The 144,179-nt window shown below is 33.6% G+C and overlaps 1 protein-coding gene and 1 long non-coding RNA gene across 2 annotated transcripts; one reads left to right on the top strand and one right to left on the bottom strand.

Annotated features, from left to right (window-relative positions):
- Window positions 1-3,494: 3,494 nt before the first annotated feature.
- Window positions 3,495-105,278, top strand: LOC143228729 (uncharacterized). The gene is made up of 34 exons (XM_076460020.1): window positions 3,495-3,633; window positions 4,904-5,986; window positions 9,122-9,419; window positions 9,860-10,111; window positions 12,961-13,048; window positions 14,470-14,565; window positions 15,735-15,818; window positions 31,734-31,841; window positions 33,462-33,578; window positions 41,873-42,117; window positions 42,976-43,049; window positions 43,272-43,410; window positions 44,341-44,404; window positions 48,231-48,415; window positions 49,291-49,393; window positions 53,972-54,009; window positions 54,187-54,294; window positions 54,939-55,086; window positions 56,166-56,213; window positions 64,182-64,229; window positions 69,632-69,850; window positions 70,851-70,991; window positions 72,000-72,097; window positions 72,384-72,499; window positions 87,704-87,820; window positions 88,154-88,276; window positions 89,637-89,839; window positions 91,495-91,632; window positions 94,232-94,375; window positions 95,304-95,384; window positions 99,119-99,269; window positions 100,439-100,670; window positions 102,366-102,494; window positions 103,394-105,278. Exons 2-34 carry the CDS (start codon window positions 4,960-4,962, stop codon window positions 103,689-103,691), a joined length of 5,460 nt encoding a protein of 1,819 aa, XP_076316135.1. The 5' UTR covers window positions 3,495-3,633; window positions 4,904-4,959; the 3' UTR covers window positions 103,692-105,278.
- On the bottom strand, window positions 105,059-108,862 carry LOC143228730 (uncharacterized). Its single transcript, XR_013015438.1, has 2 exons — window positions 108,818-108,862; window positions 105,059-108,476 (listed from the first exon to the last, which is right to left on the bottom strand). It is a non-coding gene; the product is annotated as an uncharacterized LOC143228730 (long non-coding RNA).
- Window positions 108,863-144,179: the final 35,317 nt, after the last annotated feature.

The following is a 144,179-nucleotide window of genomic DNA, read 5'->3' on the forward strand; positions in this document are numbered from 1 at the left end:
TATCACGTTGATTTACACAGTTATTTTAACACACTGGTGTTATAATATGAATATCACGTTGATTTATACAGTTATTTTAACACACTGGTGTTATAATATGAATATCACGTTGATTTATACAGTTATTTTAACACACTGGTGTTATAATATGAATATCACACACACACTGGTGTTATAATATGAATATCACACGTTATAATATGAATATCACGTTGATTTATACACACTGGTGTTATAATATGAATATTGATTTATACAGTTATTTCAACACACTGGTGTTATAATATGAATATCACGTTGATTTATACAGTTATTTTAACACACTGGTGTTATAATATGAATATCACGTTGATTTACACAGTTATTTTAACACACTGGTGTTATAATATGAATATCACGTTGATTTATACAGTTATTTTAACACACTGGTGTTATAATATTGATATCACGTTGATTTATACAGTTATTTTAACACACTGGTGTTATAATATGAATATCACGTTGATTTATACAGTTATTTCAACACACTGGTGTTATAATATGAATATCACGTTGATTTACACAGTTATTTTAACACACTGGTGTTATGATATGAATATCACGTTGATTTATACAGTTACTTTAACACACCGGTGTTATAATATGAATATCACGTTGATTTATACAGTTATTTTAACACACTGGTGTTATAATATGAATATCACGTTGATTTATACAGTTATTTTAACACACTGGTGTTATAATATGAATATCACGTTGATTTACACAGTTATTTCAACACACTGGTGTTATAATATGAATATCACGTTGATTTATACAGTTATTTTAACACACTGGTGTTATAATATGAATATATGATTTACACAGTTATAACACACTGGTGTTATAATATGAATATCACGTTGATTTACAGTTATTTTAACACACTGGTGTTGATTTATTTTAACACACTGGTGTTATAATATGAATACAGTTATTTTAACACACTGGTGTTATAATATGAATATCACGTTGATTTATACAGTTATTTTAACACACTGGTGTTATAATATGAATATCACGTTGATTTATACAGTTATTTTAACACACTGGTGTTATAATATGAATATCATGATTTATACAGTTACTTTAACACACTGGTGTTATAATATGAATATCACGTTGATTTACAGTTATTTTAACACACTGGTGTTATAATATGAATATCACGTTGATTTATACAGTTATTTTAACACACCGGTGTTATAATATGAATATCACGTTGATTTATACAGTTATTTTAACACACTGGTGTTATAATATGAATATCACGTTGATTTATACAGTTATTTTAACACACTGGTGTTATAATATGAATATCACGTTGATTTATACAGTTATTTTAACACACTGGTGTTATAATATGAATATCACGTTGATTTATACAGTTATTTTAACACACTGGTGTTATAATATGAATATCACGTTGATTTATACAGTTATTTTAACACACTGGTGTTATAATATGAATATCACGTTGTTGATTTAACACACACAGTTATTTTAACACACTGGTGTTATAATATGAATATCACGTTGATTTATACAGTTATTTTAACACACTGGTGTTATAATATGAATATCACGTTGATTTATACAGTTATTTTAACACACTGGTGTTATAATATGAATATCACGTTGATTTACACAGTTATTTTAACACACTGGTGTTATAATATGAATATCACGTTGATTTATACAGTTATTTTAACACACTGGTGTTATAATATGAATATCACGTTGATTTATACAGTTATTTTAACACACCGGTGTTATAATATTGATACCAGTTTCATCAATTATGTGGAAATTTCTGTTTACTTTAGTCTTGTATATGAAATCGTTACATGAATAAAACTCCAAAATTAATGATAAAATGGAAACATTTTCAACGTGTTGAGATGAGAATTATTAACTTGAGTTAAAGTTTGATATAATTCAAAGTGAATTGTTTAGGAATAAACTATGTCAGAGTATCTCAAGTTCACGTTACAAAACTGTTTACACAAACTTACGTTATGGTATATCTAAGTATATGAAGTCTACTAATTCCAATTCCGTACGAATTGACTAGCCCTCCGCTAGTACAGCGGTATGTCTACGGATTTAAAACGCTAAAATCAGGGGTTCGATTCCCCTCGGTGGGCTCAGCAGATAGCCCAATGTGGCTTTGCTATAAGAAGACACACGAATTGACTAAGCTCTTCATTTTATATATCCAGAACGTGCGGTATTCAGGTTCGACGTTTTAAAATATTGGTCGGTTTCTAGTATTACGTATATTAACATGCTTATAAAAAGAAGCCACATATATTTAATCTGATTGATTAACTAAGCTTATGATATGCCATTTTACTTCCCCAAATTATTCTGCTGATAGAAATTTTGTGTACGCTCTGTTGTATCCTGTTGTAAGCACGCTATGTCAACTGTGCTGTCATCTAGGGTACTAAAATTGAAACAAAAAACCTTTTTTTTTTCTGAAGTCAAATAAATGATAAATAATTTATTTCTATTATCGTCTCATAGAAATATACTTGTTGTAGGCATAACATAATACTGTTACGTTAATAAGTTAGGTAATGTGAGATGTCTAAAGATGTTCTAAACACTTTCATCACCTATAATTTTATAAAGGATATAGAATTTTAAGGTAGGAATAATGCCCTTTAGTAACAACAACAAAAGAAAATCCTTCAGTGATTAATTTTGTTATGTAGATTCAATTCAATACGTAGCCAGCTAATTACTCATTTATAATCAAGTCCAACTCAGTAGATAGCCTTTAAGAATTAGATTTATCTTTTAGAATCAAAGTCAACTAAATACTTAGCCATCTTAAGGGTCGTAAAGCTTAATTTTTAGAACAAGTAATCTCACATTTACCAATATTTGCTTAAAACATCTCTAGACATTCATTGTAAATAATCAATTCGATGCTGTTATGTATTAATTTTTAATATTTTATTCAGACGCAATCTGTTGCCGTCCATGATGTCCGACTGTTTACCAGAAATAAACATCCGACAGTTCCCATCGTGAACGTTTAGGCTACTCTTTATTAACGAACAGTAAAATAATATTGGTTTACCTTAATAGAATGACATTTGTATTTCACAAGTTTTTTATTCTATTTGATTTATATGATATCGGCATTTAAGCGTCAGTTTTTCTTTTGTTAATTCTTATGTAATATCTTCAAGGTATTTTGTCTGATTTCTGTGTCCAATCGTTATGATAATTTCATAAGAAACTGAAATATAGACTATATCTAGACAATTTTAAAAAATATTTCTCGGTGAATTAGCTTTTTATATTTTTCGGGAATGTAGACACATGGAAGTTCAACTGAGCATTGAGTTTTAATCCTGGGTGCAAATAAAGAGTCTTTTGGTTTTGAATATATATATATGCTTAGCTCTTTCCAACAGCAGGTAGCGCTACTTAAAGGAACCGCCAGTTTCAACTTTTGCTGAGTAGTCCGTTAGCACGTTTAGTGTGTGTTACTTTATTTAGAGATGTCGGTTTCTTGATCGTTCAGTTTATTTATTAATTAATGATAATTTAAATTGTGTTGGATTTTAGTGAATAAACGTAAGTTAAAATCTTTTATTAGACATTTATCAATACAACGGTTAATTTGCACCGTGAAGTAAAAATACGTCCCAATAAATTAAAGTATAATGTAAAAATTAAAATACAGTGACTGATATTTAACTTGTATCATGGGCGTGAACATCGTTTTAAAAAAACTTGAGTGAAATTAATTGTAACAGTGCTTCCTCCGTTGGTGTTAGAAAGTAATTTAATATGCTATTGCATAGCAATGTTAAGACTTTTAACTGTTAAGGTTACTTTCAGTGTTTCGTGACTTAATAATTCTTATTTTGTTAAAAATATATATGCAATGTAATTTGTGAAATTTTATCGCATGAAATGAGGTTATAAGAACGCAATAACGGAGAATGAACAAAGCATAATTATTAAGTGAACTGGGATTATGTCATGTAAAGTTATTGTAAAATTCATAATTAGTTTTAAACAAGGGAATTCTTTTGAGGTTTTTGAACTCGCCATCTTATTTAACTTTAGTATAATATGTTTATTTTTAGTGTAGCAAATGTCAGTCTAAATGCCTTCATATTGCATTTAAAACCATGGGCGTAAGGCTGTAAAATGTACTGTTCATTGGAGATATAGAATATTATTTGTAATAATTATTTTCAGTTTTTCTGTATATGATAGCATCAAGTACTGATTAGTTATTGAAACCATTTTTAATTATCTAATCACTTTAGTAGGTTTGTACCCATGACTTTTAATGACACTAATACACAAATGAAAACGTGTTGGCGATGTAAGTTTGCCTGAACTTTTAGCATCCAGTATTAAGGTTTCTGTTCAAATGAAAACTATATATCTTTCTATAATTTGGAAAAATAATAAAAATTCTTTGCTTGCATTATGAACGTAATTTTTCTAAAAGTATGATAGAGCATTTTATTTACAAAACTTTGTATCTAAAACATCAGTAAAAGAAGAAATTGTGTCACTGCATTCCAAATCAAAACTTACTGTTTTATAACACCCTCAAAAAAAAAATTTTTTTTTGAAATTTTAGAAACTAATAGAACCTAGATTTAAAATTAGCATTATTGAGACCAAGTAATTAAAGTTGACACCAAATTTACACTCAAGTAATGTAAATGAAGTAATAGAAAGCAAATTTTGAGTAGGAAAATCCACTGCTGGTACTATGACTAACTGCTAATGAAACAAAAAGTTCTTTCTTTCAGAATTTATTGGAATATGTAAATTAACAAAACATATTTATTAATATTATGATTTTTATTTTCTACTACAGGGGTTGCTGTTGTATCACTGTTGGTAACAAATGTTACACAAATTGTCTTGTAGAACATGAAGAAAAGGTCACCTTTAAGATCTCCCCTTCTGTCTGAGGCGAACAGAATCAATTCTTCTAAAAACTATCCTAACAGCCAGCCCTTATCTGGAAAGAAACAAAAAACACAAGTTATTTCTCAGGAGGCTAAAGTTTCAAAAGACTTAAGTGAAAAATGTCCAAATGTGTCTGTTGTAGAGAAGGAAGATAATTTAATTAATGGAAACAACAGAACTCCACTAAGTAAACACATTTCTTTTCTTAAACCCAGTAGTTGCTCTGTAGGGACTAAAAAAAATGCAGGTACTTCAAAACTGCAGACAGAGGGAAGAAAATCATCCCCTGCTTCTTGTAGTCCTGTTTTCAGAACACCCAAAATAAAAACAAGTCCAGCTTCTCACAGAGTAGTGAGTTTAATTAATTCTAATATTACTCCAAATTCCAAAATTATGAATAAAAAGATGCAGTCTGAAAGTTCTGAAACACCAATTTCAGCCCATCCAGGGAAGTACTTTGGTAAACTTGAAGGTTCTGATATGACCACGAACAAATCAAATGGTACAAGGTCCTTGGAGCAGAATTCTTTCACAAGTAGATTTACACCACAAAGTGTAAAGAAACCTCAGAATGGTAGCGTGAAATCAGCAGAGTGTAAAAGAATAGTCTTAGACAGTAAAGAAAAGTTAGATTCTTTAAGAGACAGTGTAGGAAAAACAGAATTAAAAAACATTCCATCTTCATCTGGAAAAAAAATGACAACTGGAAAGGTCACTTCTACTGTAAAATTCAGGTCTCCAAGAGTTACTGGTGTTGACAGCAACTCTGAAGATGACAAAACCAGCTCCAAGAAGACACTGAGAGTCAATCTTGAGGTGGTTCTCTCCAATGCAGAAGGTGAAACTTCTCAAGAAGATAGTACGATTTGTTCTGATTCTAGTCCTAGAAATCATGGTGATGCTCATAGTAACCAGCATACCAGTGAAGAACTGATAGGTGGTAATTTATCAGAACATTACACGGGACAAGAAGCTTTGTGTAAAGAAGGTACTAGTTTAGTTTGGAGTATAATGTTGGATTAAAAAAGTATTTTTGTCTTTCTACACACGTACATTTTAAATCACTTTAGCTACCAGTGCAGTTCCCAGAACATTAGGTTGTACACATACAAAACAAGTTCTCAGAAGCCAGTGTGTGAGGAGCAAGTTTATCTTTTTTTTAATATAAATTGTGTGTAGGTTTTGGTCACTTTAAGTAATAAAAATGATAAATTTTTAAAAGATGGGATACACGAAAGAGGGACCATAATTATTTTCGGTTTACAGGATTATTGTTGGGTGTTGGTTGAAATACCAACACATTTTTCTTCTGGAGAAGAGATTTTTTTGGAGGGGGGTAGGGGGAGGTATGATTGAAGATTATTATTGTTGTTAGAGATTTGAGCTCATTAAGTCCAGAAGAGTTACATACAATAGTGTACATGTAGTAAGACCAGAGAATGTCAGTATAATCTTTGTAAGTCTGAGTTACAATTCTTATTGGAGAAGTAATTTTTTTAAGGGAAATCAACTTATGGAACAGTGTTTTGTTAAAATGCTGCAGTAGCTCAAGAGAAGATTGAATTCATATTTTCAATAAGGATAAATAAGAAACCGAGTTAAAAATAGGAGATTTGAATCGGTGGTTTAGTGGCTAGGGTATGTAGGAAACAAATAACTTGGAGTAGATTGGATATGAGATGAACCACTGTTAGAAATGAAATCTGGGACTAGGCCATCTGTGCATCTCTTTCTCAACAACTTGCATTGTTCACTCAATCATTTGGTTAACTTGTTCTTATTGTGGTGTCTAAATATTTCCATCAATTGTGTTGTAATTAAAGTTAAAACTTCTCAATGTTTTAACTTGATCTGTGATTTATCATTTTTCAGATATCTGAGACTATTCACAAGTGTATCAGTTACAAAGTTTGTTTAGGTTTTTTATTTCTTGATACATTTGCAAGGAGGTGCTATGTGCAAGGATCATTTGTTTTAACAAAACATGGTTATTGATTTCAGTGAAAGTGGCTCAAAACACCAACATAAATCATAAAAAGTAAGCTAATTAAACTAACTAATCTACTCATAATTTAGTATTATTATTAATAATATTGCTTTTATAGAGAACTTGCTAATTTATTAAAGTCCAGAAAATGTGTTATCTAAATTTTATTCCAAAGTCTTGTGAGTCACTTGTGAAACAGTAACATGGTTAATGTAATTCTTAGGTTTTATATTTACTGTTGTTTGTTAATTTGAAACATAACGCACTTTGGTTGGTATTTGAGAGAGTTTTCTCATTATTTCCATAAAAAAAAAGTTGTATAGTGAGACAGTGGCAAGTCTGGATTTACAATGCCAAAATCTATGGTTCAATACCCCATGGTGGACACAGCAGATAGCTGGATGTGGATTTACTATAAGAAAAACACAAACACACAAAAAACAGGTTTAGTTGGGATTAAACCTCGTCACAGGAAGGATTAAGGTTACAACAATCATGGACTCCATGAAGGTCCATCTCATACTATCTTCAGTCACAACATAAAGGTAGTTCGTATTCCTTACTAAGAATAAAGGAGTTAATTCTAACTTCATTCATCACATCATTGAAATAAAAAATCTATAACAAAGTAAGTTGCATGTAATTAGTCCTAACTCTGGTATCCAAGTTAGTATTTCTGACCGTTTAATACTTGGACAACTGGTGCTTTATTAACATGACTCAAGTGTTTATAATTCTTCTGTATTTAGAAACTGTATTTAGTATTTTAGATTAAGCTTTTGGAACAAGATTTGATGTGGTGCTCCTGGATGAGTTTGAAAACCAAAACTCCATAAAATACTCCAGGTAATTGTTGGGGGCTAGAACTATACATAATACTCCAGGTAATTGTTGGGGGCTAGAACTATACATAATACTCCAGGTAATTGTTGGGGGCTAGCACTATACATAATACTCCAGGTAATTGTTGGGGGCTAGCACAATACATAATACTCCAGGTAATTGTTGGGGGCTAGTACTATACATAATACTCCAGGTAATTGTTGGGGGCTACCACTATACATAATACTCCAGGTAATTGTTGGGGGCTAGCACAATACATAATACTCCAGGTAATTGTTGGGGGCTAGCACAATACATAATACTCCAGGTAATTGTTAGGGGCTACCACTATACATAATACTCCAAGTAATTATTAGGGGCTACCACTATACATAATACTCCAGATAATTGTTAGGGGCTACCACTATACATAATACTCCAGATAATTGTTAGGGGATACCACTATACATAATACTCCAGATAATTGTTAGGGGATACCACTATACATAATACTCCAGATAATTGTTAGGGGATACCACTATACATAATACTCCAGATAATTGTTAGGGGCTACCACTATACATAATACTCCAGGTAATTGTTAGAGGCTAGAACTATACATAATACTCCAGGTAATTGTTGGGGGCTACCACTATACATAATACTCCAGATAATTGTTAGGGGCTACCACTATACATAATACTCCAGGTAATTGTTAGGGGCTAGAACTATACATAACACTCCAGGTAATTGTTGGAGGCTAGAACTATACATAACACTCCAGGTAATTGTTGGGGGCTAGTACTATACATAATACTCCAGGTAATTGTTGGGAGCTAGCACTATACATAATACTCCAGGTAATTGTTGGAGGCTAGAACTATACATAATACTCCAGGTAATTGTTGGGAGTTAGAACTATACATAGTACTCCAGGTTATGCTTGGGTACTAGAACTACATTTTATGCTCTTGGTTGGGCATCATTTTTTCCACATTACTATATACTTAGACTATAAATATAATTCTAAGAGAGTACAGTCTGTCTAGGATTAACTTTCTCACGTTGTTAATGCCATCAGCAACTGTGTAAAGTTTACAGCTTGTTTGGTGTTATCTCCGTTAAAATAAACTATGAACCATAAAAATCCAGACTTCTATAACTGAATAGAATACCTCCCTCAAGAATACACCAGTCAAGATGAGCTAGCTGTGTTTATTATTAGGCTTCGCTGATTTGTAACAAAGCAGGTTTTAAATGAGTAGTTTTTATTTAATGAAACCCAGTTTTATAAATTTTTCTTTGTTTTAACAGATCATTGTAATTTTATCAAGAGTGTTCCTTGCGAGTCACCGTCAAAGTTTGTGGGATCCAGCACTGTTTGTGACACTCCTGAATATTTCCGATCAGTCTCTGTGGTGACACCTGAAGTCCATGAGGAAAAGGTAGAAGATGGGGGAACTTCATCGTGCACGTCAGAAATTTCTAACGCTGTTGCCCTACGTACGCCCGTATTGTCTCGGAAACACCCAGATCTTCGTCAACTTGAGACCAGTGGTGAAGTCAGCTCTGCTATCAGAGTGGCTGTTCGAGTTCGACCTTTCAATAACAGGTTGTATTTGTTTATTTATTCTTTACTTTACTTGGTATATTTATCCAATCAAGTAGATTTAGCAAAGGCAAGTAACAAGTAAAAACATTCGTAAGTTACTGGAAATGTTGGTTTGTTTTTAAGTCAACTTCAACATTTTAAAGCTTTCTGGTTTGTCTTTTAGTACCACATAAGGTAATGGTAAAAATATCACTGTGAACACATCTTAATCTGACTTGCATAGAAACAGGGTTTTTAAATTCAACTAATAACTTTAAAAAATTGTGTAAACAGTAAACGTGAACAGGGAGTTCCTGATCATGGTGCATTGTTCTTGTGGTTTTTTACATTTACTTTCTTTGAGTAACGTTCAGAATGCTAAATTGTACATATGTGCAAGTTTATGGTATGTGTATTCTGCATTTAAACATGATTCTAAATTGGATTATATATTTACACAGAGAATTAGAGGCCGTAGTACATCAAGCGGTTACGATGGAAGGTAATGAAACGACCGTGATGACTGATACGGGCCAGAAGTTTAGTTTCTTCTATGACCACTGCTTATGGTCATTTAATCAACATCACCCTTTATTTGCTGATCAGTCAACAGTATACGATCTTATGGCCGACCCACTTTTAAACCACGCCTTTGAGGGATACAATACTTGTTTGTTTGCTTATGGACAGACAGGCTCGGGTAAAAGTTTTAGGTAAGTATAAGAGTAAATGGTATAAGTAATGTTCCTGTCAATTGTTTTATCATTATTTGTAATGATTATATAACATTATCAATGGACAGGAATTAACCATTTGGTCCTTTAAGACTGTCCTTGCATTTCCATCTTTGGTGAAAGTAAAATTTAGCCTAAATTTAGTTTTCATTGACACTGCCCACCTACAAACTTCTTTGTAGCAGATTCCCTTTTCAGTCCATTTTAAGACACTGATCTTCACTACTTCTAACAACAACTCGTTCCATAAATCAACTTCCCTATTAGAAAAGCTAAACTGTCTTGAGAGTAGTCCTTATTTTCTAAGTCTTAAACTTGCATTTTCTCATCTTGTTACCTTTAGAATATAGAAATCTAACTTCTTTATCTAATCAGTCCCCCTAGTAATATTGTAAACTTTAATAATACCATCTATTTACCCTTCTTTTCTCAAGAGAAAATAATTTAGAGATGTTAACTTATCTAGTAACCTCCTCTGAACCATTTCTAATAAATCAGTGTACTTTCTTGTATATAGAGGCCAAAACTATATCCAGTAGTACATGCCAGGCCTAACTGTCAATTTATATAGAGTAGTGGTTCCCAAAACTGAGATCACGAGTTTGCAAATTTGGGTTGTCTGAAATGGGGTCAGCACTGAGACTTTTGAGAAGTCTTCTTTGATAGATTGTTTAGGCAGAGTATTCATGATGAAATTTTGTAGAATGGATGGCAACTGCCTGTTGTGGAGAAACAAGAGTAGAGGACAACGTTTTGAAAGTCTTCCTCTTTTGTCTTCAGGTCAGTGTGTGTGTGGTGTTGTCTCATGAAAACACAAAATTCAGCCATTGCAGAGTGCACCACATCAACTGGACACAGAATAAACTGGGAGAAAACTAGAATAATTGACACAGGCAAATTCTGGAAGACAAGAAAAATCAAAGAATCATTTTATATTAACACTATTAAACCTTCACTTTACATAGATTCTGGTTTAGAGGTGAGTAACCTGTTGCTGCCATTGGTTGAATCTATAGGAAATCTCTCCTCCAATCAGAAACAGTGATAATCCAACCAATCATAACATGCTCTCCACAATCCACCAGGACACTATAAAAGACTGACAGCACCTATACACACACTGAAACAAGAAACAAACTAACGGCATAACTCTACAAATTAACTGGTGCACCAACCAAATATATTTCACCTTACAACATATTTCAAGAATCACAAGTCACACAACAAAATACTTAAAGGACAAAACTCACATTAATACTATGTATTTTCTTTTTCAGGTCTCAGGCACAGGACAGGTAAAACTTTCGGCACCTGTCCTGTGAAAGTGGGTTTTTCTCGGGGCACTCCCGTTTCCCCCCACAGCAAAAACTTAGGCATTGGATCTATAGATCCAGCCCAGGTAACTTTATCGCCAGGCCCTGAATCGGGTCGTTTGTGTTCATATTTACTTTGACATCTGCCTTTCCGGACGGAACCTGGCTGTTTTCTCCGGTGCTGCCTTTGCCTCGGTCATGGATAATATTAAGTATGACCAACTTCACTCCTTCACCCAAAAAAAAGAGTCTAAAAATTATTAAAAAAAAAAGGCTAAAGTAAATAACCTTCCAGGAAAGGGGACGAAGAGGAACCACAACGTTCCTGAACACCCCAGTTGGAGAGAGAATTCTTATGATTTCTCTCTCTCTAAACTAAACCCCTGCCATGTTAGTTTGCATTTATGCACACTGACCTGTAGGTGAAATGTGGAAGACTTTCAAAATGTTCTATATGCTTGTGTCTCCACAACAGGCAGTTGCCATCCATTCTACAAAGTTTTTCATCTTTGAGAAGTCTTGTTACAGATAGATGGTTACCTATTTTGACTTGTAATCAACAAGTCTATAAATACACCTGAAGATTCTATGAGTAGAAATCAAGATGTTTTCTTCAGTAACACTGTTAAGATGGTTCTTATTTACATTAAATGTGATTTAATCCAAGTTATGATAAACCTAAGTGTATCACTTTGCATTTAGTAGAATTATATTGTGATATGAACTAACACACAATAACTATATTGTGATATGAACTGACAAGCGATAACTATATTGTGATATGAACTGACACGCGATAACTATGTTGTGATATGAACTAACACACGATAACTATGTTGTGATATGAACTGACACACGATAACTATGTTGTGATATGAACTGACACGCGAAAACTATGTTGTGATATGAACTGACACGCGATAACTATGTTGTGATATGAACTGACACACGATAACTATGTTGTGATATGAACTGACACGCGAAAACTATGTTGTGATATGAACTGACACGCGATAATTATATTGTGATATGAACTGACACACGATAACTATGTTGTGATATGAACTGACACGCGAAAACTATGTTGTGATATGAACTGACACGCGATAACTATGTTGTGATATGAACTGACACGCGATAACTATGTTGTGACATGAACTGACACGCGATAACTATGTTGTGACATGAACTGACACGCGATAACTATGTTGTGACATGAACACTGTAATTAGCTGAATTTTATCAGAGAATCTACCAATGTAGGATTTAGAAAAAATTACCATATGTTTCAGTCTGTCTCATCTTTCAGATGGTTTGTTTTTTCTAGAGCATAACTGTTTTACCGATTTTATGAATATTTTTGTAAATTATAATATGTACAGATTGCTCAGTTACTTTATCTGTGAATAAACAGATTTACATAAATGTTTTATATTTCATTAATTCGTTATCAGTTCACCATTTTCTGTGTTTGTTTAATATTACTTATGTCTGTGTATGTCTCTTACTGTTCAGTATCATGGGGTCGGAGGAAAACCCGGGTATTATTCCAAGATTTAGTCAGCATTTATTTGACAAGATTCATAACTCAGTGGATGAATCGGTAAGTTGTCCTTTGAAAAGAACAGTTTGATTTTGTTTTCCAGTCAGAATATTTTATTAACTTAAATTATACTTCTTACACGGGGTTGTTCAGTGAAGTCCCACAGTTGATATCAGTTGTAGGCTTTATTTATCTTCAAATGTTTTACAGCTGGTTTATTTTATTGAAATTTATGCATCATGTAAAATTAAAAACTATTACGTAGAAATCAAAACTTGATGACAAGTGTTTATGTGTGAAACCACATGATTGGTTGATATTTTATATAAGAAGTTATTGGTGGAAGTTTTCGGATGAAACAATGTGATTTGTGGACACTCTTGATGACGAGAAACCCAACTCAAATAAAAATGTATCTCAGAACGGCTGGTGTGGGTGTTAGCACTTTAAGTAATAAAACAGAGAACATTGTTTTGATCTTCTTGGGTCATATTTGGGTAAACAAAAAAACCTGAAGATGACCTAGGATGGTTTAAATGGTGTTCTCTGCTTTATTATTAAAAGTATTAACATCCATACCAGCCATTCTGAGATACATCAGGTATACTTATGTGATGCTTGGCACGTAAATATGTATAAAAAAAACAACTTTTAGAACAAAGTAACACGATAAGAGGAGTATCCTTATTATTATATTAATTTTAATAGTTTGATGGATACTTGTTAAAAACTTTGTATCTGTTAGTTAATGTAAATTTCAAGTATATCTATAGAAACCTGAACTTGAAATGTGATAAACTTGAGAAGATCCATGTGGACTCGTGAATGAAAATGTAAATTTGTATCTAAATTTGTAAATGTAAATTTGCTCTACTTTATTTAGAACTAATTCAGTCAGATTGTATATAAATAAAACTGTTTTTGAATATTTTACTTTGTAAAATTAAGTATAATTTAGACACTTGTTGTAATGGCCAGATGGGTTAAGGCATTCGACTTGTAATCTGAAGGTTGCGGGTTCGAATCCACATCTCGCCAAACATGCTCGCCCTTTCAGCCGTGGGGGCGTTATAATGTGACGGTTAATCCCACTCTTCGTTGGTAAAAGAGTAGCCCAAGAGTTGGCGGTGGGTGGTGATGACTAGCTGCCTTCCCTCTGCTAAATTAGGGACGGCTAGCACTGATAGCCCTCGAGTAACTTTGTGCGAAATTAAAACAAAAACAAAGAAAAAAAAATCCTTGTTGCAGCTTTAGCTTTGACTTTTCTTATATTTAATATTTCATTAAACTTTTCTTAGTATTAATAATAGGAAATGTTGCAGTGTTTACTTTGTCAATATGCTAGCTGAGAAAAGTAGAGTTAGGAAAATAAAATCAAAGTTTGTTGTTACAGTATGAAGAAAAGTGTTCTTTGTAGCTTAAACGTTTTGTTAATTGTGTACTGAGAGGAACTGATGGGGACAACTGTTGTTTTTTTTCAGACAAAATACATGGTAGAAATAAGTTACTTTGAAATCTACAATGAGAAAATTCATGATCTTCTAGCACCATCCACAGATGATGGAAAGAAAGCTGCAGTAAGTTCAATTATTTGTTTTCCACATTTTTGTTTGCCCATCCTTTTGTAAGGGTTTGACCCATACACTCACGCAGCAATGTCATATCAAACATTATAGCTCACACGAAGTTCCCTAAATAAACTTCCTTTTAAGCAGCTAATAAAAACTGTCCCTGTCAAGTTTTTTATATGGAAGAATCAGAAATGTAATGGATAATTAAAATATTGTTTTTAAGTTTGTTAATAAATAAATATATTATTTGATATTATTATTATATTATTATTTATGTTAATAAATAGAAATATATTTAATATTATCATTATATTATTTATCATGTTAATAAATAGAAATATATTATTTGTAGTAATAAGCGAAATTTATTTTTTAATTAATTTTGTGTGAAAAGTTATTTTAGTTTTATTCATATTAAATATCCTGGAAGAATTATATAACATTAGTTTTTAAGCTGAGAGTTTTATTAACTAAATCTGTTAAATTTATGTAACATTTATTGCATTATATAAGTGTAAATTGGGTATTTGAACACACTTTCTAAACATAATACAATTCTCGAATCTTTATCTCAACCTGTGACACTTACTGATGCATTTTAACAATGTTGTTGAATTAAAATATTTTTTTAGATTACGTCATATTTTATAAATAAAAATGAAACATTTTGCAGGCTACCATCAAGTTGTGTAATCTTTGTTTATCTTTAGAGTTATAGTCTATTAGTATTTTCTGAAGCTATAATTAACGTTTATAACCAGACTAGAAGTGGAAGTTGTAATAAGTAGGTAAGGTTGAGTAATTAGTTGAAAAGTGTTTGTTGTCGACTGAGGAGGGCAGGTCTCGAGAACCTAGTTTGGTGCTCCTGTCTGAAAGGATTAAAAGATATGGCTGCTTTATTATGGATGTTTTTATACATCAGAAAAATATAGAAATTAAAACCAAGATACAACTGTGATGTTTAATCTGCCAATAGATGATGATGTTGTGGCAGTATCTAAATGCAGACGTCACTTAGTAACTTACGAATAACAAAACCCCTAATATTCATTTAAAGGTAAATTTATTCTTGTATTTAATTTTTAATCTTTAAAGATAATTTTCTTTTTGCTCTGATTTTTATTATTTCAGAGGAGAATATAAAAAAAAACAAATTGTTTTTCTTTTTTATGTAGTTGAGAGTTCGGGAACATCCAGTACTTGGACCCTACGTGGTTGACCTTTCTACATATGTAGTGAGTTCATACGAGGACTTACAGGTGTGTACTTTAAACACTAAAGTTTTTAGTGTGTTCAGCTTTGCAGTAACGATATTTTAATTGAAACTGTGTTCAGAAAGGGAATTTAACATAGAGATGTAAGTATCTGGGAACTTTGAAAAGTTGAAAAACAATAATTCACGCTCTGTTGAACACAAAATCAGCATGGTCAGGTGGTTAGGATGCTCGATCTTGCAACCTGAAGGTTGCGGGTTTGAATCCCTGTCACACCAAACATGTTTGTCCTATCAGCTGTGGGGGGTGTTATAAGTGATGGTCAATCCCACTCTTTGTTCATAAAAGAGTAGCCCAAGAACTGGTGGTGGGTGGTGATGACAAGCTGGTTTTCCTCTAGTCTTATGCTGCTATATTAGGGATGGCTAGTGCAGATAGCCCTTGTGTAGCTCTGCAAAAAATTCAAACCAAATCAAAACCAAAATATTGAACACAGACATGATACATATCAATAATAATAATCGTTCTTTTGGTTAAAACAAAGCTGTTTGGGGTATTAATTAGGTTTTTAAGGATTTTCATCATTGATATTATAAATAGTCAATTTGAGAGATTTCATTCTCTCCTAGTATGACAACCACTCTGTCTGATACATTGTTCTAGTAACCCTTCCCTGAATCATTTCTAACAATGCTCATTGTAAGGTAAGGATCCTCAGACTCAACACAATACTCCAAACGTGATTTAACCAGTTACCTATAAAACAAAATTATAACCTCTTAAGACTTATATTCATGTAGATACAACCTAAAATTATATTTTCCTTACCATCAGCAACAGTACACTGCTGGATGGCTTTAGACACTGATCAACCATTACATTGAGATCCCTTTATTTTATGACACTGTTATGGTTATTCAAATTATAACTCAAATTATGATAACCACATGCAATATCTTGTATTTATCATAATTAAAACCCATCCACCATTTATTTGTCCAACTCAATGAGTGATCTAAATCCTTTTGTAAATCAGTAACATCCTCTTCACAGCCAACAACAACCAAGATCTTAATGTCATCAGAATATTTAAGTAGCTTATTGACAATTTCTTCATCTGTGTCATTGATGTCAATAAAAATGACCAAAAGTTCTAAGATTGAACCGTGAGGTATCCCACTGATGACATGAATCCAGTTTGACTGAACTCTATTTGTAACAACCATCTGCTGTCTTCCATCCAGCCACTCTTCTATTCCATACGCTAACTTATCGTGCATACCAATAGAGATAATTATTTTACAAGCTTTTTATGTGGAACCTTTTCAAATGCTTTTAGAAAATCTAAATACAACAAATCTACATCCTTGTTCTCATCTACTTAAACAGTAACCTTTTTAAAGAACATAAGATTTGTAAGGTAAGATTTTTCCTCAGTGAACAAATAACATTCTAAACTTTGTTACCTAACTTCCCAAACCTTTTAACATACTTTCCAAAACTTTTCCCACAACTATGTAAGTTTTAAGGGGTCTATAATTATTGGGACAATTTTTATCACTTTCCTCGAAAACAGGAGTGACATAAGCTAACTTCCAGTCCTCTGATACCTGACCACTATACAAGGACTGAACAAACAAATATTGGTAAGTGACTCACATATCCAAACCTTTGGGGAAATGTTATCTGGCCTAGGAGCCTTATTGTTTTTATTATTAACCAGCTTAGAATTAACACAGTCATTTTGTTTGATCGTGTTTCCGTTTATAAACTGTTCAAGATATGGAATACTACTTAAATCTTTGTTAGTAAAAACTGAAGAAAAAGGAAAATTGAACAACCCAATAATCTTACAACCGTCAGATACTAGCCATCCTTACCGTCAGATACTAGTCATCCTTACCATCAGATACTAGCCATCCTTTACCATTCCTCAACAGTTCTACTCCAATTATAATGATTTGTTTACTCTTAATGTACTCAGAAAAATTCATAATAATCTGATTAGTGTCTCAAAATAACTCAGCTGCCCAATTCACAATATATAATTCTTGTTGGATCTCTTCAAAATTTGTTGTTTTTTATAAACTTATAAACAAAATATTATTCCTTATCTCGATATGTAGCAAAACATTGAACCTAATACAACAATAACCACTTGCATCCAGATGTTTTTCACTTCTACCCTTTTCGATCATTCTTATATTTGAAATGAACAATAAATCTAAAACATTATTTCCAGTAGGTTCCTTGACTAATTCATGAAGAAGCCCATATTGAACAGTTTTCAAAAACCTTTCTCATTCATGATTCGTCTTTATCATTTCCAATTAAATGTGTCCAGAATTAAAATCACCCATAATTATGACTTCATCAAAAGTTAAAATCTCAATGTTATTGTAAAGTTTCTCATGAATTCCATCAATATCATTTGGTGATCTGAAACAAATTACCACTAAAAGCCTTTATATCCACTAATAGAAACCTAAACCATCATACTTTGTCCTTATTAAATAACCTGTAACCATGTACTTTATATACACTAATAGAAACCTAAACCATCATACTTTGTCCTTATTAAATAACCTGTAACCCTGTACTTTATATACACTAATAGAAACCTAAACCATCATACTTTGTCCTTATTAAATAACCTGTAACCCTGTACTTTATATACACTAATAGAAACCTAAACCATCATACTTTGTCCTTATTAAATAACCTGTAACCCTGTACTTTATATACACTAATAGAAACCTAAACCATCATACTTTGTCCTTATTAAATAACCTGTAACCCTGTACTTTATATCCACTAATAGAAACCTCAACATAAACCATCATACTTTGTCCTTATTAAATAACCTGTAACCCTGTACTTTATATCCACTAATAGAAACCTAAACATAAACCATCATACTTTGTCCTTATTAAATAACCTGTAACCCTGTACTTTATATCCACTAATAGAAACCTAAACCATCATATTTTGTCCATAAATAACCTGTAAACCCTGTGCTTTATATCCACTAATAGAAACCTAAACCATCATACTTTGTCCTTATTAAATAACCTGAAACCCTGTACTTTATATCCACTAATAGAAACCTAAACCATCATACTTTGTCCTTATTAAATAACCTGTAACCCTGTACTTTATATCCACTAATAGAAACCTAAACCATCATACTTTGTCCTTATTAAATAACCTGTAACCCTGTACTTTATATCCACTAATAGAAACCTAAACCATCATACTTTGTCCTTATTAAATAACCTGTAACCCTGTGCTTTATATACACTAATAGAAACCTAAACCATCATACTTTGTCCTTATTAAATAACCTGTAACCCTGTGCTTTATATACACTAATAGAAACCTAAACCATCATACTTTGTCCTTATTAAATAACCTGTAACCCTGTACTTTATATCCACTAATAGAAACCTAAACCATCATACTTTGTCCTTATTAAATAACCTGTAACCATGTACTTTATATCCACTAATAGAAACCTAAACCATAATACTTTGTCCTTATTAAATAACCTGTAACCCTGTACTTTATATCCACTAATAGAAACCTAAACATAAACCATCATACTTTGTCCTTATTAAATAACTTGTAACCCTGTACTTTATATCCACTAATAGAAACCTAAACCATCATACTTTGTCCTTATTAAGTAACCTGTAACCCTGTACTTTATATACACTAATAGAAACCTAAACCATCATACTTTGTCCTTATTAAATAACCTGTAACCATGTACTTTATATCCACTAATAGAAACCTAAACCATCATACTTTGTCCTTATTAAATAACCTGTAACCCTGTACTTTATATCCACTAACAGAAACCTAAACCATCATACTTTGTCCTTATTAAGTAACCAGTAACACTGTACTTTATATACACTAATAGCAACCTAAACCATCATACTTTGTCCTTATTAAATAACCTGTAACCCTGTACTTTATATCCACTAATAGAAACCTAAACCATCATACTTTGTCCTTATTAAATAACCTGTAACCCTGTACTTTATATCCACTAGTAGAAACCTAAACCATCATACTTTGTCCTTATTAAATAACCTGTAACCCTGTACTTTATATACACTAATAGAAACATAAACCAGCATACTTTGTCCTTATTAAATAACCTGTAACCCTGTACTTTATATCCACTAATAGAAACATAAACCATCATACTTTGTCCTTATTAAATAACCTGTAACCCTGTACTTTATATCCACTAATAGAAGCATAAACCATCATACTTTGTCCTTATTAAATAACCTGTAACCCTGTACTTTATATACACTAATAGAAACCTAAACCATCATACTTTGTCCTTATTAAATAACCTGTAACCCTGTACTTTATATCCACTAATAGAAACCTAAACCATCATACTTTCTCCTTATTAAATAACCTGTAACCCTGTACTTTATATACACTAATAGAAACCTAAACCATCATACTTTGTCCTTATTAAATAACCTGTAACCCTGTACTTTATATCCACTAATAGAAACCTAAACCATCATACTTTGTCCTTATTAAATAACCTGTAACCCTGTACTTTATATCCACTAATAGAAACCTAAACCATCATACTTTGTCCTTATTAAATAACCTGTAACCCTGTACTTTATATACACTAATAGAAACATAAACCATCATATTTTGTCCTTATTAAATAACCTGTAACACTGTAACCCTGTACTTTATATACACTAATAGAAACCTAAACCATCATACTTTGTCCTTATTAAATAACCTGTAACCCTGTACTTTATATACACTAATAGAAACCTAAACCATCATACTTTGTCCTTATTAAATAACCTGTAACCCTGTACTTTATATACACTAATAGAAACCTAAACCATCATACTTTGTCCTTATTAAATAACCTGTAACCCTGTACTTTATATACACTAATAGAAACCTAAACCATCATACTTTGTCCTTATTAAATAACCTGTGACCCTGTACTTTATATACACTAATAGAAACCTAAACCATCATACTTTGTCCTTATTAAATAACCTGTAACCCTGTACTTTATATACACTAATAGAAACCTAAACCATCATACTTTGTCCTTATTAAATAACCTGTAACCCTGTACTTTATATCCACTAATAGAAACCTAAACCATCATACTTTGTCCTTATTAAATAACCTGTAACCCTGTACTTTATATCCACTAATAGAAACCTAAACCATCATACTTTTGTCCTTATTAAATAACCTGTAACCCTGTACTTTATATCCACTAATAGAAACCTAAACATAAACCATCATGCTTTTGTCCTTATTAAATAACCCTAAACCCTGTACTTTATATCCACTAATAGAAACCTAAAACCTAAACCATCATACTTTGTCCTTATTAAATAACCTGTAACCCTGTGCTTTATATCCACTAATAGAAACCTAAACCATCATGCTTTGTCCTTATTAAATAACCTGTAACCCTGTACTTTATATCCACTAATAGAAACCTAAACCATCATACTTTGTCCTTATTAAATAACCTGTAACCCTGTACTTTATATACACTAATAGAAACCTAAACCATCATACTTTGTCCTTATTAAATAACCTGTAACCCTGTACTTTATATCCACTAATAGAAACCTAAACCATCATGCTTTGTCCTTATTAAATAACCTGTAACCCTGTACTTTATATCCACTAATAGAAACCTAAACCATCATACTTTGTCCTTATTAAATAACCTGTAACCCTGTGCTTTATATCCACTAATAGAAACCCTAAACCATCATACTTTGTCCTTATTAAATAACCTGTAACCCTGTGCTTTATATCCACTAATAGAAACCTAAACCATCATACTTTGTCCTTATTAAATAACCTGTAACCCTGTGCTTTATATACACTAATAGAAACCTAAACCATCATACTTTGTCCTTATTAAATAACCTGTAACCCTGTGCTTTATATCCACTAATAGAAACCTAAACCATCATGCTTTGTCCTTATTAAATAACCTGTAACCCTGTGCTTTTATATACACTAATAGAAACCTAAACCATCATACTTTGTCCTTATTAAATAACCTGTGACCCTGTACTTTATATCCACTAATAGAAACCCTAAACCATCATACTTTGTCCTTATTAAATAACCTGTAACCCTGTACTTTATATACACTAATAGAAACCTAAACCATCATACTTTGTCCTTATTAAATAACCTGTAACCCTGTCCTTTATATCCACTAATAGAAACCTAAACCATCATACTTTGTCCTTATTAAATAACCTGTAACCCTGTACTTTATATCCACTAATAGAAACCTAAACCATCATACTTTGTCCTTATTAAATAACCTGTAACCCTGTACTTTATATACACTAATAGAAACATAAACCATCATGCTTTGTCCTGATTAAATAACCTGTAACCCTGTGCTTTATATCCACTAATAGAAACATAAACCATCATACTTTGTCCTTATTAAATAACCTGTAACCCTGTACTTTATATCCACTAATAGAAGCATAAACCATCATACTTTGTCCTTATTAAATAACCTGTAACCCTGTACTTTATATACACTAATAGAAACCTAAACCATCATACTTTGTCCTTATTAAATAACCTGTAACCCTGTACTTTATATCCACTAATAGAAACCTAAACCATCATACTTTGTCCTTATTAAATAACCTGTAACCCTGTACTTTATATACACTAATAGAAACCTAAACCATCATACTTTGTCCTTATTAAATAACCTGTAACCCTGTACTTTATATCCACTAATAGAAACCTAAACCATCATACTTTGTCCTTATTAAATAACCTGTAACCCTGTGCTTTATATCCACTAATAGAAACCTAAACCATCATACTTTGTCCTTGATTAAATAACCTGTAACCCTGTGCTTTATATACACTAATAGAAACCTAAACCATCATATTTTGTCCTTATTAAATAACCTGTAACCCTGTACTTTATATACACTAATAGAAACCCTAAACCATCATGCTTTGTCCTTATTAAATAACCTGTAACCCTGTGCTTTATATACACTAATAGAAACCTAAACCATCATACTTTGTCCTTATTAAATAACCTGTAACCCTGTACTTTATATACACTAATAGAAACCTAAACCATCATGCTTTGTCCTTATTAAATAACCTGTAACCCTGTGCTTTATATACACTAATAGAAACCTAAACCATCATACTTTTGTCCTATTAAATAACCTGTAACCCTGTACTTTGTATACACTAATAGAAACCTAAACCATCATGCTTTGTCCTTGATTAAATAACCTGTAACCCTGTGCTTTATATCCACTAATAGAAACCTAAACCATCATGCTTTGTCCTTATTAAATAACCTGTGACCCTGTGCTTTATATCCACTAATAGAAACCCTAAACCATCATACTTTGTCCTTATTAAATAACCTGTAACCCTGTACTTTATATCCACTAATAGAAACCTAAACCATCATGCTTTGTCCTTATTAAATAACCTGTAACCCTGTACTTTATATCCACTAATAGAAACCTAAACCATCATACTTTGTCCTTATTAAATAACCTGTAACCCTGTGCTTTATATCCACTAATAGAAACCTAAACCATCATATGCTTTGTCCTTATTAAATAACCTGTAACCCTGTGCTTTATATCCACTAATAGAAACCTAAACCATCATGCTTTGTCCTTATTAAATAACCTGTAACCCTGTACTTTATATCCACTAATAGAAACCTAAACCATCATACTTTGTCCTTATTAAATAACCTGTAACCCTGTGCTTTTTTATATATCCACTAATAGAAACCTAAACCATCATACTTTGTCCTGATTAAATAACCTGTAACCCTGTGCTTTATATCCACTAATAGAAACCTAAACCATCATGCTTTTGTCCTTATTAAATAACCTGTAACCCTGTACTTTATATCCACTAATAGAAACCTAAACCATCATCATACTTTTGTCCTGTACTTTATTAAATAACCTGTGACCCTGTACTTTATATCCACTAATAGAAACCTAAACCATCATACTTTGTCCTTATTAAATAACCTGTAACCCTGTACTTTATATCCACTAATAGAAACCTAAACCATCATACTTTGTCCTTATTAAATAACCTGTAACCCTGTACTTTATATCCACTAATAGAAACCTAAACCATCATACTTTGTCCTTATTAAATAACCTGTAACCCTGTACTTTATATCCACTAATAGAAACCTAAACCATCATACTTTGTCCTTATTAAATAACCTGTAACCCTGTACTTTATATCCACTAATAGAAACCTAAACCATCATACTTTGTCCTTATTAAATAACCTGTAACCCTGTACTTTATATCCACTAATAGAAACCTAAACCATCATACTTTGTCCTTATTAAATAACCTGTGACCCTGTGCTTTATATCCACTAATAGAAACCCTAAACCATCATACTTTGTCCTTATTAAATAACCTGTAACCCTGTACTTTATATACACTAATAGAAACCTAAACCATCATGCTTTGTCTTTATTAAATAACCTGTAACCCTGTACTTTATATCCACTAATAGAAACCTAAACCATCATACTAAACCATCATGCTTTATTATTAAATAACCTGTAACCCTGTACTTTATATCCACTAATAGAAACCTAAACCATCATACTTTGTCCTTATTAAATAACCTGTAACCCTGTACTTTATATCCACTAATAGAAACCTAAACCATCATACTTTGTCCTTATTAAATAACCTGTAACCCTGTACTTTATATCCACTAATAGAAACCTAAACCATCATACTTTTGTCCTTATTAAATAACCTGTAACCCTGTACTTTATTTATATCCACTAATAGAAACCTAAACCATCATACTTTGTCCTTATTAAATAACCTGTAACCCTGTACTTTATATACACTAATAGAAACCTAAACCATCATACTTTGTCCTTATTAAATAACCTGTAACCCTGTACTTTATATACACTAATAGAAACCTAAACCATCATACTTTGTCCTTATTAAATAACCTGTAACCCTGTACTTTATATACACTAATAGAAACCTAAACCATCATACTTTGTCCTTATTAAATAACCTGTAACCCTGTACTTTATATCCACTAATAGAAACCTAAACCATCATACTTTGTCCTTATTAAATAACCTGTAACCCTGTACTTTATATCCACTAATAGAAACCTAAACCATCATACTTTGTCCTTATTAAATAACCTGTAACCCTGTACTTTATATCCACTAATAGAAACCTAAACCATCATACTTTGTCCTTATTAAATAACCTGTAACCCTGTACTTTATATCCACTAATAGAAACCTAAACCATCATACTTTGTCCTTATTAAATAACCTGTAACCCTGTACTTTATATCCACTAATAGAAACCTAAACCATCATACTTTTGTCCTTATTAAATAACCTGTAACCCTGTACTTTATATCCACTAATAGAAACCTAAACCATCATACTTTGTCCTTATTAAATAACCTGTAACCCTGTACTTTATATCCACTAATAGAAACCTAAACATAAACCATCATACTTTGTCCTTATTAAATAACCTGTAACCCTGTACTTTATATCCACTAATAGAAACATAAACCATCATACTTTGTCCTTATTAAATAACCTGTAACCCTGTACTTTATATCCACTAATAGAAACATAAACCATCATACTTTGTCCTTATTAAATAACCTGTAACCCTGTACTTTATATCCACTAATAGAAACATAAACCATCATGCTTTGTCCTTATTAAATAACCTGTAACCCTGTACTTTATATCCACTAATAGAAACCTAAACCATCATGCATTTTGTCCTTATTAAATAACCTGTAACCCTGTACTTTATATCCACTAATAGAAACCTAAACCATCATACTTTGTCCTTATTAAATAACCTGTAACCCTGTACTTTATATACACTAATAGAAACCTAAACCATCATACTTTGTCCTTATTAAATAACCTGTAACCCTGTACTTTATATCCACTAATAGAAACCTAAACCATCATACTTTGTCCTTATTAAATAACCTGTAACCCTGTACTTTATATCCACTAATAGAAACCTAAACCATCATACTTTGTCCTTATTAAATAACCTGTAACCCTGTACTTTATATCCACTAATAGAAACCTAAACCATCATACTTTGTCCTTATTAAATAACCTGTAACCCTGTACTTTATATACACTAATAGAAACATAAACCATCATATTTTGTCCTTATTAAATAACCTGTAACACTGTACTTTATATATACTAATAGAAACCTAAACCATCATACTTTGTCCTTATTAAATAACCTGTAACCCTGTACTTTATATACACTAATAGAAACCTAAACCATCATACTTTGTCCTTATTAAATAACATGTAACCCTGTACTTTATATACACTAATAGAAACCTAAACCATCATACTTTGTCCTTATTAAATAACCTGTAACCCTGTACTTTATATACACTAATAGAAACCTAAACATAAACCATCATACTTTGTCCTTATTAAATAACCTGTAACCATGTAATTTCTGTCATTAAAATCATCTATATTTAACTATGTTTCAGTTATTCCTGTTACATCAGAATCTTTCATTGATACCAGTGTTTTAAAGTCATTTGTTTCATTTCTTATATTTCTAACATTACAACAGTAACAACTAGTCCTACTCTTATAACTACTACCTTACAACAGTAACAACTAGTCCTATCCTTATAACTACTAATTTACAACAGTAACAAGTAGTCCTATCCTTATAACTACTAATTTACAGCAGTAACAACTAGTCCTATCCTTATAACTTCTACTTTACTACAGTAACAACTAGTCCTATCTTTATAACTACTACTTGACAACAGTAACAACTAGTCCTATCCTTATAACTACTACTTTACAACAGTAACAACTTGTTTTATCCTTATAACTACTACTTTACAACAGTAACAACTAGTCCTACCCTTATAACTACTACTTTACAACAGTAACAACTAGTCCTATCTTTATAACTACCACCTTACAACAGTAACAACTAGTCCTATCCTTATAACTACTACTTTACAACAGTAACAACTAGTCCTGTCCTTATAACTACTACTTTACAACAGTAACAACTAGTCCTATCCTTATAACTACTACTTTACAACAGTAACAACTAGTCCTGCCTTTATAACTACTACTTTACAACAGTAACAACTAGTCCTGTCCTTATAACTACTACTTTACAACAGTAACAACTAGTCTTGTTCTTATAACTACTACTTTACAACAGTAACAACTAGTCCTATCTTTATAACTACTACTTTACAACAGTAACAACTAGTCCTATCCTTATAACTCCTACTTTACAACAGTAACAACTAGTCCTATCCTTATAACTACTAATTTACAACAGTAACAACTAGTCCTACCCTTATAACTCCTACTTTACAACAGTAACAACTAGTCCTATCCTTATAACTACTAATTTACAACAGTAACAACTAGTCCTATCCTTATAACTACTACTTTACAACAGTAACAACTTGTTTTATCCTTATAACTACTAATTTACAACAGTAACAACTACTCCTACCCTTATAACTACTACTTTACAACAGTAACAACGAGTCCTATCTTTATAACTACTACCTTACAACAGTAACAACTAGTCCTATCCTTATACCTACTACTTTACAACAGTTACAACTAGTCCTGTCCTTATAACTACTACTTTACAACAGTAACAACTAGTCCTGTCCTTATAACTACTACTTTACAACAGTAACAACTAGTCCTATCCTTATAACTACTACTTTACAACAGTAACAACTAGTCCTGTCCTTATAACTACTACTTTACAACAGTAACAACTAGTCCTATCCTTATAACTACTACTTTACAACAGTAACAACTAGTCCTGTCCTTATAACTACTACTTTACAACAGTAACAACTAGTCCTGTCCTTATAACTACTACTTTACAACAGTAACAACTAGTCCTATCCTTATAACTACTACTTTACAACAGTAACAACTAGTCCTGTCCTTATAACTACTACTTTACAACAGTAACAACTAGTCCTGTCCTTATAACTACTACTTTACAACAGTAACAACTAGTCCTGTCCTTATAACTACTACTTTACAACAGTAACAACTAGTCCTATCCTTATAACTACTACTTTACAACAGTAACAACTAGTCCTATCCTTATAACTACTACTTTACAACAGTAACAACTAGTCCTATCCTTATAACTACTAATTTACAACAGTAACAACTAGTCCTATCCTTATAACTACTACTTTACAACAGTAACAACTTGTTTTATCCTTATAACTACTAATTTACAACAGTAACAACTAGTCCTACCCTTATAACTACTACTTTACAACAGTAACAACGAAGTCCTATCTTTATAACTACTACCTTACAACAGTAACAACTAGTCCTATCCTTATAACTACTACTTTACAACAGTAACAATCTAGTCCTGTCCTTATAACTACTACTTTACAACAGTAACAACTAGTCCTGTCCTTATAACTACTACTTTACAACAGTAACAACTAGTCCTATCCTTATAACTACTACTTTACAACAGTAACAACTAGTCCTGTCCTTATAACTACTACTTTACAACAGTAACAACTAGTCCTATCCTTATAACTACTACTTTACAACAGTAACAACTAGTCCTATCCTTATAACTTCTACTTTACAACAGTAACAACTAGTCCTGTCCTTATAACTACTACTTTACAACAGTAACAACTAGTCCTGTCCTTATAACTACTACTTTACAACAGTAACAACTAGTCCTATCCTTATAACTACTACTTTACAACAGTAACAACTAGTCCTATCCTTATAACTACTACTTTACAACAGTAACAACTAGTCCTACCCTTATAACTACTACTTTACAACAGTAACAACGAGTCCTATCTTTATAACTACTACCTTACAACAGTAACAACTAGTCCTATCCTTATAACTACTACTTTACAACAGTAACAACTAGTCCTATCTTTATAACTGCTACCTTACAACAGTAACAACTAGTCTTGTCTTTATAACTACTACTTTACAACAGTAACAACTAGTCCTATCCTTATAACTTTTACTTTACAACAGTAACAACTAGTCCTATCCTTATAACTCCTACTTTACAACAGTAACAACTAGTCCTATCCTTATAACTACTACTTTACAACAGTAACAACTAGTCCTATCCTTATAACTACTACTTTACAACAGTAACAACTAGTCCTATCCTTATAACTACTACTTTACAACAGTAACAACTAGTCCTATCCTTATAACTACTAATTTACAACAGTAACAACTAGTCCTATCCTTATAACTACTACTTTACAACAGTAACAACTTGTTTTATCCTTATAACTACTAATTTACAACAGTAACAACTAGTCCTACCCTTATAACTACTACTTTACAACAGTAACAACGAGTCCTATCTTTATAACTACTACCTTACAACAGTAACAACTAGTCCTATCCTTATAACTACTACTTTACAACAGTAACAACTAGTCCTGTCCTTATAACTACTACTTTACAACAGTAACAACTAGTCCTGTCCTTATAACTACTACTTTACAACAGTAACAACTAGTCCTATCCTTATAACTACTACTTTACAACAGTAACAACTAGTCCTGTCCTTATAACTACTACTTTACAACAGTAACAACTAGTCCTATCCTTATAACTACTACTTTACAACAGTAACAACTAGTCCTATCCTTATAACTTCTACTTTACAACAGTAACAACTAGTCCTGTCCTTATAACTACTACTTTACAACAGTAACAACTAGTCCTGTCCTTATAACTACTACTTTACAACAGTAACAACTAGTCCTATCCTTATAACTACTACTTTACAACAGTAACAACTAGTCCTGTCCTTATAACTACTACTTTACAACAGTAACAACTAGTCCTGTCCTTATAACTACTACTTTACAACAGTAACAACTAGTCCTGTCCTTATAACTACTACTTTACAACAGTAACAACTAGTCCTATCCTTATAACTACTACTTTACAACAGTAACAACTAGTCCTACCCTTATAACTACTACTTTACAACAGTAACAACTAGTCCTATCTTTATAACTGCTACCTTACAACAGTAACAACTAGTCTTGTCTTTATAAGTACTACTTTACAACAGTAACAACTAGTCCTATCCTTATAACTTTTACTTTACAACAGTAACAACTAGTCCTATCCTTATAACTCCTACTTTACAACAGTAACAACTAGTCCTATCCTTATAACTACTAATTTACAACAGTAACAACTAGTCCTATCCTTATAACTCCTACATTACAACAGTAACAACTAGTCCTGACCTTATAACTACTACTTTACCACAGTAACAACTAGTCCTATCCTTATAACTACTACTTTACCTCAGTAACAACTAGTCCTATCCTTATAACTACTAATTTACAACAGTAACAACTAGTCCTATCCTTATAACTACTACTTTACAACAGTAACAACTAGTCCTGTCCTTATAACTGCTACTTTACAACAGTAACAACTAGTCCTGTCCTTATAACTGCTACTTTAGAACAGTAACAACTAGTCCTGTCCTTATAACTGCTACTTTACAACAGTAACAACTAGTCTTATCTTTATAACTACTACCTTACAACAGTAACAACTAGTCCTGTCCTTATAACTACTACTTTACAACAGTAACAACTAGTCCTGTCCTTATAACTACTACTTTACAACAGTAACAACTAGTCCTATCCTTATAACTACTACTTTACAACAGTAACAACTAGTCCTATCCTTATAACTACTACTTTACTTATTTCTTATGTTAGACTTTTCTCTGCATCCTTTTTACATTTAGTTTTCCTGGTTTTCCCCACTGTCTAGTCCTAGTTTAAAACTTCCTATACAGCGGAGTTAATAACCCTTACAAACAAGCCAATTCCTACCATATTTAAATGTAAACCATCCATTTCAAAAAGCTCCTTTCTTCTGTTGAACAAATCCCACAAGTTCAACCAGCTAGTCTGTTAATTTTTGTATATTAACCTAAGCTTAGCATTTAGCCCCAGTGACCTAATTACAACTTCATTTGCATAGTTAATTTTGGACAGTATCCTTGATATAATTAAACTATGGTCTTTTTTCTTTAACTGCTTTTATTAACCCTTTGTTATTAATTCGCTCCTCTGATATACTTTTCACCACATCATTATCCCCTACATGTATCTCAGCTAGCCCCCTTTATTATAACTCCTGTCAGTTATATCCTCCCCCTGTGTGCTATGCTCCTTATTTACCCGAGAGACTATCCTCACCACTTGTCTTGTCAAGGAATCACATATAACCTTAGCATCGACATCCTTTCCTGTACCTTTTATTTCTGTTTTTTTTCAGGCAGGCCCTGCATAGCCATGTTGTTACGGTACTCGACTCACAATCTGAGGGTCAGAGGTTCAAATCCCCATCCCACACAACATCCTTGTCCTTCTGACTGAAGGGGGATTATAATATCAATCCCACTATTCATTGGTAAAAGAGTAGCCCCAGAGTCGGCAGTGGATGGTGATGACTAGCTGTCTTCCCTCTAATTTTTTACTGCTAAATTAGGGATGGCTAACACTTATAGTCCTTGTATAGTTTAGCACAAAATTAAAAAAAACCCATAGTTGTTTATATGTGAATAATATTAAGTACTTTAATTATCTTTGCCAATTTTTAGTCTTTGTAAATAATTTGTGTGCTGACACGTGTTTTTTCAGTTTTCAATTCTTGCCACATGCAGGATTTAGTAAATTGTGTCAAAGTGTAACCATGTATTGCCCATTGTTCTGTAAACTAGTATTACAAAGGAACATTACAATAATCTAGTTTCTCTGCACATTTAGAGCTGGTTGATGTTGGGAAATAAACAGCGAGCCACTGCAGCCACAGGGATGAATGACAAAAGTAGTCGATCACATTCCATCTTCATAATAGTATTAACACAAACTCTGGTGAGTAACGGTACCTTTATTGGTTGTGTGGTAATAAACTGAGAAACATTTAGCAGTGTTGTCATTGGTTTTATGTTATTACAGTCTGTGGTAAACAGCTGTACTGTTGTTGGTTGTATGTTATCACAGTCTATGGTAAACAACTGTACTGTTGTTGGTTGTATGTTATCACAGTCTATGGTAAACAACCGTACTGTTGTTGGTTGTATGTTATCACAGTCTATGGTAAACAACCATACTGTTGTTGTTTGTATGCTATCTCAGTCTGTGGTAAACAACAGTACTGTTGTTGGTTGTATGCTATCTCAGTCTGTGGTAAACAACAGTACTGTTGTTGGTTGTATGCTATCTCAGTCTGTGGTAAACAACCATACTGTTGTTGTTTGTATGCTATCTCAGTCTGTGGTAAACAACAGTACTGTTGTTGGTTGTATGTTATAGTTTGTAATGAATAACTTCGTGGTGTAGTTTAATGCACAGATTTTTCATATAGCGGTCAGTTCGAGCTAACAGATGTTTTTATAACTATTATATAACAGAGTGAAGACAACTTGCCATATTCTGACTGCATTCGTCACAAACGAGTGAACATACACAAATATAAAGAATACAATCTTTAACAGACAAAAACAATAAAAAAAACAACACAATGAAACAAAAGTAGATCAGGTATTGATAATTTTTGTTTTGGATGAACAAAAAGAAACCTTTGTTGACAGTTCCATATGGTCATATCCAGAGGTAAAGAAACAAAAAATCTACTAAGTGAAAACAAAGTGTAAAAGTTAAAGTGAGACACAGTTCAACAAAGTTGTCAAAGTTACACAGAAGTGATTGGAAAGTTTCCAAATGAAAATCAAGCCACATTGTGAAAGAAAACTACAAAAAACCAAATTACCAAGTCTTTTAATCCAAAAACCTGAATTTAAGTTAAAAAATGTGCCTTACAGGAAATGTTCTGACTTTTATTAAAATTACCATAACAACAACAAAACCAGGTTGCTTGCATTGTGCTGTCTGTGCACATAACCTTTGTCCACTTTGATTCAAATATAAGGGTGGGGTGGCCCCTAGTCACTGATTTGGCAACAGAAAAGACAACTTTCTACTCTGGAAGACCATGAGATATATTTCCTGCAAGAGTACATGGTTAACTGCCAGTTAGTGAACCAAGTTCTGGGCACATCTAGAATAAGGAAAGGTTAATGTTGTTCACTTGAGTAATTCTCTGTGTTCAAACAAAATTGACTGAAAATTTGGAAACTGTATTTATTAATTAAGGGGGTGGTAAACATAAGTATTCCATTGAGGAACAATCACACATAATCCAGCCATAGAATGCTGTACACCTGAAGTCTCATTTACAGTCCGCTTACTGAATGCTGCAGTTCAAGAGGTGATATCAGGTAGTTTAATTGAAAGTATGGCTGTGCTTTAAGTGCCTGAAAACTACATGATTTGAATATTCCAGGTGTACAGACTAGGTTTTATAGTTACAACAACTATTCTTTGACTCGACACACTTTGAGGTAAAAAGAAAAAAATCACAATTTCTGAAACATTTTTGTTTGTAACATTCGTGTTATTTGTGTTCGAGATTCTGAAGTTTTATTGTAATAGACGGAGAACATTGAAGACGAGGAACACGAACACAGCAGAAAAAGTAAAGTAAACCTAGTGGACCTCGCAGGAAGTGAAAGGGTTTATTCAACACATACCTCAGGAGAAAGGTTAAAGGTCAGTTCCATCTATATTTAGTTCACTAATGTGTATAACAAAAACCATTGGTGTAGACTTAGTTTAGTATTTTTAATTACACATTAATGTTAAAAACTACATTAAAAATGTGATGACTAAAACTCCTTTTGTGAAAGTCTTTGTAAGTAAGGACCAGCAGAAGTGGTTGAAGCTGATTAGCAGACTTTCATTTCTTTTTGTCTCTAATTTTAAAATTAGGACTGGTTAGCCCAGAAACCAGCTTTGTACAAATATCCAACAAACTTTCCCAGGTCCAACTTAGAACTTTTATGGGATTGGTCGTGTGTTTTTTTTATTTCAAGAAGTTGAATCATGCTAGACTGATGAGATCTGACACTGCTGTAACTTAGAACATTATACTAATAATTTTGTTAACCAGTATTAACTAATGTGTTTCTCTGTTCTGAGTGGAAGTTAACGTATCACAAAACTATACGAATACAGTTCAAACTTGATATACAATTTATTTGACTGTTTCAACTGAAACATAAAGACAGAATACTAGTATAAACAATGATGTTTCATTCCAGCCCCATTTGATTTATCAGGTTCTAGTTTGAATTAGTTTTACGTGAACCTTGCATCAAAATGTTAGTTGAAACCCTTACATACATTTCTTGGTTAAAACTTTGTTTAAATTTGTATAGTTACAGTTTTACGAAATGCAATGTTTGTGTGTATTTCTAAGGTGGATATAGTAATCAGTCTGTGTGTATTTCTAAGGTGGATATAGTAATCAGTCTGTTTGTGTGTATTTCTAAGGTGGATATAGTAATCAGTCTGTTTGTGTGTATTTCTAAGGTGGATATAGTAATCAGTCTGTTTGTGTGTATTTCTAAGGTGGATATAGTAATCAGTCTGTTTGTGTGTATTTCTAAGGTGGATATAGTAATCAGTCTGTTTGTGTGTATTTCTAAGGTGGATATAGTAATCAGTCTGTGTGTATTTCTAAGATGGATATAGTAATCAGTCTGTGTGTATTTCTAAGGTGGATATAGTAATCAGTCTGTTTGTGTGTATTTCTAAGAAGGATATAGTAATCAGTCTGTGTGTGTGTATTTCTAAGGAGGATATAGTAATCAGTCTGTTTGTGTGTATTTCTAAGGAGGATATAGTAATCAGTCTGTTTGTGTGTATTTCTAAGATGGATATAGTAATCAGTCTGTGTGTATTTCTAAGGTGGATATAGTAATCAGTCTGTTTGTGTGTATTTCTAAGGTTGATATAGTAATCAGTCTGTTTGTGTGTATTTCTAAGGTAGATATAGTAATCAGTCTGTGTGTGTGTATTTCTAAGGTGGATATAGTAATCAGTCTGTTTGTGTGTATTTCTAAGGTGGATATAGTAATCAGTCTGTTTGTGTGTATTTCTAAGGTGGATATAGTAACCAGTCTGTTTGTGTGTATTTCTAAGGTGGATATAGTAACCAGTCTGTTTGTGTGTATTTCTAAGGTGGATATAGTAATCAGTCTGTTTGTGTGTATTTCTAAGGTGGATATAGTAATCAGTCTGTTTGTGTGTATTTCTAAGGTGGATATAGTAATCAGTCTGTTTGTGTGTATTTCTAAGGTGGATATAGTAATCAGTCTGTTTGTGTGTATTTCTAAGGTGGATATAGTAATCAGTCTGTTTGTGTGTATTTCTAAGGTGGATATAGTAATCAGTCTGTTTGTGTGTATTTCTAAGGTGGATATAGTAATCAGTCTGTGTGTGTGTATTTCTAAGGTGGATATAGTAATCAGTCTGTGTGTGTGTATTTCTAAGGTGGATATAGTAATCAGTCTGTGTGTGTGTATTTCTAAAGTGGATATAGTAATCAGTCTGTGTGTGTGTATTTCTAAGATGGATATAGTAATCAGTCTGTGTGTATTTCTAAGGTGGATATAGTAATCAGTCTGTTTGTGTGTATTTCTAAGAAGGATATAGTAATCAGTCTGTTTGTGTGTATTTCTAAGGTGGATATAGTAATCAGTCTGTTTGTGTGTATTTCTAAGGTGGATATAGTAATCAGTCTGTTTGTGTGTATTTCTAAGGTGGATATAGTAACCAGTCTGTTTGTGTGTATTTCTAAGGTGGATATAGTAATCAGTCTGTTTGTATGTATTTCTAATGTGGATATAGTAATCAGTCTGTTTGTGTGTATTTCTAAGGTGGATATAGTAATCAGTCTGTTTGTGTGTATTTCTAAGGTGGATATAGTAATCAGTCTGTGTGTGTGTATTTCTAAAGTGGATATAGTAATCAGTCTGTGTGTGTGTATTTCTAAGGTGGATATAGTAATCAGTCTGTGTGTGTGTGTTTCTAAGGTGGATATAGTAATCAGTCTGTGTGTGTGTATTTCTAAAGTGGATATAGTAATCAGTCTGTGTGTGTGTATTTCTAAGGTGGATATAGTAATCAGTCTGTGTGTGTGTATTTCTAAGGTGGATATAGTAATCAGTCTGTGTGTGTGTATTTCTAAGGAGGATATAGTAATCAGTCTGTTTGTGTGTATTTCTAAGGTGGATATAGTAATCAGTCTGTTTTTGTGTATTTCTAAGGTGGATATAGTAATCAGTCTGTGTGTGTGTATTTCTAAGGTGGATATAGTAATCAGTCTGTTTGTGTGTATTTCTAAGGTGAATATAGTAATCAGTCTGTGTGTGTGTGTATTTCTAAGGTGGATATAGTAATCAGTCTGTGTGTGTATTTCTAAGGTGGATATAGTAATCAGTCTGTGTGTGTGTATTTCTAAGGTGGATATAGTAATCAGTCTGTGTGTGTGTATTTCTAAAGTGGATATAGTAATCAGTCTGTGTGTGTGTGTATTTCTAAGGTGGATATAGTAATCAGTCTGTGTGTGTGTGTATTTCTAAGGTGGATATAGTAATCAGTCTGTGTGTGTGTATTTCTAAGGAGGATATAGTAATCAGTCTGTTTGTGTGTATTTCTAAGATGGATATAGTAATCAGTCTGTGTGTATTTCTAAGGTGGATATAGTAATCAGTCTGTTTGTGTGTATTTCTAAGAAGGATATAGGAATCAGTCTGTGTGTGTGTATTTCTAAGGTGGATATAGTAATCAGTCTGTTTGTGTGTATTTCTAAGATGGATATAGTAATCAGTCTGTGTGTATTTCTAAGGTGGATATAGTAATCAGTCTGTTTGTGTGTATTTCTAAGGTGGATATAGTAATCAGTCTGTTTGTGTGTATTTCTAAGGTGGATATAGTAATCAGTCTGTTTGTGTGTATTTCTAAGGTGGATATAGTAACCAGTCTGTTTGTGTGTATTTCTAAGGTGGATATAGTAATCAGTCTGTTTGTGTGTATTTCTAAGGTGGATATAGTAATCAGTCTGTTTGTGTGTATTTCTAAGGTGGATATAGTAATCAGTCTGTTTGTGTGTATTTCTAAGGTGGATATAGTAATCAGTCTGTTTGTGTGTATTTCTAAGGTGGATATAGTAATCAGTCTGTTTGTGTGTATTTCTAAGGTGGATATAGTAATCAGTCTGTTTGTGTGTATTTCTAAGGTGGATATAGTAATCAGTCTGTTTGTGTGTATTTCTAAGGTGGATATAGTAATCAGTCTGTTTGTGTGTATTTCTAAGGTGGATATAGTAATCAGTCTGTGTGTGTGTATTTCTAAGGTGGATATAGTAATCAGTCTGTGTGTGTGTATTTCTAAGGTGGATATAGTAATCAGTCTGTGTGTGTGTATTTCTAAGGTGGATATAGTAATCAGTCTGTGTGTGTGTATTTCTAAGGTGGATATAGTAATCAGTCTGTGTGTGTGTATTTCTAAAGTGGATATAGTAATCAGTCTGTGTGTGTGTATTTCTAAGATGGATATAGTAATCAGTCTGTGTGTATTTCTAAGGTGGATATAGTAATCAGTCTGTTTGTGTGTATTTCTAAGAAGGATATAGTAATCAGTCTGTTTGTGTGTATTTCTAAGGTGGATATAGTAATCAGTCTGTTTGTGTGTATTTCTAAGGTGGATATAGTAACCAGTCTGTTTGTGTGTATTTCTAAGGTGGATATAGTAATCAGTCTGTTTGTGTGTATTTCTAATGTGGATATAGTAATCAGTCTGTTTGTGTGTATTTCTAAGGTGGATATAGTAATCAGTCTGTTTGTGTGTATTTCTAAGGTGGATATAGTAATCAGTCTGTTTGTGTGTATTTCTAAGGTGGATATAGTAATCAGTCTGTTTGTGTGTATTTCTAAGGTGGATATAGTAATCAGTCTGTGTGTGTGTATTTCTAAAGTGGATATAGTAATCAGTCTGTGTGTGTGTATTTCTAAGGTGGATATAGTAATCAGTTTGTGTGTGTGTGTTTCTAAGGTGGATATAGTAATCAGTCTGTGTGTGTGTATTTCTAAGGAGGATATAGTAATCAGTCTGTTTGTGTGTATTTCTAAGGTGGATATAGTAATCAGTCTGTTTGTGTGTATTTCTAAGGTGGATATAGTAATCAGTCTGTGTGTGTGTATTTCTAAGGTGGATATAGTAATCAGTCTGTTTGTGTGTATTTCTAAGGTGGATATAGTAATCAGTCTGTGTGTGTGTGTATTTCTAAGGTGGATATAGTAATCAGTCTGTGTGTGTGTATTTCTAAGGTGGATATAGTAATCAGTCTGTGTGTGTGTATTTCTAAGGTGGATATAGTAATCAGTCTGTGTGTGTGTATTTCTAAAGTGGATATAGTAATCAGTCTGTGTGTGTGTGTATTTCTAAGGTGGATATAGTAATCAGTCTGTGTGTGTGTGTATTTCTAAGGTGGATATAGTAATCAGTCTGTGTGTGTGTATTTCTAAGGAGGATATAGTAATCAGTCTGTTTGTGTGTATTTCTAAGATGGATATAGTAATCAGTCTGTGTGTATTTCTAAGGTGGATATAGTAATCAGTCTGTTTGTGTGTATTTCTAAGAAGGATATAGGAATCAGTCTGTGTGTGTGTATTTCTAAGGTGGATATAGTAATCAGTCTGTTTGTGTGTATTTCTAAGATGGATATAGTAATCAGTCTGTGTGTATTTCTAAGGTGGATATAGTAATCAGTCTGTGTGTGTGTGTATTTCTAAGGTGGATATAGTAATCAGTCTGTGTGTGTATTTCTAAGGTGGATATAGTAATGTATTTCTAAGGTGGATATAGTAATCAGTCTGTGTGTGTGTATTTCTAAAGTGGATATAGTAATCAGTCTGTGTGTGTGTGTATTTCTAAGGTGGATATAGTAATCAGTCTGTGTGTGTGTGTGTATTTCTAAGGTGGATATAGTAATCAGTCTGTTTGTGTGTATTTCTAAGGTGGATATAGTAATCAGTCTGTGTGTGTGTATTTCTAAAGTGGATATAGTAATCAGTCTGTGTGTGTGTATTTCTAAGGTGGATATAGTAATCAGTTTGTGTGTGTGTGTTTCTAAGGTGGATATAGTAATCAGTCTGTGTGTGTGTATTTCTAAGGTGGATATAGTAATCAGTCTGTGTGTGTGTATTTCTAAGGAGGATATAGTAATCAGTCTGTTTGTGTGTATTTCTAAGGTGGATATAGTAATCAGTCTGTTTGTGTGTATTTCTAAGGTGGATATAGTAATCAGTCTGTGTGTGTGTATTTCTAAGGTGGATATAGTAATCAGTCTGTTTGTGTGTATTTCTAAGGTGGATATAGTAATCAGTCTGTGTGTGTGTGTATTTCTAAGGTGGATATAGTAATCAGTCTGTGTGTGTGTATTTCTAAGGTGGATATAGTAATCAGTCTGTGTGTGTGTATTTCTAAGGTGGATATAGTAATCAGTCTGTGTGTGTGTATTTCTAAAGGTGGATATAGTAATCAGTCTGTGTGTGTGTGTATTTCTAAGGTGGATATAGTAATCAGTCTGTGTGTGTGTATTTCTAAGGAGGATATAGTAATCAGTCTGTGTGTGTGTATTTCTAAGATGGATATAGTAATCAGTCTGTTTGTGTGTATTTCTAAGGAGGATATAGTAATCAGTCTGTGTGTATTTCTAAGAAGGATATAGGAATCAGTCTGTTTGTGTGTATTTCTAAGAAGGATATAGTAATCAGTCTGTTTGTGTGTATTTCTAAGATGGATATAGTAATCAGTCTGTGTGTATTTCTAAGATGGATATAGTAATCAGTCTGTGTGTGTGTGTATTTCTAAGGTGGATATAGTAATCAGTCTGTGTGTGTGTATTTCTAAGGTGGATATAGTAATCAGTCTGTGTGTGTGTATTTCTAAGGTGGATATAGTAATCAGTCTGTGTGTGTGTATTTCTAAGGTGGATATAGTAATCAGTCTGTGTGTGTGTATTTCTAAAGTGGATATAGTAATCAGTCTGTGTGTGTGTGTATTTCTAAGGTGGATATAGTAATCAGTCTGTGTGTGTGTGTGTATTTCTAAGGTGGATATAGTAATCAGTCTGTTTGTGTGTATTTCTAAGGAGGATATAGTAATCAGTCTGTTTGTGTGTATTTCTAAGATGGATATAGTAATCAGTCTGTGTGTATTTCTAAGGTGGATATAGTAATCAGTCTGTTTGTGTGTATTTCTAAGAAGGATATAGGAATCAGTCTGTGTGTGTGTATTTCTAAGGTGGATATAGTAATCAGTCTGTTTGTGTGTATTTCTAAGATGGATATAGTAATCAGTCTGTGTGTATTTCTAAGGTGGATATAGTAATCAGTCTGTTTGTGTGTATTTCTAAGGTGGATATAGTAATCAGTCTGTGTGTGTGTATTTCTAAGGTGGATATAGTAATCAGTCTGTGTGTGTGTATTTCTAAGGTGGATATAGTAATCAGTCTGTGTGTGTGTATTTCTAAGGTGGATATAGTAATCAGTCTGTGTGTGTGTATTTCTAAGGTGGATATAGTAATCAGTCTGTGTGTGTGTATTTCTAAGGTGGATATAGTAATCAGTCTGTTTGTGTGTATTTCTAAGATGGATATAGTAATCAGTCTGTGTGTATTTCTAAGGTGGATATAGTAATCAGTCTGTTTGTGTGTATTTCTAAGAAGGATATAGGAATCAGTCTGTGTGTGTGTATTTCTAAGGTGGATATAGTAATCAGTCTGTGTGTGTGTATTTCTAAGGAGGATATAGTAATCAGTCTGTTTGTGTGTATTTCTAAGATGGATATAGTAATCAGTCTGTGTGTATTTCTAAGGTGGATATAGTAATCAGTCTGTGTGTGTGTATTTCTAAGGTGGATATAGTAATCAGTCTGTTTGTGTGTATTTCTAAGGTGGATATAGTAATCAGTCTGTGTGTGTGTGTATTTCTAAGGTGGATATAGTAATCAGTCTGTGTGTGTGTATTTCTAAGGTGGATATAGTAATCAGTCTGTGTGTGTGTGTATTTCTAAGGTGGATATAGTAATCAGTCTGTGTGTGTGTGTATTTCTAAGGTGGATATAGTAATCAGTCTGTGTGTGTGTATTTCTAAGGAGGATATAGTAATCAGTCTGTTTGTGTGTATTTCTAAGATGGATATAGTAATCAGTCTGTGTGTATTTCTAAGGTGGATATAGTAATCAGTCTGTTTGTGTGTATTTCTAAGAAGGATATAGGAATCAGTCTGTGTGTGTGTATTTCTAAGGTGGATATAGTAATCAGTCTGTTTGTGTGTATTTCTAAGATGGATATAGTAATCAGTCTGTGTGTATTTCTAAGGTGGATATAGTAATCAGTCTGTTTGTGTGTATTTCTAAGATGGATATAGTAATCAGTCTGTGTGTATTTCTAAGGTGGATATAGTAATCAGTCTGTTTGTGTATATTTCTAAGGTGGATATAGTAATCAGTCTGTGTGTGTGTATTTCTAAGGTGGATATAGTAATCAGTCTGTGTGTGTGTATTTCTAAGGTGGATATAGTAATCAGTCTGTGTGTGTGTATTTCTAAGGTGGATATAGTAATCAGTTTGTTTGTGTGTATTTCTAAGGTGGATATAGTAATCAGTCTGTTTGTGTGTATTTCTAAGGTGGATATAGTAATCAGTCTGTTTGTGTGTATTTCTAAGGTGGCTATATAATCAGTCTGTTTGTTTGTGTGTATTTCTAAGGTGGATATAGTAATCAGTCTGTTTGTGTGTATTTCTAAGGTGGCTATATTAATCAGTCTGTTTGTTTGTGTTTCTAAGGTGGCTATATTAATCAGTCTGTTTGTTTGTGTTTCTGTGGTGGATATATTAATCAGTCCAGTTGGTGCTGAAGATGTATCAGTGTTACTTAGTTGTTTATATTCAGATACAGTTCCTGTTCTGTTTGACACCTGGTATAATATTGACAGGAAGGGGTCAGTATCAACAAGTCCTTGTTAACTCTGGGGAAAGTCATTTCACACCTTGCAAGCCACGGAACATCGGGATCCTCTACATCTAGCTCGACGCAGAAAAAAAACATATTCGTCCCTTATCGAGAGTCTGTTTTAACGTGGTTGTTAAAAGAAAGTCTTGGAGGGAACTCTCGCACTGCTATGATTGCTACCATCAGCCCCTGTAACAATCACGTTGAAGAAACGTTGAGTACTCTGAGATATCCTTTACTGAAATATTTGTGTGTCTTCAAATGTGTTATCACTGAGTTAATATTAGAGTAACGAAGTAAGTTTCTACGTTTTGTTATTTACATTTTACAACATAAACCTTGTGTTCGTCATTAATATTATTGGAATTTTTATGTTTCGTGTTCAAGTTATTTACTTAAGTAGATATATGCTGTAAACTTAATATTTAGTAGAAAATAACCTGTTTATTTATTTGTAATAAAGTAAAATGTGTTTAAATACTATCTCTTATTGTTCTGCATCTCCATGTACTACATTTAGTCACATAAATAAATTTGAAAACAATTTTGAGAAATGTCCCAGTAGCTGAATTATGTTCCACTAAAACCAGGATTTACTGGTTCTGTTGAAATTGTTTGTCAACAAGAATTAATAATTTATTAGTCTAAGAATGTTTCTCGGCACGACAGAACAAACCGTGCTGTACATCAGATTTCTGTCACAATATGTTAATAAGCCTTGAATGAAATTTACAGAGCTCATCTATGAATGTGTATCTCAAGACGTCTGGTACAGGCATCAACACTTTTGCTAATAAAGCAGAGAATAACGTTTTGACCTTTTTTGGTCATCTGAAGCAGTCCTGAGATACATTTTCACTTCAAGTGGGTTTCTGGTCATCACAAATCATCTATGAATACCATACCTTGAAAGTAGTATTTGAGCATTGTGTTGAATCATGTTTAGGACAAAATACCATTCACAACACGTAGGATCAACTGAGTTTTTAGTTTATTTAACATATTTTAAAAGGCCAGTGTTGTCTGTAAACAAACTGTTATCATGACCACACAGATTCAAATAATTGATTCCTTAGCTCCCTGTACATATGCTCAACAGGCAAGAGATATTGTTAATGTTGCCAGAGTTAATGAAGATCCCAAGGTTCGATTAATTATAGGTAAGCTGTTTTGTTTTATGTAAAGAAACCTGTTCTGTATGCATCGGTAATTGCATATTTGACATTCTTTGGGAAAGTGTCACATAAGTTATAGCTGTTTTCAATGAAGTCATATAGTAATGTCTTTTTTTAAAAAGACTTTTTTATAACATTACATATTTTATTCAGTAGATTGCTTGTTAATGAGGTTCTGAAATTCAAGCAGTTATTGTTTTTCTGAAGAGCTCCGTGCTGAAGTCGAGCGACTCCGGAGTCAACAAGCACCCATGAGACCAGAAGAATATACAGCATGTGTAGAAGAAATAGCTGTCCTGAAGTTAAAACTTCAAGAATCTCAAAACCTTCTTGATCAGACAACCAGGTGATTGAAACTAAATAAAAACATAATTAATTAATATAAGACCTCTAGAGAAATCATTAGTTGATTGGTATGTGTGAAAAAAAACGAACTAAGTTAGTAATTTAGTACTAATTCAGTGAAATCCATTAATTGGTTGATGTGTGTGAAACATTCTATATTTAATTTCCTCTTGTAATTGTTTGTAAAGATTCATCTTTCCAAACGTTAGAGACCTTATGTATGTTACTTAAAGGGTCAGTGAGTTTGAAACCAACCTTTAACAAAATAAACAATGTTTCTTGTAGTGTGAAATAAGAAATTTTAAAAAGGTTCAAACATAAAGACATAGAGAGCATCCTTTTGACACTGACTGTTGCTATGGTGTTATCATCTTAGAGAAAAGTAATTTCAGTTTTTACACTGCAGTGTTTGTATTTTACGCTAGTAAACGTAAGGAAGCTGGAATAATCAGAAAGTTTATATTTATTGTCTAAGTTTGTTCTGTTAAATGTTATTAGGAGCTTTGTTACCAATAAGTAGACCCACAAGAATGTTGTATGAAGGGAAACATTTCTGTATTGGATATGGAAATCTGCACTTGACAAAGTAATACAAATTTAATTAAAAAAATAAATGGATTATAAAAAATGTGACCAGTTTCTTCCAAGTTTTTTTTATGTTTTGTTTCCTACTCAAGTTATCTTTTTAACAATTCTCATAAGTGCACAGTAATTCATTTAATGCAAAGTCAAAACGAAAGGTTTGTTTTAAATGTTCAGAAGTTTTTATTTGCAACAAAACTTTCTGCTCTTATCCATGATTTTGGAGCAGAAATAGTTCATAAAAAAGTGTTTTTAATCCTAATATGATACTGCAAGTTCACTTAATGTTTTACACTCAGGTTTTAATCTTAATATGATACTGCAAGTTCACTTAATTCTTTACACTCAGGTCTTGGAAGGAAAAACTTGAAGAGGCAGAAAAAAGGAAACAAGAAGAAACCACTCATTTGCAGGTTTGTAAGTCAGAGATGTTTGTCAAACTCTAGCCTAGCACTCTAGACGTTAGTCACTTTGATGTTTGTCAAACTCTAGCCTAGCACTCTAGACATCAGTCACTTTGATGTTTGTCAAACTCTAGCATAGCAGTGTAGACATCAGTCACTTTGATGTTTGTCAAACTCTAGCATAGCAGTGTAGACATTAGTCACTTTGATGTTTATCAAACTCTAGCCCTGCACTGTAGACATTAGTCACTTTGATGTTTGTCAAACTCTAGCCTAGCACTGTAGACGTTAGTCACTTTGATGTTTGTCAAACTCTAGCCTAGCACTGTAGACATTAGTCACTTTGATGTTTGTCAAACTTTAGCCGAGCACTGTAGACATTAGTCACTTTGATGTTTGTCAAACTCTAGCCCTGCACTGTAGACATTAGTCACTTTGACGTTTGTCAAACTCTAGCCTAGCACTGTAGACATTAGTCACTTTGATGTTTATCAAACTCTAGCCTAGCACTGTAGACGTTAGTCACTTTGATGTTTATCAAACTCTAGCCTAGCACTGTAGACGTTAGTCACTTTGATGTTTGTCAAGCTCTAGCCTAGCACTGTAGACATTAGTCACTTTGTTTGTCAAACTCTAACCTAGCACTGTGGACATTAGTCACTTTGATGTTTGTCAAACTCTAGCCTAGCACTGTAGACATTAGTCACTTTGATGTATATCAAACTCTAGCCTAGCACTGTGGTCATTAGTCACTTTGATGTTTGTCAAACTCTAGCCTTGCACTGTAGACATTAGTCACTTTGTTTGTCAAACTCTAACCTAGCACTGTGGACATTAGTCACTTTGATGTTTGTCAAACTCTAGCCTAGCACTGTAGACATTAGTCGCTTTGATGTTTGGCAAACTCTAGCCTAGCACTGTAGACATTAGTCACTTTGATGTTTGTCAAACTCTAGCCCTGCACTGTAGACATTAGTCACTTTGATGTATATCAAACTCTAGCCTAGCACTGTAGACATTAGTCACTTTGATGTTTGTCAAACTCTAGCCCTGCACTGTAGACATTAGTCACTTTGATGTATATCAAACTCTAGCCTAGCACTGTAGACATTAGTCACTTTGATGTTTGTCAAACTCTAGCCTAGCACTGTAGACATCAGTCACTTTGATGTTTATCAAACTCTAGCACTGTAGACATTAGTCACTTTGATGTTTATCAAACTCTAGCCTAGCACTGTAGACAGTAGTCACTTTGATGTTTGTCAGACTCTAGCCTAGCACTGTAGACATTAGTCACTTTTTGGACTTCTGTGTCACTCCGAGTATAAATATTTGCAATTAAACCTTCAAAATGGAATTAGAAATACAATATTCCAACAGTTCTTTTTACTCAAAAATATTTCAGAATTGATGTTTTAATATTACTTAATGTTTATGTAGTTTATTTTCTGAATAGAAACTCTGTCGTTGTCTCAACTATAAATATATCACACTCCTAAATTATTTTAAGTGTGTTTGCATCTAAACTCATTTTTCCCAATGAAATGTCAAAGTTTATTGTTTATGTAACATCTTCTGGATGTATTAGTTTAACTACATTTGTAGTTGGTGCAGCTAGAGGGGTGTTAAATCTTCATTTTTCTTATTCTAGAAAATGATACCTCTAAAACTTAGTGATGAACAGAAAGGACGGAAGACTATACGTATCCAAGAATACAGTAGTTTAATGGAAAAATTAGTCAAGCCTTTGGAAATGTTGAGCTTTAGCAACAATTCCAAGGTTTTATTCTGCTCCTCGTATCATAAGAAATCTGTGATTCTTTTGTAGTTTCTGATGATGACATGCCCATTTCTCTTAATATTTTGTGTTAAGTCTGTTTGAAAGCTTTGAGAATATCCTACGATAACAGATGAGGATATATAGGCTTACCAGTCCTTTTATATAGTACCTTATGTATTTTTTCTTCTTTACTTTAGAATACTGTCACCTTCCCACAACTGTTTGCAGACATTGAATGGTGATGTGGAACATTTTGGGCATAAACACCTACATCTTACCCTCCTAATTTCTATTTCTTACCTTGGATTATTTTAATTATTCTTCATGTGAGACTGACAAATGTCTGTTAAGATAGATAGGTGGTGTATCTGTACTGCAGCGTGGAACATAAGTCTGTAATCACCTGAAACACCTAGATATCCTGTACTCTGGGAATCCTTTCAGTTGTTTCAGCATTTTTTTTATTTTTGTTTAGGCTTCTTTTTGTATATAACAAAATATACATGTGTGTATGTATATATTAGTTTGTTATAATGAAAAAACAAACCGAAACAAAAATAAATTTTGAAACAAGAAATGCTGAAAGGATCTCAGGGTGCAAGCTACAGTGTGGTCAGGGTGCAAGCTACAGTGTGGTCAGCGTACAAGCTACAGTGTGGTCAAGGTGTACGCTGCAGTGCGAGATATAAATTAGTACAACATTTTTTGTTTAATTTGTTTTTACTTGTTTTATAACAAACTAATATGATTAATCAGAGGTTTGAATTTGCTGTTTTTAATGCAGTCCTTCCTCATGATTTTGTTTACTCTATCAGTATCAATTTTCTCTAAACATGTGTATGTATTGTTTTCAAGCACAATCTCTTCTTATTTATTGAAAACTAACAACAATTGGCATTAATCAAAATGTTATTGGACTAAAATATCAAACTATAATTGTTAACAAATGCATCTAATGCCATTTGTCGTTCACCAGTAAGTCTTTGTTAACCATGCAGGTTTAAATATTTAAGTAATCTGTTTGGTATTGTGGTGTTTATCATATTGAGAATCAGATGTTTGCACGTCTGTCAAATGTTGAGCATGTGTTGAGAATCAGATGTTTGCACGTCTGTCCAGTGTTGAGCATGTGTTGAGAATCAGATGTTTGCACGTCTGTCCAGTGTTGAGCATGTGTTGAGAATCAGATGTTTGCACGTCTGTCCAATGTTGAGCACGAATATTACTTTACTTTTCATGCTTGTGAAAGTTGATGGACTTACAAAGTTTTAGACTTTCAGTGATGTGACCTTAACATTATTTAATTTTTAATTGTACTTCATAGATCTAACCTTAAAACCAATAAAAAAGAACATATCTACAAATGATCGAGTTCTTGTGGTAGTTCACAATAGTTTATGTAAAACAATTCTCGGTGGTTTACATAAAGAGAGAAAAAAATTTATTCTTCTTAAAACGTACTTCTAAATGATACATTAACGTGAGATTTTCACAAAAAGTTCAATTAATTATTTTAATAATTGATTATTATTCTTTCTCACTTAAACAAATCAAAGCTTGTAAACTTTCCAAGTCTTTTTCCCTCTACTTAATTTTCTTCTAATTCATTAAAATTCATGGTAGTAATTATTTTTGTTACTCTCTATTCTCTCTATTCACCTGTTTGTTTATTGTTTTATGATTAATATTTGTATGACATAAAAGTAACTAAATCATTACTTAAAAAAAAGGTTACCAGTAAATTATTTTTAAAATACCTTTGATTTTAAGTAAGTAGCAGAATTAGAACAAAGGGTTTAACCTAATTCATAACTCATGGTTATATCTAGGAGGGTCAATAAAATTCTTTAAAAACATATTTCTGTGGTTTGGGCTCATGAATAGAAATATTGAAATAAACTTTGGTCATGTTATATGTGTATATATGTACATTATATTTTAGAAAACTGAGCTTCATCCTAGTGTTCGTGGTTGTGAATTTCTTTTTGACACTGTGGTTCAAAATGTTGTTGAGGAATTGAAAACCTTTCTTACGGTTTAATTTTATTAATGTAGAGAGAAGGAATTGCCTTGAGGGTTGATGGGAAAAGTCCTTGTTTGGTGAACTTAAATGAGGACCCTCAGTTGTCAGAAACCCTATTATATCTTCTTCACCCTGGACGGACTCGCATTGGTAGGAAGGACAACTCGAGTGATGTTGAGATTCAACTACATGGAAATCTTCTTATTAGGGAACACTGGTGAGTTGTGTTTTGTTGTAATGTGCACACCCATACGTAGATTGATATATACAAATAAGTTGGGCACTGATGTGAAAAAAAATTGATCTATGAAATAATTTTGTGAAGTAAAACCTATTTTTATAAATTTATCTGTTTTTAAAGTTTCTGAATTAATAATTGAAGTTTTTTGAAGTTTAGCTATTAAACATGTTCATTGTGATAAAACTTTGTTCCAATGCAGAAGTATAGTTCTTAAGACTGCACTGTAAATCAGAAGAGAGCGTATTTGTTTGACTTTTTGTCTAACGCAGTCTCGTAGGCAGGTTATCTCAAGGTTAGATAAATAGCTTTTGACCAAACTTATGCCACAGGTATTAAAGAGAAAGCTCTAGACATGATTAACCTTTTTGAGGTTAGAGGTCAAGGTCAAAATGATTCTTTTTTGTTTGATAATTTTGAAGTTAACCAACTTCGATGAAAGTTAATTTTTTATTAAGACATTTTTCCTACATTTTCAGTCTTTAGGGCAGACGATTACAAGTTTCATGTTCTAATTGAAAAAAAAACAAAAAAACATTTGTTAAATGATACCACCAAGGACAGAATGGTCAATGGTCATGTAATGTTAGTTTTTTTATTGTATTTATGGTAATTTTGTGTGCTTTAAAAAAACTTGGAACCAGAGACTAAGTATACAACTTTCAAAAATCCTGAGATTTCTTTGTAACTGAAAAGAAAAAAAAAGGTGCTGAACCCAAACCATTTCTGTTGTTTCTTTGATAACCAGGAACAGTAAACTATGAAATATTTTATGACTTGTTATATCTAAACTATGTCTTCACTTATACTACTATTGTGGAGAGAAGTCACAAACTAACAACCACTCTTTTCAGCATTTTGGAAAATAATGAAAGAGAAGTTAAAGTGATTCCAATGTCAAATGCTCCTGTTTATGTAAATGGACAAGAAGTTACAGAATCAACAGTTTTACGGCATGTAAGTATTTATATTATCACTGGTTCTCTTTCTTTCTCCTCTGTGCAAGACCCGGCATGGCCAGGTGGTTAAGGTGCTCGACTCGTAACCCGAGGGTTGCGAGTTCGAATCCACGTTGCACCAAACATGCTCACCCTTTCGGCCATGGGAGTGTTATAATGTGACCATCAATCCCACAATTTGTTGGTAAAAGAGTAGTCCAAGAGTTAGCAGTGGGTGGTGAAGACTAGCTATCTTTCCTCTAGTCTTATGCTATTAAATTAGGGACGGCTAGTGCAAATAGCCCTCATGTAGCTTTGAGCGAAATTCAAAACAAAATAAAACTCTGAATATTTAAGAAAAGTAAAGTTTTACTGCAGACATTTGAGGATAGTAAAAATGAGAAGAAAAAAAATAAGAAAACAGCACCTGTGCTTATGTGTGCATATTTTTGTGTTTACACACATTTAAAACGATATGATTATGTAATAATTGTACAATCCCAGAAAGACAACATATGTTTTTCAGCTACTGACTCTTGTATTTCTTGTATTCATTTTAATTGTATACAATAATAAAATTAAAGTTTCTCTTTTTGTTTATATTTCACGAATAAGCGAGAAGTTTCATAAGTTAAGAGTCACAACACTTAGGTAATGTTTCAGTACATGTGTAAACTAAACATTGTTGACTGATAGCAGTAAGAGTCACAACACATAGGTAATGTTTCAGTACATGTTTAAACTAAACGTTGTTGACTGATAGCAGTAGGAGTCACAACACTTAGGTAATGTTTCAGTACATGTTTAAACTAAACGTTGTTGACTGATAGCAGTAGGAGTCACAACACTTAGGTAATGTTTCAGTACATGTTTAAACTAAACATTGTTGACTGATAGCAGTAAGAGTCACAACACTTAGGTAATGTTTCAGTACATGTGTAAACTAAACATTGTTGACTGATAGCAGTAAGAGTCACAACACTTAGATAATGTTTCAGTACATGTTTAAACTAAACATTCTTGACTGATAGCAGTAAGAGTCACAACACTTAGATAATGTTTCAGTACATGTTTAAACTAAACATTGTTGACTGATAGCAGTAGGAGTCACAACACTTAGATAATGTTTCAGTACATGTTTAAACTAAACATTGTTGACTGATAGCAGTAAGAGTCACAACACTTAGATAATGTTTCAGTACATGTTTAAACTAAACATTGTTGACTGATAGCAGTAAGAGTCACAACACTTAGATAAAGTTTCAGTACATATTTAAACTAAACATTGTTGACTGATAGCAATAAGAGTCACAACACTTAGATAATGTTTCAGTACATGTTTAAACTAAACATTGTTGACTGATAGCAGTAGGAGTCACAACACTTAGGTAATGTTTCAGTACATGTGTAAACTAAACATTGTTGACTGATAGCAGTAAGAGTCACAACACATAGGTAATGTTTCAGTACATGTTTAAACTAAACGTTGTTGACTGATAGCAGTAAGAGTCACAACACTTAGGTAATGTTTCAGTACATGTTTAAACTAAACATTGTTGACTGATAGCAGTAAGAGTCACAACACTTAGGTAATGTTTCAGTACATATTTAAACTAAACATTGTTGACTGATAGCAGTAAGAGTCACAACACTTAGATAATGTTTCAGTACATGTTTAAACTAAACATTGTTGACTGATAGCAGTAAGAGTCACAACACTTAGATAATGTTTCAGTACATGTTTAAACTAAACATTGTTGACTGATAGCAGTAAGAGTCACAACACTTAGATAATGTTTCAGTACATGTTTAAACTAAACATTGTTGACTGATAGCAGTAAGAGTCACAACACTTAGATAAAGTTTCAGTACATGTTTAAACTAAACATTGTTGACTGATAGCAGTAAGAGTCACAACACTTAGATAATGTTTCAGTACATGTTTAAACTAAACATTGTTGACTGATAGCAGTAAGAGTCACAACACTTAGATAATGTTTCAGTACATGTTTAAACTAAACATTGTTGACTGATAGCAGTAAGAGTCACAACACTTAGATAATGTTTCAGTACATGTTTAAACTAAACATTGTTGACTGATAGCAGTAAGAGTCACAACACTTAGATAATGTTTCAGTACATGTTTAAACTAAACATTGTTGACTGATAGCAGTAAGAGTCACAACACTTAGATAGGTAATGTTTCAGTACATGTTTAAACTAAACATTGTTGACTGATAGCAATAAGAGTCACAACACTTAGATAATGTTTCAGTACATGTTTAAACTAAACATTGTTGACTGATAGCAGTAAGAGTCACAACACTTAGGTAATGTTTCAGTACATGTTTAAACTAAACATTGTTGACTGATAGCAGTAAGAGTCACAACACTTAGGTAATGTTTCAGTACATGTTTAAACTAAACATTGTTGACTGATAGCAGTAAGAGTCACAACACTTAGGTAATGTTTCAGTACATGTTTAAACTAAACATTGTTGACTGATAGCAGTAGGAGTCACAACACTACATGTTTAAACTAAACATTGTTGACTGATAGCAGTAAGAGTCACAACACTTAGGTAATGTTTCAGTACATGTTTAAACTAAACATTGTTGACTTAGATAATGTTTCAGTACATGTTTAAACTAAACATTGTTGACTGATAGCAGTAAGAGTCACAACACTTAGATAATGTTTCAGTACATGTTTAAACTAAACATTGTTGACTGATAGCAGTAAGAGAGTCACAACACTTAGATAATGTTTCAGTACATGTTTAAACTAAACATTGTTGACTGATAGCAGTAAGAGTCACAACACTTAGATAATGTTTCAGTACATGTTTAAACTAAACTTAGATAATGTTTCAGTACATGTTTAAACTAAACATTGTTGACTGATAGCAGTAAGAGTCACAACACTTAGATAATGTTTCAGTACATGTTTAAACTAAACATTGTTGACTGATAGCAGTAAGAGTCACAACACTTAGATAATGTTTCAGTACATGTTTAAACTAAACATTGTTGACTGATAGCAGTAAGAGTCACAACACTTAGATAATGTTTCAGTACATGTTTAAACTAAACATTGTTGACTGATAGCAGTAAGAGTCACAACACTTAGGTAATGTTTCAGTACATGTTTAAACTAAACATTGTTGACTGATAGCAGTAAGAGTCACAACACTTAGGTAATGTTTCAGTACATGTTTAAACTAAACATTGTTGACTGATAGCAGTAGGAGTCACAACACTTAGGTAATGTTTCAGTACATGTTTAAACTAAACATTGTTGACTGATAGCAGTAAGAGTCACAACACTTAGGTAATGTTTCAGTACATGTTTAAACTAAACATTGTTGACTGATAGCAGTAAGAGTCACAACACTTAGGTAATGTTTCAGTACATGTTTAAACTAAACATTGTTGACTGATAGCAGTAGGAGTCACAACACTTAGGTAATGTTTCAGTACATGTTTAAACTAAACATTGTTGACTGATAGCAGTAAGAGTCACAACACTTAGGTAATGTTTCAGTACATGTTTAAACTAAACATTGTTGACTGATAGCAGTAAGAGTCACAACACTTAGGTAATGTTTCAGTACATGTTTAAACTAAACATTGTTGACTGATAGCAGTAAGAGTCACAACACTTAGATAATGTTTCAGTACATGTTTAAACTAAACATTGTTGACTGATAGCAGTAAGAGTCACAACACATAGGTAATGTTTCAGTACATGTTTAAACTAAACATTGTTGACTGATAGCAGTAAGAGTCACAACACTTAGATAATGTTTCAGTACATGTTTAAACTAAACATTGTTGACTGATAGCAGTAAGAGTCACAACACTTAGATAATGTTTCAGTACATGTTTAAACTAAACATTGTTGACTGATAGCAGTAAGAGTCACAACACTTAGATAATGTTTCAGTACATGTTTAAACTAAACATTGTTGACTGATAGCAGTAAGAGTCACAACACATAGGTAATGTTTCAGTACATGTTTAAACTAAACATTGTTGACTGATAGTTTAAACTAAACATTGTTGAGATAAGAGTCACAACACTTAGATAATGTTTCAGTACATGTTTAAACTAAACATTGTTGACTGATAGCAGTAAGAGTCACAACACTTAGATAATGTTTCAGTACATGTTTAAACTAAACATTGTTGACTGATAGCAGTAAGAGTCACAACTCTCAGATAATGTTTCAGTACATGTTGAAACTAAACATTGTTGACTGATAGCAGTAGGAGTCACAACACTTAGGTAATGTTTCAGTACATGTTTAAACTAAACATTGTTGACTGATAGCAGTAAGAGTCACAACACTTAGGTAATGTTTCAGTACATGTTTAAACTAAACATTGTTGACTGATAGCAGTAGGAGTCACAACACTTAGGTAATGTTTCAGTACATGTTTAAACTAAACATTGTTGACTGATAGCAGTAAGAGTCACAACACTTAGATAATGTTTCAGTACATGTTTAAACTAAACATTGTTGACTGATAGCATAAGAGTCAGAACACTAAAAATTTAATATAATTCTTAGTGAGTTTTTTTTTGCAATTACAGGGGGATCGTCTTGTCGTTGGTGGTGTACACTTCTTTAGGTAAGTGTAAGGTTGCATTCTTTTCTGTTGTTCTCGTTCTGAAGTTAATCACATTTACATTAAATAAATATCTTTAGTTGTTTACGTAATTCAACAGATCTTAATTATTTTGTTTTGTGTTTTTGCTGACTGGTTTCTTGCTACCCATTAAAATGTGTTAATTGTGTTTTGTTACAGACTTAATAACCCATGCCAGTCAGGGATACTTAATGGCACATCTTCCAAAGAACCAGTGAAGGATTACTTGTTTGCTCGTGATGAGCTTTTACAAGCACAAGAAACAAGGTAAAAATAAAGATATCAACATGTTTCCTTGTTGTAGTTTACAAAGAAAGACATCGACATGTTTCCTTGTTGTAGTTTACAAAGAAAGACATTGACGTGTTTCCTTGTTGTAGTTTACAAAGAAAGACATTGACATGTTTCCTTGTTGTAGTTTACAAAGAAAGACATTGACATGTTTCCTTGTTGTAGTTTACAAAGAAAGACATTGACATGTTTCCTTGTTGTAGTTTACAAAGAAAGACATTGACATGTTTCCTTGTTGTAGTTTACAAAGAAAGACATTGACGTGTGTCCTTGTTGTAGTTTACAAAGAAAGACATTGACGTGTGTCCTTGGTGTTGTTTACAAAGAAAGACATTGACGTGTGTCCTTGTTGTAGTTTACAAAGAAAGACATTGACGTGTGTCCTTGGTGTTGTTTACAAAGAAAGACATTGACATGTTTCCTTGGTGTAGTTTACAAAGAAACATATATCTGCTCAGTCTCTAATATCTGTACTGAAAGTGTGATTATAATTTAAGTCATATGGTTAGATTGGTTACCTGAAGTATTTGTGGTATGGTTAGATTGGTTACCTTAACCATGAGTCCTATGGTTAGATTGAGTACATCCTTAACAACACTCACCTCTCATTTCATCTACAGACTGAAACAAGAAGTGTTCAAAGCTAGAGACCAAGCTCGAACTGAAATGTTAACCCAGCTACAAGGCCTGAAGGAAGAAGCTGAGCTGGAACTTGACATACAACGATCAAATTATGAAGATCAGATACGTGACTTAAACATCGCTCTAGTGAGTTAACTAGTTTCTATGATTAAAACATGTTTTACCTACCTATGGATTCCTAAATGTTTAATTTAAAAGACATAATCATGAACTTGTTGTCACTGGAAATATAAGAATTGTCTCCATGTTGGTTAGAGTATTAACTAACTTATGTTTAAACTAAATGGTGTAATATATTTTACAAGTCTCTTCAGTTTAGATTGTATAGATAAGATTAATAAAAATATAAATAAAATGTATTATGTTTTCTGTACAGAATAGTATACATGTGTGAGGATAGTCTGGTGAGACAGGTGAGAACAGTAGTGTGTGAGGTTAGTCTTGTGAGAACAGTAGTGTGTGAGGTTAGTCTGGTGAGAACAGTAGTGTGTGAGGTTAGTCTGGTGAGAACAGTAGTGTGTGACGTTAGTCTGGTGAGAACAGCAGTGTGTGACGTTAGTCTGGTGAGAACAGCAGTGTGTGACGTTAGTCTGGTGAGAACAGTAGTGTGTGAGGTTAGTCTGGTGAGAACAGCAGTGTGTGACGTTAGTCTGGTGAGAACAGTAGCGTGTGAGGTTAGTCTGGTGAGAACAGCAGTGTGTGACGTTAGTCTGGTGAGAACAGCAGTGTGTGACGTTAGTCTGGTGAGAACAGCAGTGTGTGACGTTAGTCTGGTGAGAACAGTAGTGTGTGAGGTTAGTCTGGTGAGAACAGTAACGTGTGAGGTTAGTCTGGTGAGAACAGTAACGTGTGAGGTTAGTCTGGTGAGAACAGTAACGTGTGAGGTTAGTCTGGTGAGAACAGTAACGTGTGAGGTTAGTCTGGTGAGAACAGTAACGTGTGAGGTCAGTCTGGTGAGAACAGTAACGTGTGAAGTGAGTCTGGTGAGAACAGTAGTGTGTATGTATGAAAGTCAGTGACTAATTACATGTATACTTCAGTCTTTACTGGTGTACAAGTTACATTGAGTTTTGTGAAATACACAAATAAAGGTTTTATTTTATTGCTCTACGTAACTTATTCTTTTATTGGTTTTGATTTTAATTCTCTTTACGGTTACACATATTTCATACTGAGGTATTTCTGTGGTTACTTCTCAATTTTAGAAAGAAAAAGAAACAAAGCTTCAGGAAGCAGAAAAGAAGAAACTGATGGTAAGAATAATAGATTATTGAAGTAGTTGATGGTAAGAATAATAGATTAGTGAAGTAGTTGATGGTAAGAATCATAGATTAGTGAAGTAGTTGATGGTAAGAATAATAGATTAGTGAAGTAGTTGATGGTAAGAATAATAGATTGAAGTAGTTGATGGTAAGAATAATAGATTATTGAAGTAGTTAATGGTAAGAATAATAGATTAGTGAAGTAGTTGATGGTAAGAATAATAGATTAGTGAAGTAGTTGATGGTAAGAATAATAGATTATTGAAGTAGTTGATGGTAAGAATAATAGATTATTGAAGTAGTTGATGGTAAGAATCATAGATTATTGAAGTAGTTGATGGTAAGAATCATAGATTAGTGAAGTAGTTGATGGTAAGAATCATAGATTAGTGAAGTAGTTGATGGTAAGAATCATAGATTAGTGAAGTAGTTGATGGTAAGAATCATAGATTAGTGAAGTAGTTGATGGTAAGAATCATAGATTAGTGAAGTAGTTGATGGTAAGAATCATAGATTAGTGAAGTAGTTGATGGTAAGAATCATAGATTAGTGAAGTAGTTGATGGTAAGAATCATAGATTAGTGAAGTAGTTGATGGTAAGAATAATAGATTAGTGAAGTAGTTGATGGTAAGAATAATAGATTATTGAAGTAGTTGATGGTAAGAATAATAGATTATTGAAGTAGTTGATGGTAAGAATCATAGATTGTTGAAGTAGTTGATGGTAAGAATCATAGATTGTTGAAGTAGTTGATGGTAAGAATAATAGATTGTTGAAGTAGTTGATGGTAAGAATAATAGATTGTTGAAGTAGTTGATGGCAAGAATAATAGATTGTTGAAGTAGTTGATGGTAAGAATAATAGATTATTGAAGTAGTTGATGGTAAGAATCATAGATTGTTGAAGTAGTTGATGGTAAGAATAATAGATTGTTGAAGTAGTTGATGGTAAGAATAATAGATTGTTGAAGTAGTTGATGGTAAGAATAATAGATTGTTGAAGTAGTTGATGGTAAGAATAATAGATTGTTGAAGTAGTTGATGGTAAGAATAATAGATTATTGAAGTAGTTGATGGTAAGAATAATAGATTATTGAAGTAGTTGATGGTAAGAATCATAGATTATTGAAGTAGCTGATGGTAAGAATCATAGATTATTGAAGTAGCTGATGGTAAGAATAATAGATTATTGAAGTAGCTGATGGTAAGAATCATAGATTATTGAAGTAGCTGATGGTAAGAATCATAGATTATTGAAGTAGCTGATGGTAAGAATCATAGATTATTGAAGTAGTCGATGGTAAGAATAATAGATTATTGAAGTAGTTGATGGTAAGAATCATAGATTATTGAAGTAGTTGATGGTAAGAATCATAGATTATTGAAGTAGCTGATGGTAAGAATCATAGATTATTGAAGTAGCTGATGGTAAGAATAATAGATTATTGAAGTAGCTGATGGTAAGAATCATAGATTATTGAAGTAGCTGATGGTAAGAATCATAGATTATTGAAGTAGCTGATGGTAAGAATCATGAAGTAGTCGATGGTAAGAATAATAGATTAGTGAAGTAGTCGATGGTAAGAATCATAGATTAGTGAAGTAGTCGATGGTAAGAATCATAGATTAGTGAAGTAGTCGATGGTAAGAATCATAGATTGTTGAAGTAGTCGATGGTAAGAATCATAGACTGTTGAAGTAGTCGATGGTAAGAATAATAGATTATTGAAGTAGTTGATGGTAAGAATCATAGATTATTGAAGTAGTTGATGGTAAGAATCATAGATTATTGAAGTAGCTGATGGTAAGAATCATAGATTATTGAAGTAGCTGATGGTAAGAATCATAGATTATTGAAGTAGCTGATGGTAAGAATCATAGATTATTGAAGTAGCTGATGGTAAGAATAATAGATTGTTGAAGTAGTTGATGGTAAGAATAATAGATTATTGAAGTAGTTGATGGTAAGAATCATAGATTAGTGAAGTAGTCGATGGTAAGAATCATAGATTGTTGAAGTAGTCGATGGTAAGAATCATAGACTGTTGAAGTAGTTGATGGTAAGAATAATAGATTATTGAAGTAGTCGATGGTAAGAATAATAGATTATTGAAGTAGTTGATGGTAAGAATAATAGATTATTGAAGTAGTTGATGGTAAGAATCATAGATTATTGAAGTAGCTGATGGTAAGAATCATAGATTATTGAAGTAGCTGATGGTAAGAATCATAGATTATTGAAGTAGCTGATGGTAAGAATAATAGATTATTGAAGTAGCTGATGGTAAGAATCATAGATTATTGAAGTAGCTGATGGTAAGAATCATAGATTATTGAAGTAGCTGATGGTAAGAATAATAGATTGTTGAAGTAGTTGATGGTAAGAATAATAGATTATTGAAGTAGTTGATGGTAAGAATAATAGATTATTGAAGTAGTTGATGGTAAGAATCATAGATTATTGAAGTAGCTGATGGTAAGAATCATAGATTATTGAAGTAGCTGATGGTAAGAATAATAGATTGTTGAAGTAGTCGATGGTAAGAATAATAGATTATTGAAGTAGCTGATGGTAAGAATCATAGATTATTGAAGTAGCTGATGGTAAGAATCATAGATTATTGAAGTAGCTGATGGTAAGAATCATAGATTATTGAAGTAGTCGATGGTAAGAATAATAGATTAGTGAAGTAGTCGATGGTAAGAATCATAGATTATTGAAGTAGCTGATGGTAAGAATCATAGATTATTGAAGTAGTCGATGGTAAGAATAATAGATTATTGAAGTAGCTGATGGTAAGAATCATAGATTATTGAAGTAGCTGATGGTAAGAATCATAGATTATTGAAGTAGCTGATGGTAAGAATCATAGATTATTGAAGTAGTCGATGGTAAGAATAATAGATTAGTGAAGTAGTCGATGGTAAGAATCATAGATTAGTGAAGTAGTCGATGGATGAAGTAGTCGATGGTAAGAATCATAGACTGTTGAAGTAGTCGATGGTAAGAATCATAGATTAGTGAAGTAGTCGATGGTAAGAATCATAGATTATTGAAGTAGTCGATGGTAAGAATAATAGATTAGTGAAGTAGTCGATGGTAAGAATCATAGATTATTGAAGTAGTTGATGGTAAGAATAATAGATTAGTGAAGTAGTCGATGGTAAGAATCATAGATTAGTGAAGTAGTCGATGGTAAGAATCATAGATTAGTGAAGTAGTCGATGGTAAGAATCATAGATTGTTGAAGTAGTTGATGGTAAGAATCACAGATTATTGAAGTAGTCGATGGTAAGAATCATAGAATTGAAGTTGATGGTAAGAATCATAGACTGTTGAAGTAGTTGATGGTAAGAATCATAGACTGTTGAAGTAGTTGATGGTAAGAATCATAGATTAGTGAAGTAGTCGATGGTAAGAATCATAGATTGTTGAAGTAGTCGATGGTAAGAATCATAGATTGTTGAAGTAGTCGATGGTAAGAATCATAGACTGTTGAAGTAGTCGATGGTAAGAATAATATTGTTGAGTAGTTGATGGTAAGAATAATAGATTGTTGAAGTAGTCGATGGTAAGAATCATAGACTGTTGAAGTAGTCGATGGTAAGAATCATAGATTAGTGAAGTAGTCGATGGTAAGAATCATAGATTAGTGAAGTAGTTGATGGTAAGAATAATAGATTAGTGAAGTAGTCGATGGTAAGAATAATAGATTAGTGAAGTAGTCGATGGTAAGAATAATATTGTTGAGTAGTTGATGGTAAGAATAATAGATTATTGAAGTAGTTGATGGTAAGAATCATAGATTATTGAAGTAGTTGATGGTAAGAATCATGGATTGTTGAAGTAGTTGATGGTAAGAATCATAGACTGTTGAAGTAGTCGATGGTAAGAATCATAGATTAGTGAAGTAGTCGATGGTAAGAATCATAGATTAGTGAAGTAGTCGATGGTAAGAATAATAGATTAGTGAAGTAGTCGATGGTAAGAATAATAGATTAGTGAAGTAGTCGATGGTAAGAATAATAGATTAGTGAAGTAGTCGATGGTAAGAATAATAGATTATTGAAGTAGTTGATGGTAAGAATCATAGATTGTTGAAGTAGTTGATGGTAAGAATCATGGATTGTTGAAGTAGTTGATGGTAAGAATCATAGACTGTTGAAGTAGTCGATGGTAAGAATAATATTGTTGAAGTAGTTGATGGTAAGAATAATAGATTGTTGAAGTAGTCGATGGTAAGAATCATAGACTGTTGAAGTAGTCGATGGTAAGAATCATAGATTAGTGAAGTAGTCGATGGTAAGAATCATAGATTAGTGAAGTAGTTGATGGTAAGAATAATAGATTAGTGAAGTAGTCGATGGTAAGAATAATATTGTTGAGTAGTTGATGGTAAGAATAATAGATTATTGAAGTAGTTGATGGTAAGAATCATAGATTATTGAAGTAGCTGATGGTAAGAATCATGGATTATTGAAGTAGTTGATGGTAAGAATCATAGACTATTGAAGTAGTCGATGGTAAGAATCATAGATTAGTGAAGTAGTCGATGGTAAGAATCATAGACTGTTGAAGTAGTTGATGGTAAGAATCATAGACTGTTGAAGTAGTTGATGGTAAGAATCACAGATTATTGAAGTAGTCGATGGTAAGAATCATAGATTATTGAAGTAGTTGATGGTAAGAATCATAGACTGTTGAAGTAGTTGATGGTAAGAATCATAGACTGTTGAAGTAGTTGATGGTAAGAATCATAGATTAGTGAAGTAGTCGATGGTAAGAATCATAGATTGTTGAAGTAGTCGATGGTAAGAATCATAGATTGTTGAAGTAGTCGATGGTAAGAATCATAGACTGTTGAAGTAGTCGATGGTAAGAATAATATTGTTGAGTAGTTGATGGTAAGAATAATAGATTGTTGAAGTAGTCGATGGTAAGAATCATAGACTGTTGAAGTAGTCGATGGTAAGAATCATAGATTAGTGAAGTAGTCGATGGTAAGAATCATAGATTAGTGAAGTAGTTGATGGTAAGAATAATAGATTAGTGAAGTAGTCGATGGTAAGAATAATAGATTAGTGAAGTAGTCGATGGTAAGAATAATATTGTTGAGTAGTTGATGGTAAGAATAATAGATTATTGAAGTAGTTGATGGTAAGAATCATAGATTATTGAAGTAGTTGATGGTAAGAATCATGGATTGTTGAAGTAGTTGATGGTAAGAATCATAGACTGTTGAAGTAGTCGATGGTAAGAATCATAGATTAGTGAAGTAGTCGATGGTAAGAATCATAGATTAGTGAAGTAGTCGATGGTAAGAATAATAGATTAGTGAAGTAGTCGATGGTAAGAATAATAGATTAGTGAAGTAGTCGATGGTAAGAATAATAGATTAGTGAAGTAGTCGATGGTAAGAATAATAGATTAGTGAAGTAGTTGATGGTAAGAATCATAGATTGTTGAAGTAGTTGATGGTAAGAATCATGGATTGTTGAAGTAGTTGATGGTAAGAATCATAGACTGTTGAAGTAGTCGATGGTAAGAATAATATTGTTGAGTAGTTGATGGTAAGAATAATAGATTGTTGAAGTAGTCGATGGTAAGAATCATAGACTGTTGAAGTAGTCGATGGTAAGAATCATAGATTAGTGAAGTAGTCGATGGTAAGAATCATAGATTAGTGAAGTAGTTGATGGTAAGAATAATAGATTAGTGAAGTAGTCGATGGTAAGAATAATATTGTTGAGTAGTTGATGGTAAGAATAATAGATTATTGAAGTAGTTGATGGTAAGAATCATAGATTATTGAAGTAGTTGATGGTAAGAATCATGGATTGTTGAAGTAGTTGATGGTAAGAATCATAGACTGTTGAAGTAGTCGATGGTAAGAATCATAGATTAGTGAAGTAGTCGATGGTAAGAATCATAGACTGTTGAAGTAGTTGATGGTAAGAATCATAGACTGTTGAAGTAGTTGATGGTAAGAATCATAGATTAGTGAAGTAGTCGATGGTAAGAATCATAGATTGTTGAAGTAGTCGATGGTAAGAATCATAGATTGTTGAAGTAGTCGATGGTAAGAATCATAGACTGTTGAAGTAGTCGATGGTAAGAATAATATTGTTGAGTAGTTGATGGTAAGAATAATAGATTGTTGAAGTAGTCGATGGTAAGAATCATAGACTGTTGAAGTAGTCGATGGTAAGAATCATAGATTAGTGAAGTAGTCGATGGTAAGAATCATAGATTAGTGAAGTAGTTGATGGTAAGAATAATAGATTAGTGAAGTAGTCGATGGTAAGAATAATATTGTTGAGTAGTTGATGGTAAGAATAATAGATTATTGAAGTAGTTGATGGTAAGAATCATAGATTATTGAAGTAGTTGATGGTAAGAATCATGGATTGTTGAAGTAGTTGATGGTAAGAATCATAGACTGTTGAAGTAGTCGATGGTAAGAATCATAGATTAGTGAAGTAGTCGATGGTAAGAATCATAGATTAGTGAAGTAGTCGATGGTAAGAATAATAGATTAGTGAAGTAGTCGATGGTAAGAATAATAGATTCTTGAAGTAGTTGATGGTAAGAATCATAGATTGTTGAAGTAGTTGATGGTAAGAATCATGGATTGTTGAAGTAGTTGATGGTAAGAATAATATTGTTGAGTAGTTGATGGTAAGAATAATAGATTGTTGAAGTAGTTGATGGTAAGAATAATAGATTATTGAAGTAGTTGATGGTAAGAATCATAGATTGTTGAAGTAGTTGATGGTAAGAATCATGGATTGTTGAAGTAGTTGATGGTAAGAATCATGGATTGTTGAAGTAGTTGATGGTAAGAATCATGGATTGTTGAAGTAGTTGATGGTAAGAATCATGGATTATTGAAGTAGTCGATGGTAAGAATAATATTGTTGAGTAGTCGATGGTAAGAATAATAGATTATTGAAGTAGTCGATGGTAAGAATCATAGATTATTGAAGTAGTTGATGGTAAGAATCATAGATTATTGAAGTAGTTGATGGTAAGAATCATAGATTGTTGAAGTAGTTGATGGTAAGAATCATGGATTGTTGAAGTAGTTGATGGTAAGAATCATGGATTGTTGAAGTAGTTGATGGTAAGAATCATGGATTGTTGAAGTAGTTGATGGTAAGAATCATGGATTATTGAAGTAGTTGATGGTAAGAATAATAAATATTTCAGTTGTGTAAATGTGTAAAATGTGCTATTCATCATGACATTCTGGGCACTGCCCTTCAGGTTGGGTTACAAATACAACCATATAGTGATGCAAGCTATAACCATGACGAATGCTATGATGTGGGATTTATCTTTTACATACTGCTATGTCGTGGGATGTTACATACTGCTATGTCATTGGATGTACGTTATTAATGCTATGTTGTGGGATGTACGTAATTACTGCCATGTCGTAGGATGTACGTTATTTTCGAGTTTTTTTAGGTCTTGTGAGCATAAACTGAAGTTTACCTCACAGCTAAGATAAATGGTTCTAATTATCTGTAAAAGTAACCCATGTTAAGGTTATAATTAAAACAACATAGTTTTTTTCTCTCCTATAGATTGTTAATGTAATGTGGTTGATGTAATTATTTTTTATTAAAAGAAATTAAATCCATTGTTACAAAATTATGATTCTTTGATATTCTCCATTGTATACTTTTGTTGTGTTGGATGATTATCAAAGGTTGTTTTTATTATTATCAGCTAGCAATTTGATTAAAAGTTAAAATCAGTGCTATCAAATTAGTAATAAGTGTAGCTATATGTGTAAGGTTTACTGTTGTAGATACTGGAATACATTGCATTATCAGTTATGTGTATGTACCTTGTTATCAACATTTTTGATCAAATTATAGTACATTTATTTATTGTTTTGTAGCTTTAAATTTTTTATAAACTAATCTGTTTGTGTTTATTTAATTTTTTAGATGAAAATGGAGAAGCCAGATTGTGAGCCAGTTGGTCATGATATAGAAGTATGCGTTTTCTGTAGTGTAAATAATAGCAGTAGACAACTTTATCATATCATGTAGACCCAATTTACTTTGCCTTTCTAATTATTAATACTTCCTTACTCATAACTTGCACAGCTGCTTCTTATTTAACAGCTTTTTATTGACCTCTTTTATATCTTACACAAAACAACAAGCAAAACTTTTATTGTTTTATCCCTAGAACTAGTTTTTTTTTAAATTTCTGCCATGTTTTTACTTTTTAATCTGCCTTTTACATCATTGTTTATTAACCTTTTTTTGCTTTGAAATTTTATAAATCTGATTCTTTTATTTTACTCTTACCGATGCCTGATTTTCTTCACTTAAGTTGTCAGTTGAATGTAACCTTTTAGTGTATCTCTTGATAATAAAATGTGTATGACAACACGATGCTTTGTACCTTAAAATGTCAGAGGAGCAAAACAGTTGGAGAATTTATAACTTGAAGGTTATTTATGGTGTCTTCCCCATTGAATTTGTGGTTACAACAGTAGAAACATTATCACCCATCCTTTCATATTGGGAAACTCTTGTAACTAGAAATTCCAATATCTACAAATAAAAATGTTCATTGTAGCTTAGTGGTGCTACTTTGGCTTTTATTTATATACTTTTCTGCTAGAAAACCTCATTTGTTAGCTGTCTTTACTGTGATTTAATAAATATGGAGTAACTATCTAGCATTTAAGTGACTGCATTAATATAAAATTAGTTATTTAACTCTCTGAACTCAGGCTTGGTCAATTTGACCGACCACGTGACCTCTTTGTATTCATTCAAAGCCTTTATAGATTTTAATATCTTCTAACTTTCATTATAGTGTGTATGTGTTTACAAAGATTGGTAGTCTTTCACATAAAAAAATATCATACTTTCAGTGAAGTATTTTTAATAAAGTAAAATAAAGATTTGTCTGCTAATATATTGAGTTTGTTTTGAATGTTTCATGTGTTAATTTTCATGATAAGATTAAAGATACCTTTTCTCATCTCAAAAATCTCAAGTTTTTATGTAATCCATAAAACCTCCAAAATACATTTTAAAGATTTTTATCAGTAAAACTTTCTATTGTTTCTGTTATTTTCTCTACCCTATCTGAAACTACATTCATTTATCCTAAGTATCTTTAAACTCATTACAATACACATTTATTGATAATTAAATGTTTTTGTTTTATTACCCTTTGAACCATGTCTAATCACTGTTCGTGATAGTGTAAGGTGTAAATCACTGGAACATGTGCAACTTGCTTTACATTATCAAATTAAGTTACCCACTAGATGCTTCCATGTGTGCCCATGAAAAATTTTATTACATTATTATTTATTTTACCTACGCTAATCTTAAATAACCTAAAAGTATCCTTATTTTTATATTTGTTACACTTATAATAACAAACAGAGAATGAATGTGGAAAACAATAAATACCGTACTTATCCGAACTTCTGTTTTCTTTATTTTGATTGGTAGTACAACTTAACCATCGTTACACTTATACAAACGGTAGTAATGCACTGAAAAGTTTGTATGTAATGAAGTAATGACACGCAGAAAGCAGACGATTTCCTTTAACGGTCACAATTTTTCTGGCTTTTTAATTATGTGACACGTGCCATTGGAAATTCATCCAAACTAGTCATTGTGATTCCTTTGGGAACCAAAGTTCTATTGTAAGTAGAGTTGATGTTTATCTCTTCAGAATATAGCACTTCATTTGTTATATGAAAACATTGACTTTGTATTGGTTACAGGTAATATACGATTAAACGTTGGAAAAAAATTAGCAAATCCTACCTTTCAGCCATGGGGGTGTTATAATGTGATGGTCAATCCCACTATTCATTGGTAAAAGAGTAGCCGAAGAGTTGGTGGTGGGTGGTGATGACTAGCTGTCTTCACTCTGGTCTTACACTGCTAAATTAGGGATGGCTAGCGCCCTCTAGTAGCTTTGCTTGAAATTCACAAAACAAACAAACAAATCCTGAAAGAGAGGATGTGTGACAAGTGGATGGAGCAAGAGGGTCTGATTTTTTTTTATTAAGCTCTGTAACCAAACAGAATTGAAGTCTGTAATAAATGTGGTCTGTCTGAACATTGATGATTTTATAGAAAGTAATTTTGTTTAATTTTGTAGAGAAATTCAGGAATAATATATTAAAAATATTGCTTTGTAGAATTAAGATCTTAAAACTTAGCTAATAATTCATATTGCAATAGAATATAAGATTTTATGCAATAGTAATTGTTGTAATGTAAACAAATTATTTTAATAAAATAAATGATACCCAGGATGAAAGTGTTAAGCGATTATATTAATATTTAATTGGTTATTTAGCATTTAAACAATTACATTTTTTGTATTAATGTTTGAGGACTATATTAATGTTAGTGTTTAGCCCTGTGACTACAGTCTTCTAATTTTATGAAAAGACATGATTGTTCCCATCATATTTTTTTTCCAAAAAAGTAAAACTAGTGAATGAAATTGTTCACAATTTGACAAGAACCTTCCAAAAAGTATATAGTTTCAGAAAAACATTTGGTTTTAATTTTTTTCTGCTATTTCTAATAAAAGAAACAATTTTATTTAATGTAGATATTCTTGCTTGTGCTCTGAATTGTTTGCCTGCAAGACAATTTTTTATGAAGCGTAAAAATACTATTTATTTTACATTTTTCATATTTCATTTCCATAATAATTTCTAGAACTTCATTTATGAATATTAGAAGTATTTTCTAAGGTGAATAATTATATTTACGTTTAAGTTTTTCTACTAGATAACTATTGTCATAAATATACAGTACTGAAAAATGTTTAAAATTAGCAACTCTTCCTACATATGTACTAGAATAGTCGTATTTTTCTTGTGTGTAATTTTCAGCCTTGAAGATGTTGGACTCTGTTTGCCATCAGGGGCTTCGGCTCTGCACGGGGTCTTTCCATATTTCTTCATTCCGAGGTCTCGTGGACCTTCCTCTACACCTCTGCTGTCAAAACTTTGTTCCTTACCACAGCATCCCATTTGGGGTTATATTTTCCTTCCTTATTGAGCTGTGGTTTTTCAGAACAGTCTACTACTGTTCCTTTTGGCCTTCATATCCAGGAACAGTCAAATGAATTGGGTCGGTTTTTGTATGACATTGCTGTGTCCACTGATCAGCCAATTCCACTATGACTTATTACCATCCTTAAATGTGACTTTTCTTTGAGTCATCTGAAGAAGGTGGACACTCCTGATTGGAAATACTGTCTGTTATTTGCTGAACATCTTTCAAACCAGCCTTCCATTCCTATTTATACAGATGGTTCAAAATCAGGTGACTGTCTGGGCTCTGTCATGGTTTGGTGGTTGTGTGCAGAATCCTCTCTACAGTTTTTGTGTTCACTGCTGAACTGTAAGTCATTTCTCTTGCCCTGGATCACATAGAAGGTAAACAGTACTCAAACTGCACTATTTATACTGACTCACTCAGTTCTATACTGGCCCTGGAATCACTTAACGTTAGTTCTCGCTCTGTTCTCGTCAATATTGATATCCATCTGGCCCATTTCTCATTAACATCTATTTCTATCCAGTTTTTCTGGATACCGGGTCACATTGGTATTCGTGCTGAACGAGCTTGCTGACATCGCAGCTAAATCTGTCTGCTCTCGCACTATCACTGCTGTGCCTGTTTCATACATGGACTATGGTCCTGTATTCAAGGCTCGGCTCTGTGCCATTTGTCAGTCGACTTGGAGTGAGCAATGTGAAAACAAGCGTTTCCAAATAAAACCATATATTGAACTTTGACCGTCTTGCTTCTGTAAGGATTGGAAAGAGGAAGTTGTTCTAACTAGACTGCACATTTGTTACAGTTTTTTAACTCATTGTTTTCTTTTATCTGGGACTGATGCACGAATGTGTAGTCTGTGTGACACTCAAATCACAATAACCCACATTTTATTGTTTTGCTGTCGTTACAGCTGTGAGTAACGGCAGTATTTTAGACTTTTGTCAAATGTAGGTTCACTCCTGATGTTGAACACTGGTAACACTGTCTACCTTACTAATGTTTTCAAATTTTCAAAAGCCTTTTTAACTCTATTTAAATTTTGACAGTTCTTTGAAGCTTATTTAGTTTTCACTGATTCATGTTTACATTTTGTAACGATTTAACTTTTAATGTGTTTTCTACCAGTTGTTTGGTGCAGATAACCTAATAGCTTAGCACCAATAAACAACCAACCAATGTGTAATTTCACTTATAGTTTAATTTTAATTTTTCTTTCAAATCCTTCATTTATTATAATAATTTACACATCAACTGATGCCAGTGGAGCTTTATGAAAACATTCAGGCAGATTCCTCACATGAAGGAGCTTGTTTGTAACATTTCACAATCCAGGCAACTTGTAAAATGTATAAAAATCACAAAACTGCTCAAATGTGATGTTTAAACACAAATAATACATAATTAACTACAACATGAAAGTAAGACCTAATTGCAATATAACTCTCTTTTTAGGTAAGAAATCACCTTAAGTGCTATAGTTTATCAAGCAATAGCTGTGCACCAATTTCAAATTAAGCAGTGCAAATTGAGCTTATTTTAAGCACTATATACTCGTGAGTCATCTAATTTTGTGTATGTCGTAAATGTCACAGAAAAATATATAAGGTGGGTGTGACACCTATTGGTGAGTGTAAAATTTATACTTGTTACTCGGACAAAGCAGCTACACTCTCTATGTCTCGTATCTAATAGATCAAACATATACATAGAGATTACACACTCACTCGTGTTGCCAGCTTATGTGGCTAAGAGCAAACTATTGCTAAACAAGAGATTTTTGTTACAGCACATGGATCATATGATGCAAAAACTGTAGTTTAGGTGTTTTTTTTTAAAGCTTTCCTCTGAAACCAAGTAACCAAAGTTTAGATAATATAATACTTAAAATTATACATCATAACATTCGTTTTTTATTGACATATATGAATTGCAAACTGGTTTAACTGAATTTTGAATATTGTGCAGTACCATACGTGGAAAGAAATTAAAAATTGTTACCATTGGGTTAAGTGACGTTTTTTTTAGTGATCTACAAAATCCACACCCTAAACTGTCAAGTTCTTTATACTGTGTTACTGTAGTTGAAATACTTAAATGTTTTTATACATTTTAAGGTTTCTTACAATATTTATTTGGGTTCAAAACTCTTATCATTATAGATGTAAAAATACTGTTTGTTTGGAGCATTAATAAGGTGTCAGTTTTCCCCATAAAATACTGTAAGAGAAATCCTTTAATAACCAGACATAATTGCCTATCCAACACTGCCCAGTTTTAGCAGATATTGGGTAAGAAGGGTGTGTTATGTTTCTGTTTTATTTCTACAGATTTCACCATTCAAGTCTAACCTGTTGGAGGAGATGATAGACTTGTATTCTGATGTTTTCACGGATTTGGACACTTTAAAAAAACAAGTGGCACAGACAAATCTGGATAATTCCACTCCTAGTTACCATGGTGACAAATCCCAGTCCTGTGAACTGTATGCCCTAACTCTCCAAATTCAGGAAGCAAATCACCTGGCTAAAGAACTGGGCAAAACTCTCGTACGTGTAAAGCTTGGGAACAGATTTACTAGTCAAGTTTTGTTGTGATAGAAATAACGATTTGTATGAAACTGTCTATTTTATGATTAATCAAGTTACTTTTATAGAATGATATAAGGTAACAACAGAGAAGTTTTTATATTTAAATTATTCAATTACCTATCAAAATTTGATTCTTTAATAAAAGAAAATCCCATCAAGAAGTCAATATAAGAATTAATGTTAAGTGAAAGTGGTGCTGAATTAGATTTTCATTTTTCTTCCGAATATTTTTTGGCAACGTATGTGTCGTGACTATAACCCATTTTAATTCTGATATGTTACAAGGTTGTACTGAAATCTTAAAACTTGTTCTATTCAAAAATTAATAAATTTTTTATTTTTTTTCATTTTAATTAATATGAATGAGGGCAGTTTTAGTTCAAGGTGAGCTGTAACATATTAATTTATATTTTGTTAAGGTCTTCATCAGTTGAAAGTAAATGTATAAACTGGAATATTATCCAACTTTATCTACATCCTAGTATTTGTAGCCCTTAAAAGATTCAGTGCAAACAAACAGATTATTGCATAGAAACTAAACTGAAAACTTCAGAACTAATGATATCACTAGTTGACTACTTCATATTGTTAAAAAACAAAGGTTCAAAATACTGAAAAAAAAATATGTAACCTAATGATGGAACTTTGTAGAATGGACGGCAACTGCCTGTTGTCAAGAGACAAGAGTAGAGGAAGGCGGAAGACTTTCGAAACTTCTTCCTCTTCACTTGTGTCTCCACAACAGACAGTTGCCGTCCATTCTACAAAGTTCCATCATGAATTCTCTGCCTAAACAATTTATCAAAGAATACTAAACCTAATAACGCAGGTGCTCTTGAAAGAGCTTAGTTTATAAGGTCCTGTATTTTTCAGTAATACTTTCATACTGCCACACAGAGATAGAGTTTGTAGTAATAATGAACAGAAATAAACTCATAATTTCATTAATTGATCTCAGGAGTTTCGAAGGTGTGATCTAATGACAGACAAAGGACTTGATCAAGGAGTAAAAGTGTTGGATTACACTCACAATGTTGTCACCTTTTGGTCCACAGAGAAGTTTGCTGAAAAACACCAGAAACTTAAAAAGATAGCAGAGGTATCTATAATAATTTTCTATAATATAGAAAGCAACTGCTGGGTTCCATTGTTTGTTATAGCACTCATTCTTAAGTAGGTGGTAATTTGATATTGGGGTTTGTAATAGATGGTTCATATGTTGGAGTTCCAACCTAAAGGGTATTAAGAGTTACTTTTCATGAGGGCCCAGCGTGGCCAGGTGGATTAAGACATTCGACTCGTAGTCCGAGAGTCGCGGGTTTGGATCCCAGTTGCACCAAACATGCTCACCTTTTTAGCCGCGGTGGCATTATAATGTGATGGTCAATGCCACTATTTGTTGGTAAAAGGGTAGCCAAAGAGTTGGCGGTGGGTGGTGATGACTAGCTGCCTTCCCTCTAGTCTTACACTGCAAAATTAGGGACGGCTATAGCAGATGGCCCTCGTGTAACAAGATTCAGAGTGTAGCTGAAAACATCATGTAAATATGACTGGACCCATTATTCAGTTGGAAGAGGTTGGTAAAACCTGTACTGATGTTGGTAGTTGTTTCCTTCCTCCTGGTCAATAGCAGTAAATTGGGGTTGACTGTACCCAAGTCCTGAGGATCTGTGAGCCAGCCATTTATCTCATTTGCATATATAGTTTAGTTTAGCTTGATAATTTTACTCCAACAAATTTACTTTTCCCAAAAAGTGTATGTATTATTGCTTTTGTGTAATATAATATTAAAGCTGTGAACATCAGAGAAAGGTTATTTCTAAATAGAAATTTTATGGGCAAAGCTTTTTGAGATATTTCACAACTTGCCAAGTTGTAATTTTTTCTTCATAACAATGAAAACTTTTAATATTCATGAGAAAAAAAGCATTTGTATAGCCTTTCATTTGTATTTTAATGGCATAAAATACACTTATCACTCTGGTTTTTGAAAGTAACATAAATATGCATATTTATTACCAAATTGTATTAAAAATTTAGTATGAGAAAAACATGCATGAATAAGTCATGCATAGAAGTTAAATATACTGGTACAAATAATCTACAGGGTAAAGAGGAAGAGCACCTTGAGAGTGAAGATGTTTTTGACATGAATGATGTTTGGGAGAGGACCGAGGATGTAATGCCATTACAGTCTCCAGCTGTGTATGTTTATTTTGTTTCTTCTGTTTGTCATATCTTTCTCTACAGACTTTCTTGAATTATAATTACATAATATTTTATTAAAATATAATTTGATGATATCTGTACCTCAAGTGTAACATGCTTTTCTTTGTAACTTACAAATTATTACGTCTGTAAAAAACTGAGCACTTTGTCCTCTTTTTATCTTTCAAACTAACTTTCTTCCACCAAATAAGAAACATGTCTGATCAGAACACATGTTCATACACTGTTTGTTATATATGACATTATATTTTCATCGTAAAAGGTCAAAGGTAGTTCGCAGTGTTAGAAGGTTGAGTCAGCAGGGGAATTTCAAGAAACAGCTGTCATTAAGTTCACAGTCAAGTAGTGGTGGGGATACTCCCAGATGTAGACAGTCTGGTAAGTAGATTGGTAATTATGTTTGTATAATTATATACAGTCAAGTAGTGGTGGGGATACTCCCAGATGTAGACAGTCTGGTAAGTAGACTGGTAATTATGTTTGTATAATTATATACAGTCAAGTAGTGGTGACAACAGTTGCAGATGTAGACAGTCTGGTAAGTAGACTGGTAATTATGTTTGTATAATTATATACAGTCAAGTAGTGGTGGGGATACTCCCAGGTGTAGACAGTCTGGTGAGTAGATTGGTAATTATGTTTGTATAATTATATACAGTCAAGTAGTGGTGGGAATACTCCCAGATGTAGACAGTCTGTGTGAGTAGACTGGTAATTATGTTTGTATAATTATATACAGTCAAGTAGTGGTGGGGATACTCCCAGATGTAGACAGTCTGGTGAGTAGACTGGTAATTATGTTTGTATAATTATATACAGTCAAGTAGTGGTGGGGATACTCCCAGATGTAGACAGTCTGGTGAGTAGACTGGTAATTATGTTTGTATAATTATATACAGTCAAGTAGTGGTGGGGATACTCCCAGATGTAGACAGTCTGGTGAGTAGACTGGTAATTATGTTTGTATAATTATATACAGTCAAGTAGTGGTGGGGATACTCCCAGGTGTAGACAGTCTGGTGAGTAGATTGGTAATTATGTTTGTATAATTATATACAGTCAAGTAGTGGTGGGAATACTCCCAGATGTAGACAGTCTGGTGAGTAGACTGGTAATTATGTTTGTATAATTATATACAGTCAAGTAGTGGTGGGGATACTCCCAGATGTAGACAGTCTGGTGAGTAGACTGGTAATTATGTTTGTATAATTATATACAGTCAAGTAGTGGTGGGGATACTCCCAGATGTAGACAGTCTGGTGAGTAGACTGGTAATTATGTTTGTATAATTATATACAGTCAAGTAGTGGTGGGGATACTCCCAGATGTAGACAGTCTGGTGAGTAGACTGGTAATTATGTTTGTATAATTATATACAGTCAAGTAGTGGTGGGGATACTCCCAGATGTAGACAGTCTGGTAAGTAGATTGGTAATTATGTTTGTATAATTATATACAGTCAAGTAGTGGTGACAACAGTCCCAGATGTAGACAGTCTGGTGAGTAGACTGGTAATTATGTTTGTATAATTATATACAGTCAAGTAGTGGTGGGGATACTCCCAGATGTAGACAGTCTGGTGAGTAGACTGGTAATTATGTTTGTATAATTATATACAGTCAAGTAGTGGTGGGGATACTCCCAGATGCAGACAGTCTGGTAAGTAGACTGGTAATTATGTTTGTATAATTATATACAGACAAGTAGTGGTGGGGATACTCCCAGATGTAGACAGTCTGGTAAGTAGATTGGTAATTATGTTTGTATAATTATATACAGTCAAGTAGTGGTGGGGATACTTTCAGATGTAGACAGTCTGGTAAGTAGATTGGTAATTATGTTTGTATAATTATATACAGTCAGGTAGTGGTGGGGATACTCCCAGATGTAGACAGTCTGGTAAGTAGACTGGTAATTATGTTTGTATAATTATATACAGTCAAGTAGTGGTGGGGATACTCCCAGATGTAGACAGTCTGGTGAGTAGACTGGTAATTATGTTTGTATAATTATATACAGTCAAGTAGTGGTGTGGATACTCCCAGATGTAGACAGTCTGGTGAGTAGACTGGTAATAATGTTTGTATAATTATATACAGTCAAGTAGTGGTGTGGATACTCCCAGATGTAGACAGTCTGGTGAGTAGACTGGTAATTATGTTTGTATAATTATATACAGTCAAGTAGTGGTGGGGATACTCCCAGATGTAGACAGTCTGGTGAGTAGACTGGTAATTATGTTTGTATAATTATATACAGTCAAGTAGTGGTGGGGATACTCCCAGATATAGACAGCCTGGTAAGTAGACTGTTAATTATGTTTGTATAATTATATACAGTCAAGTAGTGGTGGGGATACTCCCAGATGTAGACACTCTGGTAAGTAGATTGGTAATTATGTTTGTATAATTATATACAGTCAAGTAGTGGTGGGGATACTCCCAGATATATACAGCCTGGTAAGTAGACTGGTAATTATGTTTGTATAATTATATACAGTCACGTATTGGTGGGGATACTCCCAGGTGTAGACAGTCTGGTAAGTAGACTGGAAATTATGTTTGTATAATTATATGCAGTCAAGTAGTGGTGGGGATACTCCCAGATGTAGACAGTCTGGTAAGTAGACTGGTAATTATGTTTGTATAATTATATACAGTCAAGTAGTGGTGGGGATACTCCCAGATGTAGACAGTCTGGTAAGTAGATTGGTAATTATGTTTGTATAATTATATACAGTCAAGTAGTGGTGGGGATACTCCCAGATGTAGACAGTCTGGTGAGTAGACTGGTAATTATGTTTGTATAATTATATACAGTCAAGTAGTGGTGGGGATACTCCCAGATGTAGACAGTCTGGTGAGTAGACTGGTAATTATGTTTGTATAATTATATACAGTCAAGTAGTGGTGGGGATACTCCCAGATGTAGACAGTCTGGTAAGTAGACTGGTAATTATGTTTGTATAATTATATACAGTCAAGTAGTGGTGGGGATACTCCCAGATGTAGACAGTCTGGTAAGTAGACTGGTAATTATGTTTGTATAATTATATACAGTCAAGTAGTGGTGGGGATGCTCCCAGATGTAGACAGTCTGGTGAGTAGACTGGTAATTATGTTTGTATAATTATATACAGTCAAGTAGTGGTGGGGATACTCCCAGATGTAGACAGTCTGGTAAGTAGACTGGTAATTATGTTTGTATAATTATATACAGTCAAGTAGTGGTGGGGATACTCCCAGATGTAGACAGTCTGGTAAGTAGACTGGTAATTATGTTTGTATAATTATATACAGTCAAGTAGTGGTGGGGATGCTCCCAGATGTAGACAGTCTGGTAAGTAGACTGGTAATTATGTTTGTATAATTATATACAGTCAAGTAGTGGTGGGGATACTCCCAGATGTAGACAGTCTGGTGAGTAGACTGGTAATTATGTTTGTATAATTATATACAGTCAAGTAGTGGTGGGGATACTCCCAGATGTAGGCAGTCTGGTAAGTAGACTGGTAATTATGTTTGTATAATTATATACAGTCAAGTAGTGGTGGGGATACTCCCAGATGTAGACAGTCTGGTGAGTAGACTGGTAATTATGTTTGTAAAATTATATACAGTCAAGTAGTGGTGGGGATACTCCCAGATGTAGACAGTCTGGTGAGTAGATTGGTAATTATGTTTGTATAATTATATACAGTCAAGTAGTGGTGACAACAGTCCCAGATGTAGACAGTCTGGTGAGTAGACTGGTAATTATGTTTGTATAATTATATACAGTCAAGTAGTGGTGGGGATACTCCCAGATGTAGACAGTCTGGTGAGTAGACTGGTAATTATGTTTGTATAATTATATACAGTCAAGTAGTGGTGGGGATACTCCCAGATGTAGACAGTCTGGTAAGTAGACTGGTAATTATGTTTGTATAATTATATACAGACAAGTAGTGGTGGGGATACTCCCAGATGTAGACAGTCTGGTAAGTAGATTGGTAATTATGTTTGTATAATTATATACAGTCAAGTAGTGGTGGGGATACTTTCAGATGTAGACAGTCTGGTAAGTAGACTGGTAATTATGTTTGTATAATTATATACAGTCAAGTAGTGGTGGGGATACTCCCAGATGTAGACAGTCTGGTAAGTAGATTGGTAATTATGTTTGTATAATTATATACAGTCAAGTAGTGGTGGGGATACTTTCAGATGTAGACAGTCTGGTAAGTAGACTGGTAATTATGTTTGTATAATTATATACAGTCAAGTAGTGGTGGGGATACTTTCAGATGTAGACAGTCTGGTAAGTAGATTGGTAATTATGTTTGTATAATTATATACAGTCAAGTAGTGGTGTGGATACTCCCAGATGTAGACAGTCTGGTAAGTAGACTGGTAATTATGTTTGTATAATTATATACAGTCAAGTAGTGGTGGGGATACTCCCAGATGTAGACAGTCTGGTGAGTAGACTGGTAATTATGTTTGTATAATTATATACAGTCAAGTAGTGGTGTGGATACTCCCAGATGTAGACAGTCTGGTGAGTAGACTGGTAATTATGTTTGTATAATTATATACAGTCAAGTAGTGGTGTGGATACTCCCAGATGTAGACAGTCTGGTGAGTAGACTGGTAATTATGTTTGTATAATTATATACAGTCAAGTAGTGGTGGGGATACTCCCAGATGTAGACAGTCTGGTGAGTAGACTGGTAATTATGTTTGTATAATTATATACAGTCAAGTAGTGGTGGGGATACTCCCAGATATAGACAGCCTGGTAAGTAGACTGTTAATTATGTTTGTATAATTATATACAGTCAAGTAGTGGTGGGGATACTCCCAGGTGTAGACAGTCTGGTGAGTAGACTGGTAATTATGTTTGTATAATTATATACAGTCAAGTAGTGGTGGGGATACTCCCAGATGTAGACAGTCTGGTGAGTAGATTGGTAATTATGTTTGTATAATTATATACAGTCAAGTAGTGGTGGGGATACTCCCAGATGTAGACAGTCTGGTAAGTAGACTGGTAATTATGTTTGTATAATTATATACAGTCAAGTAGTGGTGGGGATACTCCCAGATGTAGACAGTCTGGTAAGTAGACTGGTAATTATGTTTGTATAATTATATACAGTCAAGTAGTGGTGGGGATACTCCCAGATGTAGACAGTCTGGTAAGTAGACTGGTAATTATGTTTGTATAATTATATACAGTCAAGTAGTGGTGGGGATACTCCCAGATGTAGACAGTCTGGTGAGTAGACTGGTAATTATGTTTGTATAATTATATACAGTCAAGTAGTGGTGGGGATACTCCCAGATGTAGACAGTCTGGTAAGTAGACTGGTAATTATGTTTGTATAATTATATACAGTCAAGTAGTGGTGGGGATACTCCCAGATGTAGACACTCTGGTAAGTAGATTGGTAATTATGTTTGTATAATTATATACAGTCAAGTAGTGGTGGGGATACTCCCAGATGTAGACAGTCTGGTGAGTAGACTGGTAATTATGTTTGTATAATTATATACAGTCAAGTAGTGGTGGGGATACTCCCAGATGTAGACAGTCTGGTGAGTAGACTGGTAATTATGTTTGTATAATTATATACAGTCAAGTAGTGGTGGGGATACTCCCAGATGTAGACAGTCTGGTAAGTAGACTGGTAATTATGTTTGTATAATTATATACAGACAAGTAGTGGTGGGGATACTCCCAGATGTAGACAGTCTGGTAAGTAGATTGGTAATTATGTTTGTATAATTATATACAGTCAAGTAGTGGTGGGGATACTTTCAGATGTAGACAGTCTGGTAAGTAGACTGGTAATTATGTTTGTATAATTATATACAGTCAAGTAGTGGTGGGGATACTTTCAGATGTAGACAGTCTGGTAAGTAGATTGGTAATTATGTTTGTATAATTATATACAGTCAAGTAGTGGTGTGGATACTCCCAGATGTAGAGAGTCTGGTAAGTAGACTGGTAATTATGTTTGTATAATTATATACAGTCAGGTAGTGGTGGGGATACTCCCAGATGTAGACAGTCTGGTAAGTAGACTGGTAATTATGTTTGTATAATTATATACAGTCAAGTAGTGGTGGGGATACTCCCAGATGTAGACAGTCTGGTGAGTAGACTGGTAATTATGTTTGTATAATTATATACAGTCAAGTAGTGGTGTGGATACTCCCAGATGTAGACAGTCTGGTGAGTAGACTGGTAATAATGTTTGTATAATTATATACAGTCAAGTAGTGGTGTGGATACTCCCAGATGTAGACAGTCTGGTGAGTAGACTGGTAATTATGTTTGTATAATTATATACAGTCAAGTAGTGGTGGGGATACTCCCAGATGTAGACAGTCTGGTGAGTAGACTGGTAATTATGTTTGTATAATTATATACAGTCAAGTAGTGGTGGGGATACTCCCAGATGTAGACAGCCTGGTAAGTAGACTGTTAATTATGTTTGTATAATTATATACAGTCAAGTAGTGGTGGGGATACTCCCAGATGTAGACAGTCTGGTAAGTAGATTGGTAATTATGTTTGTATAATTATATACAGTCAAGTAGTGGTGGGGATACTCCCAGATATATACAGCCTGGTAAGTAGACTGGTAATTATGTTTGTATAATTATATACAGTCACGTATTGGTGGGGATACTCCCAGGTGTAGACAGTCTGGTAAGTAGACTGGAAATTATGTTTGTATAATTATATACAGTCAAGTAGTGGTGGGGATACTCCCAGATGTAGACAGTCTGGTAAGTAGACTGGTAATTATGTTTGTATAATTATATACAGTCTAGTGGTGGGGATACTCCCAGATGTAGACAGTCTGGTGAGTAGACTGGTAATTATGTTTGTATAATTATATACAGTCAAGTAGTGGTGGGGATACTCCCAGATGTAGACAGTCTGGTGAGTAGACTGGTAATTATGTTTGTATAATTATATACAGTCAAGTAGTGGTGGGGATACTCCCAGATGTAGACAGTCTGGTAAGTAGACTGGTAATTATGTTTGTATAATTATATACAGTCAAGTAGTGGTGGGGATACTCCCAGATGTAGACAGTCTGGTAAGTAGACTGGTAATTATGTTTGTATAATTATATACAGTCAAGTAGTGGTGGGGAGACTCCCAGATGTAGACAGTCTGGTAAGTAGACTGGTAATTATGTTTGTATAATTATACACAGTCAAGTAGTGGTGGGGATACTCCCAGATGTAGACAGTCTGGTAAGTAGACTGGTAATTATGTTTGTATAATTATATACAGTCAAGTAGTGGTGGGGATACTCCCAGGTGTAGACAGTCTGGTAAGTAGACTGGTAATTATGTTTGTATAATTATATACAGTCAAGTAGTGGTGGGGATACTCCCAGGTGTAGACAGTCTGGTAAGTAGACTGGTAATTATGTTTGTATAATTATATACAGTCAAGTAGTGGTGGGGATACTCCCAGATGTAGACAGTCTGGTAAGTAGACTGGTAATTATGTTTGTATAATTATATACAGTCAAGTAGTGGTGGGGATACTCCCAGATGTAGACAGTCTGGTAAGTAGACTGGTAATTATGTTTGTATAATTATATACAGTCAAGTAGTGGTGGGGATACTCCCAGATGTAGACAGTCTGGTAAGTAGACTGGTAATTATGTTTGTATAATTATATACAGTAAAGTAGTGGTGGGGATACTCCCAAATGTAGACAGTCTGGTGAGTAGACTGGTAATTATGTTTGTATAATTATATACAGTCAAGTAGTGGTGGGGATACTCCCAGATGTAGACAGTCTGGTAAGTAGACTGGTAATTATGTTTGTATAATTATATACAGTCAAGTAGTGGTGGGGATACTCCCAGATATATACAGCCTGGTAAGTAGACTGGTAATTATGTTTGTATAATTATATACAGTCAAGTAGTGGTGGGGATACTCCCAGATGTAGACAGTCTGGTAAGTAGACTGGTAATTATGTTTGTATAATTATATACAGTCAAGTAGTGGTGGGGATACTCCCAGATATATACAGCCTGGTAAGTAGACTGGTAATTATGTTTGTATAATTATATACAGTCAAGTAGTGGTGACAACACTTCCAGATGTAGACAGTCTGGTAAGTAGACTGGTAATTATGTTTGTATAATTATATACAGTCAAGTAGTGGTGACAACACTTCCAGATGTAGACAGTCTGGTAAGTAGACTGGTAATTATGTTTGTATAATTATATACAGTCAAGTAGTGGTGGGGATACTCCCAGATGTAGACAGTCTGGTGAGTAGATTGGTAATTATGTTTGTATAATTATATACAGTCAAGTAGTGGTGGGGATACTCCCAGATGTAGACAGTCTGGTAAGTAGACTGGTAATTATGTTTGTATAATTATACACAGTGAAGTAGTGGTGGGGATACTCCCAGATGTAGACAGTCTGGTAAGTAGACTGGTAATTATGTTTGTATAATTATATACAGTCAAGTAGTGGTGGGGATACTCCCAGATGTAGACAGTCTGGTAAGTAGACTGGTAATTATGTTTGTATAATTATATACAGTCAAGTAGTGGTGGGGATACTCCCAGATGTAGACAGTCTGGTAAGTAGACTGGTAATTATGTTTGTATAATTATATACAGTCAAGTAGTGGTGGGGATACTCCCAGGTGTAGACAGTTTGGTAAGTAGACTGGTAATTATGTTTGTATAATTATATACAGTCAAGTAGTGGTGGGGATACTCCCAGATGTAGACAGTCTGGTAAGTAGACTGGTAATTATGTTTGTATAATTATATACAGTCAAGTAGTGGTGGTGACAACAGTCCCAGATGTAGACAGTCTGGTGAGTAGATTGGTAATTATGTTTGTATAATTATATACAGTCAAGTAGTGGTGGGGATACTCCCAGATGTAGACAGTCTGGTAAGTAGACTGGTAATTATGTTTGTATAATTATACACAGTCAAGTAGTGGTGGGGATACTCCCAGATGTAGACAGTCTGGTAAGTAGACTGGTAATTATGTTTGTATAATTATATACAGTCAAGTAGTGGTGGGGATACTCCCAGATGTAGACAGTCTGGTAAGTAGACTGGTAATTATGTTTGTATAATTATATACAGTCAAGTAGTGGTGGGGATACTTCCAGATGTAGACAGTCTGGTAAGTAGACTGGTAATTATGTTTGTATAGTTATATACAGTCAAGTAGTGGTGGGGATACTTCCAGATGTAGACAGTCTGGTAAGTAGACTGGTAATTATGTTTGTATAATTATACACAGTCAAGTAGTGGTGGGGATACTCCCAGATGTAGACAGTCTGGTAAGTAGACTGGTAATTATGTTTGTATAATTATATACAGTCAAGTAGTGGTGGGGATACTCCCAGATGTAGACAGTCTGGTAAGTAGACTGGTAATTATGTTTGTATAATTATATACAGTCAAGTAGTGGTGACAACAGTCCCAGATGTCTGGTGAGTAGATTGGTAATTATGTTTGTATAATTATATACAGTCAAGTAGTGGTGGGGATACTCCCAGATGTAGACAGTCTGGTAAGTAGAGTGGTAATTATGTTTGTATAATTATATACGGTCAAGTAGTGGTGGGGATACTCCCAGATGTAGACAGTCTGGTGAGTAGACTGGTAATTATGTTTGTATAATTATATACAGTCAAGTAGTGGTGGGGATACTTCCAGATGTAGACAGTCTGGTAAGTAGACTGGTAATTATGTTTGTATAATTATACACAGTCAAGTAGTGGTGGGGATACTCCCAGATGTAGACAGTCTGGTAAGTAGATTGGTAATTATGTTTGTATAATTATATACAGTCAAGTAGTGGTGGGGATACTCCCAGATGTAGACAGTCTGGTAAGTAGATTGGTAATTATGTTTGTATAATTATATACAGTCAAGTAGTGGTGGGGATACTCCCAGATGTAGACAGTCTGGTAAGTAGACTGGTAATTATGTTTGTATAATTATACACAGTCAAGTAGTGGTGGGGATACTCCCAGATGTAGACAGTCTGATAAGTAGATTGGTAATTATGTTTGTATAATTATATACAGTCAAATAGTGGTGGTGATACTCCCAGATGTAGACAGTCTGGTGAGTAGACTGGTAATTATGTTTGTATAATTATATACAGTCAAGTAGTGGTGGGGATACTCCCAGATGTAGACAGTCTGGTAAGTAGATTGGTAATTATGTTTGTATAATTATATACGATCAAGTAGTGGTGGGGATACTCCCAGATGTAGACAGTCTGGTAAGTAGACTGGTAATTATGTTTGTATAATTATATACGGTCAAGTAGTGGTGGGGATACTCCCAGATGTAGACAGTCTGGTACGTAGATTGGTAATTATGTTTGTATAATTATACACAGTCAAGTAGTGGTGGGGATACTCCCAGATGTAGACAGTCTGGTAAGTAGATTGGTAATTATGTTTGTATAATTATACACAGTCAAGTAGTGGTGGGGATACTCCCAGATGTAGACAGTCTGGTACGTAGATTGGTAATTATGTTTGTATAATTATACACAGTCAAGTAGTGGTGGGGATACTCCCAGATGTAGACAGTCTGGTAAGTAGACTGGTAATTATGTTTGTATAATTATATACGGTCAAGTAGTGGTGGGGATACTCCCAGATGTAGACAGTCTGGTACGTAGATTGGTAATTATGTTTGTATAATTATACACGGTCAAGTAGTGGTGGGGATACTCCCAGATGTAGACAGTCTGGGAAGTAGACTGGTAATTATGTTTGTATAATTATATACACTTAAGTAGTGGGGGGGATACTCCCAGATGTAGACAGTCTGGTAAGTAGACTGGTAATTATGTTTGTATAATTATATACAGTCAAGTAGCGGTGGGGATACTCCCAGATGTAGACAGTCTGGTAAGGAGATTGGTAATTATGTTTGTATAATTATATACAGTCAAGTAGTGGTGGGGATACTCCCAGATGTAGACAGTCTGGTAAGTAGACTGGTAATTATGTTTGTATAATTATATACAGTCAAGTAGTGGTGACAACACTTCCAGATGTAGACAGCCTGGTAAGTAGATTGGTAATTATGTTTGTATAATTATATACAGTCAAGTAGTGGTGGGGAATACTCCCAGATGTAGACAGTCTGGTAAGTAGATTGGTAATTATGTTTGTATAATTATATACAGTCAAGTAGTGGTGACAACACTTCCAGATGTAGACAGTCTGGTAAGTAGACTGGTAATTATGTTTGTATAATTATACACAATCAAGTAGTGGTGGGGATACTCCGAGATGTAGACAGTCTGGTAAGTAGATTGGTAATTATGTTTATATAATTATATACAGTCAAGTAGTGGTGGGGATACTCCCAGATGTAGACAGTCTGGTAAGTAGACTGGTAATTATGTTTGTATAATTATATACAGTAAAGTAGTGGTGGGGATACTCCCAGATGTAGACAGTCTGGTAAGTAGACTGGTAATTATGTTTGTATAATTATATACAGTCAAGTAGTGGTGGGGATACTCCCAGATGTAGACAGTCTGGTAAGTAGACTGGTAATTATGTTTGTATAATTATATACGGTCAAGTAGTGGTGGGGATACTCCCAGATGTAGACAGTCTGGTACGTAGATTGGTAATTATGTTTGTATAATTATACACAGTCAAGTAGTGGTGGGGATACTCCCAGATGTAGACAGTCTGGTAAGTAGATTGGTAATTATGTTTGTATAATTATACACAATCAAGTAGTGGTGGGGATACTCCCAGATGTAGACAGTCTGGTAAGTAGATTGGTAATTATGTTTATATAATTATACACAATCAAGTAGTGGTGGGGATACTCCCAGATGTAGACAGTCTGGTAAGTAGACTGGTAATTATGTTTGTATAATTATATACAGTCAAGTAGTGGTGGGGAATACTCCCAGATGTAGACAGTCTGGTAAGTAGATTGGTAATTATGTTTGTATAATTATATACAGTCAAGTAGTGGTGACAACACTTCCAGATGTAGACAGTCTGGTAAGTAGACTGGTAATTATGTTTGTATAATTATATACAGTCAAGTAGCGGTGGGGATACTCCCAGATGTAGACAGTCTGGTAAGGAGATTGGTAATTATGTTTGTATAATTATATACAGTCAAGTAGTGGTGGGGATACTCCCAGATGTAGACAGTCTGGTGAGTAGATTGGTAATTATGTTTGTATAATTATATACAGTCAAGTAGTGGTGGGGATACTCCCAGATGTAGACAGTCTGGTGAGTAGATTGGTAATTATGTTTGTATAATTATATACAGTCAAGTAGTGGTGGGGATACTCCCAGATGTAGACAGTCTGGTAAGTAGACTGGTAATTATGTTTGTATAATTATATACAGTCAAGTAGTGGTGACAACACTTCCAGATGTAGACAGCCTGGTAAGTAGATTGGTAATTATGTTTGTATAATTATATACAGTCAAGTAGTGGTGGGGAATACTCCCAGATGTAGACAGTCTGGTAAGTAGATTGGTAATTATGTTTGTATAATTATATACAGTCAAGTAGTGGTGACAACACTTCCAGATGTAGACAGTCTGGTAAGTAGACTGGTAATTATGTTTGTATAATTATACACAATCAAGTAGTGGTGGGGATACTCCCAGATGTAGACAGTCTGGTAAGTAGACTGGTAATTATGTTTGTATAATTATATACAGTCAAGTAGTGGTGACAACACTTCCAGATGTAGACAGTCTGGTAAGTAGACTGGTAATTATGTTTGTATAATTATACACAATCAAGTAGTGGTGGGGATACTCCCAGATGTAGACAGTCTGGTAAGTAGACTGGTAATTATGTTTGTATAATTATACACAATCAAGTAGTGGTGACAACACTTCCAGATGTAGACAGTCTGGTAAGTAGACTGGTAATTATGTTTGTATAATTATATACAGTGAAGTAGTGGTGACAACACTTCCAGATGTAGACAGTCTGGTAAGTAGATTGGTAATTATGTTTGTATAATTATATACAGTCAAGTAGTGGTGGGGATACTCCCAGATGTAGACAGTCTGGTAAGTAGATTGGTAATTATGTTTGTATAATTATATACAGTCAAGTAGTGGTGGGGATACTCCCAGATGTAGACAGTCTGGTGAGTAGATTGGTAATTATGTTTGTATAATTATATACAGTCAAGTAGTGGTGGGGATACTCCCAGATGTAGACAGTCTGGTGAGTAGATTGGTAATTATGTTTGTATAATTATATACAGTCAAGTAGTGGTGGGGATACTCCCAGATGTAGACAGTCTGGTGAGTAGATTGGTAATTGTTTGTATAATTATATACAGTCAAGTAGTGGTGGGGATACTCCCAGGTGTAGACAGTCTGGTAAGTAGATTGGTAATTATGTTTGTATAATTATACACAGTGAAGTAGTGGTGACAACACTTCCAGATGTAGACAGTCTGGTAAGTAGATTGGTAATTATGTTTGTATAATTATATACAGTCAAGTAGTGGTGACAACACTTCCAGATGTAGACAGTCTGGTAAGTAGATTGGTAATTATGTTTGTATAATTATATACAGTGAAGTAGTGGTGACAACACTTCCAGATGTAGACAGTCTGGTAAGTAGATTGGTAATTATGTTTGTATAATTATACACAGTGAAGTAGTGGTGACAACACTTCCAGATGTAGACAGTCTGGTAAGTAGATTGGTAATTATGTTTGTATAATTATATACAGTGAAGTAGTGGTGACAACACTTCCAGATGTAGACAGTCTGGTAAGTAGATTGGTAATTATGTTTGTATAATTATATACAGTCAAGTAGTGGTGGGGATACTCCCAGATGTAGACAGTCTGGTAAGTAGATTGGTAATTATGTTTGTATAATTATATACAGTGAAGTAGTGGTGGGGATACTCCCAGATGTAGACAGTCTGGTGAGTAGATTGGTAATTATGTTTGTATAATTATATACAGTCAAGTAGTGGTGTGGATACTCCCAGATGTAGACAGTCTGGTGAGTAGACTGGTAATTATGTTTGTATAATTATATACACTCAAGTAGTGGTGACAACAGTCCCAGATGTAGACAGTCTGGTGAGTAGATTGGTAATTATGTTTGTATAATTATATACAGTCAAGTAGTGGTGTGGATACTCCCAGATGTAGACAGAGTGGTAAGTAGACTGGTAATTATGTTTGTATAATTATATACAGTCAAGTAGTGGTGGGGATACTCCCAGATGTAGACAGTCTGGTAAGTAGACTGGTAATTATGTTTGTATAATTATATACAGTCAAGTAGTGGTGGGGATACTCCCAGATGTAGACAGTCTGGTAAGTAGACTGGTAATTATGTTTGTATAATTATATACAGTCAAGTAGTGGTGGGGATACTCCCAGATGTAGACAGTCTGGTAAGTAGACTGGTAATTATGTTTGTATAATTATATACAGTCAAGTAGTGGTGGGGATACTCCCAGATGTAGACAGTCTGGTGAGTAGATTGGTAATTATGTTTGTATAATTATATACAGTCAAGTAGTGGTGGGGATACTCCCAGATGTAGACAGTCTGGTGAGTAGATTGGTAATTATGTTTGTATAATTATATACAGTCAAGTAGTGGTGGGGATACTCCCAGATGTAGACAGTCTGGTAAGTAGATTGGTAATTATGTTTGTATAATTATATACAGTCAAGTAGTGGTGGGGATACTCCCAGATGTAGACAGTCTGGTAAGTAGACTGGTAATTATGTTTGTATAATTATATACGGTCAAGTAGTGGTGGGGATACTCCCAGATGTAGACAGTCTGGTGAGTAGACTGGTAATTATGTTTGTATAATTATATACAGTCAAGTAGTGGTGGGGATACTCCCAGATGTAGACAGTCTGGTAAGTAGACTGGTAATTATGTTTGTATAATTATATACAGTCAAGTAGTGGTGGGGATACTCCCAGATGTAGACAGTCTGGTGAGTAGACTGGTAATTATGTTTGTATACTTATATACAATCAAGTTGTGGTGACGACATTGAAATTTCAATTTCAAGATGTTAAAACGTACTTTCAGTTTGTAGAATATTTAGAAATCTGTGATGGACAGCAAAGCACTTTTTAAATTTTGATTTTTTTAATCAAAGAAACATCAAATTGATGTTTCCAGTTAAAGGAAGTTGGTAAGGGCTAACAGAAAATGACTTAAACTTAACATATTCTATTTACTGTAAATACTAGTTTGCATGACTTATGCCTTAAATTATAAAAACCCAATTACAATAATTACTTTAGCAGGTTCAAATCATTGTCAAACAGCTATAACGTTTGTCTCAAATAAGTTTGTTTACTGCTATTCTGAAATAATGGATTTTTCCTAAAGAGTTTGGAAGGTTTTGGCATTGATGTTATTAAACTTTAACCTAATAGTTTTGGTTGGTTTTGAGATAAAAAATGAAAACTTTGTAATATCTCAAAGTAATGAAGAGTTTAAAACAAATAAAGTTTTTTTCCCTCATTTAATTTTTATGTTTAAATCAACACTTAGGCACACGGCAAAGAAGTAGTGGAAATGTTTCTACTCTTAATCTGTCAACAGCAGTAACCCAGTCGATTGCTGAAAACTGTAGAGTTATGGTTTCACAACTCGCTGACCAACTTTCTGGTAGGTATTGTTAACAGCTCCTTGTGGAATGTATTTAGAAAGAGTTCCATATTTTTAATATCATGTTTGTTAGTTCACAGTAGAGCTAAACTAGTTTATTTTTAATTTAGTTCTGCATTTGTGAACACCCAACTCTATAAATATTTTATTTTTTTAGTTCAAAGAGATTTTCATCAAAAATAATTTTAATTTAATTGTTAGTGTAACATTGATGGCAGACTGTTGTTGTTTTGTCATTTGAATTGTTAATGTGACAACAGTTACACACGACTTTGTTTCAAAAGAATAATTATTTAAAGAAAAAAGGTTGTAAGCTGCATGTTATATCCATAGGGGTGACCACTACAAGAGGAGGGACTTTGCTTGATCGTGTCCTCTTGGCTGCCCATCAACTTATCACTGACCTAGGCCAGCTGGAAATAACATTTGAACAGCCTGCTTTACTGAGAAATAATGGTAAGTAAATTAGTTTTGTTTTTTGTTTTTAAGTGAAAGAAGATTTTGAAATATTCATTTAACGTTAAGTTCATTCAGGTAAAAAACAAAAGAACCTCTTGCATTAAGCCGTAAAGTTTTAAATAAAATCTAATTACTTAAGAATAACAGGCCTGTGAAATATTTCCTGGAACTTAGTTATTTGACGTATTACAAAATATCATTTAACAACACCTGCAGCTGTGAATGTGTTTCTCACCAACTCCTTTAACACCTGACTGTTTTTAAATTTTACCAGGTGACGGAATTATTCTTGAGGTGTTAATATTTTGTTAACCTAAATTCTTCGGTGTATGTTAAGACACAACTGCCTGATTGTATTAGATGCAAAGTAATAAATTCTTTTTTACCAGAAGAATGGGAGATCTGTATTTTATTTTCAAATCTTACTTTTTACATAAAGTGAAACTTCTGAAATAAATTAACGGTGCATCCCCACCAATAAACGTGAATTATTTCGACATGTTGACTCACTTACTTTGTTTGGCAGAATATCCTAACGTAACTTTTAGAAATGTAGGTTTTTATTGTGCTCTTAGTAAATATATTAACATTTGTTTGTATTACAGTTCTTATATTTAACAACTTGTTATCTCTAGATACTAATATTTTCCCTCAAAATTTAAGTTAGTTAGATATTGACCTAGTGAGTTAGAGGTTTTAATTACAGTATGTTAATTAGAAACAATTAAGTTTGAATATACTTTTTCCTTTGGTCTGATCATCAAGGCACTTGTCTCGCAATCTAAAATTCATGGTTTCCAACCCCATCACCATACACCTGCCTTTTCAGTTGTGGAGCATTGTAATGTAACAATAAATCCTACTTTTCGTTGGGCTAAGAGGTGACAGAGAGATTGTGTTGATTAGCTGTCTTTCATATAATCTATTGCTTTAAAATTAGGGATGGTTATTTAGTATAACCCTCAAGTAGCTGTGTGCAAAGTTGAACATGGAAAATAATCCAATAGCATGTAACAAAACCTGTGGAGGAGAAAATCTTATGAAACTATTTTTAAATATACGTTGATAGTTTTAAAGTAGTATCAGTAATGATAATTTGAAAGACTTCAGTGTAATATTTTCACTGTCATAAATGTTCTACATAAATTATATTCGCAACTGTTCTTCTACTGTTTTATTGTCATGGTGGACGTAGCACAGGCGACAACAACAACAGTTTTAATCTTCAACTGTTTCGTAATTTAGTGAAGCCTTTAAAAACGTGTGCTTTCTTTTGTGCTACTCTTGTGTTACAGAATTTTTTACAATGTTTCATCTCAGTAGCTTCTGAACAAAATGACGATTTTTCTTCTCACAGAACCAGTGCAGAAAAACATACAGTGGGTCAGCACCATGCTTCATTGTCTTGTAAACAGTGTCACTTGCTACATTATCTGCCTCAAGAACCATGCAACACCTGGTGGCTGTACTCAGGACAAAGACAGATACTTTGACAGCATCACCCATCGGATTTACGAAGCTCAGGGAAAGATTGCTAATGCCGTGGCGTTCATTCTTCAGGTAATACACACCAGGTGTACTGTATCATTGAAATATGGAAAAGTCAAATATAATGGTGTTGATTGTTATAAACAATACACATGAAAGACTTGCATTGTACCTGTTTTACACGAACACTTACTGTTAATTTTGCTGTCTAGGTTGGTTCCATTTCAACAGTTTGTTTCCAGGGTCTTTTCCAGTTCCAAAATCCTTTAGTATGATTTTATTGGTGTTAAAACTTGAATGCTTATGAGTAAAATAGGGTTAGGTATGATATAGGTCAGCATGCTGTGTTGTGGATTGGTTAGGTGTGATATAGGTCAGCATGCTGTGTTGTGGATTGGTTAGGTATGATATTGGTCAGCATGCTGTGTTGTGGATTGTTTAGGTATGATATAGGTCAGCATGCTGTGTTGTGGATTGGTTAGGTATGATATAGGTCAGCATGTTGTGTTGTAGATTGGTTAGGTATGATATAGGTCAGCATGCTGTGTTGTGGATTGGTTAGGTATGATATAGGTCAGCATGCTGTGTTATGGATTGGTTAGGTATGATATAGGTTAGCATGCAGTGTTGGGGATTGGTTAGGTATGATATAGGTCAGCGTGCTGTGTTGTGGATTGGTTAGGTGTGATATAGGTCAGCGTGCTGTGTTGTGGATTGGTTAGGTGTGATATAGGTCAGCATGCTGTGTTGTGGATTGGTTAGGTATGATATAGGTCAGCATGTTGTGTTGTAGATTGGTTAGGTATGATATAGGTCAGCATGCTGTGTTGTGGATTGGTTAGGTATGATATTGGTCAGCATGTTGTGTTGTGGATTGGTTAGGTATGATATAGGTCAGCATGCTGTGTTGTGGATTGGTTAGGTATGATATTGGTCAGCATGCTGTGTTGTGGATTGGAAGTTCGAAGTTATTAACTGCATTTCCATGATTTATCGACTTAACCTGTGAGGGACGTTACAAGTAATAGTCAGATTAATAGACTTAACCTGTGAGGGACGTTACAAGTAATAGTCAGATTAATAGACTTAACCTGTGAGGGACGTTACAAGTAATAGTCAGATTAATAGACTTAACCTGTGAGGGACGTTACAAGTAATAGTCAGATTAATAGACTTAACCTGTGAGGGACGTTAGAAGTAATAGTCAGATTAATAGACTTAACCTGTGAGGGACGTTACAAGTAATAGTCAGATTAATAGACTTAACCTGTGAGGGACGTTACAAGTAATAGTCAGATTAATAGACTTAACCTGTGAGGGACGTTACAAGTAATAGTCAGATTAATAGACTTAACCTGTGAGGGACGTTACAAGTAATAGTCAGATTAATAGACTTAACCTGTGAGGGACGTTACAAGTAATAGTCAGATTAATAGACTTAACCTGTGAGGGACGTTACAAGTAATAGTCAGATTAATAGACTTAACCTGTGAGGGACGTTACAAGTAATAGTCAGATTAATAGACTTAACCTGTGAGGGACGTTACAAGTAATAGTCAAATGTCTTTTTCATTTTCCACGTGACAGCATACTGGCTGACATCTGTAGCTCTGTATTGAAGATGGGCATGACTGGAAGGTAAGGTCTGACTTGGCTGCTTAGACCTTAAATTGCATGTTATGCTATTCCAGTTGAAAATAATAGCTGATAGTTTTTGTGTTTTTCAGGGTATTGAAAAAGACATAGACAGTCTTATTTTGCAGTGGGTTTCTCAAGCACAACGCAGCACAGGACGACTAATAGTAGTATTGGGTGAAGTCTGTGCTTTTGTAAAGGACAACCCAACATGGACTATTTTGTCAGAGGTAAGTATATATACTCCACCTGGTGGTAGAGATAAATCTTTCCTAGGAAGAGAATCAGTAACACATGAACCAAAACAGAAGTTTTCACGTGTCTTGTGAGTTTCAATGTCTTGTAAGTTTGTATGTTACTTTCACTAACATTTTTGCTTAAAATGTATAGTTTATAAAATTTATTTTTTAATACTTACTATTTACTGTCATGGTTAATTTTACACTCTTAGTAAAATGTTACTGAGTTGTAGTTCTGGACTATGTATACAGGTAACTTATTTTAACTGGAAGGTAATGTTAATATGATACAGTTTACTTCTGCAACACTTCATAGTCCATAGACAATAAAAAAACTCCAGAACTTTCACACCTCTACCTTAAAATTGATGAAGGACAGCTTTGTATCAAAACGAAAGATAAAGGACAACTTTGTATCAAAACGAAAGATAAAGGACAACTTTGTATCAAAACGATAGATAAAGAACAGCTTTGTATCAAAACGATAGATAAAGAACAGCTTTGTATCAAAATGATTGATAAAGGACAGCTTTGTATTAAAATGACTGATGAAGGACAGCTTTGTATCAAAACGATTGATGAAGGACAGCTTTGTATCAAAAAGATTGATGAAGGACAGCTTTGTATCAAAACGATTGATGAAGGACAGCTTTGTATCAAAACGATTGATGAAGGACAGCTTTGTATCAAAACGATTGATGAAGGACAGCTTTGTATCAAAACGATTGATGAAGGACAGCTTTGTATCAAAACGATTGATGAAGGACAGCTTTGTATCAAAACGATTGATGAAGGACAGCTTTGTATCAAAACGATTGATGAAGGACAGCTTTGTATCAAAATGAAGGATGAAGGACAGCTTTGTATCAAAATGATTGATGAAGGACAGCTTTGTATCAAAATGATTGATGAAGGACAGCTTTGTATCAAAATGAAGGATAAAGGACAGCTTTGTATCAAAATGAAGGATGAAGGACAGCTTTGTATCAAAATGAAGGATGAAGGACAGCTTTGTATCCAAATGAAGGATAAAGGACAGCTTTGTATCCAAATGAAGGATAAAGGACAGCTTTGTATCAAAACAATTGATGAAGGACAGCTTTGTATCAAAACAATTGATGAAGGACAGCTTTGTATCAAAATGATTGATGAAGGACAGCTTTGTATTAACATGACTGTGAAAAATGTTCTTTACAAAATAGAACTTATTTTCTTACTATTAAATCAGTGAGTGAATTTGAATAAAACAGTTGTATTCTTGACTTATTGTAAAGTCAAACTTCAGAATATAAGAATGGTGAAACATTTGTTATAACATGGAACAAAACTGTATGTTCAACATTTGTTATAACATGGAACAAAACTGTATGTTCAACATTTGTTATAACATGGAACAAAACTGTATGTTCAACATTTGTTGTAACATGTGGAACAAAACTGTATGTTCAACATTTCTTATAACGTGGAACAACACTGTATGATCAACATTTGTTATAACACGTGGAACAAAATTGTATCTTCAACATTTGTTATAACGTGGAACAACACTGTATGTTCAACATTTGTTATAACGTGGAACAACACTGTATGTTCAACATTTGTTATAACGTGGAACAAAACTGTATGTTCAACATTTGTTATAACACGTGGAACAAAACTGTATGTTCAACATTTGTTATAACGTGGAACAAAACTGTATGTTCAACATTTGTTATAACGTGGAATAAAACTGTATGTTCAACATTTGTTATAACATGTGGAACAAAACTGTATGTTCAACATTTGTTATAACATGTGGAACAAAACTGTATGTTCAACATTTGTTATAACGTGGAACAAAACTGTATGTTCAACATTTGTTATAACGTGGAACAAAACTGTATGTTCAACATTTGTTATAACGTGGAACAAAACTGTATGTTCAACATTTGTTATAACATGTGGAACAAAACTGTTTGTTCAACATTTGTTATAACGTGGAACAAAACTGTATGTTCAACATTTGTTATAACGTGGAACAAAACTGTATGTTCAACATTTGTTATAACGTGGAACAAAACTGTATGTTCAACATTTGTTATAACACGTGGAACAAAACTGTATGTTCAACATTTGTTATAACGTGGAACAAAACTGTTTGTTCAACATTTGTTATAACATGTGGAACAAAAATGTATGTTCAACATTTGTTATAACATGTGGAACAAAACTGTTTGTTCAACATTTGTTATAACATGTGGAACAAAACTGTTTGTTCAACATTTGTTATAACATGTGGAACAAAACTGTTTGTTCAACATTTGTTATAACATGTGGAACAAAACTGTATGTTCAACATTTGTTTTGTTATCAACATTTGTTATAACGTGGAACAAAACTGTATGTTCAACATTTGTTATAACATGTGGAACAAAACTGTATGTTCAACATTTGTTATAACATGTGGCACAAAACTGTTTGTTCAACATTTGTTATAACGTGGAACAAAACTGTTTGTTCAACATTTGTTATAACGTGGAACAAAACTGTATGTTCAACATTTGTTATAACATGTGGAACAAAACTGTATGTTCTCTACATTTTTTTTCAGGTAGATAAATTGGTTTGTAACAACTTGATGAAAGGAGTGGTTTCTCTCGTTTCCCATGTTGTCCAGCAGACATTTGACAAAACTCGTGACTCTGAGAGTCATGTTCAAGCATTAGCCGATGACAGTTTTTTTGGAGCTATTAAGGTGAGAAGTTCATTGTGTTAGCATGTGAAATGTAATGAACAAAATTAAAAGAATGGTTTGATGAAGAATTTTTTTGTATGTTTATAAAAAAAAAATTTGACATGCATATGAGCATTTTGAGTTAAATGGTATTCCAACCAGTTACTATAATTATAATTGTCACACATGTGCAGAATATATTTTGTTTTCTACATTAATTAGCCCGATTATAACCACACTTTATTAGAGTGTCAGTCAGATCATGCAGGTGGGTGAGTATTAGCCAGCTGAATTTCTTCTAGTTTCTAAGTTCAACATCAGGCATGGCTTGTGGAACAAGTAGGTAGACCTTGTGTTGCTTTACCTAAAATTAAGTAAATATTTACCTAATAAACAAAAAATTGGTATGTTTCAGAAATTGAAATAAACTGACACTTGCATGTTCACTTCACAGGGTACTTCAATTCTGGAAGACTTTTCCAAAATTCTATATCATAATGTACAAGGGACAAACATACCATTTCATGGATGTAACTTAATATTTCATTTCAGGTTGTTTTTATCTCTCTTATGGATTCTAATTATACTAATTGGATCAAAATGTTTATACTTTCAAAAATTAGTTTTACAAATTTTGTATTAGTGGCAGACATTTCATGTTTTTTTGTTTCTAAAATCCAGGAAACTGAGGCTTAAGACACTCAATTTTTTAAAAAAATTATGTTTAATGTAATAAACACAGTTGAAACAAAATTTGTCACTGAATGGAGTCGTCACTGTAACGTACAACAGATTTCGACAAACCACTTTTACAAGTCTCATTTTAAACATGTTAGCCTTGTTCTTACTTTTAATGAAGAAATTTCGATGGTTAGGTCTAGCAAGGATTTTTAAAAATATTTTCATTGTTTCTTTAGTGGTTAAATACACACTGATTAATATCTTTCAGGAGTCCTGGAGTATTCTTCGAGCAAGCCAAGAGGCAATGGCTGCTATTAAACTGTTTTTAGGGAAATACCAAGTTTGTCAGGTAATAATAACTTTCAAACTTTTACTGATTAACAAGTCTCATTTAAGTAACAAGAAACCTTTCATACACATGCCCTTTAAGTTAGTTTTATACTTAGCAAAAAATTATAAGGAATTGTAATAGCTTAAGAAATAAGAAAAGAAAGGACCTTGTACTGATTAGTTTTGTGTCGAACCTCTGTTTTTCTTGAATGTGGCTATTTGTTCAAAGTGTTTCATCACTACTGTACATTATAAAATAGTTCATATCAAAATACAAAATACCGGTTGGCTTAAATTCACTTACATTTAAATGATGCTGGCTCTAGTTTATAAGAGTTTTGCTTTTTGTGTAATCAAACTATGTCGCAAATCTTTTTCTAAATTATTGTGTTCTCAACAAGTTAAATATCTGTTTTATTGTTAAAACAAGTTAAATATCTGTTTTTTAGTTAAAACAAGTTAAATATCTGTTTTATAGTTAAAACAAGTTAAATATCTGTCTTATAGTTAAAACAAGTTAAATATCTGTCTTATAGTTAAAACAAGTTAAGTATCTGTTTTATAGTTAAAACAAGTTAAATATCTGTTTTATAGTTAAAACAAGTTAAATATCTGTTTTATAGTTAAAACAAGTTAAATATATGTTTTACAGTTAAAACAAGTTAAATATCTGTTTTATAGTTAAAACAAGTTAAATATCTGTTTTATAGTTAAAACAAGTTAAATATCTGTTTTACAGTTAAAACAAGTTAAATATATGTTTTACAGTTAAAACAAGTTAAATATATGTTTTACAGTTAAAACAAGTTAAATATATGTTTTACAGTTAAAACAAGTTAAATATATGTTTTACAGTTAAAACAAGTTAAATATCTGTTTTATAGTTAAAACAAGTTAAACAGTGCAGTCACTCATGCTTCAGTACTACATTACGTTAGACAACGTTCACTTGGGTTACAATTCCCTTTTCTGGACTGAATTTCAAAACTAGACTTGTTCAATCTTATCCAGATTTCATCTTCAACCTGTTCTATTTTTAATCTCTAAAAGTGATTTTCTTAAAATCATTTCTGTAATGAATCTACTTCTGATTTCAAGGTAATTTGTTACAGAGATGCCACTTTTTCTTAATAACGTTTAAAATAATTGGTGTTTGTAGATAGTGTTAGTACTAGTTGAGTATGATACTAGGATATCACAACTAACACTTCATCACATTTGTTTCACTTTGTATGTTAAACAGCAGTATGTCTTGTATGTTAAACAGTAGTATGTCTTGTATGTTAAACAGTAGTATGTCTTGTATGTTAAACAGCAGTATGTTTTGTATGTTAAACAGTAGTATGTTTTGTATGTTAAACAGTAGTATGTTTTGTATGTTAAACAGCAGTATGTCTTGTATGTTAAACAGTAGTATGTCTTGTATGTTAAACAGTAGTATGTCTTGTATGTTAAACAGTAGTATGTCTTGTATGTTAAACAGTAGTATGTCTTGTATATTAAACAGTAGTATGTGTTGTATGTTAAACAGTAGTATGTCTTGTATGTTAAACAGTAGTATGTCTTGTATATTAAACAGTAGTATGTGTTGTATGTTAAACAGTAGTATGTCTTGTATGTTAAACAACAGTGTTTTGTATATTAAACAGTAGTATGTCTTGTATGTTAAACAGTAGTATGTCTTGTATGTTAAACAGTAGTATGTTTTGTATATTAAACAGTAGTATGTTTTGTATATTAAACAGTAGTATGTCTTGTATGTTAAACAGTAGTATGTCTTGTATGATAAACAACAGTGTTTTGTATATTAAACAGTAGTATGTCTTGTATGTTAAACAGTAGTATGTCTTGTATGTTAAACAGTAGTATGTTTTGTATATTAAACAGTAGTATGTCTTGTATGTTAAACAGTAGTATGTCTTGTATGTTAAACAGTAGTATGTCTTGTATGTTAAACAGCAGTATGTTTTGTATGTTAAACAGTAGTATGTTTTGTATGTTAAACAGTAGTATGTTTTGTATGTTAAACAGCAGTATGTCTTGTATGTTAAACAGTAGTATGTCTTGTATGTTAAACAGTAGTATGTCTTGTATGTTAAACAGTAGTATGTCTTGTATGTTAAACAGTAGTATGTCTTGTATATTAAACAGTAGTATGTGTTGTATGTTAAACAGTAGTATGTCTTGTATGTTAAACAACAGTGTTTTGTATATTAAACAGTAGTATGTCTTGTATGTTAAACAGTAGTATGTCTTGTATGTTAAACAGTAGTATGTTTTGTATATTAAACAGTAGTATGTCTTGTATGTTAAACAGTAGTATGTCTTGTATGTTAAACAGTAGTATGTCTTGTATGTTAAACAGCAGTATGTTTTGTATGTTAAACAGTAGTATGTTTTGTATGTTAAACAGTAGTATGTTTTGTATGTTAAACAGCAGTATGTCTTGTATATTAAACATCAGTATGTCTTGTATATTAAACATCAGTATGTCTTGTATATTAAACAGTAGTATGTTTTGTATGTTAAACAGTAGTATGTCTTGTATGTTAAACAGTAGTATGTCTTGTATGTTAAAGAGTAGTATGTCTTGTATATTAAACAGTAGTATGTGTTGTATGTTAAACAGTAGTATGTCTTGTATGTTAAACAACAGTGTTTTGTATATTAAACAGTAGTATGTCTTGTATGTTAAACAGTAGTATGTCTTGTATGTTAAACAGTAGTATGTTTTGTATATTAAACAGTAGTATGTCTTGTATGTTAAACAGTAGTATGTTTTGTATATTAAACAGTAGTATGTCTTGTATGTTAAACAGTAGTATGTCTTGTATGTTAAACAGTAGTATGTCTTGTATGTTAAACAGCAGTATGTTTTGTATGTTAAACAGTAGTATGTTTTGTATGTTAAACAGTAGTATGTTTTGTATGTTAAACAGCAGTATGTCTTGTATATTAAACATCAGTATGTCTTGTATATTAAACATCAGTATGTCTTGTATATTAAACAGTAGTATGTTTTGTATGTTAAACAGTAGTATGTCTTGTATATTAAACAGCAGTATGTTTTGTATGTTAAACAGTAGTATGTTTTGTATATTAAACAGTAGTATGTCTTGTATTTTAAACAGTAGTATGTTTTGTATGTTAAACAGCAGTATGTCTTGTATATTAAACAGCAGTATGTTTTGTATGTTAAACAGTAGTATGTTTTGTATATTAAACAGCAGTATGTCTTGTATGTTAAACAGCAGTATGTTTTGTATGTTAAACAGCAGTATGTTTTGTATGTTAAACAGCAGTATGTTTTGTATGTTAAACAGCAGTATGTTTTGTATGTTAAACAGCAGTATGTTTTGTATGTTAAACAGTAGTATGTCTTGTATGTTAAACAGCAGTATGTTTTGTATGTTAAACAACAGTATGTCTTGTATATTAAACAGTAGTATACTGTCTTTTAATCTGTCATTCTGAACAAACTTTTTATGAAGATAGAATTTTACAGAAGTAATAAAATAAATTTGTGATTAATTACATGATGATTTCTAGGTCACAGTTCACTAGTTGAGAATGTTAATTTGTATTTTATCCATAACTTAATTAAATATATAAACTTGAACTTGTTGTCTAAATTTGTTATTTTTTGTTTTCTTTAGTTACATGAATAATTTTGAATTAGTAAAATGATTTGTTCTAAATAATGTTAATATCAAAACTCATGATCTGAATTTAGTTTTCTCATTGCTTTAACAGCCTGATGATGTGTGCAAGACACTTTGTTCTAACGACAGTATCGAGGAGTTAAAGGAGTTCTACATCACATGTGTGGAATCAGTAGAAAGCCTGTATAAACTGAACGTTCAGCTTGTCCAGTTTATTAACATAATGGAGAACTTGGTCACAGGTATTGTGTATATGGTGTTGTAATACCATAAAATCAGAAGATAAAACACTAATATTTAGTTGTTTGCTGGGTTCAGGTTTAATGAAAATAGTCGTCACTTGCCAGCTGTATCGGGGCTGTTCACATTTCAGTGTCATTGGCTATTATTGTTTGTTAACAGTGAGGCACATTCAGTTCTATTCACTGTTATTGTTTATAAACAGTGCGACACATTCAGTTCTATTCATTGTTACTGTTTATAAACAGTGCGACACATTCAGTTCTATTCACTGTTATTGTTTGTAAACAGTGCGACACGTTCAGTTCTATTCACTGTTATTGTTTGTAAACAGTGCAACACATTCATTGTTTACCATGAATGTCACAAGTTCTGTGTTTTCAGTATGAAACCAGCCTGATATTGTAGCTTAACAATGAACTAAAATAATTGTAAAAGATAAAGGTTAAACTATATTCACACTTATCTAGAACACAATTCGAAAAGAAATGTTTATGCTTGAAAGTAAAGTGAATGTTAATATTATAGAGTTTCAAACAGAAGTTTTTTGATTAAGTAGCAGCGATTCCCTGGTTGTGTTGACTTCTAATATTTCATCTTAAGAAGGTTGGACCGTTCTGAAATCATCATTTCAAATTGTTTCTCAACATTTTAACAAGTGTAATGTGGGGGTAACTCACTGAACTGGCATTTTTATACATGCTACATGGATATATAGTTCTGTCCCATCAAACTGGTGGTTCTACAAGTAAAGTAATGTTTGAATATCAGGTGTGTTTGAAGTAAGTTCTCTAAGAATGTTCTGATAAAGGAATAAATGAAAGAGTTGTATTGTAAATGCAGTTCTAAAATTTACGAACATGACATCTGGTTTCATTGTTTTCAGTGATGTTTTTGTGCTATTTTTATGTAGAGAAAAATAAAACCATGTGTTGTATTGTAAAAATGATTATAGTTAGAGCTACAATATCTTTTTTAAAGTGAATTGACCCATTAAATTAGAAATAGTGACATGAGCTGAATGTAACTGTTACTTTGGATTGTGGTAAACTGAAGCAAAGGACACCAAAATTTAGAACATATCATTGAAAATGTTTAATAAGTGTTTGAGGAACTAATTAATAAACAAATTAATAAAACGAACATTTTTTTTTGTTGACAAATTTAAAAGGACCTGAAGACTTACTGATAAGAAAACAGTTACAGTCTTTGGCCGGGAGTCTCCTGAAGTCCCTGACTGATTTAATGAGTAAGAAATCTTCGAGTGACACTGGTGACTTTTCTAGTACGACCAACAATGATGGCAGCAGTTCCATTCATGCTACAGAAGTGGACGTAAGGTTGAAGGCTGCACATTATGATGCTGCCACATCACTGAAGAAACTACAGGATTCTCTGAACCAGTAAGAGAACATGTCTGATACCTAAAATAGTGTAAGAGTATAATATTTTTGTATGAAATAAAGAAAATAATATGTACTGAAGGCAAGTATCAGTTATTTAATATTTCAGGTAACTCGTCCAAAGTGTGGCTTGTTCCCCATAACACAATTAATACGTTTTCGTGAAGGTTTTACGCTAACATTAATATACGATTTGCTGCTTTCTTTCTGTTTAAATCAAGTGTCATAGTTTAACAAATTCAGTTCCATTTGGATAAGGTGTTTCTTCCTTCTTTTTGTTAACTTTTAATGCTATTAAAATGCTATTCCTTTTAATCCAAGGAAGATACGGTTGGACGTTGCCTATCCAGTTTTTATCCTTTGCCAAACCTCACATTTCATATACTAATGTAAAACTTACACATGAAAGTCAAAAACTAAAATGAAGTACAATTAAAGGTAAATGTAATAATGATAATGTTCTGGTGATTAAAATTATTCTAATGCATCAGTAATAAATACAAAACATCTTGAACAAAATGTTCATGTGAATGTCTCATAATAACTCCATCATGTTATTTATTAATTCACATGTAATATTTGCTTCGTTCTTATCCTGTAGTTTACCTGCTGCTGTGAAGTCTGTTTAAGACTTACTTAACGGTTTTGATACTTTTGGGTACATGTGCTTAAACTGTTTCAGTGTTTCCCTTTGAAAGTTTGTTGGTTGAATGTAATATTAGAAATAATAAAATTCAGTTATGTTTACTGAAAGTTCAAAAATGTATTTGACTAAAGACTGTTGTAGACTGTGTAAGGTTTAGGACAGTGTTCATTGGGTCAAGTTGACTTAGTTGTCTCTGTGAAATATTGCTGAAACATGGTGGTACTTTGAGGTTGGTGAGTGTATTTCTGAAACGTGTAAAAGGCATACCTAACCAGAATGCCAACAAACAAATACAAACATTGCCTCTCAGATTTTGTACTTATGAGGTGAAACTCGTATTGGGAAGACCAGTAGAATATTAGAGAAATAATAAAGGAACAGCCCACGACTTCTTACCACAGCACAGCTACAACCCTGAGCAAATCATCAACTGGAACCAGCAACAAATGCTTGATCACATCATTGGAAGACCAGGAAATAAAAAGAAGCCTTTAACGTAAACCATCCCTGAACTGTATTACAGATGTTTCGATCTAACGTGAACTGTTTTCCCACAATAATGAATATAACAAACTATGATTGCACATGACTCCTGAATATAACAAACTATGACTGCACATGACTCCTGAATATAACAAACTATGATTGCACATGACTCCCGTTAACTTCATGCTTCAATAATGAATATAACAAACTATGACTGCACATGACTCCCGTTAACTTCATGCTTCAATAATGAATATAACAAACTATGATTGCACATGACTCCTGTTAACTTCATGCTTTTTATTCAAGATTCTCTGCTTTAGTTGCTTTCTTTAATGTTTCAATGTCTTTTTACACATTTTAGAATTCCACTCACAAATCTTTAAGTTACAGCTGTGTTTCAACAATATGCATGCATGATCTGTGTAATAGGTCAATTTATTATCCAAGAACTTCCAAGGTAAATGCAGTCCACAGTAGCATCCAATCAAGTACAGTTTTCTTTCAATAAAGTTTACCTCAAACAAATTCATAAGACGTTCTTAACACTTTGTTTGCTCCAGAGCGACTCCTCGTAAGGGTATTCTCAAGTCTCCAAAAGCAGCAGCAAGAGTAACATTGTCTTCCACTTTAAATGAAAAGAACTCTAACCAAGAAAGATTAGACTCAAATGATAGTTCTGTTAAAGCACGGTAGGAATAATAATTGTTTTATGCTATTTCTTAAAAAAACATTACAAGTTTTGAAATGTTGATCAATTTTATGTTAGAAGGTACTAATACTTGAAGATAATATTTCAAGATACTAATACTTGAAAATAATTGAATATAATAATATTTGAAGATACTAATACTTGAATATACTAACATTTAAAGATACTAATACTTGAATATACTAACATTTAAAGATACTAATACTTGAATATACTAACATTTAAAGATACTAATATTTGAATATAATAATATTTGAAGATACTAATACTTGAATATACTAACATTTAAAGATACTAATACTTGAATATACTAACATTTAAAGATACTAATACTTGAATATACTAACATTTAAAGATACTAATACTTGAATATATTAACATTTAAAGATACTAATACTTGAATATACTAACATTTAAAGATACTAATATTTGAATATAATAACATTTAAAGATACTAATATTTGAATATAATAATATTTGAAGATACTAATACTTGAATATACTAACATTTGAAGATACTAATACTTGAATATGCTAACATTTGAAGATACTAATATTCATGTTTTTATTCCAGTTTTATAAAAATTCAGTTATGTTTTTTCATTTAAATGATGGCTGATTTCTTATGAAACTTAAGTCAGTAGTATTTTCTTAATAACATTTGTCCTGGAGTTTGCCCGAGGTCTTTAAAAACAGTCTTATTGAGATATTTGATTATAGTTTTCTTTTTACATGAACTCCAAACAATATGAAACTACTTGAAAACACATTTTACTGAAACTATTTGTACAAATAAGACCTATTTATTGTTTAGAATGATAGAAATTTCAGTCTTAAAGAAATGTGTAATTTTCAAATGTAATTTAATGTATTTTATAGCCAACATTTGAATTTTGGAAACATTGGAGGTGGAGAACTGAGTCGTCACGTTCACTTCACTGACTCCGCTTTAAAGAACGAATCATCCTGTCTCCTTGAATCTACGTGCAGTACTATTAGTTGTTTGGAGAAAGCTCTGGAGAGGCTACCAATGTCGGAGAGCTTGTCATCACAGAATACAAGTGCAAATCTCTCGAACTGCACTGTTAGTGACATCCATTCTACGGGTGGCAGTAGTGTATTCAGTCAGTTGTCATTTCTTAGTGAACTATCTGAGAAAGAGGTCATTGATCTGTAACCTTCTATCTTTCATTATTAATTTTCAATTAGGATAAGAAATTCTGCCCTAAAGTGTGCCAATATAAAAAAATTATTTTGTAAATTTCATTAATATAAAACTGATTAAGATAGTTATTTTGAGTTATGTAAAAAACTAAGCTTTTCAGTTTGATTTTGATGTCATTACATATTCAAAGATTTAGCTCTCACTTTTAGACTCTCAATTACGTTTTTGTATATGCTTTATTTTCAGAATGTTTACTGTTAATACAGTGATCTATTGTGTGTATTTTCAGTAGTTTCTCCTTTAAAATATTGATTTTATCTTCAGCATCTCTCTTATTGTCATCTTCAACATCAGGCCTTTCATTTTTGCTAGTTATATTTTCAGTATTTCTATCTTTGGATTTTTTCATCTTCAGTAACCCTAAGTTTACTGACTTTTATCTGCAATTTTTATATTTGATATACGTTATTTTTACACATGTACATTCTAAACTTTATAATATTTTTCAACTTTATTGGTATTTGCTAGTTATGGCCACATTTTTAAAGTCTACATTGATAGAAGGATGCATGTGGAACCTCTTAAAGATGGCAGGTTCTCTATTTAATGATTTTTAGGTTTGTCATTAATTATAAGTGTTAACTGATTACTCTAATGAATATCATTTTATTGATTAATTTCTTAATATCCATACTTTCTCCTTATTTGCAATCATTCTGAGAACCATCAAGAAATTTGTGGCTATCTGAGAAGCTAGCATTACTTTTAGGAAATAGTCATTTCAATGTGAAAATCTGTGATTATTTATGATTATAATCACTATAAATATAAATTACTATAAATATTTCTTGGTCCCTTTTTTTTTTCCCCACCTCAAGATCGTAAAAGTTTTGTATGTTTGTAATTTACCAATGTCTAGCTTTCAAAAGAGAAAAATCTAAGGTTTATTGTTTGTTAAAAATTTGAATTAGATGCCAATAGCCCATAACAGAAGTTTTCTAAGGTGCAAACTGATGGTGAAAATATGAACTAAAAGTTTGTGTTGAAAAGGTTGTTACTCACTAATGCAGTAACATAGTTCACAAGTAGATCACAGAAGAAATTGTAAAAGCATGTAGTAGGCTGTAAATATTGTAATGTTTTTACAGAACGTTGCATGTTTGGCTGTAATTATTCATCAAAATGATAAAAACTTGCTATCACATAATGCATTTCAGACACAAAGCTTCCACAAAAATACGATTAAAAAATATATATTTTGCTTAGCATTTGTCAGATTTTTGTAATAGTTTGAGATTGTGGCAGGTACAAGTAGTTTAGTATTTTTCTGAAACAATTGTGTTCTTAAAAAATAAAAACAAAATATTTTCTTCATATTATTAGCTTCTAATAACATTATTTGATTTTATTATACATTTATATATATATATATTAGTTTGTTGGTTGAAAACTAACAAAAGTTTTGAACTGAAGATACTGTAAATTATACAAACTCAAAATTATCTATCAAAGAACAAATTTTTTATGCTTATAGCTTTTCATCACATTGTATAAAATTTTTTTCATCAATAAAACATTCTCTTGAATTTTTTTACATGAAATGTGAGAACTTGGAATTTTTCCATAAGAAGCACATTTTTAACAATCAGTGACACTGAAGAACTGTTACTAAATTTTTTATGTTCACAGCACAATGGTCGTCTCCTTAGTGTGCCAAGCTGTGGTTATAGGTTCATCATATGTGATAGTTATATATCTCACTATTCTGTTGAACGAGTGAAGTTTTAGAGGGAAGGACAAGCCAGCCATGGCCGTCTTGTTAATGTGCCAAGCTGTAGTTATAGGTTCATCATAAGTGATAGTTATATATCTCACTATTCTGTAGAACGAGTGGAGTTGTAAGTGGTTGTACAACTGCTCTCCATCCCATCACTTAAATTACAGATAGCTTTGAAGCCTGCTCCATCCCATCACTTAAATTACAGATAGCTTTGAAGCCTGCTCCATCCCATCACTTAAATTACAGATAGCTTTGAAGCCTGCTCCATCCCATCACTTAAATTACAGATAGCTTTGAAGCCTGCTCCATCCCATCACTTAAATTACAGATAGCTTTGAAGCCTGCTCCATCCCATCACTTAAATTACAGATAGCTTTGAAGCCTGCTCCATCCCATCACTTAAATTACAGATAGCTTAGAAGCCTGCTCCATCCCATCACTTAAATTACAGATAGCTATGAAGCCCAGTTATAATTTATTTCAGTTTAAAACATGTTGCATCACTACTTCTGTCAGAAGTGAATATAAAATCAGTTTATTTATTTACCCAAGTTGATAATTTTACTTGTTAAATATCGAATGAATGAGGGGCTAGCTTCTCTCACAGAAAATCACATACATGTTTAATCTTTTTATTCAAGAAATTAATTAATTGTGTTGAAAAACATAGTTATGTTTTAGTTTAAAATTTTAGGGTAAGTACATAAACATGAATACACAATATTTAGATACTAAAATGAAACTGTTGACTTAGAATAAAGGGAGCTGTGGTAGAAGATTCCTCATGTGATTGGTTTACAAATCTCAGGCCTGCTTGTAACTGGTCAGTTGTCACATGCTATGTTATTAACTAACAACCTGATAAGTATTACATTAATACAGGTACAAACAATAGTGGTTATAATTAACAGATAAATATTACATTAATACAGGTACAAACAATAGTGGTTGTAATTAACTGATAAGTATTACATTAATACAGGTATAAACAATAGTAGTTATAATTAACTGATAAATACTACATTAATACAGGAACAAACAATAGTAGTTATAATTAACAAATAAATACTTCATTAATACAGGTACAAACAATAGTAGTTATAATTAACAGATAAATACTACATAAATACAGGTATAAACAATAGTAGTTATAATTAACTGATAAATACTACATTAATACAGGAACAAACAATAGTAGTTATAATTAACTGATAAATACTACATTAATACAGGAACAAACAATAGTAGTTATAATTAACTGATAAATACTACATTAATACAGGAACAAACAATAGTGGTTATAATTAACAGATAAATACTACATTAATACAGGTACAAACAATAGTAGTTGTAATTAACTTATAAATATTACATTATTACAGGTACAAACAATAGTGGTTATAATTAACAGATAAATACTACATTAATACAGGTAGAGACAATAGTGGTTATAATTAACAGATAAATACTACTTTAATGCAGGAACAAACAATAGTGGTAAAAATTAACAGATAAATACTATATTAATACAGGTACAAACAATAGTGGTTATAATTAACAGATAAATACTACATAAATACAGGTAGAAACAATAGTAGTTATAATTAACTGATAAATACTACATTAATACAGGTACAAACAATAGTAGTTATAATTAACAGATAAATACTACATTAATACAGGTACAAACAATAGTAGTTATAATTAACTAATAAATACTACATTAATACAGGTACAAACAATAGTAGTTATAATTAACTGATAAATACTACATTAATACAGGAACAAACAATAGTAGTTATAATTAACTGATAAATACTACATTAATACAGGAACAAACAATAGTAGTTATAATTAACTGATAAATACTACATTAATACAGGTACAAACAATAGTAGTTATAATTAACAAATAAATACTTCATTAATACAGGTACAAACAATAGTAGTTATAATTAACAGATAAATACTACATAAATACAGGTATAAACAATAGTAGTTATAATTAACAGATAAATACTACATAAATACAGGTATAAACAATAGTAGTTATAATTAACTAATAAATACTACATAAATACAGGTATAAACAATAGTAGTTATAATTAACAGATAAATACTACATAAATACAGGTATAAACAATAGTAGTTATAATTAACAGATAAATACTACATAAATACAGGTATAAACAATAGTAGTTATAATTAACTAATAAATACTACATTAATACAGGTACAAACAATAGTAGTTATAATTAACTGATAAATACTACATTAATACAGGAACAAACAATAGTAGTTATAATTAACTGATAAATACTACATTAATACAGGAACAAACAATAGTAGTTATAATTCACAGATAAATACTACATTAATACATATAGAGACAACAGTGGTTATAATTAAGTGATAAATACTACATTAATACAGGTACAAACAACAGTCGTTATAATTAACAGATAAATACCACATTAATACAGGTACAAACAATAGTAGTTATAATTAACAGATAAATACTACATAAATACAGGTATAAACAATAGTAGTTATAATTAACTGATAAATACTACATAAATACAGGTATAAACAATAGTAGTTATAATTAACTGATAAATACTACATAAATACAGGTATAAACAATAGTAGTTTATAGACAAGTGTTACAAAATATGAAACCTTTGTTAAGAAGACATTCCTTGTGTTGGGGTGAATAGTTGTTTGACATCTGGTGTAACTTCAGATAGGAAACTACAATTATTATACTTCAATGATGACAGTCGAGAAAGGTAAAGTGACTTAGTTCTTTATGACCGTTACAACCGATGGTTAAGCCTACTTCGTCCTTATTAGCGTACTTCATGTAGCACGTGCTCACTGCTTCTTTGTACCAAATATCCGCGGATTTGCATTCAGGTGTCAGTAGGCAACGTCTTGGACATTCTTCGATGTCAGTAACAGAGAAGGCTATAAAGTCGTAACCATGAAGACACGCATTAGGTGTGACCATGAAGTGAGCTGTTGATAAACAAGTAATGTTAGTAAAAGTTATTTTTACTGCTAGTAATACATTTGACGACCACAGCACTGTGGAAAATGTATAAGATTATATAACTGAAACTAACTTTAGTTGGCGTGTGTGACCCTAAGAACTAGGGTTTGATACTCGCGGTGGGCACACACAGATACCCCATTGTTTAACTATTTATTTAATAGATAACCAACAGTTGACACATACTAATTTACCTACAATTTGTCAGTAAAGATATTTTAAAAAAATAACGATAGTAAATACTTGATGTAGGATCTGTTGATGGTTAACCTAAAGCAGTGGTTCTTAACCCTTCTCATCGTCTTACCCTCTGAGACTCTCCTGGGTATTACAGTGACCCCTATAATAATTTTTGTAATAGTGAACTTTGCGTAAAGGTAAAATAAAACGAAACTATATAAAGATCCTAATTTATTGAAAATGTTACAAATAAATGACCTTGAGAAATGCTACAAGTGCTAAACAAATGTAAAATCCATGGAATTACTGAACAGCATATAAAACCTACATATTCACTCAGTGTAAGGGTTGATATATAATGAGAAGATATACTAAATATGATGGAAATTTTGATATTTAAATTTTAAGTTTGATGTATTAATATTATATATAAAAACATTTAGGTAATTCTAAACGTTGTGCTATATGAAAATTTTTACTCAAAATTAGACGGGTGGTTGCGCAACAAGCATCTCGACGCGGTTCAACTGCCGCTCTTCAGCGTGTTTCTCATTGGTGGGCAGTTACAGGCGCTTGCCACAAAAACTACAAACTGCTCCGTGATTTCCCCACTAATTCTCAAACCTTTCGTGACCCGCGAAAAACTTCGAACGATCCCCAGATAAAGAACCACCGATCTAATGGAACAACACATTATGAAACTTAAACAATGAGATATTTAGAAATATTCATTATTATCACGGCGTATCGAAGCTTTTCAGTGGGTAAGAAGTGTTCAGAAACTTTAGTTGTGACGACTGTTGTTTTATCACCTGACAGAACAAGTTACCTTTAGAGATGTAATACAAAATATACCTTGTGGCTTAATTACCTGACAGAACAGTGGTAACCTCTGTAGATGTCGTATTACGTAAAGATTTCCTTTATATAGAGCTTATTAAAATCGTTTAATCTCTACATCACATACGAACTGTGTTTTGTAAAAAGTCACGTGCTAATTAGACAAGGAATGACGTTGTAAGACAACCGTTTTTGTTCGTAGTAAGAAAATTTTAATTTTTTGACAGATGTTATTCAATCACTGAGATAATATTCGTGATAAATCGCAGTTTGTCTGTGTATAATTTGTGAAAATATAGTTCTGACAAACAACTTTAAACGATTGTTTATGGAGCATAAGTCTTTAACAGTGCTAAATACCAGTTTCTGAAATCCTGTAAGGCCCGACATGGCCATGCGTGTTAAGGCGTGCGACTCGTAACCTGAGGGTCGCCAAACATGTTTGCCCTTTCAGCCGTGGGGGCGTTATAATGTAACGGTCAATCCCACTATTCGTTGGTAAAAGAGTAGCCCAAGAGTTGGCGGTGGGTGGTGATGACTAGTTGCCTTCACTCTAGTCTTACACTGCTAAATTAGGGACGGTTAGCACAGATAACCCTGGAGTAGCTTTGTGCGAAATTCAAAAACAAACAAACAAACAAATCCTGTAAAACATATTACAGAGATCTAAGTTCGATATATTAAAGCAATTTGGAATATGCAAACCAGCAAGACAAACAACAGCAAATGTAGAGTCACGGTGAAATATAATTTATCAATACTACATTATGACTCACATTTTATAGGTAGTATGGAACAACCAAAAGTTGATCGTTTTCGAGAAGGGCATGAAAAAGCGCTTTCCGACACAAAATATTCATACGTTCATATTGTAAAAACGTGCTTAGATCTGAGATTTCTCTCTTTTACTTTATAGCATTGGAAAACAAAGGTATATGGATTAACTTGAGGTACCAGAACCATCCAGAAAGATATCTGCAGAGAGTCGTACCGTTACCATGGAAAGCAATTTTAAAATATTGAAATAACAATTGAGAATCAAGAAATTTAAAGGTCAGTGGTAAAAGCCATCTACTTATATTAGGTACAGTACACAACATAATTAAAAATATTTCTCTTCAATAATAAGACTAACATGGTATGGGTTCACCATGATAAAGCTTTTACTTGCATCATCTGTTCAACCTTCGCATCTTACAAGCAGCTGGAGAATGAAAAGGGGGTTTGTACTATTCTGTAAGTAGACATACCAAGTTAACACATGAACTTCTTTCAGATCAGCCTATTGAAATGAACAGTGGGAAACAGTTGTCGTCGTAACTAGATGGATTACGAAAAATTAAAAGGAACAGTTTGCTCTGAAAATGACAGCTTTATGCTGGAGCTTTTTGCGATGATTTGTTTTTGAAATTCGCACAAAGCTACTCGAGGGCTATCTGTGCTAATCCCTAATTTAGCAGTGTAAGACTAGAGGGAAGGCAGCTAATCATCACCACCCACCCCCAACTCTTGGGCTACTCTTTTACCAACGGATAGTGGGATTGACCGTCACATTATAACGCCCCCACGGCTGAAAGGGCGAGCATGTTGGGCGCGACGGGGGTTCGAACCTCCGACCCTCAGATTACAAGTCGCACGCCTTAACACGCTTGGCCATGCCGGTCCCCTTTTGCCATAGAACCTGCACTGCAGGATTATTACCAACATAGTCATGTGACACTCACTGCAGGATTATTACCAACATACTCATGTGACAGATACTGCAGGAACATTACCAACATAGTCATGTGACAGTCACTGCAGTATTATTACCCACATAGTCATGTGACAGTCACTGCAGGATTATTACCAACATAGTCATGCGACAGTCACTGCAGGATTATTACCAACGTACTCATGTGACAGTCACTGCAGGATTATTACCAACATAGTCATGCGACAGTCACTGCAGCATTATTACCAACATAGTCATGTGACAGACACTGCAGGATTATTACCAACATAGTCATGTGACAGTCACTGCAGGATTATTACCAACATAGTCATGCGACAGTCACTGCAGGATTATTACCAACATAGTCATGCGACAATCACTGCAGGATTATTACCAATATAGTCATGCGACAGTCACTGCAGGATTATTACCAACGTACTCATGCGACAGTCACTGCAGGATTATTACCAACATAGTCATGCGAGAGACACTGCAGGATTATTACCAACATAGTCATGTGACAGTCACTGCAGGATTATTACCAACATAGTCATGTGACAGTCACTGCAGGATTATTATCGACATAGTCATGTGACAGTCACTGCAGGATTATTACCAACGTACTCATGCGACAGTCACTGCAGGATTATTACCAACATAGTCATGCGAGAGACACTGCAGGATTATTACCAACATAGTCATGTGACAGTCACTGCAGGATTATTACCAACATAGTCATGTGACAGTCACTGCAGGATTATTACCAACATAGTCATGTGACAGACAATGCAGGATTATTACCAACATAGTCATGTGACAGACACTGCAGGATTATTACCAACATAGTCATGTGACAGTCACTGCAGGATTATTACCAACAGTCATGTGACAGACACTGCAGGATTATTACCAACATAGTCATGTGACAGACACTGCAGGATTATTACCAACATAGTCATGTGACAGTCACTGCAGGTTTATTACCAACGTTGTCATGTGACAGTCACTGCAGGATTATTACCAAGATAGTCATGCGAGAGTCACTGCAGGATTATTACCAAGATAGTCATGCGAGAGTCACTGCAGGATTATTACCAAGATAGTCATGCGACAGTCACTGCAGGATTATTACCAACATAGTCATGCGACAGACATTGCAGGATTATTACCAACATAGTCATGTGACAGTCACTGCAGGATTATTACCAACAGTCATGTGACAGACACTGCAGGATTATTACCAACATAGTCATGTGACAGAGAATAACCGGAAGTAACGATATGAAGTTTCAAAACTGGTTTAGTATAACTTATTCGACCTCTCTGATGAAAAATTATTGAACTGTCTATCGCTAAACATGATTCGGTTTGGTTCTTCAGTTTTGTTTTATGTTGAGCATAGAGTTGTACATTGGGCTGCCTGTGCTGCGCCCACCACGTCTATTACACTATGTAACAAAATTTTTACTTTTTCTTGTTCCTGGACAGAAAGTGCTATTTTCCAGTTGCTTGTGCCTAAAGTAAATGGAAAAGACCTATTTTTCTCTTCAACCTTTGATTTTGTGACCTGGATAATGAAATTTTCAAATCTACCCATTTGCCAGAACATTCCAGGTAGATTCAGTGCTGAGTAGCTGATAGAGAATTTTCTCGAACTTTCTAGAATGTTGTAGAACTTACGAAAAATATCAAGAACCTTTTAGAATTTTCTAGAACATTCCATACTAATATATATACAGGGGCTCACCACTTCAGTTCAGTTTTAGCTGACTTAGTGAACACGTAGACCTACCTGATTTTATCAAAGATGGCATCAAGAAGCTGCAAGCATTCTCCAGACGCATTCACTCGTCAAGATGGACTCTACTTCTGCCACAATGTATCCAGTCTGCGTGAGACAACTGGAATTGCCTGTAACCCCAACGAGTGGTGCCTCTTCACTGATAGCTCATCCAGAAGCCTCAAAGCTGTGCTGCTCCATAACGGGAATAAGTATCCGTCTCTTCTCCTGGCTCATTCGGTGTGAGCCATTAGTGGACCTTCAGAAGGTGTTGTTCCCACCATTGCACATAAAATTGGATCTTATGAAACAATTTGTCGCAGCTCTTGATAAGGAGTCTGCAACCTTCAAGTATCTACGAGACTTCTTCCCTAAGCTGTCTGAGGCAAAGGTCAAAGCTGGTGTCTTCCTTGGACCACAAATAAAAAATATCCTGGAGTGCACAGAATTCCCCAAGAAGCTCAGTAGGAAGGAAAAAAAGCTTGGGACAGCTCTGTCGCAGTGGTTCAGGGCTTCTTGGGCAATCACAAGGCCGAAAATTATGTGGAACTGGTTGAGGCTCTTGTGAAGAACTACAGCAAAATGGGCAGCAGGATGTCCCTGAAAGTCCATATCCTTGATGCTCATCTTGATAAATTCAAGGAGAACATAGGAGTATACTCAGAGGAGCAAGGCGAGCGCTTCCACCAAGATGTACTGGACTTAGAACGCCGCTACCGAGGAGCGTATAACAAACACATAACGGGAGACTATATTTGGGGACTGATACGTGAAAGTGACAGTCGTAAATCTCGAAAAATTACTCACTTCTAAACATTTTTGTGTAGCTTTAGTATAAATACATGTAAATCTTGATTCATATGTTGTTTTATTCAGACCTTATGCAAATGAAAATATGCAAATTTGTCCGTTTTTACATAGAAAATAGGTTAATTTATAAATTTCATTATCCAGGTCACAGAAGCAAAGTTTGAAGGGAATAATGGCCATTTTCTGTACTTTTACAACATAAGTAATTAAGAAATAACACAAACTGTCCAGGAACAAAATTTGTGTTACATAGTGTTATTTGTGTTACATAGTATTATTAGGTTTAACTTGAAATAAACGAAAGGTAAAATTTGAAGAAAAAATAATTCTATAAAATGAGGGAAAATAAATATATCTTATAGAGCTACGTGTTTATGACCTAAGACTTATAAAGCTACGAGGAATATTAAAAGTGAAATATTGGAAAATAAAAACTGAAAACCTTCAGTGTTCTTCTAGGATATTAAATCCGGCTTTAAACTAAATACATAAATAACCAAGAAGATCATACACTCACGTTTCTGGCACCTGTTTCCACACCAACCTTGAACACAGTTACATATAAATCCTTCTGGCCATTCTAAACATGTTCCTCCATTTTCACAGGGCTGGTCTATACAAGTTATCTGTAGAAGAAAATTTGATAAGAATAATTCTACACACAGGAAATATTACAAATTTACCAACTGTGTTTCTAAACGTCACACTGATTCGCCAATGAGAAAGAGACTTATTGTTAAGTCTATCCAGTTTTCTTGACACGATATCTAAATATTGGACGGGTGGATTTTGATGAAATTTATTCAACAGGCACTAAACCTGATTAATCTCTAATGGTCATAGGTCAAGGTCAAAAGGTTATTGGTACATAAAAATTTGTTGTAAAGAGTTTTATTTACAGTTGGTATTGCTAAATTAAGTATCAAAACAGTAGGTATATGCTTCACTGCATGGAATCTGACACCAGATTTTTAAAATATAAGTCCACAAACTCGCCTTTCGCCCACCAGAAGACACGAATCTGGCTTAGTAATTAGGGCGCTGGTCTAGTAATATACGGATCAGAAGTTCGAATCCCGTCAGCGAACATGCTCGCCCTTTCAGCCATGGGGGCAATGTAATGTAACAGTTAATCCCATCTTTCGTTGGTAAAAGGGTGGACCAAGAGTTGACTGTAAGTGACATTGACCAGCTGTCTTCTCACTATTTTATCACTGCTAAATTAGGGACCACCAGCGCAGATCGCCCTGGAATAGCTTTACCCGAAATTCTAAAAAAATAAAATCAAACCGAAGTGCATTAGAAAGGGGAGGAAGACACCCTCTGACCCTCCAGACCCATATCGAGACTCGAGACATCAGAAGGTGAAACTGAAGACGTCACAATTGTATACTAATATCAAAAATCCGTTATCCTGTCCTTTACGAAGTATACGTTCGTTCTTGCTAATTATAAAATATACAGAAAAACAAATATCCAAAATTTCTACAAGCTCTCTTTGGGTTTGATGTTCCATTAGATCCTCAGGTCTCATCTGATTGGAGATGCTAATTTCGGTTCAGATTAGACCCATCCCCTCTGATTCCGCCCTTGCACAAAAACAGTTAACACTATCACGTTATTGGAAGCCACAGTGTAGAGGGAATCTAAAAATCATAAAACTAAATTTTGAGTGGAGGAAACGCTGGAAGGCAGGGCTCTTCTCCAGGTCTCACCGAGGCACAAAAAATTGAAATCAACACACGATGTACCACATTCACCACAAGTAAAAAATTGAAATCAACACACGATGCACCGCATTCACTACTAGTAAAGAATTGAAATTAACACACGATGCACCGCATTCACTACGAGTAAAAAATTGAAATCCACACACGATGCACCGCATTCACCACAAGTAAAAAATTGAAATCAACACACGATGCACCGCATTCACTACTAGTAAAGAATTGAAATTAACACACGATGCACAGCATTCACTACTAGTAAAAAACTGAAATCAACACACGATGCACCGCATTCACTACGAGTAAAAAATTGAAATCAACACATTATGCACCGCATTCACTACAAGTAAAGAATTGAAATTAACACACGATGCACAGCATTCACTACTAGTAAAAAACTGAAATCCACACACGATGCACCGCATTCACCACAAGTAAAAAACTGAAATCAACACATTATGCACCGCATTCACTACAAGTAAAGAATTGAAATTAACACACGATGCACAGCATTCACTACTAGTAAAAAACTGAAATCAACACACGATGCACCGCATTCACTACGAGTAAAAAATTGAAATCAACACATTATGCACCGCATTCACTACAAGTAAAGAATTTAAATTAACACACGATGCACAGCATTCACTACTAGTAAAAAACTGAAATCCACACACGATGCACCGCATTCACCACAAGTAAAAAACTGAAATCAACACATTATGCACCGCATTCACTACAAGTAAAGAATTGAAATTAACACACGATGCACAGCATTCACTACTAGTAAAAAACTGAAATCAACACACGATGCACCGCATTCACTACGAGTAAAAAATTGAAATCCACACACGATGCACCGCATTCACCACAAGTAAAAAACTGAAATCAACACATTATGCACCGCATTCACTACAAGTAAAGAATTGAAATTAACACACGATGCACCGCATTCACTACAAGTAAAACATTGAAATCAACACACGATGCACCGCATTCACTACAAGTAAAACATTGAAATCAACACACGATGCACCGCATTCACTACAAGTAAAAAATTGAAATTAACACACAATGCACAGCATTCATTACAAGTAAAAAATTCAAATTAACACACGATGCACAGCATTCACTACTAGTAAAAAATTCAAATTAACACACGATGCACAGCATTCACTACAAGTAAAAAATTGAAATCAACACACGATGCACCGCATTCACTACAAGTAAAACATTGAAATCAACACACGATGCACCGCATTCACTACAAGTAAAAAATTGAAATTAACACACAATGCACAGCATTCACTACAAGTAAAAAATTGAAATTAACACACAATGCACAGCATTCACTACAAGTAAAAAATTCAAATTAACACACAATGCACAGCATTCATTACAAGTAAAAAATTCAAATTAACACACGATGCACAGCATTCACTACTAGTAAAAAATTCAAATTAACACACGATGCACAGCATTCACTACAAGTAAAAAATTGAAATCAACACACGATGCACCGCATTCACTACAAGTAAAACATTGAAATCAACACACGATGCACCGCATTCACTACAAGTTAAAAATTGAAATTAACACACAATGCACAGCATTCACTACAAGTAAAAAATTCAAATTAACACACGATGCACAGCATTCACTACTAGTAAAAAATTCAAATTAACACACGATGCACAGCATTCACTACAAGTAAAAAATTGAAATCAACACACGATGCACCGCATTCACTACAAGTAAAAAAATTCAAATCAACACACGATGCACCGCATTCACTACAAGTAAAAAAATTGAAATCAACACACGATGCACCGCATTCACTACAAGTAAAAAATTGAAATCAACACACGATGCAACGCATTCACTACTAGTAAAAAATTAAAATTAACACACAATGTACCGCATTCTCTACTAGCAACAGAGATTCGATCAGTCCTTTTACGGGCCCGAACTGTATTATACTCAACCGAGAGAAGTGTTGTGTAATTTACATATACCTGCATAGTCATTGGTTGACTGCATAATAGCTGTTTAAGTTTCCACACTTATTAAATCCACGAATACGTCTTTTTATATTTAGTTGTGACATTGTTTCTAAGGTTTAATTTAAAGTGTACCTGCTGTCAGTTCATAGACAGTGTTAAATTATGTTTGTTAGAACGGCTTCAGTTTTGTCTAATACCTCAGGTCATTATCGTGTTTGGTAAAAGCTAAAAACTTATACATTTTGTGGCACAAAATGCTTGAATTTCTTTTCGCGCTGACCCTTGCCTTTTTAAAATATACGAGAAACCCTTCTGTGACCAGCAAGTCTGGACTTGGCCATTCCAACAGCTGACAAACCTTGGACTCAGGGTGGTAGTTAAACCCACGACAGTCGTGTCGTCCCCAGCAGTAGCGAGCACATCGCCTTTCCAGGGGCGCTTCTGTCGAATTCAAAATGTGGACCGTTTGCCTCTTGTGTAAATGGTGTTTTCCAAACACTTTCAGTTTAATGTTTTCACACCACGTGATCGTCACGAAGATGAGGAAAAAAAGAAATAAAATATTAGGGGCGAAGAGTGACATATTGTTGATTGTGTAGAATACAGAACTACGTTTTTCACACAGTGTTCACACAGTCACTCCAGATGTAGCTGATGGTTAATTACGAGCGTCTGTAGAACTAAGTTGATTGTGTAGAATACAGAACTACGTTTTTCACACAGTGTTCACACAGTCACTCCAGATGTAGCTGATGGTTAATTACGAGCGTCTGTAGTACTAAGTTGATTGTGTAGAATACAGAACTACGTTTTTCACACAGTGTTCACACAGTCACTCCAGATGTAGCTGATGGTTAATTACGAGCGTCTGTAGAACTAAGTTGATTGTGTAGAATACAGAACTACGTTTTTCACACTGTTCACACAGTCACTCCAGATGTAACTGATGGTTAATTACGAGCGTCTATAGAACTAAGTTGATTGTGTAGAATACAGAACTACGTTTTTCACACAGTGTTCACACAGTCACTCCAGATGTAGCTGATGGTTAATTACGAGCGTCTGTAGAACTAAGTTGATTGTGTAGAATACAGAACTACGTTTTTCACACAGTGTTCACACAGTCACCCAGATGTAACTGATGGTTAATTACGAGCGTCTGTAGAACTAAGTTGATTGTGTAGAATACAGAACTACGTTTTCACACAGTGTTCACACAGCCACTCCAGATGTAACTGATGGTTAATTACGAGCGTCTGTAGAACTAAGTTGATTGTGTAGAATACAGAACTACGTTTTTCACACAGTGTTCACACAGTCACCCAGATGTAGCTGATGGTTAATTACGAGCGTCTGTAGAACTAAGTTGATTGTGTAGAATACAGAACTACGTTTTTCACACAGTGTTCACACAGTCACCCAGATGTAGCTGATGGTTAATTACGAGCGTCTGTAGAACTAAGTTGATTGTGTAGAATACAGAACTACGTTTTTCACACAGTGTTCACACAGCCACCCAGATGTAACTGATGGTTAATTACGAGCGTCTGTAGAACTAAGTTGATTGTGTAGAATACAGAACTACGTTTTCACACAGTGTTCACACAGTCACTCCAGATGTAACTGATGGTTAATTACGAGCGTCTGTAGAACTAAGTTGATTGTGTAGAATACAGAACTACGTTTTTCACACAGTGTTCACACAGCCACCCAGATGTAACTGATGGTTAATTACGAGCGTCTGTAGAACTAAGTTGATTGTGTAGAATACAGAACTACGTTTTTCACACAGTGTTCACACAGTCACTCCAGATGTAACTGATGGTTAATTACGAGCGTCTGTAGTACTAAGTTGATTGTGTAGAATACAGAACTACGTTTTTCACACAGTGTTCACACAGTCACTCCAGATGTAGCTGATGGTTAATTACGAGCGTCTGTAGAACTAAGTTGATTGTGTAGAATACAGAACTACGTTTTCACAGTGTTCACACAGTCACTCCAGATGTAACTGATGGTTAATTACGAGCGTCTATAGAACTAAGTTGATTGTGTAGAATACAGAACTACGTTTTTCACACAGTGTTCACACAGTCACTCCAGATGTAGCTGATGGTTAATTACGAGCGTCTGTAGAACTAAGTTGATTGTGTAGAATACAGAACTACGTTTTTCACACAGTGTTCACACAGTCACTCCAGATGTAACTGATGGTTAATTACGAGCGTCTGTAGAACTAAGTTGATTGTGTAGAATACAGAACTACGTTTTCACACAGTGTTCACACAGTCACTCCAGATGTAACTGATGGTTAATTACGAGCGTCTGTAGAACTAAGTTGATTGTGTAGAATACAGAACTACGTTTTTCACACAGTGTTCACACAGTCACTCCAGATGTAACTGATGGTTAATTACGAGCGTCTGTAGAACTAAGTTGATTGTGTAGAATACAGAACTACGTTTTTCACACAGTGTTCACACAGCCACTCCAGATGTAACTGATGGTTAATTACGAGCGTCTGTAGAACTAAGTTGATTGTGTAGAATACAGAACTACGTTTTTCACACAGTGTTCACACAGTCACTCCAGATGTAGCTGATGGTTAATTACTAGCGTCTGTAGTACTAAGTTGATTGTGTAGAATACAGAACTACGTTTTTCACACAGTGTTCACACAGTCACTCCAGATGTAGCTGATGGTTAATTACGAGCGTCTGTAGAACTAAGTTGATTGTGTAGAATACAGAACTACGTTTTTCACAGTGTTCACACAGTCACTCCAGATGTAACTGATGGTTAATTACGAGCGTCTATAGAACTAAGTTGATTGTGTAGAATACAGAACTACGTTTTTCACACAGTGTTCACACAGTCACTCCAGATGTAGCTGATGGTTAATTACGAGCGTCTGTAGAACTAAGTTGATTGTGTAGAATACAGAACTACGTTTTTCACACAGTGTTCACACAGTCACTCCAGATGTAACTGATGGTTAATTACGAGCGTCTGTAGAACTAAGTTGATTGTGTAGAATACAGAACTACGTTTTTCACACAGTGTTCACACAGTCACCCAGATGTAACTGATGGTTAATTACGAGCGTCTGTAGAACTAAGTTGATTGTGTAGAATACAGAACTACGTTTTTCACACAGTGTTCACACAGTCACCCAGATGTAACTGATGGTTAATTACGAGCGTCTGTAGAACTAAGTTGATTGTGTAGAATACAGAACTACGTTTTCACACAGTGTTCACACAGTCACTCCAGATGTAACTGATGGTTAATTACGAGCGTCTGTAGAACTAAGTTGATTGTGTAGAATACAGAACTACGTTTTTCACACAGTGTTCACACAGCCACTCCAGATGTAACTGATGATTTCAAACATCCCTAACTTAGTTTAGTTTGGTAACATCTCAGTTACATGTAACTTCAAATGGTACACTTTCGATATTTAATATTAACACCGCATGAGTGTTTTCACGTTGCCATATAAGTTATAGACTGCTAGAACTTCAGTGGTGCAATTCAAGCGAACCACGTGTCTATTGTACGTCATTCCGAAACGATGTTTTGATTTTTGTTCCAAATGTCACATTCCTCTGGGCCGACTTCAAGCTGCAATTCACAGCCGGAGATAGTATAGAATCTCGCATGTCTAACGTCACGATTTATTTAACATTCTGCGATAAAATACACCCCGTGCTCAGCCTTTTGTGTCCAAGCATAAGATATTCATGGCCATGGAATAATGGAGAAGTGAAAATGAGAACTGGTCCTCAAAACTGGTCTAACTGCTTTTTGTCGGTTCCGAGTTATTTTGTACTTCGCTATAAAATAGATAGATAGCCCCTATATTTCTTTAGGATAAGATATAGCAGTTAGTATTATCTTATAGTACACGTAATATGATATGTGCAATATTATTCTAATGTGACTTTACAGTTTGGCGTGCATATTAAGGGTTCGCACGAACATCCTGGCTCAGTCACCGTGGGAAAAATCGATTTCATATCAAGATGACACTTCGAGTGGATCTTTAGACTTGTTCTTCGAAATAAAATATTTAGATTTGATTTATAGTCATGTATTTACGAAGTTGTTCACGATAAACGACTTGAAGGTTTCATTGTGAATTCTAACTCCTAATCACGAAAAGAATAAACATTTATATTTCGCCATCTAGTGGCTGAGTGATAAGTTCGACGATTTGGTTTGGTTTGTTTTAAATTTCGCGCAAAGCTACACGAGGGCTATCTGCGCAAGCCGTCCCTAATTTTGCAGTGTAGGATTAGAGGAAAGGCAACTAGTCATCAACACCCACCGCCAACTCTTGGACTACCCTTTTACCAACGAATAGTGGGATTAACTGTAACATTATAACGCTCCCACGGCTGAAAGGACGAGCATGTTTGGTATGACGGGGATTGCGACCCTCGGATTGCGAGTCGAGCACCTTAACCACCTGACCATGCCGGGCCGCGACGATTTATAACTCTAAATATTAAGTATCAATACAGCTGTAGGCCTAGCACAGATATTATGTAACTTTGTACTTAATATTAAACAACAAAGTTTTTTTTTTAATCGATATAGATTTCCTTTTAAATAAATCCCCCCGGGAGGGGAGTCAGTGGGACCTTTACGAACTTAAAACAGGGTTCGATTTCCTGCGGTGAACAGACTAAAAATAGCTCATAATAAAATCAACAAAAAGACACTTCAGCTAAAAATGGACAACGCTGTATTTCGCTATTAAGCCTAATCATTCTTAAACGATTTCTCCCAGAACAATATAAATAATACAAAAGCTGAGAAGCATATCTGAACTTCGTTCTTTATATGCTTGAGAAGTTTTGGAGTTTTAAGAAAATTTTGAACCATTAGTCGAGAAAAACTCTTATGTCTGCTTATAACTGAACCGAATGTCACCAATCCTGGCGTGTACTATATGGACTCCTAGGGTGTGACATGGGGAGTTAACGTTCGTTCGAACCTGATAGCAAGTGGTTAAAGGACTTATTAGAAATTCTAGTTTTATCAGTGGCATGTGAAGAGAAAGGTTTGATTGTTTTTGTTATTCACAAAGCAACACAAAGGGCTATCTGTGCTCCGCCCAACTCAGTTGTCGAAAGGCTGTTTATAGCAACTAAGTCCAAAGACCAACCGCTGTGCCACTGAGGAGGGAACAAAAGGTTTATGAAAACAATGGATTACAACGAAACATATAGGTTCTGATTTAATTATGTTGAAGCGGATACATTCAGTACGGATATTCTACGGATTCGTTTTCAGGTGTGAAGAATTGAGCGTAAACTTTGTTCGTAGTACAATAAATTACTACAGTTTGATCACAAATTATCGAACATTGTTTGGTGATACAATATATTACTACAGTATTGATCACAAAGTACCGAACATTGTTGGTGACATAATAAATTACTACAGTATTGATCACAAAGTACCGAACATTGTTTGGTGATACAATAAATTACTACAGTGTTGATCACAAAGTACCGAGCATTGTTTGGTGATACAATATATTACTACAGGTTGATCACAAAGTATCAAACATTGTTTGGTGATACAATAAATTACTACAGTTTGATCACAAAGTATCGAACATTGTTTGGTGATACAATATATTACCACAGTGTTGATCACAAAGTACCGAACATTGTTGGTGACACAATAAATTACTACTGTATTGATCACAAAGTACCGAACATTGTTGGTGACACAATAAATTACTACAGTGTTGATCACAAAGTACCGAACATTGTTGGTGACACAATAAATTACTACAGTGTTGATCACAAAGTACCGAACATTGTTGGTGACACAATAAATTACTACAGTGTTGATTACAAAGTACCGAACATTGTTGGTGATACAATAAATTACTACAGTGTTGATCACAAGGTACCGAACATTGTTGGTGATACAATAAATTATTACTGTATTGATCACAAAGTACCGAACATTGTTGGTGACACAATAATTTACTACAGTGTTGATCACAAAGTACCGAACATTGTTGGTGACACAATAAATTACTACAGTGTTGATTACAAAGTACCGAACATTGTTGGTGACACAATAAATTACTACAGTGTTGATTACAAAGTACCGAACATTGTTGGTGATACAATAAATTACTACAGTGTTGATCACAAAGTACCGAACATTGTTGGTGATACAATAAATTACTACTGTATTGATCACAAAGTACCGAACATTGTTGGTGACACAATAATTTACTACAGTGTTGATCACAAAGTACCGAACATTGTTGGTGACACAATAAATTACTACAGTGTTGATCACAAAGTACCGAACATTGTTGGTGATACAATAAATTACTACAGTGTTGATCACACACTATATTTGAGGTAGGACGTTATTTTTTTGTACAATATACAATTACAATAATTTTGTTTATGAAGAGACATATGGATCAATATATATATGTAAACAAGCTACATATAGAAACGTGGAAAGATTTAATGTTAAAAATGCTTCGTGACTAGATTAGCTGAAATATAAACACACTTTATTAACCCTACTTTGATTTACTTTAACACTTATAATAATTTGAAAAAATGGGAATATATTAGTAATAGTTCTTTAAAATTCTGCTTTTATTGTTTGTTACATTCTCGTTTTAACACGTTTTATAGGATTAAAACTTTCTATATTACTATAGCTAACTAAATTGGGTATCCCCGCTTGTGCTTATAAAATGTATTAATATTTTTATTATACTTGTTTGTTTCGTTTTTATTGGTTATGTTTTTTTGCTTCAGCAACACAAAGCGTAGGACGTTTGTATACCCGATTCGGTTTCATTATTCATTAGGATCGAAGGCCAGGTTGGTTAAGGCGTTAGAATCTTAATCCGAGGGTCGCAGGTTCGAATCCCCGTCGGACCTACCATGATCGCCCTTTCAGCCGTGGGGGCGTTATAATGTGACTGTCAATCTCACTATTAGTTGGTAAAAGAGTAGCCCAAGAGTTGACGGTGGGTGGTATTGACTACCTGCCTTCCCTCTAGTGTTACACTTTTACATTAGGAACGGCTAGCGCAGTTAGCCCTCGTGTAGCTTTGCGCAAAATTCATAAACAAACAAATAAACCCACTGCGGGAAACTGAACCCCGGATTTTAACGTCGTAAGCCTGTAAATTGACTGCTCTCCAGTTTTTATCGGAAGTCATCAGTAATGGGTGTGTGAAAAACAAAACAAAATATATTTAGTTCTCTAATGCAGTTACTGACTTGTTTTGTTAAAAAGATACAACAATGATGAACGTTCAAAGACTTGATTACTTCAAAACATTTTAGCACCAGCGAACCAATTAGTTAGTTTGTTTGTAATTAAGAACAAACTACTGATTAGAATATCTGTGTTCTGTCCGCCACGGGTATCAAAACCTGACTCATAGTGTTTTTATGTCCGCAGGAATATCGCTTGGGGACGACCAATAAAACAATGACACGTAGTAAGAATATGATGTCAATTTCAGATTCTGGGTTTTTAAGTGTTTCTAAAGATAAAAAAGTACAAACACCAGGGGTGGACTTTTATCTTATAACAATACGTAGCGAGAAGTGATGATACCGCTAAAACTGATATGTTTTTATAAATACACGCAAATAAATGTTAGAATTATTGAGACTGTGGATAAATATGAAGCTGGAATAATGTGGAAACCTATATAAACAAGAGAGACTGTTACGTGAAACCTTAATATGTAGGGATGTAAACAAACAATAATGATTGTTACGTGAAACCTAAATATGTAGGAATGTAAACAAACAATAAGGACTGTTACGTGAAACCTTAATATGTAGGAACGTAAACAAACAATAATGACTGTTACGTGAAACTTTAATACGTAGGAACGTAAACAAACTTTAATGACTGTTACGTGAAACTTTAATACGTAGGAACGTAAACAAACAATAATGACTGTTACGTGAAACCTTAATATGTAGGAATCTAAACAAACAATAATGACTGTTACGTGAAACCTTAATATCTAAGAATCTAAACAAAAAATAATGACTGTTACGTGAAACCTAAATACGTAAGAATCTAAACAAACAATAAGGATCTTTACGTGGAACCTTAATATGTAGGAATCTAAACAAACAATAATGACTGTTACGTGAAACCTAAATACGTAAGAATCTAAACAAACAATAAGGATCTTTACGTGGAACCTTAATATGTAGGAATCTAAACAAGCAATAATGACTGTTACGTGAAACCTTAATATGTAGGAATGTAAACAAACAATGATGACTGTTACGTGAAACCTTAATATGTAGGAACGTAAACAAACAATAATGACTGTTACGTGAAACTTTAATACGTAGGAACGTAAACAAACTTTAATGACTGTTACGTGAAACTTTAATACGTAGGAACGTAAACAAACAATAATGACTGTTACGTGAAACCTTAATATGTAGGAATCTAAACAAACAATAATGACTGTTACGTGAAACCTTAATATCTAAGAATCTAAACAAAAAATAATGACTGTTACGTGAAACCTAAATACGTAAGAATCTAAACAAACAATAAGGATCTTTACGTGGAACCTTAATATGTAGGAATCTAAACAAACAATAATGACTGTTACGTGAAACCTTAATATGTAGGAATGTAAACAAACAATAATGACTGTTACGTGAAACCTTGATATGTAAGAATCTAAACAAACAATAATGACTGTAACGTGAAACCTTAATATGTAGGAATGTAAACAAACAATAATGACTGTTACGTGAAACCTTAATATGTAGGAATGTAAACAAACAATAATGACTGTTACGTGAAACCTTGATATGTAAGAATCTAAACAAACAATAATGACTGTAACGTGAAACCTTGATATGTAAGAATGTAAACAAACAATAATGACTGTAACGTGAAACCTTAATATGTAGGAATCTACACAAACAATAATGACTGCAACGTGAAACCTTAATATATTGTAATCTAAACAAGAAAGTCTTTTTAATATTCGGAAAATTTTACACAGAAGAGAAGCCACTCAATGAACCTCATGAAGTTTGTGGATACAAATAAACGAACCGGTGTAGTGTTGAAGGAAAGCTGGGATAAAACACGTACAGTATACGATATTTTAAACACTTGTTCTCTGCATCACGAAAACCAGTGGTGTAGCGGTGACATTTCGTAAACTGGAGTTAGGACTAAATCGAAACACATTTCAAACATTTGAAGTATAAATGTAGACGTGGGCTACATTTCAAACATTTGAATTACAAATGTACACGTGGGCTACATTTCAAACATTTGAATTATAAATGTACACGTGGGCTACATTTCAAACATTTGAATTACAAATGTACACGTGGGCTACATTTCAAACATTTGTTAATTTCTAACAGCTACACTTATTTATTATAAAGAATTAAGAAAATTTCTTCATAAATATATTATTAGAAACCTAATCACATTAAACTATATTATATGATAGGTTACGTTGTAGAAAGTGTCTAACATTGTATAAAACATTACGTTGTTGAATGGATCCAGCTTTATATGGTAACTTACGGTGTGTAATGGAACTAGCTTAATATGATTAGTACTAAAACTAATACTTATGTTTTCTGACTCTTTTAACTGGTTTTAATCAACAAGTTGATCCAGTTCCATGTTCCTCTATTGTTTAACAAACATTAACACCAAAGTCCAACTAACATTAACGCTAGACAGAAAACGGAATCTTCCTTTTTTTAAAAAATACAGAAATCTAAAATATAAGTTTAGAAAGTAAAAACTGACGTTGTCATTAGGTTTTACAGGAAACATATGTTTTTCTAACTGGTTACCTTTCTCTTTGTTTAACTAAACAAGCACTTAGATACTGTTTAGTTTCTTGAATTTGTGTTTTTAATATACAGTTCCTTAATCAGTACTTTAAAACGATTTGTAACATCGAAATAAAGAACTCACGTGATAACTACCGTCGATATAACAGGTAGGAAGGAATGTATCAAGACAACATGTTGTCGTTGTTTGATGTTTCGTAGGTACTGTGATGTCATCGAAAAATGATAGGTTTTGAAACGATAAATTTATATTAATAATATAAATAAATATATTAATAAAATGTTTATAACGCAAAATGTTCATACTCTCAGGTAACGAGTATTTGCTCAGATCTGGGATTTAGAATGTCCTAGATGGAGTTACCACTGATACTTAATTGTATCAGAAAACAAAAGAATATGGATCAACCTGAGGGACAAGGACCGTCCATAACAAGACTTACACAAATCGTACTCTGGTCGTGGTGGAAAAACAGTGCAACATTTTGTAATAGGTTAGAATCTACGAACACTAACGTCATTAACAAAATTCGTCCATATGCTACGTATCAGTATGCAAGATAATGAAGATAGATTACCATCTGGAAAAAGTGACAAAAGTCACGTGCACACAAGCTGCTTCCACTACGTAACCATTTTACCGTGTCATACCTCAACTAGGCAAAGAATGAAACGATTATTCTCACTATTCTATGAGAAGATATAACAAACTAAAGTCACCCATGGATTTCTCTATGATCATTCTATTTCAACAGGCAACAGGAAACCTCGATTTCAAACAGTAGATAAATAGTAAGTAAGTAAGCTCTTTGTGCTATAGACATGGCAGCCATACGAAGCCTTTTGAATGGAAACTATGTTGCTGAGCTATGGTCAAGATGCACATTCGTCAGATAAAGCATGAGCGGACGTGGAGACATGGACTTTAACGACGTGGTTATACCCTAAAATAGTTGCAATGAACGTACTTAACTTTCCTAAAAGTGATAAAATAGCAAGCTTACATGTTTAAATAGCAAAAATATTTCTAAACCTCCTCCGTACTTGGTTCTGTTTAATAACTCGAGATGTTATTTTTTATTTGTTTTTATTGCTTTTAGAATTAATGTTTTAAACAAACATTTTTCTTTCATTCAGACAGAAACAAAGCGACCTCTATTCAAAAATAAGTGAGTTAAAAAAATTTTTTTTTGCTAGATGATACTACACAAACGTATGTACTATTTTCGAAAGTAATCTCCTTCTTAGAGCACGGAAGTAATGGAAAATAACGGGATTACAATAACGTATTATTTATAAATTTATGTACAAGATGAAACTTGTTTATAAAACTGTTAAGTTTTAGAAAGAGAGCAGAAAATGTCTGAGTAATTATATCATAAAAATTTTAACATTATTGCCAAATATATACCATCAACTAACTGATAAGTAGAAGTCAAATCTAAGGCGATTTATCAATAGCTTTAATTATGACGCATAATTAAAGTCGGTGAAATACATCCTTACGGAGCTATTCGATTCTATTTACTTCGGGCACAGGCATGGCCTAGTGGTTAAGGCACTCGATTAGTAATCCGAAGGTCGCGGGTTCAAATCCCTGTCGCAACCAAACATTGTTTGGTTCAAATCCCTGTCGCCCTTTCAACAGTGGGGGCGTTATAACGTGATGGTAAATCCTACTATTCGTTGGTTAAAGAGTAACCCAAGAGTTGGCGGTGGGTATTGATGACTAGCTGCCTTCTCTCTAGTCTTATACTACTAAATTAGAAACGGCTAGCGCAGATAGCCCTCGTGTATCTTTGCGCGAAATTAAAAAAAAAACACAAAAACAATTTAAGAGTAAATAAAACCAAAATTAAGACTAACAAATATTCTGGTTTCTTGTTACTGAAATTCATATGTCTGGTTTCGTACTGTTGACGTTCATATGTCATCCTGCGTTGTAACATATAGTGTGTATAATTCTTCTCTGGATACACGTTTCACTGACGCCACGACAGTACAAATTGCAACATTTAACATCCCTGATGTAAGTTCATTTTGTTGTCTAACGACTGACTAACAGAGAGCATAATACTGTAAAGTGGAGTGAGTTGTGAAAAGAGGTAACGCCCACAGACAGCCTTCTACCCCTTTCGGAGAAACTAGAGGGACAGAGACATGAGCTCTTAAGCGAAACGATGTTTCCGTAACCCATCTTAACGCCTTTTTAGACAAAACTACGGCATATACAATTAATTTAATTACATCGCTAAATATATGTTTCGAATACGATTTGAGCAAAGAACACGGAAAACCTAAAAAATCAAAATCACGGTGTTGAGTGACGTGTGATTATTTATCAAATACAATAATACAAGTTTGTCTCTTTAATATTCAACTAACAAGGGATATTTCTTGTTCATAAATATTTTTAAAAGAACCAAATAAACTTTTTTTTAGGAATAAACACACTAAACACTTTCATACTTTGTGAACAGATAGTTTACGTTGAAAAATTACGAAGTTTATGTTTTAGATAGAAAGAGGAATACCAGAACACGGAATTTAAGACTTTATATATCGTTATTCTTAACAGACGACATTTATTCAATAACAATTCACGGTATTTTAGCCCATATAGCTGATACGATAACTAATGTATAGTTCTGGACAACTGTAAAACTGACCAGTCTAAATTACAATACTATTCGCATGTACCAATGAATAAAGCAGCTTTTCTTTACAACAACAACAACGTAAGTAACAAAAGAAAGTAAATATGGAAACAACGGAATACTGCCTTACAAATGTTTACAAGACAATAAACGTATTAATTAATACGGTCTTTTATTGTACAAATGATTCAGCTAACAACAAAAAAGAACTATCCATGGAAGAGAAATAGCACCATCTTACATTAGTTCACTTAACCATACAGGTGCTGAGAAATACAGTTTTAATTATTTAAATATACTCTTCAAAAAAAGAAACGCAAAAGGGATATTTTTTGTTATTTTAAAGAGAAATATATGTAATAACGTTACAAGCTCAGAGTATGTGATGTTACACGTGTTAAGGCACTGATTGTCAGACCAAAATGACAATAAAAGTTGTGCACTTTGAAAACGGAGGAAAACATCGGATTTTTCGCCAAAACGCATGCGTATCCAGTAAATTTGTTTGAGAGATCTGCATGTTCTGCAAGTGCAACATGTGCAAAATCCCTATAAAAGTGACGGGTTCTCGGTTTCCATAGCTCAGTGTTAAGCCACCGACACGCAATACAGTTACCCCAAGACTCACTGAAGCACAACGCAACAACGCCATTGGTAGATTGAAAGCAGGCGAATCTCGATCAGATGTTGCCAGAGCTGTGAATGTCCACCCAAGCACCATCACAAGGCTATGGAATCGTCACCAACAACATGGATCAACTTGTGACCGTCCACGATCTGGCAGACCTCGTGTGATTACGCCCGCACAAGATCGCTACATCCGGCTACGTCACCTTCGGGATAGGACCACCACTGCGACATCTACTGCCTCAACCATACCAGGGCTGCGTAGGATTTCCGATCAGACCGTACGCAACCGTCGACGATATTTTTAGGCCCAATGTGCAACCCATCATGGTGAACGTCAACGACGTTTTTCAACATGACAACGTTCGTCCTCACACAGCCCGACTCACCACAACATCAACGTTCTTCCCTAGCCTTCCAGATCACCAGATTTAAACCCCATCGAACATCTTTGGGACGAGTTGGACCGACGTCTGCGACGGCGACAACCTCAACAGCAGACTCTACCTCAGCTTGCAGCAGCTTTGCAGGCTGAGCGGACAGCCATTCCACAGGATGTGATTCGTCATCTCATCGTTTCCATGGGCAGGAGATGCCAAGCAGTTATTGATGCTAACGGGGGGCATACTCGTTATTGACGTTGAGTGACGTTAAACTTCACCTAGTGAGCGTGGACTTCGCCTTTGCAGACTTTGAATGTTCAGCAGTGAATGTGCAAAGTTTCACACATATCATACAGAACTACCCGGAATAAACTTGTTAACAATATGTCTCACATTTTGCCTTTTGCGTTTCTTTTTTTGAAGAGTAGAGTTAAACTAATATAACAAAGTCACCATGGAAGAGAGGTAACACTTCTCTTTTCAGTCTTAAACGGACAGTACGGGTACTGGAAGTATTTGTACACACCTAGTGACCGATATAAGCAAGATATTGTACCATTGTCCTAACCTCTAAACTACAGACTTATCCCAGTACCGTTCACTACCATCGGACTCCATATTGTGTCATAAGCCAAATCTTTCATTTCATGAGCAAAATAAACAGAAGCTTTCAGCAGCCATTAGTGGAATAGATCAAGATATAAACGACATTAGTATAAAATTAACTTTCTTATGTTTGCAACCAACAAAAGTCTGGATTCATCTTGTTTTAAAAGGTGACGGTGTTCTGATGGGCCTCACCAGCAATCCTAGGGTTAACGTGTTGTATTATTACAGTGTTATATGGTTAAGGTAATCGAGGCTTATACAAGTTTAATTATTCAGCTGAAGCACCCTTCGCCAACTCTAGGGTTACTCTCATCTGACTGAATAATGGAGTTTGATTGTCACTCGTGGTGAGACGTTCCTATCAGCATCAACGAGTCGCCAACCATGGATTCTTATAATCACACTTTAGACATGCTTAATGATCAGATCGTGTGTTTGTGGCAGAGAGACGGGGACATTTAATATAAAAACTTTGGTCGAACAGAAACGAGAAGAACGTACTGGTCGAACAGAAATGAGAAGAACGTACTGGTCGTACAGAAATGACAAGAACGTACTGGTCGAACAGAAATGAGAAGAACGTACTGGTCGTACAGAAATGACAAGAACGTACTGGTCGAACAGAAATGACAAGAACGCACTGGTCGTACAGAAATGAGAAGAACGTACTGGTCGAACAGAAATGACAAAAACGTACTGGTCTACAAAAATGACAAGAACGTACTGGTCGAACAGAAATGACAAGAACGTACTGGTCCATTATGAATAATAAAAGAGGGAACAAGGAACTTGAGGATCCCGAGTTGTAGCTAAGTCCAAACCTGCACAATGGACTATCTGGACTGTCCCTACCATAGGTATCCAAACCCGTTTTTTAGTCTTCAGATTCGGTGCTGAGCTTCCGCCGGATAAACAGAGACGTGAAATTCGATAAAAGAGTAAACTGTTGTGTTTTATTTAGTCCTGTTGTTTGTTTGTTTGTTTGTTTTGAATGTCGCGCCAAGCTGCTCAAGGACTATCTGCGCTAACCGTCCCTAATTTTGCAGTGTAAGACTAAAGGGAAGGCAGCTCGTCAACATCACCCACCGCTAACTCTTAGGCTGCTCTTTTACCACCGAATAGTGGGATTGGCCGTAACATTAGAACGCCTCCACGGCTGAAAGGACGAGCATATTTCGTGTGACAGCGATTCGAACCCGCGATTCTCGGATTACAAGACTGGCTAAGACTAGAGTGTTTGTTTTGTTTGCTTGTTTTGAATTTTGCGCAAAGCCACACGAGGGCTATCTGCGCTTGCCGTCCCTAATTTAGCAGTGTAAGACCAAAGGTAAAGCAGCTAGTCATCACCACCCACCGCCAACTCTTGGGCTACTCTTTTACCAACGAATAGTGGGATTGACTGTAACTTTATAATGTCTCAACCGCTGAAAGGGCGAACATGCTTGGAGCGACGGGGACTCGAACCCATAATCCTCAGATTACGAGTCGAACACCCTAACCCACCTGGCCATGAGACAATAATAATACAGTCAACTGTTCTGTTTTATTTACTTTAGTTGATACGTGACTATATTAATACAGTCAACAATTATGTTTTATTTAGTTTAGTTGAGACGTGACTGTATTAATACAGTCAACAATTCTGTTTTATTTAGTTTAGTTGATACGTGACTATATTAATACAGTCAACAATTCTGTTTTATTTAGTTTAGTTGATACGTGACTGTATTAATACAGTCAACAATTCTGTTTTATTTAGTTTAGTTGAGACGTGACTGTATTAATACATATATATGTTCTGTTGGTATGATAGTTTTATTCCAACTTTTCTTTTCGTGCGAACAGAATACCGTAGAAATGATCTAGGAACTGGTTTGTGTAACATAAGGTACAGGAAAGAAGCCACTTACTTTGTACAAATAAAAGTTTAAACCTTTATTACATATGAAACTTAATAAAATCGTGTAGAATAAACTGACATATTTTTAGTTAGATTCAGGACTCATAAATGTACACTTTATGAATGTGCGTGTTTTATACGTTCTTCGACAACACGTTAATTTGGGTTGCGCTGATTTGTCAAGTTAATGGAATCCCAATATATTGATAATTAACTGTGAACTATTGATATGATAGAAGGTAAACAGACAGAAGCACCTGCCGCCCTAAGGGCTTTTTTTCGGCTCTTTACAACGAATGAAAAGAGATTTGTTAAGATTTTTATAAACCGAAAACGATTAAACCATTCTGAAAAACACGTTTCTATGCCCGTAGTGGGCAAATCACAGATAGCCCGTTGTCAACTTCCAACACAGTGATGCTTATTCGTTAGTAATATTTGATTAATTTTGGTACTGATTTTAATTAACAGTTGTTGTATTTTCAATTATTTGGAGACGTGTAGATGTGAGGTATCCAACGGAAAATAATTATTTTAAATTATTTAGCAGTTTTTACGTTTGATGGTTCGTACATTCAAAACGTTTATGCACTCTTTAAATTTTAGTTCAAGTTTCATATACGGTGTCAGTTTATGGAATCTAGTATGTAATGCTGTACTAACATTTTTTTCACAAAAGTTTGTTATTAACCGCTGTTAAACTAGGTTCGTAAAGCGTGTGTTGTATTGGATAACAGCTGGCAGAATGTTGATTGTTATATTATATATAGTAAGACGTGCTTTAAAACAGAGTAGCGGTTTGCTTCCCTGCAGTACTTATTGTTACTGTTCCATAAATTATGTGTTAAAACAATATGAATCTGTCTTTTTCGTACGAAATAATATCGCTTCACAATTGAATTACGCTTTTAATTAATTATAGTGAGTATATACATCTGTTACCATCAATATATAGAGTACGTTAATAACGGATACTTAAGGGAACATACGTAGTTCACTATTCTTGTCGAAGTTCTCTTATTCTATCGTTTCTTGTCACAACGTTCCTCCAGCACGTGCCCATTTTAAGTTACAAACGTATACCTTATTTTTCTTAACGTTTTTCTTACTGATCCAGTAATCATAAAACCTCTGTACTTTAAAATCGAGGGTTTGATACCTTCCGGTAGCCTTAGCACGTGTACATTATTACGTAGCGTTTCGCTGAAACATAAAAAAAAACAGTCGCATTTATTTTTATAATTATGTGGTAAATTCGAAGCTCCGTAATTTTTGACTGCAATTTTTACAATTAATAATAATTGTTTTAAGGTTGTAATACAACCAAATTACACAAACACTGATTACAAGTTACCAATATATTTTATTAATTTATTATTGAATTCTGAATAACATTACACTTGAATAAACTTACTCACGTGAAGTGTAATTTACTTGGAGTAATTACACTCGTAATTTGCAGTTGATTGTTGGGATGATTCGTTTAGATTGATGTGACTAAAAAGAGCAGAAATATATCATATAATAAGATATTAATTAAAACTATGTGTTTCTTTCGCTCTTTCTGTTGGCTGTGTACTTGCATCATTACCTAACGCTATTTTAACCACGAAATGTTTACAAAGAAACGGAAGGGGGGTTGTGAAGAGGGAAGACAGTTGACTTAATACAACCCCACCTCCTGAACTTGTACGGAGAAGAAATGAAGCTGGCTTTCGTTGCTAAAAGTACGATAAAGACAAGGTCACTGAACCAAAGACAAGGTCACTGAACCTGTGTTGCTAGAAATGGTGGACTCGTCTTCTTCGCACGATATCGTAAAGAGGTTAACGAGAAATTCTAATTTTAAATGTTACGACTGGTTCCTTTTTGTTCAAGTGTCACAAATTAGTTTATATTGCTTTATGTGGTGTCAGACAACGTAGGATATATGATAGCATGTAATGTAACATGTTACAAAGAACCTTCAAATAATTATGTTGTGGCAAGAAGGTGAGAAAAGAAGGTCTTTAATTGTTCTTGACCAGTGGTCATTTCATTATCGAGGCTAACATTTTCTGTAAGTACGCAAAAATTATATAATATACAAGTATCTTACGCACTCTCAACTTAACGAATTATTTTATTGTTCGAAACTGTCAGGTCACCGATTGTTTCCACACGGAGATGATGGATGGTCATCTCAGAAGACAAATATTGAATCTCTTGTGCTTCATTAGCTAGAACCTACTGAATATTTCTATTATCAGTCAAGTTCGTGTTGCTTAAAATTGTAGAAGAAAACTTGTCTTCTAATTGAAGAAGAGGAAATGAAAATCCTCAAGTTGGAGGATATTGAAGAAAACTGAGGATATTAAAGTAAGTGGAAGTTGTTTTGGTTTTTACTAATATGGGGTATTTAGTCAAGAAACTCATTTGTAAAAGTTTTCAACTTAGTGTTTTATGACACTGAGTTAAATCGGTTTCGAGAAGCCCACCGGGGCTCTAATTAGATAAAATAAAGTTAGTAAGAACAAAACAGAGTGGAATATGTGAACAAAGTGAAACTGAGATACAATATTAATATTCAAATAATTTATCAAAGTTCCCCACACTGTTGTTGATACTTTGTTTACGTAATAATAATTATGAATAATCTTTGATGTATCTTATTTTGTACACGTACGTGTAAAAAAATTGTTGTGTTTTTCAAAATAAAGATTTAAAATTACGTTACCGGATCTTGACGCTGTGAACGGATCAAAACAGTTCATGCTAATGGATTTTAAACAACGAACGGGATGTTCATTCACTAGTCCACAGTCACTGGAGTGAAATTCATAATAACAGTCGAAGCACGTGACGTAAGCGGTAAATCAGATGTTCAGTTTGGTTTGTTATGAATTTCGCGCAAAGCTACACAAGGGCTATCTGCGCTAGCCGTCTCTAATTTAGCAGTGTGAGACCTAGAGGGAAGGCAGCTAGTCATCACCATTCTCAAGCTACTCTTTTACCAACGAACAGTGGGATTGGCCGTCACATTATAACGTCCCCACGGCTGAAAGAGCGAATATGCCTGGTGTAACGGGAATTCGAACCCGCGACCCTCAGATTACGAGTCTTAACCACCTGGCCATGCCGGGTCCCGATGTTCAGATTAACAGTGTCGAACAGGTCAAAGCTGAACCAGATTTCTCCTGGTTAAAAATATAAACCGAATCACGATAATAAAATATTCCATATGGAAGTCCGGAACCAGCCTGAGTGACATAAGACGGTCAGTCGAATATCTGGTTTTAAGCATTACTGATAGGATATCCTCGGGCCTAAGTTAGATGAAACGTTCAGTCGGATATCCAGAGTTTCTGATGAAGAGTTACATTCATGAAACCGGTTTAATAATAAACAAATAAATAAACAAACGTTGTAATGAAAGTAGATAAATGAGTGAAACCGAAATAAGTAAATAACTTCTTGCGAATAAAAACTTATCTAACTTAAACCTGTGACCATAGAAACAGTTGTTGTTATTCAAGCAACTAAAGGCACCAGTTATTTATCTGTTGTTTCTTTAACTGGCCATGTGATATCGGTATTTAGTGTGGTTGTCATATTATCACATACTCTTAATTACTTTTGGTGATATGAAGCGAATAATAGCTGGTTCCAGCGTCTTTTTTTTGTTCTGACAGCGCACGTAATTTGAGCAGAAATCCAAGTACACACCCACCTTCACTGATTCATCAACAAATTAAAACACTGATGAAGAATCTCCAATATTATTACCTGTTTTTATCGCTGGTATGTATGAACCCATATGATTGGCTGATATTTTTTTATAAGAAAAATGTTACTGGTGGACGTTTTCGGTAGAAACAATGTGATTCGTGGACATTCTTGATGACGAGAAACCCACTTGAAATAAAAATGTATCTCAGAACGGCTGGTGTGGGTGTTAACACTTTTACTGATAAGCAGAGAACAACGTTTCGATATTTTCTGCTTACCAATAAAGGTGTTAAACCTGAAGATGACCTAGGAAAGTCGAAACGTTGATTCGTGGATATTTCAAGAGTTAAAACAAGTTTATAAGAAGATTTTCAATTGGATAATGATAAAACTAGTACGTCACGAAATACGTCACTTTTAATAACTATCAAAAGTTTTTATTGGTCAAAATTTGAAATCACTTTTATTGTTTCTCAATTTGACAGCAACTTTTCTAAGGTATCGCTCCCTGTCGCTCAGAGTCTCGTGGCTTAAAAAGTTAAAATTTTGGTTTCGATACCCGATAGGCCAGTATGCAGTGTTGTGCTTCGTAACAAACAGAAACAACGTTTGAAGAATTACCATAATCACTTCGAAAGAAAATATTTTTTTTTAATTTTTAAAATTATGCCTCGCGAAGTTGCCTACGAATGTTGTATCATGTTGATGAAACCAGGAAAATGGAATATTCATAATAGTTTTATTGTATTTTATACACGAGCACCTGTGGATAGTCCATGTGATTATAAAGCACATGTGCTTAATGATAAACTAGTACTTACTGCGCATGCGCAGACCTATCTCGAAGCTACCAGACTTCGAGCTAACTGTTGAGACACACTAGTCGGTTGATGTAATGTCCTCACTTCTAAAATCAGTATTTTTAACACAGATCCAGAAAATCCAAACTTGTGGAAGAAAAATTAAACAGAACAATATATTGATGTTTTATGGCCTGACCTAACTAGTTCTTGAAACTGTCGCTAGGAGAAGAATATAAAACAGTCATGAAGGGTGTAATTTTTGGTTTGGAATCATTCAGTAATTATGAAAAAACAAAATAATGCAAATAATGTTTTTAATTTCGTGGCACAAGGATGAACACGTGATTATCTGAAGTTTGTGATATGACACTTGGCACGTGATTACCCGAGACTAAGTACGGGATTGTCGTCGTTTATTTTGCGATTAAGAAAGATACTGGACTTTTTGAGACAGTAAGTTCGTAAAAAAGGTTTGTTTGTTTTTAATTTAGTGCAAAGCCACACGAGTGCTATCTGAGCTAGCCGTACCTAATTTAGCAGTGCAAGACTAGAAGTAAGACAGCTAGTCATCACCACCTACCGCCAACTCTTTTACCAACGAATAATTTAATTGACCGACACATTATAACGCCCCCACTGCTGAAAAGGCGAGCATGTTTGGTGCGACGGGGATTCGAACCCGCGACTCTCATATTACGAGTCGAACGCCTTAACCTACCTGACCATGCTGGGCCTCGTAGAGAAGGATCATCCCTCTAAAATTAGGTGAGGTCAAAGTTCACAAATCAAAATCTATTACACAGTTACAGTTAAAATTTAGTTGATATAGTTACATTGGTAAACTAGACATCAAAACTCAGTTTGTGATCATAACGACAATAATGTACTTCTATTTTCAAAGAAAAATATTTAAATTCTCATTCACCACGTGTCTGTACCACGTGATACGTCTTCGTTCTGAATTGCATATTTTAGATAGTTTACACCCTCAAATAAACTCCTAATATATGTGGAATTTTACACTTTTTGCTTTGTTTCTTTTGAATGTTATTAAATTTTAATTACATACTCTACTTTGTGGAAGGACAGTGTTAGGTAACGTTGTCCTGCTTTGTTTCTTTTGAATATTATTAGATGTTAATTACATACTCTACTTTGTGAAAGGACAGTGTTAGGTAACGTTGTCCTGCTTTGTTTCTTTTGAATGTTATTAAAAGTTAATTACATACTCTACTTTGTGGAAGGACAGTGTTAGGTAACGTTGTCCTGCTTTGTTTCTTTTGAATGTTATTAAATGTTAAATACATACTCTACTTTGTGGAAGGACAATGTTAGGTAACGTTGTCCTGCTTTGTTTCTTTTGAATGTTATTAAATGTTAAATACATACTCTACTTTGTGGAAGGACAGTGTTAGGTAACGTTGTCCTGCTTTGTTTCTTTTGAATATTATTAGATGTTAATTGCATATTCTATTTTGTGGAAGGACAGTGTTAGGTAACGTTGTCCTGCTTTGTTTCTTTTGAATGTTATTAGATGTTAATTACATACTCTACCTTGTGGAAGGACAGTGTTAGGTAACGTTGTCCTGCTTTGTTTCTTTTGAATGTTATTAGATGTTAATTACATACTCTACTTTGTGAAAGGACAGTGTTAGGTAACGTTGTCCTGCTTTGTTTCTTTTGAATGTTATTAAATGTTAAATACATACTCTACTTTGTGGAAGGACAGTGTTAGATAACGTTGTCCTGCTTTGTTTCTTTTGAATGTTATTAGATGTTAAATACATACTCTACTTTGTGGAAGGACAGTGTTAGGTAACGTTGTCCTGCTTTGTTTCTTTTGAATGTTATTAGATGTTAATTACATACTCTACTTTGTGAAAGGACAGTGTTAGGTAACGTTGTCCTGCTTTGTTTCTTTTGAATGTTATTAAATGTTAAATACATACTCTACTTTGTGGAAGGACAGTGTTAGATAACGTTGTCCTGCTTTGTTTCTTTTGAATGTTATTAGATGTTAAATACATACTCTACTTTGTGGAAGGACAGTGTTAGGTAACGTTGTCCTGCTTTGTTTCTTTTGAATGTTATTAGATGTTAATTACATACTCTACTTTCTGGAAGGACAGTGTTAGGTAACGTTGTCCTGCTTTGTTTCTTTTGAATGTTATTAAATGTTAAATACATACTCTACTTTGTGGAAGGACAGTGTTAGATAACGTTGTCCTGCTTTGTTTCTTTTGAATGTTATTAGATGTTAAATACATGCTCTACTTTGTGGAAGGACAGTGTTAGGTAACGTTGTCCTGCTTTGTTTCTTTTGAATGTTATTAGATGTTAATTACATACTCTACTTTCTGGAAGGACAGTGTTAGGTAACGTTGTCCTGCTTTGTTTCTTCTGAATGTTATTAAATGTTAAATACATACTCTACTTTGTGGAAGGACAGTGTTAGGTAACGTTGTCCTGCTTTGTTTCTTTTGAATGTTATTAGATGTTAATTACATATTCTATTTTGTGGAATGTAATAATGGACCCATTTTAAATGATAAACGTCTTATGTTTTCAATATTCAACGTCAAAAGTTTATAAAAAGTGATAAAAACGTTCCGAATCCTAGAGTGTTCATATATTCACGCCTTCGTAAAAATTCTAAATCAAAATAACCGTTGTTGAACGTTGGAGATATTCCAGTTACCAAAAATTAAAGTAGCCGATTGGCCAGCACTGGATGACCAATGAGGACCAACCCACACACGATGGTAATAGATTATAATTACGAAAAGAAACTATAAATGTACGTGTGAATAAATGTCAAACTGGACTGTGACGCTTAACCATCGGTAACAATTGGGACTATAAACTTTGTTGCCGGTAGCAGCTTAAGGAATCCATATTTATACTTGCCAAACCAGAAAAACCACTTTAAAAGATTAGAAATGTCTGATAAAAATGTAACATAATATTAGTTAAACATGCAACCACTTAATTTAGGTTTCATTTAATCTTTTCTCTTCCGAATTCTTCCTTAGTGAAAAAAATGTGTTATCGGATTTATTGCCCTGCTGCGAGCCGAAAACGTGAAGCTGAAACCGGTTATTTTCCATTATTCACATGTTGTACCACACTAATAACTGATGTAAGTAGAAAATGTGCTGTATGAAGATGAAACCGGTGAATTTCTATTATTCACATGTTTATACCACACTAATAACTGATGTAAGTAGAAAATGTACTGTATGAAGATGAAACCGGTGAATTTCTATTATTCACATGTTGTACCACACTAATAACTGATGTAAGTAGAAAATGTATTGTATGAAGATGAAACCGGTGAATTTCTATTATTCACATGTTGTACCACACTAATAACTGCTTCTAGTAGAAAATGTACTGTGTGAAGATGAAACCGGTGAATTTCTATTATTCACATGTTGTACCATACTAATAACTGCTTCTAGTAGAAAATGTACTGTGTGAAGATGAAACCGATTATTTTCCATTATTCACATGTTGTACCACACTAATAACTGATGTAAGTAGAAAATGTATTGTATGAAGATGAAACCGGCGAATTTCCATTATTCACATGTTGTACCACACTAATAACTGATGCTAGTAGAAAATGTACTGTGTGAAGATGAAACCGGTGAATTTCTATTATTCACATGTTGTACCACACTAATAACTGATGCTAGTAGAAAATGTACTGTGTGAAGATGAAACCGGTGAATTTCTATTATTCACATGTTGTACCACACTAATAACTGATGCTAGTAGAAAATGTACTGTGTGAAGATGAAACCGGTGAATTTCTATTATTCACATGTTGTACCACACTAATAACTGATGCTAGTAGAAAATGTACTGTGTGAAGATGAAACCGGTGAATTTCTATTATTCACCTGTTGTATCACACTAATAACTGATGCCAGTAGAAAATGTACTGTGTGAAGATGATACCGGTGAATTTCTATTATTCACATGTTGTACCACACTAATAACTGATGCTAGTAGAAAATGTACTGTGTGAAGATGAAACCGGTGAATTTCTATTATTCACATGTTGTACCACACTAATAACTGCTTCTAGTAGAAGATGTACTGTGTGAAGATGAAACCGGTGAATTTCTGTTATTCACATGTTGTACCACACTAATAACTGATGTAAGTAGAAAATGTGCTGTATGAAGATGAAACCGGCGAATTTCTATTATTCACATGTTGTACCACACTAATAACTGATGCTAGTAGAAAATGTACTGTGTGAAGATGAAACCGGTGAATTTCTATTATTCACATGTTGTACCACACTAATAACTGATGCTAGTAGAAAATGTACTGTGTGAAGATGAAACCGGTGAATTTCTATTATTCACATGTTGTACCACACTAATAACTGCTTCTAGTAGAAAATGTACTGTGTGAAGATGAAACCGGTGAATTTCTATTATTCACATGTTGTACCACACTAATAACTGATGTAAGTAGAAAATGTACTGTATGAAGATGAAGCCGGTGAATTTCTATTATTCACATGTTGTACCACACTAATAACTGATGTAAGTAGAAAATGTACTGTATGAAGATGAAACCGGTGAACTTCTATTATTCACATGTTGTACCACACTAATACCTGATGTAAGTAGAAAATGTACAGTATGAAGATGAAACCGGTGAATTTCTATTATTCACATGTTGTACCACACAAATAACTGCTTCTAGTAGAATATGTACTGTGTGTAGATGAAACCGGTGAATTTCTATTATTCACATGTTGTACCAAACTAATAACTGATGTAAGTAGAAAATGTACTGTATGAAGATGAAACCGGTGAATTTCTATTATTCACATGTTGTACCACACAAATAACTGCTTCTAGTAGAAAATGTACTGTGTGAAGATGAAACCGGTGAATTTCTATTATTCACATGTTGTATCACACTAATAACTGATGTAAGTAGAAAATGTACTGTATGAAGATGAAACCGGTGAATTTCTATTATTCACATGTTGTACCACACTAATACCTGATGTAAGTAGAAAATGTACAGTATGAAGATGAAACCGGTGAATTTCTATTATTCACATGTTGTACCACACAAATAACTGCTTCTAGTAGAAAATGTACTGTGTGAAGATGAAACCGGTGAATTTCTATTATTCACATTTTGTATCACACTAATAACTGCTTCTAGTAGAATATGTACTGTGTGTAGATGAAACCGGTGAATTTCTATTATTCACATGTTGTACCAAACTAATAACTGATGTAAGTAGAAAATGTACTGTATGAAGATGAAACCGGTGAATTTCTATTATTCACATGTTGTATCACACTAATAACTGCTTCTAGTAGAATATGTACTGTGTGTAAATGAAACCGGTGAATTTCTATTATTCACATGTTGTACCACACTAATAACTGATGTAAGTAGAAAATGTACTGTATGAAGATGAAACCGGTGAATTTCTATTATTCACATGTTGTACCACACAAATAACTGCTTCTAGTAGAAAATCTACTGTGTGAAGATGAAATTGGTGAATTTCTATTATTCACATGTTGTATCACACTAATAACTGCTTCTAGTAGAATATGTACTGTGTGTAGATGAAACCGGTGAATTTCTATTATTCACATGTTGTACCAAACTAATAACTGATGCTAGTAGAAAATGTACTGTGTGAAGATGAAACCGGTGAATTTCTATTATTCACATGTTGTACCACACTAATAACTGATGCTAGTAGAAAATGTACTGTGTGAAGATGAAACCGGTGAATTTCTATTATTCAAATGTTGTACCACACTAATAACTGATGCTAGTAGAAAATGTACTGTGTGAAGATGAAACCGGTGAATTTCTATCATTCACATGTTGTACCACACTAATAACTGATGCTAGTAGAAAATGTACTGTGTGAAGATGATACCGGTGAATTTCTATTATTCACATGTTGTACCACACTAATAACTGATGCTAGTAGAAAATGTACCGTGTGAAGATGAAACCGGTGAATTTCTATTATTCACATGTTGTACCAAACT

This window comes from Tachypleus tridentatus, chromosome 10 (assembly GCF_004210375.1).
Source record: "Tachypleus tridentatus isolate NWPU-2018 chromosome 10, ASM421037v1, whole genome shotgun sequence".
Lineage (NCBI taxonomy): Eukaryota > Metazoa > Arthropoda > Merostomata > Xiphosura > Limulidae > Tachypleus > Tachypleus tridentatus.

Coding starts and splice junctions, on each gene's coding strand:
- LOC143228729 (XM_076460020.1), top strand. CDS start 4,960: ATGAAGAAAAGGTCACCTTTAAGATCTCCCCTTCTGTCTGAGGCGAAC. Junction 69,851..70,850: donor AAGAACTGGGCAAAACTCTC/GTACGTGTAAAG, acceptor AATTGATCTCAG/GAGTTTCGAAGGTGTGATCT. Junction 89,840..91,494: donor CCGTGGCGTTCATTCTTCAG/GTAATACACACC, acceptor TGTGTTTTTCAG/GGTATTGAAAAAGACATAGA.